General features: G+C 39.9%; 1 protein-coding gene and 1 pseudogene across 2 annotated transcripts; both read left to right on the forward strand.

Moving 5' to 3' along the window:
• Nucleotides 1-7518: 7518 nt before the first annotated feature.
• On the forward strand, nt 7519-71776 carry LOC309653396 (protein WWC3-like; the record flags this gene model as incomplete). The annotated part of the gene is made up of 16 exons (XM_082448019.1): nt 7519-7563; nt 7956-8350; nt 48551-48640; nt 49464-49694; nt 52947-53069; nt 53949-54023; nt 54731-54817; nt 55889-56081; nt 56957-57121; nt 57545-57696; nt 58826-58991; nt 66085-66249; nt 68325-68417; nt 70187-70414; nt 70561-70688; nt 71710-71776. 16 exons carry the CDS (start codon nt 7519-7521, stop codon nt 71774-71776), a joined length of 2403 nt encoding a protein of 800 aa, XP_082304145.1.
• Nucleotides 71777-72655: 879 nt separating this feature from the next.
• LOC309653397 (XK-related protein 3-like) lies at nt 72656-110236 on the forward strand (annotated as a pseudogene). Its single transcript has 5 exons — nt 72656-72716; nt 73269-73343; nt 75722-75802; nt 109571-109699; nt 109814-110236. The product of its transcript is annotated as an XK-related protein 3-like (transcript).
• Nucleotides 110237-124813: the final 14577 nt, after the last annotated feature.

Consider the following 124813-nt stretch of genomic DNA (forward strand, 5'->3'; position numbering starts at 1 on the left):
CATTTCTCTAATAATTAGTGATGTTGAGCATCTTTTCATGTGCTTCGTGGCCGTCTGTATGTCTTCTTTGGAGAAATGTCTATTTAGGTCTTCTGCCCATTTTTGGATTGGAGTGTTTGTTTCTTTGATATTGAGCTGAATGAGCTGTTTATATATTTTGGAGATTAATCCTTTTTCCGTTGATTCATTTGCAAATATTTTCTCCCATTCTGAGGGTTGTCTTTTCGTCTTGTTTATGGTTTCCTTTGCTGTGCAAAAGCTTTGATGTTTCATTAGGTCCCACTTGTTTATTTTTGTTTTTATTTCCATTACTCTAGGAGGTGGATCAAAAAAGATCTTGCTGTGATTTATGTCAAAGAGTGTTCTTCCTATGTTTTCCTCTAAGAGTTTTATAGTGTCCAGTCTTATATTTAGGTCTCTAATCCATTTTGAGTTTATTTTTGTGTATGGTGTTAGGGAGTATTCTAATTTCATTCTTTTACATGTAGCTGTCCAGTTTTCCCAGCACCACTTATTGAAGAGACTGTCTTTTCTCCATTGTATATCTTTGCCTCCCTTGTCATAGATTAGTTGACCATAGGTGCATGGGTTAATCTCTGGGCTTTCTATCTTGTTCCATTGATCTATGTTTCTGTTTTTGTGCCAGTACCATACTGTCTTGATTACTGTAGCTTTGTAGTATAGTCCGAAGTCTGGGAGTCTGATTCCTCCAGCTCCATTTTTTTGCCTCAAGACTGCTTTGGCTATTCGGGGTCTTTTGTGTCTCCATACAAATTTTAAGATGATTTGTTCTAGCTCCGTAAAAAATGCCATTGGTAATTTGATAGGGATTGCATTGAATCTGTAGATTGCTTTGAGTAGTATACTCATTTTCACAATGTTGATTCTTCCAATCCAAGAACATGGTATATCTCTCCATCTGTTGGTATCATCTTTAATTTCCTTCATCAGTGTCTTATAGTTTTCTGCATACAGGTCTTTTGTCTCCCTAGGTAGGTTTATTCCTAGGTATTTTATTCTTTTTGTTGCAATGGTAAATGGGAGTGTTTCCATAATTTCTCTTTCAGATTTTTCATCATTAGTGTATAGGAATGCAAGAGATTTCTGTGCATTAATTTTGTATCCTGCAACGTTACCATATTCATTAATTAGCTCTAGCAGTTTTCTGGTGGCAGTTTTAGGATTCTCTATGTATAGTATCATGTCATCCGCAAACAGTGACAGTTTTACTTCTTCCTTTCCAATTTGTATTCCTTTTATTTCTTTTTCTTCCCTGATTGCCATGGCTAAGACTTCCAGAACTATGTTGAATAATAGTGGTGAGAGTGGACATCCTTGTCTCGTTCCTGATCTTAGAGGAAATGCTTTCAGTTTTTCACCATTGAGAATGATGTTTGCTGTGGGTTTGTCATATATGGCCTTTATTATGTTGAGGTAGGTTCCCTCTTTGCCCACTTTCTGGAGAGTTTTTATCAGAAATGGGTGTTGAATTTTGTCAAAAGCTTTTTCTGCATCTATTGAGATGATCATATGGTTTTTATTCTTCAATTTGTTAATATGGTGTATCACATTGATTGATTTGCATATATTGAAGAATCCTTGCATCCCTGGGATAAATCCCACTTGATCGTGGTGTATGATCCTTTTAATGTGTTGTTGGATTCTGTTTGCTAGTATTTTGTTGAGGGTTTTTGCATCTATATTCATCAGTGATATTGGTCTGTAATTTTCTTTTTTTGTAGTGTCTTTGTCTGGTTTTGGTATCAGGGTGATGGTGGCCTCATAGAATGAGTTTGGGAGTGTTCCTTCATCTGCAATTTTTTGGAAGAGTTTGAGAAGGATGGGTGTTAGGTCTTCTCTAAATGTTTGATAGATTTCACCTGTGAAGCCATCTGGTCCTGGACTTTTGTTTGTTGGAAGATTTTTAATCACAGTTTCAATTTCATTACTTGTGATTGGTCTGTTCATATTTTCTGTTTCTTCCTGGTTCAGTCTTGGAAGGTTATACCTTTCTAAGAATTTGTCCATTTCTTCAAGGTTGTCCATTTTATTGGCATAAAGTTGCTTGTAGTAGTCTCTTAGGATGCTTTGTATTTCTGCGGTGTCTGTTGTAACTTCTCCTTTTTCATTTATGATTTTATTGATTTGAGTCCTCTCCCTCTTTTTCTTGATGAGTCTGGCTAATGGCTTATCAATTTTGTTTATCTTCTCAAAGAACCAACTTTTAGTTTTATTGATCTTTGCTATTGTTTTCTTTGTTTCTATTTCATTTATTTCTGCTCTGATATTTATGATTTGTTTCCTTCTGCTAACTTTGGGTTTTGTTTGTTCTTCTTTCTCTAGTTCCTTTAGGTGTAAGGTTAGATTGTTTACTTGAGATTTGTCTTGTTTCTTTAGGTAGGCTTGTATAGCTATAAACTTCCCTCTTAGAACTGCTTTTGCTGCATCCCATAGGTTTTGGGTCGTCGTGTTTTCATTGTCATTTGTCTCTAGGTATTCTTTTATATCCTCTTTGATTTCTTCAGTGATCTCTTGGTTATTTAGTAACGTATTGTTTAGCCTCCATGTGTTTGTCTTTTTTACGTTTTTTTCCCTGTAATTCATTTCTATCTCATAGCGTTGTGGTCAGAAAAGATGCTTGATACGATTTCAATTTTCTTAAATTTACTGAGGCTTGACTTGTGACCCAAGATGTGATCTATCCTGGAGAATGTTCCGTGCGCACTTGAGAAGAACGTGTAATCTGCTGTTTTTGGATGGAATGTCCTATATATATCAATTAAATCTATCTGGTCTATTGTGTCATTTAAAGCTTCTGTTTCCTTATTTATTTTCATTTTGGATGATCTGTCCATTGGTGTAAGTGAAGTGTTAAAGTCCCCCACTATTATTGTGTTACTGTCGATTTCCTCTTTTATAGCTGTTAGCAGTTGCCTTATGTATTGAGGTGCTCCTATGTTGGGTGCATATATATTTATAATTGTTATATCTTCTTCATGGATTGATCCCTGGATCATTATGTAGTGTCCTTCCTTGTCTCTTGTAACATTCTTTATTTTAAAGTCTATTTTATCTGATATGAGTATAGCTACTCCAGCTTTCTTTTGATTTCCATTTGCATGGAATATCTTTTTCCATCCCCTCACTTTCAGTCTGTATGTGTCCCTAGGTCTAAAGTGGGTCTCTTGTAGACAGCATATATATGGGTCTTGTTTTTGTATCCATTCAGCCAGTCTGTGTCTTTTGGTTGGGGCGTTTAATCCATTCACGTTTAAGGTAATTATCAATATGTATGTTCCTATGACCATTTTCTTAATTGTTTTGGGTTTGTTTTTGTAGGTCCTTTTCTTCTCTTGTGTTTCCCACTTAGAGAAGTTCCTTTAGCATTTGTTGTAGAGCTGGTTTGGTGGTGCTGAATTCTCTTAGCTTTTGCTTGTCTGTAAAGCTTTTGATTTCTCCATCAAATCTAAATGAGATCCTAGCCGGGTAGAGTAATCTTGGTTGTAGGTTCTTCCCTTTCATCACTTTAAGTATATCATGCCACTCCCTTCTGGCTTGCAGAGTTTCTGCTGAGAAATCAGCTGTTAACCTTATGGGAGTTCCCTTGTATGTTATTTGTCGTTTTTCCCTTGCTGCTTTCAATAATTTTTCTTTGTCTTTAATTTTTGCCACATTGATTACTATGTGTCTCGGCGTGTTTCTCCTTGGGTTTATTCTGTATGGGACTCTCTGCGCTTCCTGGACTTGGGTGGCTATTTCCTTTCCCATGTTAGGGAAGTTTTCGACTATAATCTCTTCAAATATTTTCTCTGGTCCTTTTTCTCTCTCTTCTCCTTCTGGGACCCCTATAATGCGAATGTTGTTGCGTTTAATGTTGTCCCAGGGGTCTCTTAGGCTGTCTCCATTTCTTTTCATTCTTTTTTCTTTAGTCTGTTCCGCAGCAGTGAATTCCACCATTCTGTCTTCCAGGTCACTTATCCATTCTTCTGCCTCAGTTATTCTGCTATTGATTCCTTCTAGTGTAGTTTTCATTTCAGTTATTGTATTGGTCATCTCTGTTTGTTTGTTCTTTAATTCTTCTAGGTCTTTGGTAATCATTTATTGCATCTTCTCAATCTTTGCCTCCATTCTTATTCCGAGGTCCTGGATCATCTTCACTATCATTATTCTGAATTCTTTTTCTGGAAGGTTGCCTATCTCCACTCATTTAGTTGTTTTTCTGGGGTTTTTTCTTGTTCCTTCATCTGGTACATAGCCCTCTGCCTTTTCATCTTCTCTATCTTTCTGTAACTGTGGTTTTTGGTCCACAGGCTGCAGGATTGTAGTTTTTCTTGCTTCTGTTGTCTGCCCTCTGGTGGTTGAGGCTATCTAAGAGGCTTGATGGGAGGCTCAGGTGGTGGGTAGAGCTGACTGTTGCTGTGTCGGTCAGAGCTCAGTAAAACCTTAATCCATTTGACTGTTGATGGGTGGGGCTGGGTTCCCTCCCTGTTGCTGTGGCGTCAGAGCTCAGTAAAACCTTAATCCACTTGACTGTTGATGGATGGGGCTGGGTTCCCTCCCTGTTGGTTGTTTTGCCTGAGGCAATCCAACACTGGAGCCTACCCGTGCTCTTTGGTGGGGTTAATGGCAGACTCTGGGAGGGCTCACGCCAAGGAGAACTTCCCAGAACCTCTGCTGCCAGTGTCCTTATCCCCACGGTGAAACAGAGCCACCACTCGCCTCTGCAGGAGACCCCCCAACACCAGCAGGTAGGTCTGGTTCAGTCTCCCCCAGGGTCACTGCTCCTTCCCCTGGGTCCCGATGCACACATTACTTTGTGTGTGCCCTCCAAGAGTGGAGTCTCTGTTTCCCCCAGTCCTGTCAAAGTCCTGCAATCAATTCCCACTAGGCTTCAAAGTCTGATTCTCTAGGAATTCCTCCTCCCGTAACCAGACCCCCAGGTTGGGAAGCCGGACGTGGGGCTCAGAACCGTCACTCCAGTGGGTGGACTTCTGTGGTATAAGTGTTCACCAGTCTGTGAGCCACCCACCCAGCAGTTATGGGATTTGATTTTACTCTGATTGTACCCCTCCTACCGTCTCACTGTGTCTTCTCCTCTGTCCTTGGACGTGGGGTATCCTCCTTGGTGAAGTCCAGGGGCTTCCTGTCAATGATTGTCCAGCAGCCAGTTGTGATTCTGGTGCTCTCGCAAGAGGGAGTGAGAGCACGTCCTTTTACTCTGCCATCTTGGTTAATCTCTGCTATCAGTGTTTTGAATGCTGTGTGGAGAATTCACTGCACCTGAGAAAGAATGTATGTTCTATTATGGTTGGCAGGTCAAAATTTTAATTTGATTACTTCAAACTGAAGAATAGAAATTTGCTCACCAGTGGTATATAGATGAAGGATGACACTCTTATTCTCTCTCTTTTTTTTTTCATTAATAATTCTTGTATAAGTTAAACAGTGAACAAATCAGATTTCTGGTATTTCCTCATGTATTGAAATTTTACCTGACTTAAGGACTAGTATCAAATGTTCTATATTAGTTTAAGAAATATGCTGATCTTAGTTTCTAGGCAAACTGGAAGAGTGTGATATTAATTTGAAATATTAAAAATTATATGTTGTTAAAATTGTAAACACATAAATATTCCAATTTAGGTTGAAAAGGTAGCTACTGTATTATTTTTCCTCTACCAAATTAGGATAATTCTCCACTTAGCATTTGGTAATGCACTGCTTTTCTTCACATTACATGTTATCTATTCTCACTGATTTTTCTTGAAAGGCATTTATAATAGGCTTTGACTTTGGAGTGGGTGCTTATTTTATGCCTTTCTCCCTTTCTAGTACAGTTATACAATAACACAAATGCAATATTGAGAGCACATTTCTTATTTTGGTCAGTGCCTTGGGGATAATACCACATTTCTGATTATGTATCTGTCATTTAATTGTCAAGTCACCTGTCACTGAGTTCTGTGTGTTTTCTTGTACGTAAAAAATATAAGCAACTTAATTATAGTCATTATTTATTTTTTAATTGAAATATGAATTTATTTATTTATTATTAATTTTTATTGGAGTATAGTTGCTTTACAATGTTGTGTCTGTTTCTGCTGTACAGCAAAGTGAATCAGTTATATGCATATATATATCCCCTGTTTTTTGGATTTCCTTCTCATTTAGGTCACCGCAGAGCATTGAGTAGAGTTCCCTGTGCTATACAGCAGGTTCTCATTAGTTATCTATTTTATACATACTATCCATAGTGTATATATGTCAATCCCAATCTCCCAATTCATCGCCACCCTGCCATAATCTTATTTACTGTACCTGAGACTCACTTCTAGTGGCTCTATGGCACATTTACTTGTAGCTTTTCATCACGGATACCAGAGGTGATTCCTTTTAGACTATGGCTTGAAATGGGGTACTAACTCCTAGTGCTCATATCAATAAATGTATTCTTTAAAGGAAGAAATCATCAATGTATAGCAACCTCTGTGACTGATGCCTTAGGTGTTTACAAAAGAATATAAAAATGAAAATCCTAATTAGAGGAAGAATCAGACTAGTTCAGTGGTTCTTAAACCTTTGGTATATAAAACAATTCATTCAACAAAGGATGTAGAGACCATGTATTCAACTTGTGTCTTCCTTCCAGCCACACATATCCAACAACAAATATCTCCCAAACTTGCCCTTAGAGGAAAACTCTTTTAACCCACTCTAGACTTACACTGTCAAATGGATTAAATGAGAAAGTAAGTGATACAGAGACCAGACTATATTCAGTTTATTAAGTGCATTTGGCTAGTGTCTAAGTAATGGAATTATTTTAGGAAGGATGTTTCTCTATTATTTCTTCAGGTGCTCTTAGAAAGCTAAAACCAAGTACAGTCATATATTTCCCTTGCGTTTGAAGCAGACCTTTGTAGAATACTGTTTTTTTTGTTTTAATTCTTGGATTTCTCAAAGCTTGCTTCAAGTAAACACACGAGTCCATATAATTGTTCTTAAGTAGTTGGTATTAGTGTTTGTTCAGATAAATAAATCACTTTCTCTTAACCATGTTTATAATATACAATTTTCAAGTGGTATTTCATTAGTCAGCCTACAGATTGCTTGCCAATTTCGGCCATTATACTTGATAGTATTTTGTTTTGAAAGTTAATTTTAATATTCATATACTTTATATTATGGAACTTTATTGGTTTTTAAAAATAAGATCATGATACAGCCTACTTCACTCTACTTTCAATGGATTTCTGTTTTGTAAATATTAACTTATATTTCCAAGGGTAAAGATAACTTTACTGTTAACAGGAATTAAAAATTAGATACCTTTTTATAAAAGTTAAATTTAGTTAAAGTCAAACTAAAACCTAGTTATTATTTATTTTCAAAAGTATTGTACCATATTCTAAATTGTTCTTTTACGCTTGTCAGAAACCATCTCAAATATAAACCATTTAACTGGTGAATAAAAAGACTAGTTCGTTAAATTCGTTAAGTGAAAACGAGAGCGCAAAGATGAAAGGCTTATTTAAATATTTGGGACCTCAGTACATTGTGAAAGTGAGATCCTTCTATTGGAAAATAAAGAAACTATATCTACTTCACAAAATGTATGAGGTGTCAAGTAAAGTCCCTGTGATCTCCAAAGACCTGTATCATGAAACCGTGTGCTCAACTCCATGTATAAACTGACGAATTGAGAAGAGTTCCCCCAATACCGTTTTATCCCATTACCACTTTCTATTTAGGGATAACAAAGGCAGTATTTTAATAAGATTAAAGGGAAATTATAGAAGCTTAATTTCAAACATTACTGTTATTTCACAATAGGTTGTTTTCATTTTTGATCTACTCGTTAGTCTATTTGCATATTCATTTCTCAACGTAATCACAGCATCCTGTGATTGTGCTTTTGCGATCTGTTTATTTCCACTTTACGTCAACCTTTAAAGATAACTATTATTTCGTGCTCTCTCTCGCGGAAACGCAGCCGTAGGACCAGAGGAATAGCCGACCGGAAGAAAACCCGGGATTTAGCCAGAACTGACAGGCACGGAGTGGGTGAGGGCTGGGCGAAGGCGACCTCGAGGCCCTGCCTCCCCCGGGCCCCCCGACCAGGCCCCGCCCCGCCTTCTCAGGGCTCCCGCCGGCCAGGCCCCGCCCTCTTTTCCCGGGCCCCGCCCCATCGCCATGTTGTTCCCTCGGTGCTGGACGGGGGCAGCTGTAGTCGGACCCAGGCAGTGCCGCGGACGTCTGCTGCCCGCCGGGTCCTCGACCCTCTCTCTTTCCTCACTGCACCCGGGCGGGCTGGCCCGGAGCTCCCGGGCTTCCTCCGTGTGGCCGCGAGGTGAGCGGGGCGCCGACTCCCCTCGGGGCCGGGCGGGGGCCTAGGCGGGCTGCGCGGGCGTTAGGGTCTGAGAGGAGCCCGCGGGCCACGTGTGCGGACCTAAATGTTTAGGAAAGTGAAACTCCAATCTCCATAGACACACACATGCACACCTACGGGGAAGAGAAGCATGCAGTCAGGTTAGACAGAGACACACCTGCATTTACAGACCTGTTGAGAGAGACACAAAAATACACAGAGCCACACCATCTTGGGAAAAAGACACGCATACAGACCTGTGGAAGTACACACATAGACACACACACACCCACATACCTGGGGAGACAAACATCCAAAGATACAACAGTCACACACATACTTAATGGAGACTGAGACAGACACACCTCAAGGAAAGACACACACACCTGGGGAAAGGTATGCAGACAAGCACAACAACAAGTACACCCAAAGACACACATAAAAAGACCAACACGTGTATCTGGGGAGAGATGCACTACAGACACTCAGACACATAAACTGAGACACACACACACACACACCTGGGAGGAGAGATACCCAAACATCAAGCGACACTAATACACAGGGAAAGACAGATACATTCACACAGGTGGGAGGAGACATGTAGACACCAAAGAGAGAGACACACGCACACATACATACCCGAAAAAGAGAGCTGCACAAACACCTGGACACACAGAGACTGGGGAGAGAGACCCAAAGACACCCAAGAAAAACACACTTATCCACACAGACACAAAGATTCATACACACTATATAGAATGACAGACACACATAATAAATGACTGGTGAGAGACATACACACACCCAGGAGAAACATATTCATGCACACACATACCTGGGGAGAGACACACACAGATACCCAAGACAAACTAGTCACATTCATACCTTGGGAGAGAGACATATACCCAGGAGGCACACACTCATGCACACACAGACCAGGAAAGAAAGACACTTAAGAGATACTTACTCTCACACATACACACATATGTGCACACTTACGTGCATCTGAGGAGAGATTCCCTAGATTCCAGGAGATACACATACCTCAGGGAAAGAGACACACATACCTGAGGGGAGAGACACACAGACATCCAGGAAATTTATATACACACACATACCCCTGGCCAAGACATAGACGTAAACAAGAGATAAACACACATACACACACCTCAGTATACACACAGCCATAGACACTGACAGACCTGGGGAGACAGAACATACACTTAGATATGGGAAACAGATACCTAAGAGATACACACACACACATATAACCAGATAAACACAAATACCCAGAAGTACACTTCAGTTTAGGAAAGACAGACACATATAGTCCTGGAGAGAGACATAGATACCCAGGAGATAACACACTTCATTGCACACAAACACACCCCTTCATCTGTGAAGAGAAACAACCAGAGACACACACACTTAGAGTAAACACAGACACAGACCTGTGTAAAACGATACTGAGACATCCAAGAGACACACAAATGCAGATAGCTGGGGAGAGAGACACCCAGAGACACATATTGGAGGGAAGACATACATACACACAAACCTGGAGAGAGAAACACACACACACCCAAGAGATACAGACATGTGCACACACACACTTAGGAAGAGAAACATACAGACTTGGACTCACAAACACATATGCACAAACACACACCTGGTAAGGGAGACATAACACCAGAGAGACATACATACCCATGCACACACCTGTGGAATAAGACACAAATTCCAAAGAGAGGCACACACTTGGGGAACAACACACACACACCTGGGGAGAGAGACACACAGAGACACATATGCTTCCAGGAAAGAGACACATATCCCTAGGTAGGGACACACAGACACTGAAAAGATACACACAACATTTGGGAGAGAGACACATGCTTAAACTCACAGGGATGGAAGTGCACGGTATCCACAGTAGGCACACACATAGACCCAACTACCTGAGAATACACATAAACACAGACACCAAGAGAAAGACACAAGCATCCAGAAAGGACGTGCACACACACACACACAAATACCTGGGTGGAGACAGGCACGTATACCAGCGCACAGGGAGATACACCTATGGGCAGAACACCATCAGCGGGAAAGGCGCTCTTTCCAACTTTTGAGGAAGCACTCATACATGCCCAAAGCCCTGGAAACACAAACATCCACACAGAAGCACAACAGATCACCTAGGACAAACACACAGCAGCCTTTCCCACCAACACCTAGCACAAACATACACACCCCAGCCTACCCTAACCAAATTCTACCTTTTAATTATTAATGTGTGAAAAAATGCACACATACTTAATACTTGATTTTGGTGTCCTTTGACATTCTATCTAGCTGAGCATTTACTAACATGCCCCTATGTACTGTGTGTCTCTCTTTCAAATTTGTGTGTGTTGTATATGAACACTCACTGGTGAGGATTTTGGAATGTAAATCCAATCCTGGGGGGGGTGTGAGATTTGGGGCATTATCTGCTAAAGACTTTGGCTGAGGTTTTCAGAATTGTGTTTTTTGTTTTTTTTTTTCCTTTCTTCCAACTTCGTGAGCACAAAGACAAGAATTAGTGGAAGTATTAGCTTAGTTTTGTTTTTTGAAATGACTATAATTGTTTTAAGGAAAATAACTTTTCTTCTTCCATTTTCAAATGGCACTTGACGATAATCTTCTAATAGGACTTAAGTGTTCTGATAAAATCAATGAACAGAATTTGATTTCTTTTAACATTTATTTCTCTGTTTCTAGCACCCATTGTAATGGATAATGTCTGTTGCCTGAAATCTCAAATTTGTTCAGTGAAGCAAAACTGTAGAAGTAGAGGAAACCTAGAACTGTTCAGTCAGGGACTTTAAAGAATCCTATTCATAGTTTCCCTGTTAGAAGCTTTTTTGAAGTCATCAGCACTACTTATCTAGGACTCTCTGTGTCTTGTTTAGGTCCCCAAATTGAAGACATTGGTGTGGGAATCTGGTGCTTTCAGTATTTTTTCGTAGACATCACTTGATTGTACTAAAATTTCCTGGTTCACTGACTTATTTATTTCGGAAGAGTTTTATGATTTGGGTATACTTTGGTTAATTATATGGGAAGTTGGCATAGACTAGTGTAAACTAGTCAGAGTATTGTGGTCTAGTTCTTGGAGACTAGGAAAATACCTTTGTGATCATTTAATGTCATTCTCTTTCCATTCTTTTTTTTTTCTTTCTTTCTATCTCAACCACCTATTCCATCTAGACTTCAGCACTCTGTTTGCCAGAAGACAAGTTCTTTTAGTTCTAGAAATTAATTTTTTTAAACTTCCTCTCATTTCTTACTGTTTATGGGGTAGCCATTCTGGCACTGGATGTTATGTACATGTAAATCCTGTACATACATTACTTCACTTAATTCTCATACCATTCCTATGATATTATCTTCATTTCACAGATGAGGTATTTGCTGGGGCAACCCAGCTATCCAGAGTTAGCAGGTTTAAGGGCTTAGTCCTATAAGAGTACACTCACTTCAGACACTGTTCAAAAGTTCCAGGTTACCCTCACTTCTGTGCAACTTTGTTACAAATCAGAGGTTTCTAAGTCCTCCCCCACCCAAGTTCACTGATTTGCTGGAATGACTCAGGAAGGTTCTATACTTATAATTTTATAAAGATACAACTCAAGAACAGTTACATGGGCATGCCACTCTCTCAGCACATCATTGTGCTAAACAACCCAGAAGCTCCCATGACCGCATTGTTTCAGAATTTTTATCAAAGTTTTATACATACACATGATGGAATTCGATCTCCAGCCCCTCTTTTCTGGGATGAGGTGGAAAAAGACTATAACGCTGAAAGTTCCAACCCTCTAATCATGTTGTTGTTTTTTTTCTGGTGTTACAAAACCAGCTTTGCCTGTTGCACAGCAGGCCAAATGCTGAGACGTTGAGGTTTGTAGCAGAGAAAAGGTTTATTCTCAAGGCAGCCAAACAAGGAGGTGGGAGAACAACTCTCAAATCTGCCTCCTCAAAGGCAAGAGGGTTGGGATATTTATGGAATAAACAGGGTGGTCTTAGGTGTGGGGAAAGGTGATTGGAGGTAGGGAAAAAGGTTCTGTATAGACCCGTTTGAGTTACATGTTTCTTCATGAGATGCATGTTCAGAAGATGGTGGTATTACCATGGTCTGGGGTGGAGATTTTGGCCCTCTGACGTCAAAAGGGGAAGCAAGCCTATTCTTTGCAGGCTCTGGTTGTCCACGTTGGTTCTTTCTAGTTTTAGCCAGCTTTGTTGTGTAACAAGAAGAGCGGTTTTCAACATGCTGTTCCCTTAGCTGCTGTTCTGTAAGATACGCTCAAGAATTTGTGTTAATCACCAGTTTCTGTTAAATCTGTGAGGCATGATTACCGGTAGGTATTTTAACCCACGGGGCATCCATTCCTCATCCTGAAGCTGTCTAGGTGCCTGCCAACAGTCATCTCATTAGCAGAAGTTCAGGAGTGGTCAAAAGCATTCCAGAGACACTCCTTTTACTCAGGAAATTGCAAGGGTTTTTAGGAGTTGTCTGCCATGAACTTGGGACAAAAATTTTTATTTTACCGTAGTATTCCTGAAATTTTATGTTATGTAATGCCAGACAACAAGGAGTACCTGAGAAAGTTCACTGGATGGCGATATTCTCAAGGTGGGACAGTGGTTAACTATGAGGGCACGTTTGTAGGAGTGTACACAGTTTAGGGCTGCATGTGCCTTAGGGCATTTTGATGAAGACCAAGGAGAAGCCCTTGATTGGCCACTGGTCTCTGTTGACTTTGCTGACATTCAGGAGGATAGAGGGGTTCAGAGGGTGGATGGTTGATTAGGCACAGAGTGGTAATGGGTAGTGATGGCAGAGTAAGTTGGGGCTTGGAATGCCTTTTGTAAGCAAAGTCAGCTTCAGTACCTTGGTGGGGACAAACTGGAGCATCACTGATGGAGAAGTGAGATGAAGTGAACTTTCTGGAAAGCTATCTGCAGCACTTTTAACATGTATCCTTATTTTGACCTGGTGACAACTTCCTTGCACATGGAAGCTCTAATTTTCTCTAATTCTATGCCAGACATATCTGTTCTCTTTAACTATATCTTGTTGGGAAATTCCCATTGCCTGTTTTGCACTTAATGTTAAAACAGCATAAATATACAAACAGTGTCCAATCTTCTTTATCCATTCATCTGTCGGTGGACACTTAGGTTGCTTCCATGTCCTGGCTATTGTAAATCGTGTGCGCCAGAAACCATCATGGAGACACTGCTTTAGAACAGCCCACACTGGAGACTGGTTCATAGTCTCTCACTAACACAGGTGAACACTGCCGATTGTGCTCTGGCCTTGGAAGTTACCACTTTTTCCTTTAACTGAGCGGCAGGTGAAGTAGCTGTCTGTATTACAGGATTGCAGGCATTGGATGAAAATGTAATTCCCTTGATGGCTGGAATCCCAAGCTCCTTGAGATGCTCACACCTGGGGCCTGGTCTGACCTAGGGAGCTGCAGGGGCAGAATCCCTGCACTGTTTAAGCTGTTCTTTGGGTTTTGGTTGGGTGTTGTACTCTATAGCACATACCTCTCATTTGTAAGACTTGTATCAGTTATAACGCAAGAGGGTTTGTGCCCGGATTGTCAGCTCCCCCAACTACGAGCCCCACCTGCCAGGGCCTGGGTGTGGCCTGCATCCTGAGTGCCTGGCCCGGGGAGGCACGCACTGAGGACTCCTGCAGAACTGCTTTCCTACCCGCTCCACGCTCTCGGCTTCTGGGAGGCGCCGCAGGGTTCTGCAGATGTGTGATTGCAGTTGCATTTAAAACATGTTCAAACTGTGGAAACTCTAATAGAAATTAGGTAGACTCAGATGTGCTTTATACTATTCTGTCAGTAGATTGGAAAGTACTGCTTATGTCAGGTTAACATGTTTTTTTACAGATCTTGAAGTACAGTAATCACGTGCAAGTTTCTTACTGTTTATAATGCTTATTTCATTACCTGCAACATCAGGTAATCATAAAAATCATAAAAGCATTAGAAAGAAATGCAGTGGCAGTTGAGATTGACATAATCTAGTACTGTCAACTCCCATAGCTTCGGTGTCCATCTGCAGCATTCATGTCTTATTCCCACCTTTTACTAGTTGACTTTGAGTAAGTTATTTCAAGCTCTCCAAATTAGTTTCCTTATCTGTAACATAGGGAAAATAGTAGTGCCTCTTTCAGACATAGTTTTGGGAGTAAATGCAATGTAGCATAGTAAATGGAAAATGGGCTCAATCATCGTTAGCTGCTGCTATATATTATTATCTTTATGATTAGTGCAGTCATATCCTTAACTTCCAGTGTTAATACTGTCATCACAACAGTTTTTTTTTTTTTTTAATGATTGAAGTTTTTAAGTTAAAGGCTGATATATGTAAGTCTCAGACGAAAATGGTCTTTGCAGGATATACCTGTGACTTTAAAAAAAACAAAAACAAAAATGTTTGAAACCATTGGTTTGGACTGAGAGAGAGCATAGTTCCACATAGTTGTTGAATTGAATTTGATCAACAGAACTAGGTTTCTTTGGCTTCCTAAAGTGTTACACCTATATAATCCTCTTTATTCTGCTTCTTTTACTGAAGTTTGAAAGAAGAAATGGCCATATAAAGAACCCATCCATAAAAAATGCCACTAAAGACTTACTTGTTTATTCATTACAGAGAAACTTCGTGCACTCCTATAATGAGTCTAGGCATTGTGATTAAAGCACTTTTGCCTTGGTCTTCCAGAAGTGCACTAGGAACATTTGTTTTGCATTTAATTTATTGAGTTTTCCTGTATGCGTTTATGCTCCTCTCTTGCAAAGCCCGTCGTTTTTAATTTATTTTATCCTTATCTTATTCTCAGAAATATAGCTTACTGTAAACCACCTCAGAATTTCACATAGATTTTGAATTAATGAAATGTTATATATTTAACCTTAATATAACTTTGTAGCTGTATTAGTGTGAAATTTTAAAAAGAAGAGTAGTAAAAAACTTTTTGATAAAAGTCTAATATTTGATTCTAGGGCTAAATCAAAATTGTGGAGGTGGGCTGGGAAAGGTCTTGAAAAATTTTAGGTGTGGTTTTCTTTTTAAATTAAGAATCTATCTTTAAATTAAGAACACTAACAATAGAAGTCAGAAATATTTCTTTCACGTTTTAATGTTTTGTGTTTTTGTTTTGCCATAAAACTATCAAAACAAATCAAAGGTGACCTTTCTGATTTTTTTCATTGCAGATGACGGTAATGAACTGAGCAGTTAAGGTAAGATTTATGATCTATGTAATGTGCTTTTTTCACTTACATTTCTTTTTTTTTTTTAATGAAATTTAGGCCAGTTGCTATAGTATTATTTGATTATTACAAAGACAGTAATGCTAAACTCTGTAATCAAGGAACTTTTTACATTCATTTTAGTGGTAAACATTATTTATTCCTTTGATATGTTGATAAGCTGTTCATCAGCCATCTCAAATCTTATGTGTTTATGTGATATCTGTAAATTGAATGAAGATAGCTTTTGTTACATGTCAGTGGAAAAGAAGATAGTTTGTGTAATAGTTTTTTTTGTTTTTTTAAAAATAAATTTATATATTTTTATTTTTGGCTGTGTTGGGTCTTTGTTGCTGCTCACGGACTTTCTCTAGTTGCGGCAAGCGGGGGCTACTCTTCATTGCAGTGCGTGGGCTTCTCATTGTGGTGGCTTCTCTTGTTGCAGAGCATGGGCTCTAGGCATGCGGGCTTCAGTAGTTGTGGCACATGGGCTCAGTAGTTGTGGCTCGTGGGCTCTAGAGTGGAGGCTTAGCAGTTGTGGCGCACAGGCTTAGTTGCTCCGCGGCATGTGGGATCTTCCCGGACCAGGGCTCGAACCCGTGTCTCCCGCATTGGCAGGCAGATTCTTAACCACTGCGCCACCAGGGAAGCCCTGTGTAATAATTTTTATCACCATATATGTTCAGTTAGAACTCTACAGATTATTCAGAGATATGTTCATCTTATTATTTTAGCAGATTATACCATATTCCCAGATATGAATATCTGAGAGCCCCCAGTTATAAACGGGAAATGTAAAAATGGTACTCTATTTTCTGTTGTGTGGGTCTAGCATACCCAGTATTTGATCACAATGAGGCATAAAATGTGGAAAAAAGAATCCCACATTTTTATGCAAAAGAAAAAGAAGGATCAAGCTCTCCTGATAAAATTATAAACTGCAAATCTTAAGGAATTTGTAATTATTTTAGTCTGTTTATGCAGCTGATAATTTGAATGTGGTTTGTTACATTGTATATGCGACTTGTACCTTTATTTGAAGATTTCACCAGTTCAATATTATATACTAAAACTTTTTTTTTGAGAAGGCAGCTAGACAGATATGTATTAAAATGCTGAGATAGACTTCTGGCAAGTAAAGAGCCTGGAAGTGTTATCCCCATCCACACAACCACAAAAAAACTTGAACAGCTGAAAATCAATAACTCTTCTTACATCGATCAGAGAATTAAGGTAACAGGGCTAGGCATGACCCTTAAGAATGGAGAGGGAAATACACAGAGTAATAGCCAACTGGGAACAGAATCCCAGGATCATAAGTCTGCTGCTGGTATACTAGTAGAAGCACTTGAACTGTGATTGAATAATTGTTGGAGACTGAGTGTGGATGATCTTGAGAGTTAGAAAACTCCAGGGGACCTAATTTGGAGGGTCCTAAAACAATTTTTACCTTTAGGAGACCCACTACATTTCTGTATGAAGAATGAAGAATCTGTTGGTGCCTCTGGCAGAATGAGGGAAAAGTGGTCATTATAAAATAAGCTCAGAATATTGTTCTTTTTAACAAGAGCCATCATAAAGGCCAGAGCCTAACTGACTTGGGTTTTACCAAAGCCAGATCTCCTGGTGGAAGGGCAATACCCAACTTTAGCCCCCTTTATCTTCCCTGTCACATCTAATGAAACAAAACAAAACTGAGAGACGTAACTTGTGAAGTTCACAACCAAGGAGCACAGGCTCACTAAAAGACAGACCTAATCAAAGGACTATAGAATCCTAGTCTTCCACACATCAATCTGGCTCCTGTAAAATAACAGCAAATGACATCTGAAAGAACTACAAGCCTCAGACACTAAGAAGGAGTCTCTAGGAATACCCAAAAATGCAGAGGAGGGAGAAGGACAACAGAGGAAGTTTTAGTCTCTGAAACCTACAACTATGGCACATGGTAAAAACAACCTAACTCAAAGCCAGATAGTATAAATGTTCAAATTAAAGACCAGTATATCTCAGATACTTTTATCCAGTACCTTATGTCCAGCTGTAAATAAAAAATACCAAGCCATGCTCAAAGGGAAGAAAAAAAAAGTCTGAAGAGACAAAGCAAGCATCAAAACCAGACCCAGATATGGCAGAGATTTTGGACTTATCAGATAGGAATATGAAATTAATATGCTAAAGAATAAGGGGGAAAATGGACTTGGAAGAACATACTAGTAAGTTAAGCAGAGAGATGGAACTCTTAAGTAGAAATCAAAAGGCAATGCTACAAGTCGAAAAACATTTTAAGACAAATGAAGAATGCCTTTTATGGGCTCATCAGTAGACTGGATATGGCCAAGGAAAGAGTCGTTGAGCTTGAAGATATGCCAGTGAGAACTTCCCAAACTAAAAAAGCAAAGAGAAAAAAGAATGAAAAACAAAATATCTAAGAAATGCAGTGTAATGTAACATATAGCAGCAGTACCAAAAGGAGAAGACAGAAAGAGAAGAAATATTTGAATCACTAGTGACTCAGAGTTTTACAGAATTAATGGTAGACACTAAACCACAGATTCATGAAGCCCAGAAAATACCAAGCAGGACAAATACCTAAAAACTACATCTAGACATAATCATATTTACTGCAGAAAATCAAGGGCAGCAAGAAAATCTTGAAAGAATCCAAAGGAAAAGAAATACTTTACCCTAAGAGGAGTAATGAAAATAATTACTTTGGACTACCCATCAGAAACCATGTGAGCAAAAAGAGTGGAGTGAAAGAAAGTGTTAAGAGAAAAACAAAACACAAACCTAGAATTCTGTGTTCAGCAAAATTATTGTTCATAAAAGAGGACAAATGTAGACTTTCTCAGACAAGTCAAAAATTAGAGAATTTGTTGCTAGATCTGCTTTGCAAGAATTGTTAGAACAAATTCAGAGAGAAGGAACATGATGTTACTTAGAAATTTGGGTCTAAAGAAAGAAGGAAGAATTAGAGTTACAGAAGGTAAAATAAAACTTTTAATTTTTCTTACCCTTACTTGTTCTAACAGATTAAAACGTCTTTAAAATAATACTGAAAATAATGTCTCTTCTAAAACATACATGTATTACCTTTGTAGTAGTAAAGTATGGTGTTATATGAAAGTGGATTTCGATTTGCTGTAAATATTTAATGCAAGGCTCTAGATCAGGTACTAAAAAAATTGTTTAAAGGATGTAATGATATTCTAAGAGAGGAAGAAAAAAATCATACAAAATTCTTAATAAAAGCAGAGAAAGCAGAAAAGGAGTGGAAGACAAAAAGAAAGAGAAGAACAATGTCAGTGAATAAGACACAGCTACATATTTGGTACATACTAATACAATTATATCAGTAATCATTTTAAATGTAAATGTTCTGAATACACCAATTAAAGGAAGACTTTCAGTGTGGATATAGAAACAAAACCTAATAATATATTATCTGTAGATATAGAGATGCAGATAAATTAAAGATGAAGAGCTGGAGAAATATATACCATGCTAACACTAGTCAGCAGATGGTGAGAATAGCTATCTTACTTTCAGAGAAAGTAGACTTTAAAACAAGAAAAATTACCTGGGAGAAAGAGGGGCCTTACATCAAGATAAAGGGGTCAATTCTCTAAGACTCTATAACAGTTCTTAATATGTATGCACCTTTAAAAAACATCAAGATACAAAAGATCAAAAACTGATAGAACTGAATAAGAGTAGATTAATCTTACATAAATAGATTAATCTATTATAATAGTTGGATACTTCAACTTCCTTTTATCAGTAATTGACAGATCTTAGCAGAATGAGGTTGAACTGAACAGCCCTATTTGTCAGCTCTATGTAATTGATCTAATAGAATATCTTATCCAATAGCAAAATACCCATTCTTCTCAAGCAGACATAGAACATTGATCAACATAGACCACATTCTGGGCAAAAATACACCTGAACAAAATTTTTAAAAAGAGAAATCATACAGAGATGTCCTCAGACCACAGTGAAATTAAACAAGAAATCAATAACAGAAAGATAGGTGGAAAAATTCCAGTGTTGGAGCTTAAACAACACATATCTAGAAGTCAAAGAACTCTCATGAGAAATAAAATATTGGAAACTAAGTGAAAATGAAATACAACTTATCAAAATTTGTGGATGCAGTGAAAGCAGTATATACATGAAAATGTACAGCATTGAGTGTTCATATTAGAAGAAACAAAGAAAGATGTGCAGTCAATAAAACAAGCTTCCACTTTTGAAAACTAGAGAAGAGAAAATTAACTTTATAGTAACAAGAAGCAAAGATTAATAAAATCTGAAGTGGAAAATAAATTGAAACAGTGAATCAGTAGGGAAAATCTGCAAGGACCAAAAACTGTTTCTTTTAAAAAGGTCAGTAAAATTTAAAACTCTAGCCTGGTGAACCAAGGAAAAAAGACACCAATTACTAATATCAGTGATAAACAAGACAGCCATCACTGCTGATTTCACATACATTTAAGGGATAGTAAAGGAGTATTGTAAACAACTCTAAAATCACAGATTTGATAATCTAGGTGAAATGGATCACAAAAGACAAAACCTACTAAATCTCACACAAGGAGAAATACATAATCTGAATCGGTTTGTATCTATTTAATAATTAATAACCTTTCAAAACAGAAATCACTAGACCTAGATGGGTTCTCTGGTGATGAATTCTACCAAACATTAAAGGTAGAAATTATATTAATTCTTATTCTCTTCCAGAAAATAGAAGAGCAAATGCTTCCTAACTCATTCTGTGAGGCCAGCATTACTCTAGTACCAAAATCAGAAAGGAAGACGCAAGAAAACTATAGACCAGTATTTCTTATACATGTAGATGTAGTAATCCTCAACAGAATATTAGCAGTTAATTAATCAATGCATAAAAAGACTTACAGAGCATGACACTGGAATTTTTTCCAGGTATGTAAGGCCTGGTTCAGTATTCCAAAAATCACCGTAATGCATTTATACCAAAGGGAAAAGAAGGAAATCTATAATATCAACAGATGTAGGAAAAACATTTCACAATGCTCTAACTCTGTTTAACTAGAGTTCCCAAGCTAATGTAATTAGCAAGAAATGGGAATAAAAGTTACTCATTTTGGGAAGGAAAACTCTTTTTTAATATAGGATGTAATTATACATTTTGAAAATAGAAAATCAACAAATATACTCATGTAACTAATAAGCAATTATAGGTAGGTTGCAGCATACAAGCTCATACAGAAGGAGGTTGCTTTCCTGTATACCAGCAGTGAATTGGAAGAATTTGAAATTAAAAACACAGCATCATTTACATTATCTTACAAAATGAAATAGGTATAAATTCTAACAATATGTACAAGGTGTCCTTTAGTAGGTGAATGGATAAACAATGATACATCAATTAGAAGAAAATATTAATCAACTATAAAAATAAATAGGCTATTAAGACATGAAAAACATGAAGGAGCCTTAAGCACATATTGCCAAATGAAAGAAGGTGATGTGAAAAGACCCCAAGATTTGTGGCTGCAAAATCATGGTGAATGATTTTGTTTATACACTACTCCTTAAATGAAAAAGTTTGAGACAGTAAAAAGATTAACAGTTCCAAGGTTTTAGGGAGACGAAGACAGGGAGGAATAGTTGGAGCATAGAAGATATTTAGGGCACACAGTCATTCCATGATGCTGTGATGGTAGATGCATCATATATGCGTTACCAAAACCCTTAGAATGATACAACACAAAGTGAAACCTAATGTAAACCATGGAATTTAATAATAATAATGTGTCAATATTCTTTTTATCATTTGTAACTAATTCACCATGGTAATATAAAATATTACTAGTAAGAGAACTATGTGGAAGTATGTTAACTTAAAAAAATACTGGGGTAGATGATAGACTAGACTTATGCACATCTTTTATACTTATATAAGGAGACACTGAGTTTTAGTGATTACATATTTTTAAAATTGTGTATAACAACATTGGAGGGTTGGGGAATGTTGAAGAAGAGTTCCTAGGAGAGGTGATTACCATGATGAGTTCTGAAGAAGTATTTAATTAGCTCAAGTTGTGAAGAGGTTTCAGAAAGGGTAGGGTGACATACAGTAATGCCAAAGGCAACAAAAATAATGGGAAGCTGCTGGAATGGAATTTCATTTGATACTGCTTTTCAGAACCTTTGAAGCAGAGGGAGTGTGGAGTAGTTGGAGGGAGGCAGCCAGAGTTAGGCTAGCTAAGGAAGCAAGGTTCAGCTGTCTTCACTTACCAGGAGGCTTAGTTCTGAATCTGTGGAGAATCATTGAAGAGTTTTAAGGAGGTGCAGTAGATGCTTTCCTCATGTTGAAATATTTTTGCTATTTTGGTTTTGTTCAACTTCCTTCTAAAAGCTGAAATTGTTTAACCAACAATCAAAAAAATTAAACAAAACAAATGATTTAGCACATTGTTACTATGTCAGAAAATTAAGGAATTGAAATTGTCTAATTTCCTCTCTGACATTTGTTTAGTCTGATCATTGAGTGGAACAATGTATTTAATTAAAATAGAGAAAGCCTCTGTCTCACTTGTGTCTGCAGGATTTTAATTTATGGAGGTAAGTGAGTGACAACAGTGAGGTCAATGTCCTGAGAGGAGGGAACACGTCATGGAGGACCACAGGAGAAAGAACCATGTAGGTCTGGAAACAGAAAGGAGTGAAGGGAAAATCTGGGTCAAATCCTTTATTGGGGTTTAAATGGGAAAGGTCTGCTGCACAGAGGAAGCAGTTTAGGACTGGTAGTTTCAATAATTCAGGCAGGCTTTGAGTTACATGAATGGTTCCTGGTTATCTAGTCCCTAAAATAATTGAAGGCACAGGAAATACAGGCTTAGTGTATGAGAGATAAAGGAGGTGGTTGGGGGTGGGATTTGTTGATATGCATATGGAAGGCTTGCTCTTAGCACAATTCCTTGCTCTAAGAATGGGTGTCAAGACATAAGATACAGGAAATTTTAAAACTATATGACTAATATGTCCTTCTAGAGGTGTGCACCTTTACTGCCTTACACTTTTGTTGGACAACTTTAATTGTGATAATTGCAGTAGTAATCAATGTAGCAGTTATTTTAAAGGATTAATAAGAGTTAGCAACTAAGGTTATGTTTAATTATTTTTAAAATTTTCTTATTATCTTAAATTTCTGTCTGTATGACAAGTTGCTACAAGTTTTTGCCAGAAATGGCATAGCATATAGTTGGAAATGAATAATTATTCTACATTATAGGAGGTGTTTAATTACATTATAGTGATTCCTATATGCACTATATAGTGGTTCCCATATTACACTGGAGGTAGTCATACATTTAATTCAGTGACTTAAAAAACTCATTCTAGTCAATATAACACTTATGCCCATGTCTGTTTGCCTTTTATCATTCAGGGATTCACAATGTCTACCTTCATGTTAATCACTGTTTTATTCTGTGGCCATGTTGTCCAGTACAACTGTTGTCTCTTTGAATGAACCAGATTAAAATTAATTAAAATTTCTTAAAAATTTAAGATTCATTACTCATTCCTACTTCCACACATCAAGTGTTCAGTAGCCACATGTGGTGAGTGCTGACTGAGTTCGGTACTACAGATGTACGACATTTTCATCATTCTAAATAGCTCAATTAGTGCTGCCCTGAGAGTTGTTTACATTCACGGAATTTAATATACTTAAAAGCTAGTTAATATTGTAATATTTACAGAATAATATAATTTGATTCTAAAAAACTGGAAAGGAAGAAGAGTGAGCTGCTGTAGAGGAAACAGGACTTGTCATAAATTTATAACTGGCTGAGCTAGATTTAATTTTCATAGGTATTGATCATGTTTTTCTCATTATTGAAAAAATTTGAGTGTGTTTAAAATTTCCTTGATAAAAAGTTTTGAGAAACCTTAAGAGGAAGGGCTGTCTCACCAGCGTTTAGAAGTATTTATCTGTATTCACGTACAGGCAGATGTGTCGCCCCACGCAGCCCAGTTCCTGTACTATAAGTATGTTTTAATTTTGCCTCAGGATATCCCTTAAAGGATATGTATAGACCACATTTTCTATTTTTTCTTTTTATTTATTTTTTTAACATCTTTATTGGAGTATAATTGCTATACAATGGTGTGTTAGTTTCTGCTTTATAACAAAGTGAATCAGTTATACATATACATATGTTCCCATATCTCTTCCCTCTTGCATCTCCCTCCCTCCCACCCTCCCTATCCCACCCCTCTAGATGGTCACAAACAACCGAGCTGATCTCCCTGTGCTATGCGGCTGCTTCCCACTAGCTATCTGTTTTACATTTGATAGTGTATATATGTCCATGACACTCTCTTACTTTGTCCCAGCTTACCCATCTGCCTCCCCGTATCCTCAATTCTGTTCTCTAGTAGGTCTGTGTCTTTATTCCCGTCTTGCTCCTAGGTTCTTCATGACCATTTAGGTTTTTTTTTTCTTAGATTCCATATATATGTGTTAGTTTACGGTATTTGTTTTTCTCTTTCTGACTTACTTCACTCTGTGTGATAGTCTCTAGGTCCGTCCACCTCACTACAAATAACTCAATTTCATTTCTTTTTATGGCTGAGTAATATTCCATTGTATATATGTGCCACATCTTCTTTATCCATTCATCTGTTGATGGACACTTAGGTTGCTTCCACGTCCTGGCTATTGTAAATAGACCTGCAATGAACATTTTGGTACATGACCCTTTTTGAATCATGGTTTTCTCAGGTTATATGCCCAGTAGTGGGATTGCTGGGTCGTATGGTATTTCCATCTGTAGTTTTTTAAGGAACCTCCATAATGTTCTCCATAGTGGTTGTATCAATTTACATTCCCACCAACAGTGCAAGAGAGTTCCCTTTTCTCCACACTCTCTCCAGCATTTATTGTTTCTAGATTTTTTGATGATGGCCATTCTGACCGGTGTGAGATGATACTGCATTGTAGTTTTGATTTGCATTTCTCTAAAGATTAATGACATTGATCATTCTTTCATGTGTTTGTTGGCAATCTGTATATCTTCTTTGCAGAAATGTTTGTTTAGGTTTTCGGCCCATTTTTCAATTGTGTTGTGTTTTTTTTGATACTGAGCTGCATGATCTGCTTGTAAATTTTGGAGATTAATCTTTGCCAGTTGCTTCATTTGCAAATATTTTCTCAGATTCAGAGGGTTGTCTTTCGGTCTTGTTTATGGTTTCCTTTGCTGTGCAAAGGCTGTTAAGTTTCATTAGGTCCCATTTATTCATTTTTGATTTTATTTCCATTTCTCTAGGAGTTGGGTCAAAAGGATCTTGCTGTGATTTATATCATAGGGTGTTCTGCCTATGTTTTCCTCTAAGAGTTTGATTGTGTCTGGCATTATATTTAGGTCTTTAACCCATTCTGAGCTTATTTTTGTGTATGGTGTTAGGGAGTGTTCTAATTTCATTCTTTTACATGTAGCTGTCCAGTTTTCCCAGCAACACTTATAGAAGAGGCTGTCTTTTCTCCATTGTATATTCTTGCCTCCTTTATCAAAGACAAGGTGACCATATGTGCGTGGGTTTATCTCTGGGCTTTCTATCTGGTTCCATTGATCTATATTTCTGTTTTTGTGGCAGTACCATACAGTCTTGATTACTGTAGCTTTGTAGTATAGTCTGAAGTACAGGAACCTGATTCCTCCAGCTCCATTTTTCTTTCTCCAGATTGCTTTGGCTATTCAGGGACTGTGTGTTTCCATACAAATTGTGACATTTTTTGTTTTAGTTTTGTGAAAAATGCCAATGGTAGTTTGATAGGGATTGCATTAAATCAGTAGATTCCTTTGGGTAGTAGAGTCATTTTCACAATGTTGATTCTTCCAATCCAAGAACATTGTATATCTCTCCATTTTTTGTATCATCTTTAATTTCTTGTATCACTGTCTTATACTTTTCTGCATACAGGTCTTTTGTCTCCTTAAGGTAGGTTTGTTCCTAGGTATTTTATTCTTTTTGTGGCAATGGTAAATGGGAGTGTTTTCTTAATTTCACTTTCAGGTTTTTCATCATTAGTGCATAGGAATGCAAGAGATTTCTGTGCATTAATTTTGTATCCTGCTACTTTACCAAATTCATTGATTAGCTCTAGGAATTTTCCGGTGGCATCTTTACGATTCTCTATGTATAGTATCATGTCATCTGCAAACAGTAACAGCTTTACTTCTTCTTTTTTGGTTTGGATTCCTTTTATTTATTTTTTTCTCTAATTGCTCTGGCTAAAACATCCAAAACTATGTTGAATAATAGTGGTGAGAGTGGGCAACCTTGTCTTGTTCCTGATCTTAGTGGAAATGGTTTCAGTTTTTCACCATTGAAGATGATGTTGGCTGTGGGTTAGTCATATATGGCCTTTATTATGTTGAGGAAAGTTCCCTCTCTGCCTACTTTCTGCAGGGCTTTTATCATAAATGGGTGTTGAATTTTGTCAAAAGCTTTCTCTGCATCTATTGAGATGATCATATGGTTTTTCTCCTTCAATTTGTTAATATGGTGTATCATATTGATTGATTTACCTATATTGAATAATCTTGCATTACTGGGATAAACCCCACTTGATCTTGGTGTATGATCCTTTTAATGTATTGTGGATTCTGTTTGCTAGTATTTTGTTGAAGATTTTTGCTTCTATGTTCATCAGGCAAATTCGTCTGTAGTTTTCTTTTTTTGTGACATCTTTGTCTGGTTTTGGTGTCAGGGTGATGGTGGACTCGTAGAATGAGTTTGAGAGTGTTCCTCTCTCAGCTATATTTTGGAAGATGTTGAGAAGGATAGCTGTCAGCTCTTCTCTGAATGCTTGATAGAATTCATTTGTGAATCCATCTGGCCCTGAGTTTTTTTGTTGGAAGATTTTGAAACACAGTCTCTATTTCAGTGCTTGTGATTGGTCTGTTTATATTTTCTATTTCTTCCTGATTCAGTCTCAGAAGGTTGTGCATTTCTAAGAATTTGTGCATTTCTAAGAATTTGTGCATTTCTTGCAGGTTGTCCATTTTATTGGCATATATTTGCTTGTAGTAATCACTCATAGTCCTTTGTATTTCTGCAGTGTCAGTTGTTACTTCTTTTTTATTTATAATTCTATTGATTTGAGTGTTCTCCCTTTTTTCTTGATGAGTCTGGCTAATGGTTTATCAATGTTGTTTATCTTCTCATAGAACCAGCTTTTCGTTTTTATTGATCTTTGCTATCGTTTCCTTTATTGTTTTTCATTTATATCTGATCTGTTCTTTATGATTTCTTTCCTTCAGCTAACTTTGGCGTTTTTTTTGTTCTTCTTTCTCTAATTGCTTTAAGTGTAAGGTTAGGTTGTTTATTTGAGGTTTTTCTTGTTTCTTAAGGTAGGATTGTATTTCTATAAACTTCCCTCTTAGAACTGCTTTTGCTGAATCCCATAGGTTTTGGGTCACCGGGTTTTCATTGTCATTTGTTTCTAGGTATTTTTAAATTTCGTCTTTGATTTCTTCAGTGGTCTCTTGGTTATTAAGTAGTATATGGTTTAGCCTCCATGTGTTTGTATTTTTTACAGATTTTTTCCTGTAACTGATATCTAGTCTTATAGCGTTTTTGTCAGAAAAGATACTTAATATGATTTCAATTTTCTTAAATTTACCAAGGCTTGATTTGTGACCCAAGATATGATCTATCCTGGAGAGTGTCCCATGAGCACTTGAGAAGAAAGTTTATTCTGCTGTTTTTGGATGAAACGTCCTATAAATACCAATTAAGTGAGTCTTGTTTAATGTATCATTTAAAGGTTGTGTTTCCTTATTTATTTTCATTTTTGATGATCTGTCCATTGGTGAAAGTGGGGTATTAAATTTCCCTACTATGATTGTGTTGCTGTCGATTTCCCCTTTTATGGCTGTCAGTATTTGCCTTATGTATGGAGCTGCTCCTATGTTGGGAACATAAATATTTACAATTGTTATATATTCTTGTTTGATTGATCTCTTGATCGTTATGTAGTGTTCTTTTTTGTGTCTTGTAATAGTCTTTGTTTTAAAGTCAATTTTGTCTAATATGAGAATTGCTACTCCAGCTTTATTTTATTTCCATTTGCATGGAATATCTTTTTCCATCCCCTCACTTTCAGACTGTATGTGTACCTAGGTCTGAAGTGGGTCTTTTGTAGACAGCATACATATGGGTCTTCTTTTTGTATCCATTCAGCCAGTCTGTGTCTTTTGGTTAGTGTATTTTATCCATGTACATTGAAGGTAATTATAGATATGTATGTTCCTATTACCATTTTCTTAATTGTTTTGGGTTTGTTATTGTAGGTCTTTTCCTTCCTTTGTGTTTCCTGCCTAGAGAAGTTCCTTTAGCATTTGTTGTAAAGCTGGTTTTGTTGTGCTGAATTCTATTAGATTTTGCTTGTCTGCAAAGGTTTTAAATTCTCCTTCAAATCTGAGTGAGATTCTTGCTGGGTAGAATAATCTTGGTTGTAGGTTTTTCCCTTTAATCACTTTAAATATGTCCTGCCACTCCCTTCTGGCTTGCAGAGTTCCTGCTGAAAGGTCAGCTGTTAACCTTTTGGGGATTCTCTGGTATGACACTTGTTGTTTTTCCCTTGCTGCTTTTAATGTTTTTTCATTGTATTTAGTTTTTGACAGTTTGATTAAGTTTTGTGTTGGTGTGTTTCTCCTTGGATTTATCTCGTATGGACTCTTTGTGCTTCCTGGACTTGATTAATTATTTCCTTTCCCATATTAGGAAGTTTTCAACTGTAATCTCTTCAAATATTTTCTCAGTTTTCTTTTTCTCTTCTTCTTCTGGAACACCTATAGTTCGAATGTTGGTGCGTTTAATATTGCCCCAGAGGTCTCTGAGACTGTCCTCAGTTCTTTTCATTCTTTTTTCTTTATTCTGCTCTGCAGTAGTTTTTTTCATTCTTTTTTCTTCCAGGTCACTTATCCGTTCTTCTGCCTCAGTTATTCTGCTATTGATTCCTTCCAGAGAACTTTTAATTTCATTTAATGTGTTGTCCATCTTTGTTTGTTTTCTTTTAGTTCTTCTAGGTCCTTGTGAAACGTTTCTTGTAATTTCTCCATTCTATTTCCAAGATTTTGGATCACCTTTACTATTCTGAATTCTTTCAGGTAGACTGCCTGTTTCCTCTTCATTTGTTAGGTCTGGTGGCTTTTTACCTTGCTCCTTCATCTGCTATGTGTTTCTCTGTCTTCTCATTTTGCTTAACTTACCGTGTCTCCTTTCGCAGGCTGCAGGCTCATAGTTCCAGTTTTTTTTTTTTTTTTTTTGTCTGTCCACCCTGGCTAAGGTTGGTTCTGTGGGTTGGGTAGGCTTCCTGGTGGAGGGGACTAGTGCCTGTGTTCTGGTGGATGAGGCTGGATCTTTTCTTTCTGCTGGGCAGGTCCACGTCTGGTGGTGTGTTTTGGGGTGTCTGTGGCCTTATTGTGATTTTAGGCAGCCTCTCTGCTAATGGGTGGTGTTGTGTTCCTGTCTTGTAGGTTGTTTGGTGTAGGGTGTCCAGCACTGTAGCTTGCTGATCGTTGAGTGGAGCCGGCTCTTGGCGTTGAGGTGGAGACTTCTGGGAGATTTTTGCCATTTGATATTACATGGAGCTCAGAGGTCTCTTCTGGACCAATGTCCTGAACTTGGCTGTCCCACATCAGAGGCACAGCCCTGATGCCTTGCTGGAGCACCAACATCCTGTCACCCACAAAGCTCAGAATAAAAAGGAGAAAGAAAGAAAGAAAGAGATAAAATAAAATAAAATCATGAAATAAAAAAGTCATTAAAATAAAAAACAAAAAACGATTATTATAAAAATTATTTTTAGTAATTCAAAAAAAGGAAGATGAGAGCAACCAAACCAAAAAACAAATCCACCAATGATAACAAGCGCTGAAAACTATACCAAAAAAACAAAAACAAAACACGGACAGAAAGGACCCTAGGACAAATGGTAAAGGCAAAGCTATACATACAAAATCATACACAGAAACATACGCATATGCATACACACTCACAAAAAGAGAAGAAGGGAAAAAAACTATATATATCATTACTTCCAATGTCCACCTTCTCAATTTGGGATGATTCGTTATCTATTCAGGTATTCTACAGATGCAGGGTACATCAAGCTGACTGTGGAGATTTAATCCGCTGGTCCTGAGCTTGCTGGGAGAAATTTCCCTTTCTCTTCTTTGTTCACACAGTTCCTGGGATTCAGCTTTGGATTTGGCCCTGCCTCTGCATGTAGGTTGCCTGAGGGCATCTGTTCTTTGCTCAGACAGGACGAGGTTAGAGTAACTGATTAGGGGGCTCTGGCTCGCTCAGGCCGGGAGGAGGTAGGAGTACATAGGGCAGGGTGAGCCTGCGCTGGCAGACGCCAGCTTGACATTGCAACAGCCTGAGGCACACTGTGTGTTCTCCTGGGGAAGTGGTCCCTGGATCACGGGACCCTGGGAGTGGCGGGCTGCACAGGCTCCCGGGAGGGGAGGTGTGGATCGTGAGCTGTGCTCGCACAGAGGCTTCTTGGTGGTGGCAGCAGCAGCCTTAGCATCTCATGCCCGTCTCTGGGGTCTGTGCTGATAGCCGCCACTCGCACCCGTCTCTCGAGCTCCTCTAAGCAGCGCTCTTAATCCCCTCTCCTTGCACACCAGGAAACAAAGAGGCAAGAAAAAGTCTGTTGCCTCAGGAAACAAAGAGGCAAGAAAAAGTCTCTTGCCTCTAAAGCAGCTCCAGACTTTTTCCCGGACTCCCTCCTGGCTAACTGTGGAGGACTAGCCCCCTTCAGGCTGTGTTCATGCCGCCAACCCCAGTCTTCTTCCTGGGATCTGACCTCTGAATCCCGAGTCTCAGCTGCCAGACCCCACCCATCCTGGCGGGTGAGCAGACAAGCCTCTCGGGCTGGTGAGTGCTGGTTGGCACCAAACCTCTGTGCAGGAATCTCTGCTTTGCCCTCTGCACCCCTGTTGCTGCGCTCTGCTCCATGGCTCTGAAGCTCTCCCCCTCCACCACCTGGAGTCTCCACCCGTGAAGGGGCTTCCTAGTGTATGGAAACCTTTCCTCCTTCACAGCTCCCTCCCACTAGTGCAGGTCCCATTCCTATTCTTTTGTCTCTGTTTTTTGTTTTTTCTTTTGCCCTACCCAGGTACGTGGGGGAGTTTCTTGCCTTTTTGGAGGTCTGAGGTCTTCTGCCAGCGTTCAGTAGATGTTCTGTAGGAGGTGTTCCCATGCAGATGTATTTCTGATGTGTTTGTGGGGATGAAGGTGATCTCCACGTGTTACTCTTCCGCCATCTTGAAGCTCCTCTAACAATTATTATATCTTCTTAATGAATTGATAGTTTTGTCATTACACGGTGACCTTCTTGGTCTCTCATTACTGATTTTGATTAAATTATTTTGTCTTGTAGGAATATAGCTAACCCAGCTTTCACTTCTTTACAGCTTTCTTGGAATATTTGTTTTCATTTCTTTACTTTTAGCCTCTTAGTGTTTTTAAAGCTTAAGTGAGTCTCTTGTATGCAGCCCAGAGTTGGATCTTGTTTTCTTTTTTAAAAAAAAAATCAATTCAGACTCTCTATTGTTTAACTGGATAATTTGAAACATTTACACTAAAAGTAGTTAGTGATTGATAAAGGTCATGCTTACCACAAATTTTCTTAATTTAAAAAATTGTTTTATAGTTTTTTGTTTGTTTGTTTTTCTCTTGCTGTCTTTCCTTGTGAATTAACTGTCTTTGTAGTGGTATGCATTATTATTTTCCTTATCGTTTGTTTATCTATTACAATTCTTGCTTTGTGATTAATAGAGACATTCAAATACATTTTAAAGTTACTATAATCTATTTTAATTCATAACAACTTAAAATTTATTGTTAAAATGTTCTACACATTTATAGCCTTACTCAAATTTCATACTCTTTTTGTCACAAATTACATGTTTTCATTAAAATATTTTAGGTCTAGTTTTTTCTCTGTTTGTTAATATCATATTATAACTTTACTGAGATTATAATTGACAAAAAATGTTGTAAGTTTAAGGTACAGAATAATTTGGTACATTTTATATTGAAAAATGTTTATCACAAATAGGTTAGTAACTCATGCCTTACACGATTATCATTTTGTCATTTTTATTTTTATGATAACAGTGAAGTTCTGGTCTCTTAAGGATATTCAAATATACTATACAATATTGTTAACTATAGTCATCATGTTCTATATTAGATCTCCAACACTTATTCCTATTGTAACTGATAGCTTATACCTTTTGATTAAACATCTCTTAATTTTTACAATTTCTTATTCCTGGCGACTACCATCTACTTTCTATTTCTATTAGCTTGGTGTTTTCAAAAACATATAAGTGAAATCACACAGCATATGTCATTCTGTCTGACTTATTTCACTTAACCTAATGTTCTCAAAAACCCATCCGTATTGTCCAAAATGAGAGAATTTTATTCCTTTTCATAAATGAATAATTTCCATCATATTATATTCTCTATAATGTGTAGCACATTTAATACATTATTTTCTTTATCCATTAATCTATCCATGGACAATTTAGGTTGTTTCCATATCTTGGCTATTGTGCATAAGAGTGCAATGAACATGGTAGTGAAGATATATTTTCCAGATATAGATTTTACTTGCTTTGAATATACACCCAAAATGGAATTGTTAATTGTATGGTAAGTTCTAGATTTATTTTTTTGAGAAACCTCTTTATGGATTTCCATATTGACTATACTACTTTTCTTTCCCTCCCACAGTGCACCAGAGTCCATTTTTCTCCACATCCTTGCCAACATTTGTTATCTGTTCATTTTTGCATTCCGTTTTGCTTGATAACAGACATTCTAACAGGTGTGAGGTGATATCTTATTGTGATTTTGATGTGTATTTCCCTGATGATTAGCAATATTGAGCACCATTACTTAGCAACATTAGTGCTGTTGGACTTTGAGTTTAGCAGCGTTACTGATGTTGAATACTTGACCATTTTACCTCTTCTTTAGGAAATTGTTAGTTTAATTCTTTACTCATTTTTAAATTGGTTTGTATTTTGCTATTGTGTATTGTGAGTAGCTTAAATATTATAGATATTGGGACTTTCCTAGTGGTCCAGTGGTTGAGAATCCACCTTCCAATGCAAGGGTCGTGGGTTGGTTCCCTGGTCAGGGAAGTAAGATTCCAACACGCCACCGGGCAACTAAGCCTTCACACAACAACTAAAGGCCCACTTACTGCAACTACAGATAGCACACACTCTGGGGCTCACGTGGCACAACAAGAGAGCCCATGTGCTCTGCAGCCTGCTCACCACAAATAGAGAGAATCCCTCGTACTGCAACAAAGAGTCCACGTGCCGCAATGCTGCGGGATGCTGCAACTAAGACATGACACACCCAAAAATAAATAAATAAATATTTTTAAAAATATATTATAGATATTGACTTCTTTTCACTTAAATGATTTGCAGAAGTTTTTCTCTCATTCCATTGGTCATCATTTCAATTTTTTGATTGTCTGTTATGCTGTGCAGGAGTTCTTTGTTTGATGTAGTCCCACATTAAGTTTTGAGCTTCTTTCTTTTACTTTTGGTGTCAGATTTAAAAATTCATTTTAAAACCAATTGCAGAGATTCGGAGAAGATGGCGGAAGAGAAGGACATGGAGATCACCTTCCTCCCCACAGATACATCTGAAATACATCTACACGTGGAACTGCTCCTATAGAACATTCACTGAATGCTGGCAGAAGACGTCAGGCCTCCCAAAAGGCAAGAAACTCCCCACGTACCTGGGTACGGCAAAAGAAAAAAGAAACAACAGAGACAAAAGAATAGGGACAGGACCTGCACCAATGGGAGGGAGCTGAGAAGGAGGAAAGTTTTCCATACACTAGGAAGCCCCTTCGCGGGTGGAGACTGCGAGTGGCAGAGGGGGGAAGCTTCGGAGCCACGGAGGAGAGCACAGCCACAGGGGTGCGGAGGGCAAAGCGGAGAGATGCCCGCACAGAGGATCGGTGCCGACCTGCACTCACCAGCCCCAGAGGCTTCTCTGCTCTCCCGCCAGGGTGGGTGGGGGCTGGGAGCTGAGGCTCAGGCTTCGGTCAGGTCAAAGGGAGAGGACTGGGGTTGGCGGCGTGAACACAGCCTGAAGGGGTTAGCGCACCACAGCTAGCCGGGAGGGAGTCCGGGAAAAAGTCTGGAACTGCCGAACAGGTAAGAGACTTTTTCTTGCCTCTTTGTTTCCTGGTGCGTGAGGAGAGGGGATTCAGAGCACCGCCTAAACGAGCTTCAGAGATGGGCACGAGCCGCGGCTATCAGCACGGCCCACAGAGACGGGCACGAAACGCTAAGGCTGCTGCTGCCGCCACCAAGAAGCCTGTGTGTGAGCACAGGTCACTATCCACACCGCCCCTCCTAGGAGACTGTGCAGCCCATCACTGCCAGGGTCCCGTGATCCAGGGACAACTTTCCCGGGAGAACTCACGGTGCACCTCAAGCTGCTGCAACGTCATGCCGGCCTCTGCCGCCCCAGGCTCGCCCCGCATCCTACCCCTCCCTCCCCCCGGCCTGAGTGAGCCAGAGCCCCTGAAGCAGCTTCTCCTTTAACCCCGTCCTATCTGAGGGAAGAATAGATGCCCTCAGGCGACCTACATGCAGAGGCGTGTCAAAATCCAAAGCTGAACCCCAGGAGCAGTACGAACAAAGAAGAGAAAGGGAAATTTCTCCTAGCAGCCTCAGAAGCAGCGGATTAAAGCTCCACAAACAACTTGATGTACCTGCATCTGTGGAATACCTGAATAAACAATGAATCATCCCAAATTGAGGAGGTGGGCTTTGGGAGCAAGATATATTATTATTTCCCCTTTTCCTCTTTTTATGAGTGTGTATCTGCATGCTTCTGTGTGAGATTTCGTCTGTATAGCTTTTGCTTTCACCATTTGTCCTAGGGTCTGTCCATCCATTTGTGTTTTTTTTTTTTACTTAAAAAATTTTTTTGTCTTTTTTTCTTAATAATTATTTTTTATTTCAATAACTTTATTTTATTTTATCCCCTTTCTTTTTTTCTGTTTATATTTTCTGCCTTTTATTCTGAGCCATGTGGATGAAAGGCTCTTGGTGCTCCAGCCAGGCATCAGGGCTGTGCCTCTGAAGTGGGAGAGCCAACTTCAGGACACTGGTCCAGAAGAGACCTCCCAGCTCCATGTAATAGCAAACGACGAAAATCTCCCAGAGATCTCCATCTCAACACCAAGACCCAGCTTCACTCAACGACCAGCAAGCTACAGTGCTGGATACCCTATGCCAAACAACTAGCAAGACAGGAACACAGCACCATCCATTAGCAGAAAGGCTGCCTAAAATCATAATAAGGCCACAAACACCCCAAAACACACCACCAGACATGAACCTGCCCACCAGAAAGACAAGATACAGCCTCATCCACCAGAACACAGGCACTAGTCACCTCCACCAGAAAGCCTACACAAACTACTGAACCAACCTTAGCCACTGGGGACAGATACCAAAAACAACAGGAACTATGAACCTGCAGCCTGTGAAACGGAGACCCCAAACACAGTAAGATAAGCAAAATGAGAAGACAGAAAAACACACAGCAGATGAAGGAGCAAGGTAAAAACACACCAGACCTAACAAACGAAGAGGAAATAAGCAGTCTACCTGAAAAAGAATTCAGAATAATGAGAATAAAGATGATCCAAAATCTTGGAAATAGAATAGACAAAATGCAAGAAGCATTTAACCAGGACCTAGAAGAACTAAAGAGGAAACAAGCAACGATGAAAAGCACAATAAATTAAATTAAAAATACTCTAGAAGGTATCAATAGCAGAATAACTGAGGCAGAAGAACGGATAAGTGATCTGGAAGATAAAAGAGTGGAAATAACTACTGCAGAGCAGAATAAAGGAAAAAGAATGAAAAGAACCGAGAACAGTTTCAGAGACCTCTGGGACAAAATTAAACGCACCAACATTCGAACTATAGGGGTCCCAGAAGAAGAAGAGAAAAAGAAAGGGACTGAGAAAATATTTGAAGAGATTATAGTTGAAAACTTCCCTAATATGGGAAAGGAAATAGTTAATCAAGTCCTGGAAGCACAGAGAGTCCCATACAGGATAAATCCAAGGAGAAACACGCCAAGACATGTTAATCAAACTATCAAAAATTCAATACAAAGAAAACATATTAAAAGCAGCAATGGAAAAACAACAAATAACACCCAAGGGAATCCACATAAGGTTAACAGCTGATCTTTCAGCAGAAACTCTGCAAGCCAGAAGGGAGTGGCAGAACATATTTAAAGTGATGAAGGAGAAGAACCTACAACCAAGATTACTCTACCCAGCAAGGATCTCATTCAGATTTGATGGAGAAATTAAAAATTTTACAGACAAGCAAAAGCTGAGAGAGTTTAGTACCACCAAACCAGCTTTACAACAAATGCTAAAGGAACTTCTGTAGGCGAGAACCACAAGAGAAGCAAAACACCTACAATAACAAACCCAAAACATTTATGAAAATGGGAATAGGAACATACATATCGATAATTACCTTAAATGTAAATGGATTAAATGCTCCCACCAAAAGACACAGACTGGCTGAATGGATACAAAAACAAGACCTGTATATATGCTGTCTACAAGAGACCCACTTCAGACCTAGGGACATATTCAGACTGAAACTGAGGGGATGGAAAAAGTTATTCCATGCAAATGGAAACCAAAAGAAAGCTGGAGTAGCAATTCTCATATCAGACAAAATAGACTTTAAAATAAAGACTGTTACAAGAGACAAAGAAGGACACTATATAATGATCAAGGGATTGATTCAAGAAGAAGATATAAAAGTTGTAAATATTTGTGCACCCAACATAGGAGCACCTCAATACATAAGGCAAATACTAACAGCCATAAAAGGGGAAATCAACAGTAACACAATCATAGTAGGGGCCTTTAACACCCCAATTTCACCAATGGACAGACCATCCAAAATGAAAATAAATAAGGAAACACAAGCTTTAAATGATACATTAAACAAGATGGACTTAATTGGTATTTATAGGACATTCCATCCAAAAACAACAGAATACACATTTTTCTCAAATGCTCATGGAACATTCTCCAGGATAGATCATATCTTGGGTCACAAATCAAGCCTTGGTAAATTTAAGAAAATTAAAATCGTATCAAGTATCTTTTCGAACCACAACACTGTGAGACTAGATACCAATTACAGGAAAAGATCTGTAAAAAATACAAACACATGGAGGCTACACAATACACTACTTAATAACGAAGTTATCACTGAAGAAATCAAAGGGGAAATCAAAAAACAACAATGGAGACACAATGAACCAAAACCTATGGGACACAGCAAAAGCAGTGCTAAGAGGGAAGTTTATAGCAATACAAGCCTACCTCAAGAAACAGGAAACATCTCGAATAAACAACCTAACCTTGCACCTGAAGCAATTAGAGAAGGAAGAACAAAAAAACCCCGCAGTTAGCAGAAGGAAAGAAATCAGAAAGATCAGATCAGAAATAAATGAAAAAGAAATGAAGGAAACAATAGCAAAAATCAATGAAACTAAAAGCTGGTTCTTTGAGAAGATAAACAAAATTGATAAACCATTAGCCAGACACATCAAGAGAAAAAGGAAGAATACTCAAATTAATAGAATTAGAAATGAAAAAGGAGAAGTAACCACTGACACTGCAGAAATACAAACGATCATGAGAGATTACTACAAGCAACTCTATGCCAATAAAATGGACAACCTAGAAGAAACGGACAGATTCTTAGAAATTCACAACCTGCCGAGACTGAACCAGGAAGAAATAGAAAATATGAACAGACCAATCACAAGCACTGAAATTGAAACTGCATTAAAAGCCTTCCAAAACACAACAGCTCATGACCAGATGGCTTCACAGGAGAATTCTATCAAACATTTAGAGAAGACCTAACACCTATCCTTCTCAAACTCTTCCAATATATTGCAGAGGGAGGAACATTCCCCAACTCATTCTAAGAGGCCAACATCACCCTGATACCAAAACCAGACAAAGATGTCATAAAGAAAGAAAACTACAGGCCAATATCACTGATGAACATAGATGCAAAAATCCTCAACAAAATATTAGCAAACAGAATCCAACAGCACATTAAGAGGATCATACACCATGATCAAGTGGGAATTATTCCAGGAATGCAAGGATTCTTCAATATATGCAAATCAATCAGCATGATACACCATATTAACAAATTGAAGGAGAAAAACCATATGATCATCTCAATAGATGCAGAGAAAGCTTTCAACAAAATTCAACACCCATTTATGATAAAAGCCCTGCAGAAAGTAGGCATAGAGGGAACTTTCCTCTACATAATAATGGCCATATATGACACACCACAGCCAACATCATTCTCAATGGTGAAAAACTGAAACCATTTCCACTAAGATCAGGAACAAGACAAGGTTGCCCACTCTCACCACTATTATTCAACACACTTTTGGAAGTGTTAGCCACAGCAATCAGAGAAAAAAAAATTAAAAGGAATCCCAATCGGAAAAGAAGAAGTAAAGCTGTCACTGTTTGCAGATGACATGATACTATACATAGAGGATCTTAAAGATGCTACCAGAAAACTATTAGAGCTAATCAGTGAATTTGGTAAAGTAGCAGGATACAAAATTAATGCACAGAAATCTCTTGCATTCCTATACACTAATGATGAAAAATCTGAACGTGAAATTAAGAAAACACTCCCATCTACCATTGCAAAAAAATAAAATAAAATATCTAGGAATACCTACCTAAGGAGACAAAAGACCTGTATGCAGAAAATTATAAGACACTGATGAAAGAAATTAAAGATGATACAAATAGATGGAGAGATATACCATGTTCTTGGATTGGAAGAATCAACATTGTGAAAATGACTCTACTACCCAAAGCAATCTACAGATTAAATGCAATCCCGAGAAAACTGCCACTGGCATTTTTCACAGAACTAGAACAAAAAATTTCACAATTTGTATGGAAACTCAAAAAACCCCGAATAGCCAAAGCAATCTGGAGAATGAAAAATGGAGCTGGAGGAATCAGACTCCCTGACTTCAGACTATACTACTAAGCTACACTAATGAAGACAGTATGGTACTGGCACAAAAACAGAAATATAGATCAATGGAACAGGATAGAAAGCCCAGAGATAAACCCACTCACATATGGTCACCTTATCTTTGATAAAGGTGGCAAGAATATAGAGTGGAGAAAAGACAGCCTCTTCAATAAGTGGTTCTGCGAAAACTGGACAGGTACATGTAAAAGTATGAAGTGAGAACACTCCCTAACACCATACACAAAACGAGACTCAAAATGGATTAAAGGCCTAAATGTTAGACCAGACACTATCAAACTCTTAGAGGTAAACATAGGCAGAACACTCTATGACATAAATCACAGCAAGATCCTTTTTGACCCAGCTCCTAGAAAAATGGAAATAAAAGTAAAATAAAGGGGACCTAATGAAACTTAAAAGCTTTTGCACAGCAAAGGAAACCATAAACAAGACCAAAAGACAATCCTCAGAATGGGAGAAAATATTTGCAAATGAAGCAACTGACAAAATATTTATCTCGAAGATTTACAAGCAGCTCATGCGGCTCAATAACAAAAAAATAAACAACCCAATCCACAAATGGGGAGAAGATCTAAATAGATATTTCTCCAAAGAAGATATACAGATTACCAACAAACACATGAAAGAATGCTCAACATCATTAATCATTAGAGAAATGCAAATCAAAACTACAATGAGATATCATCTCACACCAGTCAGAATCCCATCATCAAAAAATCTAGAAACAATAAATGCTGGAGAGGGTGTGGAGAAAAGGGAACCCTCTTGCACTGTTGTTGGGAATGAAAATTGATACAGCCACTATGGAGAGCAGTATGGAGGTTCCTTAAAAAACTAAACAGAGAACTACCATACGACCCAGTAATCCCAGTACTGGGCATACACCCTGAGAAAACCATAATTCAAAAACAGTCATGGAGGGCTTCCCTGGTGGCGCAGTGGTTGAGAATCTGTATGCCAATGCAGGGGACACGGGTTCGAGCCCTGGTGTGGGAAGATCCCATATGCCGCGGAGCAACTAGGCCCGTGAGCCACAATTACTGAGCCTGCGCATCTGGAGCCTGTGCTCCGAAACAAGAGAGGCTGCAATAGTGAGACGCCCATGCACCACGATGAAAAGTGGCCCCCAGTTGCCGCAACTGCAGAAGGCACTTGCACAGAAACGAAGACCCAACACAGCCATAAATAAATTAAAAAAAAAAAAAAAAGTCATGTACCAAAATGTTCATTGCAGCTCTATTTACAATAGCCAGGACATGGAAGCAACCTAAATGTCCGTCAACAGATGAATGGATAAAGAAGATGTGGCACATATATACAATGAAATATTACTCAGCCATAAAAAGAAACGAAATGGAGTTATTTGTAGTGAGGTGGATGGAGTTAGAGTCTGTCATACAGAGTGAAATAAGTGAGAAAGAGAAAAAGAAATACAGTATGCTAACACAGGTATATGGAATCTAAGGGGGAAAAAAAAAAGGTCATGAAGAACCTAGTGGCAAGACAGGAATAAAGACACAGACCTACTAGAGAATGGATTTGAGGATATGGGGAGGGGGAAGGGTAAGATGTGAGAAAGTGAGAGAGTGGCATGGACATATATACACTACCAAACGTAAAATAGCTAGTGGGAAGCAACCACAAAACACAGAGAGATCAGCTCTGCGCTTTGTGACCACCTAGAGGGGTGAGATAGGGAGGGTAGGAGGGAGGGAGATGCCAGAGGGAAGAGATATGGGAATATATGTATATGTATAACTGATTCATTTTGTTATAAAGTAGAAACTAACACACCATTGTAAAGCAATTATACTCCAATAAAGATGTTTAAAAAAAATTGCAAAGTATTTTCTCGATGTTTTTTCTGGGACTTTAATGGAATCAAATCCTAGATTTAATTCTCTGATTCATTTTGAAATAATTTTTGTGAGTGGTGTAAGATGGGGTCAGATTTCCTTTTCTATGTAGATACCCAGTTATCATAACATCGTTTATTGAAGACACTATTTTCCCCCTGAAGTAGTTTTGAGTAGCTTGTCAGTTATTAGTTGATTGACTATGCATGGGTTATTACTGGGCTCTGTGTTCAGTTCCATTTGTCTGTGTCATTTTGCATTGTTATTTGTTTTCACCAATGCCAAACTGTTTTCATAAGTATAGCTTTAGTATAGTTCAAAATCAGGACGTTTATGTATTCAGCTGTGTAATTTCCCAAATTTTTTTGGCTATTCATGATCTTTTGTAGTTCAGACACTTTTAGGATTTTTTTCTATGTTTCTTGAAAAATAACATTGCAGTTTTGGTAGACCTTGCTTAAATACATAGATAAATTTAGGTAGTAGAGATAAGAAATATTAAGTCTTCTGATATATTAACACAAGATGTTTATGTTTTCATTTTTTTTTGTAAATGTCAGATAGTTTTCACTTTCTCTGTTGAATTCTTAGATATTTCATTTCTGAATGGTAATGAAGTGGATTCCTTTTCTATAAGGGGGGTTATAGTTTGTATAATAATGCAAATGATTTTTGTATATTGACTTTGTATCCTGACATGTTAACAAAATACTTTAAGATCTAACACTCTTTTGCTGGAGTGAATAGGATTTCTATATACAAGATCATATCATCAGCAAACATAGAAGCGTTTACTTCTTAGAGTCCAGTTTGAGTGGTTTTTATGTCTTTTCCTGCCTAATTTCCCTGGCTACAATTTCTAGTACTATATCAAAACAAGTGGTTGCGGCAGCATTTTTCTTTTCTTTTTATTGACTTAACAATTGTTTTTCAACATTTCACTATTGAGTAAGATGTTAGCTGTGGTTTTGTCAAATAGTGTCTTTATATGTTGAGGAATATTTCTTCCATACTGAATTTGCTTGAGTTTTTATTATGAAAGAATTTGGATATTTGTCAATGTTTGTCTGCATCTATTCAGAGGGTCATGTAAATTTTCTCTTTCATCTTATTAATGTGACCTACAACACTGATTGATTTTTTTATGTTGAGTCATTCTTGCATTCCAGTGATAAATTCAAATTTACCACTCTGTATGACCCGTTTTTGTGCTATTGAATGCAGTTTGTTAGTATTTTGTTAAGAATTTTGAACCTATATTTGGTATAAATTTTGTCCTGTATGTTTTTTTCTTGTAGTATTCTATTGATTGTAGTGTCAGGGTAATGTGAGCCTTGAAAAATGAATTTGAGCATGTTTACGCTTCATCATTACTTTGGAAGAATTTAATGGGTTATATCTTCTTAGCATTTTGCTAAAATTCACTTGTGAAGCCATCTGGACCTTGACTTTTTTTGCTGCAAAGTTTTAAATACCAAATCAATCTCCTTGCTTATTGTTAGTCTGTTAAGATTTTCTGTTTCTTTAATTTTAGGCTTAGTAAGATGTTTGTTTTAGGAATCTACCCATTTCTTTCTGGTTGTCCAACATGTTGGTGGATAAATGTTTATAGTAGTCTCTAATAATCCTTTGTATTTCTGTGATGTCATTTGTTATGTCTCCCCTTTCATTTTTTAATTTTGTTAATACAAGCCTTGTCTCAGTTCCTTAGTCTTCCTAAAGGTTTTTCAATTCTGTGTATATTTGCAAAAACACAGCTATTAGATAGAGACTTGGAGTGGTCAATAGTCAAATTAATAGGGTAGCCAATTTCAGTTTTTCAATACATGAGGAAGGAGATGAGCACAATACTTAGGTACTGCAATAATAGGTCACCTCTTTTTCTTGGTTGTATAAACCTTAAAATAAGTGTATTATTAGTTGATAACAACTAAAGTTTGAATACATTCTAAAGCTCTAAATTTTTATGTTCACACACACACTTTTTATGTTTTTGCTGTCATGTTTTACATCTTTTTTCTTGTGTATTCCCTAAACCAAGTATTATTGTTACAGTAATGTTTACTACTTTAGTCTTTTAACATTCATACTAGCTTTACAAGAGATTAATACACTACTTTTCCTATATATTTGCATTTACCAGTGATTTATACTTTCATATATCTTCCTGTTAACAATAGTACCCTTTCATTTCAGCTTAAAGCAGTCCCTTTAACATTTCTTGTAAGACTGCTTTAGTGGTGATCACCTCCTGTAGAACTGCTTGTACGGAAAATTCTTTCTCTCCCTTTACTTCTGAATGGTAGCTTTACTGGTTAGAGTATTCTTGATTGGAACTCTTTTTTTTTCTTTCAGCACTTGTTGCTTTTCTCTGGCTGTCCAAAGTCTCTGTCTTTAACTTTTGATATTGTGATTATAATGGGTCTTGCTGTGGGTTCTTTTGAGTACATCTTCTTTGGAACTCAGAGCTGGAATTGTTTCCTTCCCAGGTTAAGGAATTTTCCAATCATTCTTTTTCAAATAAGTGTTCTGCCCATTTCTCTCTCTTTTCTCCTCTGTGTCCCTTAGAATGTGCACATTATCCCACCTGATGTTGTCCCACGCGTGCCTAAAGCTGCCTTCACTTTTTAAATGTTTTTCTCCTTTTGCTGCTCTGCTTGGGAGAATTCCACTGCCCTTGCTTTGAGTTCACTTATCCTTTCTTCCACTTAATCTAGTCTGCCATTGAATCCCTCTAGGGTATTTTTCAGTGTTTTTCGATTTTTTAGTTCTTTAACTTTGATTTGGTACTTTTATATTTTCTGTCTTTGTTGAACTTCTCACTGTGTTCATGCATCTCCTAGCTCAGTGGGCATCTTTATGATGATTACTTTGAATCCTTTATCACGTAAATTACTTATCTCTATTTCATTGAGTTTTTCTCCAAGTTTTTATATTATTGTTTCACTTACAACATATTTCTCTTTTCCTCATTTTGCTTGACTTTTTGTGTTTGTTTTTTACACGTGATGAAAAAGCCACCTCTGCCAGTCTTGGAGGAGTGTTCTCATTTAGGTGATGAATCTTACCCTTCAAATTTGCCAACTCTGCTTGTCTCTCAAACTTTGGTGATCATTTGTCCAAGAAGCTTATTTTATTAATATCTCCCAGTTGTTGAGTGTGTTCCAGGACCTGTCAGTGTCCCAAAGAGGTCAGGGAAGACCTCAGCACCACCTAGGTTCAGGCTGATTGGAAGCCTGACCCTGAAAGGCAGCAGCTTTTAAAGAATGCAAATATGTACAGTCCCGTACAACTGTTAAGCTAAGCTCTGCTGGCCGCCAGACCAGGCCATCTGCGGGTGCCCCTCTGGTGACGGTTGTAAAATTCAGGACTCCATAAGAATGGATCAGCACCTTCTTGGAGATTACGGTAAGCTGTAGTGAGTCAATGGGAGAGTGCAAAGATGTCATTCTTCAGCCTGTTTTCCCAGACAGCGAGTCCATAGGCCTCTGGATGTGTGCAAAACCCAAAGCCTGACCCTGACACCAAAGTTCCTGGACAAGCAAACAGGCTTCTTCCACAGAAGGAGGGGGTGTTTTCAGTGTGCTGTCTGTGCAGTGCCCTGGGTGTGGTAGCCAGCTGTGTCTCTGACTCTTGTGGGACCCAGGTACACAAGCCTCTCTGGGCAACAGGCCAGGCATTCATTGGCGGGTGGGGGGGAGGAGGGGGATTCCATGGGCAGCAGCCACAAAAGCAGGGCACCAGACACGTGGTAAGAGCTTCCCTCCAAGAGAGTCTAGCACTCTGGGGCATCAGAGGGGGAGCTCAAAATATAGCACCTGCTTTCCTAGGTCCCTGGAAGGCTTACAGTTAGCCCTTTGATGTGTGTTTAATTTAGAAGCCTGCCCCTCATTCCGTAGCCATGAAAATAAGCTAATCAGTCTCTTTCACAGAAAGACCTAGCTCCCTGTTCCGTTGCCTCCTGCTGTGCTCTGGGATGGTAGCTGTTTAAGAACTCTCCTCCATTGGTCACCGTCTTCTGGGACCCACTGACCACCACTGGCCGCCAGAGCCAAGCAATGTAGAGGTGTCCCCTGGCAGCAGACACAAAACCTGAGGCACCAGATAAGGTCCTTTATGGCAGATAGAAGCAAGCTGAAGCAAAGCAGAGGGAGAGTGCAAAGGTCCTGTCCTCCAGCCTCTGTTCCCTGAGAGCAACTCCATAGACCTCTAGAAGTGTGTCACACCAGAAGCCTTCCCCTCAAGCTAAAGCTCCTGGACAAGCAAACAGTCCTCTTTCTCAGAAAGACTAAGGCTGGGTTTAAGTCTCTTGTCTGTGCAGTGCCCTGCGAGTGGTAGGTTGCCAAGAACTGTCTTTCCAAATGTTACTGTCCTGAGGGACCCAGACACCCAAGACTCCTGACGTCCACAGCCAGGCAATCAAGGGGCAGCCACAAAAACCTCATTACCACACATAAAAATTGGGGTACAGGATATGTGTAGAAGACCCCCTCCTAGAGATACAGGTGACCTAAAACACAGAGTGAGCATAAAAATGGCACCCAGAAAAAGGGGTGGGGAGAAATAAACAGAAAAAAAAAAAGAAAAGAAAAGAAACAAGCAAACCAATAGGGTGCCCACTGGCATTAGCAAGGCAAAGGGACACCACGAAAGATGGCACCCACTGGAAAGGAAAAATGTGGTACAAACTGGATTTAGCAAGGCAGAGGGAAAGCAGGAGGATGGCACCCCCAAGCCTCCATCACCAGAGAGTATCACAGCCAGCCCTCTGCCCCTCAGACCAACACTTTAAAATTAGCAAATTCACCCATTTCATCCTTTTCAAAGGGATGCTTCTGCGCTGGGCCCTCGGGTGGATGAGCTCACGTGGGGGTCCCTTAAGGACTTCTAGTTCACCACAGCGCTGCAGGTCTTGTGGGTGTCAGCCCCACCAGCCGTCCGTCATGTGTTTTGGGTGCTCATCGCTCAGGTGCAGGCCTTAAAAATTGAGGTGCCCAACGTGGGGTTCAAACTCTTGGCTCTTCAGGGAGAAGCTCTTGGTTTTGACTTCCCTACTGATCGTGGGTCACCATGCTGGGTATGGAAAAATTGTGTCTCAGCCTTTCCTACCTACTTCAGTGTGTTCTCCTCTCATTTGCCTGATGTGAAGGGGTCACTGCACCAGTTCTTATGTTTTCTCCAGAGGAAACTGTTCCATATGTATCTGTAGATTCAACGTGTTTGTAGGAGGAAGTGAGTTCAGGATCTTTCCATGTTGCCATCCTGAAATGGGCAATCATACTGTGCTTTTTGTGTTAGATAATATGTCTCTTGCCTTATGCCGTAAAGATTTCATTCACTGTAACTTCAGAATTGCTTTTTAAAAGTTATTTGTATTTTATACAAGACATTCCTAAAATATTTTCCCTAAATATTAAAATGTTATAGGGAAATGGATACTTTAAAAGCCTATAGTTAGAAGAATTTACTGTAGCATTTTCGAGGTTTTTGGTTCTAGAACATTTTTACACTATTAAAATGTCTAAGTGGAGGTTCCTTAAAAAACTAAAAATAGAACTACAGTACGACCTAACAATCCCACTACTGGGCATATACCCTGAGAAAACCATAATTCAAAAAAATGAGTCATGTGCCACAATGTTCGTTGCAGCTCTGTTTACAATAACCAGGACATGGAAGCAAACTAAGTGTCCATCAACAGATGAATGGATAAAGCAGATGTGGCACATATGTACAGTGGACTATTACTCAGCCATAAAAGGAAAGGAAATTGAGTTATTTGTAGTGAGGTGGATGGACCTAGAGTCTGTCATACAGAGTGAAGTAAGTCAGAAAGAGAAAAACAAATACCATATGCTAACACATATATATGGAATTAAAAAAAAAATGGTTGTGAAGAACCTAGGGGCAGGACAGGAATAAAGATGCAGACGTAGAGAATAGACTTGAGGACACGGGAAGGGGGAAGGGTAAACTGGGACGAAGTGAGAGAGTGGCATGGACATATATACACTATCAAATGTAAAATAGATTGCTAGTGGGAAGCAGCTGCATAGCACAGGGAGATCAGCTTGGTGCTTTGTGACCACCTAGAGCGTTGGGATAGGGAGGGTGGGAGGGAGACGCAGGAGGGAGGAGATGTGTGTGTGTGTGTGTGTGTGGGTGTGTGTGTGTGTGTAGCTGATTCAGTTTGTTGTACAGCGGAGGCTGACACACCATTGTGGAGCAGTTAAGCTCCAATAGAGATGTTAAAAAAAAAAAAAAAGTCTAAGGATCCTGAAGCACTTTTGTTTTTGTGGATTTTATCTGATTATATTTAATGTATGAGTAATTAGAATGGAGAAGTTTAAAAATATTTACCATCTATTATGTGATAATAACGCCCATTATATGTTAACATGAAAAATTTATTTTATAAAAAATAATTTTTAATAATTGTGTAGGAGAGTGGTATGGTTTTACAGTTTTGGCAAGTGGTTTACTTAGTGGAAGACAGCTGCTTGACCAGGTGTTGTGATGTGTCAATTTGATTAGGTACATGAAGAAAATCTGACTGCATATGGATGTGTCATTGAGAAATGGAGCCTTACTAGACACCCTAAAAGGGTCTCTGGGATCCCCATTGATCCTTGGACCACACCTGGAAAACCACTCGTTTACTATTCAGATTTAAATTTGGTCATTTGCTCTTGCTAAGAAGGTATTTGATTAGTCAGAAAGTACTGTGATTCCTGCATGCTAGATTATAAAGGAATGATGTGTCTTTACTATAAAACAAGAGCTTTACATGGAAACATTTTGAAGTTCTGTTTCCATCTAAGAGAAACGAAGGTATGATACAGTTTGTGTTTATCATTCAGGCTTTGAATTAATTCTGAGTAGCTTGTCTTCCATTTTGTAAATTAGTGGTATACCAGTTTTGCTTATCAGTAATAGTCAAAACTTTGTAACTCTGGCTGCTGCCAAAGTTCACCTCCTTCTGGTGTCCTCTCCTTGAGCATTTTGCCTTCCCTAACAGGTGGAAAACTTTGTTTAATGGGTTCTTTCCACTGCCACGTGTCAAAATGCAATCATTTTGATTTGTAAATCAGTCTTTCGTTATAAAGGCAAGATTAATCAGTCCCCTCTGTTCAACAATTATTTACTATATGTGCAGGGCTCTAGTCTCGGCAGTAGGCTTACTACAGTAGGAGAAAAATATTCTAGAAAATTATGAAGTAGAAGAAGGCAGAAGGAAGAAGAAATATATACCTCCAACCCATGATCTAGGGACACAGTTGATATTTTGTTTTATTTGATTGTGATCTTTTATTCTCTAGATACTAGAATTGCATTTATTTTTTGCCTGGAAGAGGGCCTAGGATGAGGGAATCAGATTTATTCCAAGGAAATCCAGTAGATTTCTATGAGCTCTGCATTTGAACCCATCTTCTGGATTCCCATCCGTCTGTCTATTTACCTGCCTGTCCACCCACCCCACTCATCCTCCCATCCGTCCGTCTTATCTCTCTATCCATCCATCCACACATCTGTTCCATCACACATCCAACTTCTAGTGTGGATCACTCGCACTGTTCAGGATTCTAGAGGTACAGTGCGAAATAAAACAAACAAAGAAAAAAACAGTTATCTTGGAACTTGTGACGTAGGTGTGCTTTTAGAACTGATAGTCATTAATCTGTTTTGGTGGAATATAGAGTTGAATTTCTTGTTAGGAAAATATACTTGGCATCTTTGAAATCCACCAGTGGACTGTGTTTGTACCTACAGGATTCTACTTCAGGAAAAAAGAAACTGTCTCCTGATGCAGCTGGAAGAAGCCACCTGCCTAATGTCCTATCTCCAGTCCCGGTTACAAAGGTGGGTAACTTGATTATCATCTTATAACATAGTGGCCGTGAACTTCACGCTTTAATAGCGCCCCTGGTTTTCTCTCCCAGAACTTAGAACCTGCAGTGGTTGTAAGCGCAGGACAGGAAAGTGAAGACAGGATATTTTTAAGATGAGCTGCTTATATATGACCCAAGGAATATGAGGAGAACCAAGTGTGACTTCAGAGTAATGAATCTTAACTCAGATTTATCGAAGGATTTTGTAACTCACAGCATCAGGAGTGTATACGTCCATCTACATAGATGCACACATACACTTTTAATTATTATTTTTTAAGATATTCATTTTAATTAGGCCTGAATATCTTTAAAATCAGATTTGGATGCTCAGTAAGAGCTCCAGTTTTCAAGCACTTACCGTATCGTGAAGTGTAGTGTTAAGGGCTTTCTGTGTATTATTTCCTCAGTTCTCCTCCTCACAGTGCCTTGAGGCAGGAACCGCTATCATCCCAGCGCCGGGTGAGAAGGTGGGAGTCTGGGAAAGGGCAAAGCCCGTGACCAAATCAAATGCATTCAGCTAGTCTTGAGTTTGAGCTGGAACTTGAACTCGAGCAAGAGCCCTTGACGTTAACTACTGCTCTCTACTGACAATCAAAGAAACAAAGGAAATATTCACGAAGGGGCGGGGGTGGGGACGGGGGTGTCTTAAAACGCTCCGAGGTGTTGAAGAGGCGCCGGGTGAACGGGCCCGAGGCAGAGTCTTGCTCCTCGTGGAGCAGACCGGAGGCTCGGCTCGCGGTGGGGACGAGCAGGCTCCAGCCGCGGGCTCCAGGCTGCTCTTCTCGTTTCAGCCTGTCCGCCAGCTCCCTGACCGTCTCCTCGGGGAGCAGCCGCGGCTCCCTGGCCTCCAGCCGGGGCTCCCTGAGCTACGTCAGCTTCACCGACATCTATGGCCTCCCGCAGTACGAGAAGCCCGACGCCGAGGGCGGCCCGCTCCTGCGCTTCGACCTCGTCCCCTTCGACTCCCTGGGCTGGGACGCCCCCTTGGCGGAGGCCCCGGGCCCCGCGCGCCTCCACAAACAGTTTGACTCCAGCAGGCTTTAGCGAGAAAAATTTTTAGTAACATAAAATTCAGAATTGCCCATTGTGTTTTAAATCAACCTGAGGGGACAGAAGGTGGGGCAGGGGAGTGGGGAAATAAACTGTCATCTTTAACAGTTTTCACATGTTTACCACAATTTTATCTTCCCCACATTTTAAAAGTCAAATGTGTCATGATTTTGAAATCCGTTCCTATTTTCATTTCCCACTGGTATTTGCTAATATAAGTCCGTAAATATTTTGACCTTGTTCATCTGTTTATTGATGTTTTTTATTACATTCATACCCTGTTTAAAATTGTTGGCTTAAATTCTACAGTTTTTTCACTTTGTGCTTCTTTTTTTTTTTTTTTTTTTTTTAATTTTTATTTATTTATTTATTTATTTATTTATAGCTGTATTGAGTCTTCGTTTCTGTGCGAGGGCTTTCTCCAGTTGTGGCAAGCGGGGCCACTCTTCATCGCGGTGCGCAGGCCTCTCACTATCGCGGCCTCTTTTGTTGCGGAGCACAGGCTCCAGATGCGCAAGCTCAGTAATTGTGGCTCACGGGCCCAGCTGCTCCGTGGAATGTGGGATCTTCCGAGAACAGGGCTTGAACCCGTGTCCCCTGCATTGGCAGACAGATTCCCAACCACTGCGCCACCAGGGAAGCCCCTGTGTTTCTTTTTTTTTAAAATCTCTTTTCTCTTGCGGCTCGACAGAAACGTTCACTGTAAGTGACCTTGGACTTCTCCTTTGCCTGGCTGGTCAGGCTGTGCCACATCTTTGTGCAGTGAATCAATGTATTTAGGATGGTCAGGGTGTGGTCAAGAAGGGCATAGCTCATAGCTGTGCTTTAATGTAGCTCAACAGTTGCTCTTGTTATTGTTGTTGTCGTTTGAACGGTATTCATCCTGGCTATGAAAGTTGTGTAAGAACTTTTCTAAGAGCTTGACGTATTTTTTTCTTCCGTGTGTTTTTTCCCCAGACTTTAACACTTTCATTATTTTAGTATGCCAGCTGGCAGCTTCGCCCACGGTGTGATTTTCCTTATACTTTCCTCCCTTTTGTCAAGCAGCGTTGCTGTCCTTAGGTCTCAGTGTCTGTGTGTCTGTGTTCAATGATGGAAGGGTCAGAGGTTTCTGAAATGAATGTGTGGAAGCTTGTTTATTCCTTACTTCACTGGCGTTGCTCCCCACTTTCCATCTCGTTGCCTTGACGCCCAAGAGCAGACGGTTGCGGTGTGTACTGTGGGATGTGCCACGTGCTTTCTTTCTCACCCAGGGCAAGTGCTGACCGTACCTCCTTCTGTCAACTCCGGCATCCAGTTGCTCCGTGAATGTGCTAAGCCCAGGATCACTGAGGGTTGATTCCCCCATTTCCTTTCTCTCTTCATCCACTTTCATTGCAGTGAGAGAGAAATTTTGTCAGTCACACCATTGGGTTGCCTGGAAGTTATCTGAATCGTTGTGTGGTGTTCCTTAAAAGCGTGTAAGGCCGAGTGTCAGGGCTGGGAATGGAAGTAGTGAGCTGTTGTGTTTGCTGGGGTTCCGTGCAGCAAACTGAGGGGTTCTCTCTGCAATTCAGAGCTGGGGGCTCTGGGTCCTTCCATGGGGCAGGGGTGGCGAGCAGAGCTGGACTTGGGAGTCGTCATCTACGATCTGAGAGTCGGTGCCTCCGGCCACCCCAGGACGGAGCCAGCTTCTGCCCCTGACTGAGGCGGAGCCAGTGGCCCCCACGCTGGGCGCTGCAGACCTTTGAAAGGTCGGCTTGTGTCTGCCGTTAGCATCGTGAGACCAAAGGCCACAGCCCTGTTTTGTATCCCGATGAATATATTTGGGTTTAATTGTTGCTGTGAATAATAATTTGGCTGAAAAGAGAGATGGTTGGGGACTTCCCTGGTGGCGCAGTGGTTAAGAATCCGCCTGCCAATGCAGGGGACACGCATTCGAGCCCTGGTCCAGGAAGATCCCACGTGCCACGGAGCAGCTCAGCCTGTGAGCCACAACTACTGAGCCCAGAGCTGCAACTACTGAAGCCCGCGCGCTCTAGGGCCTGTGTGCCACAACTACTGAGCCCATGCGCTGCAACTGTTGAAGCCCGCATGCCTAGAGCCCATGCTCCGCAGCAAGAGAAGCCACCGCCCTGAGAAGCCCGCGCACCAGAATGAAGAGTAGCCCCCGCTCACCACAACTAGAGAAGGCCCAGCGCAGCCAAAAGAAAAAAAAAAGAAAAGAGGTGGTCATTGGTGTCAAGGGTGCACAGATGTCTAGATTTTCAATTTCTAGAGCTTAGATGGCCGGAGAACATAGAGAGACCAGAGGGGCCTGTATTATTAACAAGCGGCATCATGATGCTGGAGTGAGGCTCAATTTGGGGCGTCATGCTTTAAGCCTGTGTTCTAACCATGTGTGCCTCTCTCGAAAGTGTTGAGGTTCCTGTGTCCGTCGTCACATTAGGCAGCAGGAGACGGCATGCCTATTTCTTTTGCTTTTGTTAAAAGAAACTTGTTGCTGTGAGGGAAGGAGTAGAAAGAGTTGATGAAATGATAAAAGGGAAAATGTCAGTGGTTGTCTTGGGCTCTTGGTTAAAATAGATACGAGACAAAAATAAGCTGCCCAGTGATGGTCCTTTCTAATCCCAGGAGACAGTTCTGGAAGCCAGCCTGGCCCCAGGGCTGCTGAGGAGGACACTGCAGTTAGAGAGGCAGAGGGGTCACGGAGACGTTGGCAGAGCCCGAGTCTGGGTGCCTCTGTGTACTCTGACTTGAAAGTCACTCCATTTTGTTGGGGGTTATTTGATGCTTTTTAAAAACTCTGTCTTCTGAGTATGAAGCAGTGTAGCCTATGTTCCTTGTATAAAGTATGGAGAATACCAAGCAGCGTCAAGGAAACAACCCCCTCTCACTTCTCGGAGAGCGCGCTGCCATCCGCGTGCAGGCGAAGTCTCTCTCCCGGGCTTCCCGTGTGACGCTCTCTCAAAGGGCCACGCCAAGGGCCTTCCCGGCACCTTCTGACCTGTGCGCTCATTAAGGAGGTGAAAGGAGATTGATGATCATTTAAAGAGCTTTTAAAGAAGTAGCCAGAAGCCTGTTTCTTCCATTTTCCAATATAAGTAAAGACTGGAGCAGAGCGCATGTAAACACACATCTGCACACGTGCTGGCCTGTCTCTACCACTTTGTGCCTTTGTCTCTGCTCTGCGCTGGGCTCCTGCGCTGTCGCCTCCTGAGCCCGGCCGTGTCTCTCGCTTGCAGTGGTGACCCCCCCCGAGAAGACAGCGCCCAGAGGCTGGAGCGGAGAGCAGGCTGCATGTCTGCCTGCCTGTCCGATTACTCGCTGGCCAGCGACAGCGGCGTGTTTGAACCTGCCACCAAAAGGTTAGAAGCTGACCTTCTTGCCTCCCTGGGCTGACTTCCCAAAAGGCACCCCTGCCGAGACCTGTCTGGCTTGACACTGTGTGTGTGTCTGGGGTGCAGCTCTTCTGGCTTCTCTCCATGCGGGAGGGGCCCTTAGCGTCCCCATGGACCCCCTCTCCTCCCAGGTGGCGTCTGGGGACTGGCCTGGCTTCGGGCATCTAGGACGACTGCTTTCTCTCCGGCCCCGGGTGTTGGAAGGCATGAGCCCGGTAGAGCCAGAAAAGGAGAACCAGTGTGCGAGAGAGACCTGCTTTCCTAGAAAGGACGTTCGCTAGAAATGGATGTTCCCCTCCGTCCCCTTTCCTTAGCTGGAGGAATCACTTTGCAAGGACAAAACCCCTTGTGGGCTTTATTTTGTTTGAGACCTTTGATGTCATTTTTTCAGCTCAGATATCTGTATGCATTTCACTTGTCGCCAAACTTTTTTTTTTTTTTTTTTGGCTGCGCTGCTCAGCTTGCGGGATCTTAGTTCCCTGACCAGGGATCGCACCCGCGCCCCCTGCAGTGGAAGCGCGGAGTCTTAAACCACTGGAGCACCAGGGAAGTCCCCCCTGCAAAGCTTTTAAAAGTATATGTTTTTGAACGTTGTCGTGAATATCACGTGTGGTTTTGAGAGGTATCTTCTCAAAAAGGCCACTTCGTCAGCAGGTACCCTGGGAGGTGACGTCATGGATCCTGGGGACCTGCCGTGCCCTGTCAGTCACTTAAAGCATTTATTTATGTCGCAACTTAATAAAGCCCTTCTCAGTTAGAAGCGCCCCTAGTGTGAGAGAGCTTCTGCGGAGCCCGAGGTAAGCAGGTCCCCTCGGAATAACACGGTGCCTTTCCGGTTGTGCTCAGGAGTGAGGACGCTGACGATCCTGTGCCTGGAGATGCTTGCGGTAACGAGGGGCCCCAGATCCATGTTGGATTCTTGTGAGTACAGAAGGCTCCTTCCCTGTTGCTCGTAAAGACGACGGGTAGATTGGGGCCCGCCCGGCGACTCACACCTCCACACACAGGCCCGTAGGCGTGGGGGGACCCGCGTGATCCGGCTGCTTGTCCCTGGCCTGGGGACCCCCGGGCCCATCTCAGCGGTCTCAGGTGAAGGGACAGAGGTGGCGGGAAGGAGAGATGGGCACGAGCGGCTCCACTGCCGTCCTCCAACACCGAGTCACAGCTGGGGACTGTCACCCCATGGGCACGGTCAGGCCCTCGGTGAAGTTCCCGCCGGAGCTGGGGTAGCCAGGTGCTGTGCAACACTAAGCATTTTGGTTTCTAGCCGCAGTGTCTATGAAGGCAGCAACCAGCAGTGTTCCGGCGAACGAGGCAGGATGTTCACATCCCAGCAGCTTTCTTTTGCTCACTCTTGTCATCCTAGTGTTGCTCGGCACTCGTGACATTCGGGCTGGGTCATTCTTGGTTGGGGGCCGCCCTGTGCCCTCTGGGGTGTTGAGCAGCAGCCCTGGCCTCCACCCACTAGATCCAGTAGCCCTCCCACTCCACTCCGTGTGACAGTAAGAAATGTCTCTCGACTTTGCACAGGTCCCCTGGGGGTGGGGTGAGGACCACTGCGGTAGTTCAAGCAGGATTTCTCCACCGTGGGGCATTTGCAGCCTGTGAACGTGCATTTTATTTTCTAGGCACGACAGTGCCAGCAAGTGTCTCCTCGTGAACGTGCTCCAACTGAAGAACTTTGCCGGGCTGGTGGTGAAGGAAGACTGCAAAATGTAAGCTCCCGCGCCAGTGGGGGCCGTGTCCTCCCCCCGGGCCCTCCTCCACACGGCACCACTGGCTGACCTGCTGCACGTGGCAGTTTGGGGAGGGAAAAGACTGTGTTGGAACCTGAATTTAGAATAAAACGCCAGGGAATGTCTGTCTGAAATCTAAAGGACTGTAAGTTTTAAGAAGAGGCTGGTTTATTATTTGCGGCAGGTGGAGTTACTGGAGCCAGGCTGGTTATGTGCCGTGGCCATGCTGACAAAGTGCCGGGTGCCCGTCATCGGCAGCATTGGGGCTTAAAACGTCCATCCTGCTCACAAGGCTGGTGGCGACACAGCCACACTCGGCTCTTGAGATCTGATGAGGTGCCTGAAGAGGCCTCAGGCTGGGATCAGGCATCCTTGTCCGAGCAGGGAGAAGGAAATCTGTGTTGTCTCCGGTGGGGAGATGGGTGCCCGATGGGGGTGTGAGGTCCCACTTACCCTGGTGGGTGAACCCACCTGTGATGGGTGTTCAGGCCCGACGGTGCCCTCCCCTTCCGTGAGTCGTCTTTGTAAACTGGCCTCCCGAAGGCCTAGGAAGCAGCCTGGTGTTCAGCGGCTGAGGGTTCGCCCTGATGGTGTACTTCACTCCACTGATGCTGGAGCTTCTCCTGGGTGCTGGCTTCCGTGCTGGGGGTGGATAGGGCCGGGAGCCCAGCCCGGCGGGTGCCTCGGTGGGCAAGCAGTCTGAGAGGCAAGGCAGGCAGAGCTTGGAGAGGGAGCCAGGGGGCCGTGAAAAGATCAGTGCAGATGTTTTGCCACAGAGGTGCTGAAAGCAGAAAGTCTGTTTGACTCCCCCTGAAGTTATAATTCCTGATTTTTATGTTTTTTTTTTGCTGATTTCTTTTCTTTTCTTTTCTTTTCCTTTTTTTTTTTTTTTTCTCTCCAAAGGTAGGTCAGTTCTTCGGCCTCTCTTTTGGTTGAGAAAAGGACTTTTTCCAAAGGACTTTGCAGTTTTACCTCTTCACATCCAAAGGGTAACATACAGGGGTGTTCGTGTACGTGGTCCATGCTTTTTTCTCCCTGTCTCGATTCCAGACACATCCGCGTCGGTTTGCCTCCGCTTGACCCCGGCACACCAAACACATTCTGCTCTAAGGCTCTGGAATTGAAAGCCCCCTTGGTGTTTAATGAAGTTTTCAAAATCCCTGTGCAGTCAAACATGGTGATGTTGAAGTCCCTTCAGTTATACATGTGCTCAGTGAATCCGCAGCTGCAGGAAGAACTGCTGGTACGGTGCCCTCCTCACCCTCTCCTTCCTACCTTCCACCCCTCTTTCCCCGTCTCTTTTTGTCAATCTCTGACATCAGTCTTTCTATCCTCCTGTCTTCTGCCTCAATCCTGCTTTCCTTCCTGTCTCTCTTCCTCAGTTTCTGTCTGTTTTTCTGTTTGGTTACAGTTTGTTTCAGAGTAACATACAGATTAAAATCAGCAAGGGAGGAAACATATAGGCCAGAGTCTGGGTGAGATCCAATCCTGAAGTTTCCACTTTCTTCACTGTGAGTTACCTTTTGTTCTCTGTCCTTCTCCCCTTCCTAGCAGTTTCTAATAGAGCTGAATAAGCAACATGAGAGTCATCCTCCCTAGCATCCTCCAACACCACTTTAACACCACTTTCATTTTACCTTAGTCCTGTTAGTAAGAATGAAATAACTTTCCATTCTTTCTGCTTAAGATTAAAGGGTGGGCTTCCCTGGTGGTGCAGTGGTTGAGAGTCTGCCTGCCAATTCAGGGGACACGGGTTCGAGCCCTGGTCTGGGAGGATCCCACGTGCCGCGGAGCAACTGGGCCCGTGAGCCACAACTACTGAGCCTGCGCTCCAGAGCCCATGAGCCACAACTGCTGAGCCTGCGCGTCTGGAGCCTGTGCTCCGCAACGAGAGAGGCCGCGACAGTGAGAGGCCCGCGCACCGCGTTGAAGAGGGGCCCCCGTTCGCCGTAACTCTAGAGCGCCCTCGTGCAGAAACGAAGACCCAACACAGCCAAAAAAAAAAATTAATTAATTAAAAAAAAAAAAAGATTAAAGGGTGACCTTGACGCCCATTGGTTGTTAAGGTGCAGTCATTCAGGGTCTGTTCTGCCTTTTTTTTTTTTTAACACCGCGCGGGGCATTGCTCAGATTAACTTGGCTGATTACGATGGTTCGAGCGAGATGCAGCTGCCCTGGTACTCGGTGCAGGTGTTCACCGGCCCCGAGCCGCCCGGGCGGGAGGACGAGCGGCTAGGACACCGCGACTTCCGGGACCCTGCACCCACCACGTCTGGAAAGACAGTAGGTGGCCTGGCTTTGAGACGGGCTTTTCCTGGGGACATTGTTTCTAAGAAACGTGTGTAGTCTTAGTCTTAGAACACAGTGGTGATGAAGAAGCAGGGTTTCCAGGGAAGTAATAAAAACGGACTGTAGTGATGTATGTGGCCATTCATGGTAATATTCTTTAACACAACACGTTCATGATCATGAGTGATGCTTTGGTTGATTTAAAATTTGAGTCCTCAGAGCTACATGGAAAGGCCAAGTTACCGTCTTGCTGTCAACCGGGGGTGAGCTGCTTCCTGCTGGAGAGCAGCCGGGGACGGCCACCAGCCCGGCAGCAGGGATGCTCCCCACGGGCCGTGCACGCGCCCGCTTTCCGCTTTGCCGCCCGCACGCCGCTGGCCTCGGCTGCTTCTTGGCAGCGTCCCTTTCGTCCTGTAGGACGCGGTGACGGTGCTGCTGGCGAGAACTACGGCCCAGCTGCAGGCGGTGGAGAGAGAGCTGGCCGAGGAGCGGGCGAAGCTGGAGTACACGGAGGAGGAGATCCTGGAGATGGAGCGCAAGGAGGAGCAGGCCGAGGCCGTGTCCGAGAGGTGCGCGCGGCCAGCAGCCCCTTGAGGGAGAGGCAGCCGGGATGTTCGTCAGACACAACGCCATGTAGAGTGTGTGCAGCGACTCTTCGGTACCTTTGCCCAGAAGTCGGGATTCTCACGGGGGATTGTACGCCAGTCTGCACGAGGGCAGTACATTGACCCCAGCTCTACACGCAGGCTTTTCACCTTTCCTTCTGTTCCCCGAATTTCTCTCAAAGAGGGGGACTGTTGAGGGACTCCCTCTGCCCGGATTGAATACAATAGGGCCCTTTAAGTTTTGCCTTTTTCTTTATTAACTGCTTTATTGGGATATAATCTCCCTACCGTACGGTTCACCCATTAAGTGTACAATTGGCTGGTTTGTAGCACAGGCACAGAGCTGTGCCGCCAACATCACACTCAAGTTGAGGGCGGTTTCGTCGTGCCGAAAGGAAACCCCATACCCATTAACAGTCCGCCCGGTCATCCCAGCCCCTGGAGACTGCCCGTCTGCGTGCCATCTCCAGGGATTTGCCTGTGCTGGGCCTTTCTTGTAAATGGAATCATGCGATGCCCCTTTACCTCTTCCCCGGAGCAGCCCGTGAGTGAACGCTTGACTCGGGGTGGGGCAGACGTGTCTGCAGTAGAGGAGCAGCTCAGATGGGCAGGCACCGTGAGTGAACTGCTTCCCGGCGGGTCCTTTCTGGCAGCACTTTCATGTTGCTTTATTTCCACGGTTTTCCATAAAGAGCATCATGTTTCCAAAGCTTGCTATTTCTTCCTAATAGCTTTCTCTGGATTTATTTTCAAGAGGAATTTATTTTCGGAAGGGAAAGTGCACGGCAGAGGGGGAGGGTGTGTGTTCAGGGATGGGCAGGAGGCTGGGAGGGCTCAGGGAGAGGGGGTTCTGGGCTGCTGGCATCTTCAGCGGCTGCAATTGGGCGATACAGACAGACGGACCCTCTTAATGAAAGGCCTTGTAGCTCTGTCTTCCCCACGAAACAGAGCTGCCTTTCATTTTATGAGAAAGGCAACCGTCTTCGGTCATTGGAAGCAAATATGGGGCGTCTCTGCTGCTGTGCCCTGGGTGCAGCAGTAAAGTCAGTGCCCTGATGAACGTCTTGGGGGCTTTTGCCATGCCCGCCTTCAGGAGTTGTCAAGCCGACTTGGTGGACAGTGGCTGTAGCAGCTGCGCCCAGACCAGCCCCCCGCACCTACAGCCCTGCTGCGTTGCTGTCAGCTCCATCCACGGACACACGTTTGCTGGCCAGGCAGACCCTTACGGCCCCGAGGAACTTCAGCCCCCACCTCTGAAGGTAAGCAGAAAAGGACAAAGGATTTCGCGGAGCCCCTGATGTTTTGCCGCACAGCACCAGGCGCTGCCCTGGAAGGAGGGGCTTTGTGCCCTACGCTAGGGAATTGAAGTGAGTGGCCTCAGATATGTAAACAGCAGGTACCATGGAAACGTGTGTCTACTTTAAATTAAAAGGAAGGGACAACTAAAAGGGGTGGATTTTAACTCCTTCATGTGCCCTCTTCAGGGCCGCGTGTGGCTCAGGGTGTTTCGTGGGTCCCTAAGGTTTTGGACGCTTGTCGTTGTTCTCCGTTTGTGACATTAGGAGAAGCGAAGCATCCTTTTGGCCCTTCTGTTCACCCGATCCTGGTTGTGCCCATCACCGTATCTCCAGTGGGGAAATCTTTCAGGTTTGTGGTGACAAATGTCTAAGGAACCCAGTGGGGTTGGGAGACACTGTATCAGTGCTCGATTGCAACTTTGTTTCCCAACTGTTCAACTCATCAGAACGTCTACCAGCACAGCCCCTGATCTCAGTCCAAAACACAGGTCCTGAGAAAAGTGAGAGCCTCCCGCTGGCAGCCTCCCGCACTGCAGCCCATGCAGTGCCTCGGGCGGAGATGTTCTGGGCACGACTGCTGGTCATGGCCATTATTCCTCTTCCTAAGACTTTGGCGAGCGTTGGCCCACGTCAGGGGCAGTAGCTGTGGGAGGCTAGCTTGGTGTGTTCTCCTCCTTCAACTTTTAATTTTGAAGCACTTCAGATCTACAGAGAAGGTGCTAGAATAGTACAATGCATACTTGTATCCCCTTCACCTAGACTCCCCAGTTGTTAGTTCTTCACCACATTTGCATTCTCTCTTTCCATGTGCATGTGGTAGCTGCCAGGCATTGCAGATGCAACAACAAAGAAACAAATGGAAAGTCCTGCCCTGTGGGCAACAGACAGGGTAAAACAGTAAAATACAGCAGCGTTTGAGATAGTCAAAGGGGCTACTGAAGAATGAGATGGTAGGGAAGCAGGGTTTGCATTTTTAGAAAGAATTACCGTTTTAGAAGGGGTTACATTTAGAAGTGTAAATTGGTATCTACAAACATCAAGACTGTAAAATGGTGCAGCCGCTATAGAAAACAGTATGGAGGTTCCTCAAAAAATTAAAAATAGGGACTTCCCTGGTGGTGCAGTGGTTAAGAATCCACCTACCAATGCAGGGGACACGGGTTCAAGCCCTGGTCCTGGAAGATCCCACATGCCACGGAGCAACTAAGCCTGTGAGCCACATGGCCCGCGCACCCATGCTCTGCAACTAAAACAAGCCATGGCGATGAGAAGCCCGCGCATCGCAACAAGGAGTAGCCCCTGCTCGCCGCAACTAGAGAAAGCCTGTGTGCAGCGCCTGTGCACAGCAGTACAGACCCAACGTAGCCAAAAATAAATAAATAAATAAATCTATTGTTTTTTTAATTAAAAATAGAAATACCATATGATCCAGCAATTCCACTTCTGGATGTACATCAAAAAGAGCTGAAAGGAGGTCTCCAAGAGATACTTGCACATCCACATTCATAGGAGCATTATTCACAGTAGCCAAGAGGTGGAAGCAGCCCATGTGTCTGTCGACAGCTGAATGGATAAAGAAAAAGTGGTATATATGTACTATGGAATATTAGCCTTAAAAAGGAAGGAAGTCACATCACAGGCTACAACATGGATGAAGCTTGAAGACATTGTGCTAAGTGAAATAAGGCAGTCACAAAAAAATGAATCCTATACGATTCCACTTATATGAGATTCCTAAAGTAATTAAATTCATAGAGACAGAAAGTGGAATGGTGGTTACCAGGGGCTAGAGATGGGGAAATGGGGAGTTGTTGAATGGGGACAGAGTTCAGTTTGGGAAGGTGAAAAAATTCTAGAGATCTCTTTCACAACAATGTAAGTATATTTAATACTACTGAACTGCACAATGAAAAATCGTTACAATGGTAAATTTTACTTACTTATTTATTGTTGGCTGCATTGGGTCTTCGTTGCTGCAGGCGGGCTTTCTTTAGTTGCAGAGAGCAGGGGCTCCTCTTCGTTGTGATGTGCAGGCTTCTCATTGTGGTGGTTTCTCATTGTGGAGTCTGGGCTCTAGGCGCGCAGTCTTCAGTAGTTGTGGCACGCAGGCTCAGTAGTTGTGGCACACGGGCTTAGTTGCTCTGCGGCATGTGGGATCTTCCCGGACCAGGGCTCAAATCTGTGTCCCCTGCATTGGCGGGTGGATTCTTAACCACTGCACCACCAGGGAAGTGCACGATGGTTAATTTTATGTATTTTTTATAATAGAAATGAAAGGTCATAGAAGTCTCACTGAGAAGGCAGTTTTTGAGCAAAGTCCTTAAGGAAGGAGTCTGGGAGCCTTGTGTGGGGCTGGGGATGAGCATTCAGGTGCAGGGAGCTGCAAGTGCAGGTGGGGTCGGGGTAAGGAGGCATCAGAGCTGAGGACAGAGGGAGTCAAGGGGCCACATCATACAGGGCCTACTCAGGACTCTTGCTTTTTCTCTTGAGAGCATTGGAAAACTGGTGGATAGTTTTGAACCCAGGGGTGATGTGATCTGACTCACTTTTTAAATTTTTTCCTAGAATAATATATTGACATGAAATTCTCATAAAATGGACCCTTTCAAAGTGGACATTTCAGTGACTTTGAATACATTCCCAATGTTGTGCAACCACCACTTCTCTCTGGTACCAAGACGTTTCTTTCACCCCAAAGTAAAACCCCATAACCATTAGCATTCACTCTCCCTTATCTCTCCCCGACCCCTGGCAACCACCAATCTGCTTTGTTTCTATGGATTTGCCAATTCTGGATGTTTTGCTTAAATGGAATCATCCAGGGTTTAAAAGATCAGACTCCAGGGGATCGTAGCCAAGATGACAGAGTAGGGAAGAGCTCACCTCCACCCACAGGTGTACCAAAAGTACGACTGCAGTTGACCCTTGAACAACACAGGGGTTAAGGGTGCTGACCCACCTCACAGTCGAAAATCTGCATTTGGGAGTTGTTTTTTTTTTTTTTTTTTAACACCTAAAGGAACTAGAAAAAGAAGAACAAATAAGATCCAAAGTTAGTAGAAGGAAAGAAAGAAAGATCAGAGCAGAAATTAATGAAAGAGACTAAAAAGAACATTAGAAAATATCAGTGAAACTAAGAAGTGGTTCTTTGAAAAAATAAACAAAATTGGTAAACCTTTAGACTCATCAAGAAAAAAAGAGAGCCTAAATAAATAAAATCAGAAATGAAAAAAAGAGGGGACTTCCCTGGTGGTCCAGTGGTTAAGACTCACAGACTACATGGCACAGCAAAAAAAAGAAACGAAAAAAAGAAATTACAACTGACACCACAGAAATACAAAGGATCATAAGAAATTACTATGAACAGTCGTATGCCAGTAACCTGGATAACCTAGAAGAAATGGATGAATTCCTAGAAACATACAATTTCCCAAAACTGAATCAGAAAGAAATAGAAAATATGAACAGACCGATTATCAGTAATGAAACTGAATCAGTAATTTAAAAACTCCCAACAAACAAAAGTTCAGGATCAGATAGCTTCACAGGTGAATTCTACCAAACATTTAAAGAAAAGTTAACACTCATTCTTCTCACACTATTCCCAAAAATTGAAGAGGAAAGAGTGCTTCTGAACTCATTCTATGAGGCCACCATCACCCCAACCAAAACCAAAGACACCACAAAAAAATAAAGCGACAGGCCAATATCACTCACGAACATAGATGCAAAAATGCTCAACAAAATACTAGCAAGCCAAATCCAACAATATATTAAAAGGATCATTAACCATGCTCAAGTGGGATTTATCCCAGGGATGCAAGGATTGTTCAGTATCCACAAATCAATCCAAGAGATATACACCATGTTAGCAAATTGAAGAATAAAAATCAAGATCATGTCAGTAGATGCAGAAAAAGCTTTTGACAAAATTCCACATCCATTTATGATAAAAGGTCTCCAGAAAGTTGGTATAGAGGGAACATAACTTGACCATATATGGCCATATATGATAAGCCCACAGCTATCATCATATTCAGTGGTGAAAAGCTGAAAGCATTTCCTCTAAGATCAGGAGCAAGGCCCACTCTCGCCACTTTTATTCAACATAGTATTGGAAGCCCTAGCCACAGCAATCAGACAAGAGAAAGAAGTAAAAGGAATCCAAATTGGAAAGGAAGAAGTAAAACTGTCACTGTTTGCAGGTGACATGATACTATACATAGGAAATCCTAAAGACGTGACCAAAAATCTACTAGACCTCATCAGTGAATTCGGTAAAGTGGCAACATTTAAAGTTAAGGGGTATAAAATTAATATATGGAAATCGTTTGCAGTTCTATGCAACTAACAATGAACTATCAGAAAGAGAAATTAAGAAAATAATTCAGTTTACAGATGCATCAAAAAGAATAAAATACCCAGGAAGAAATCTAACCAAGGAGGTAAAAGACCTGTACTCAGAAAAGAGTTAAGTCATTGATGACAGAAATTGAAGACAACACAAACAAATGGAAAGATACACCATGCTCATGGATTGGAAGAATTCATGTTAAAATGACCATAGTACCCAAGCCAATCCACAGATTGAATGCAATCCCTATCAAAATACCAATGGCATTTTTCACAGAACTAGAAAAAATAATCCAAAAGCTGTATGGAAACACAAAAGACCCCAAATAGCCAAAACAACCTTGAGGAAGAAGAATAGAGCTGGAGGTATCATGCTCCCTGATTTCAAACTGTACTACAAAGCTACAGTAATCAAAGCAGCATGCTACTGGCACACAAAAAAAGACACATGGGTCAGTGGAACAGAGTAGAGAGCCCAGAAATAAACCCACACTTATATAATCAACTAATCTATGATGAAGGACGCAAGAAAATACAGAGGGGAAAGGACAGCCTCTTCATGAAATGGTGTTGGGAAAACTGGACAGCTACATACAAAAGAATAAAACTGGACTAGTTTCTCATTCCATTTTAAAATGTTTAAAGACTTAAATGTAAGATCTGAAACCATAAAACTCCTAGAAGAAAGCATAGGTAGGTATGCTCTTGGACATCAGTCTTAGCAATGTATCTTAGGATATCTCTCCTCAGGCAAGGGAAGCAAACAAACAAACAAAAAACAAATGAGACTTTATCAAATTAAAACGCTGTTGCACAGTGAAGGAAACTATCAACAAAACAGAAATGCAGCCTGCTGAATGGGAGAAGATAGTTGCAAATGTTATATCCGACGAGGGGTTAATACCAAAATATACAGAGAACTCGGACAACTCAACATCAAAACAACCAACCTGATTAAAAACTAGGCAGAGGACTTGAGTAGACATTTTTCCAAAGAAGACATTCAGATGGCCAACAGACATATGAAAAGATGCTCAGTGTCACTAATCATTAGGGAAATGCACATCAGAACCACAATGAGGTATCACCTCATACTTGTCAGAATGGCTATCATCAAAAAGACAGCAAATAACAAACATTGGAGAGGATGTAGAGAAAAGGGAACCCTTGTGCACTGTTGGTGGGAATGTAAATTGGTGTCACCACTGTGGAAAACAGTAAGCAGGTTCTTCAAAAAGTTAAAAGTTGAACTGTCACACCATCTTGCAGTTCCACTTCTGGGTATTTTTCTGAAGAAAGCAAAAACGCTAGAAAAGATATATGCACCCCTGTACTTATTACAGCATTATTTACAATAGCCAAGATATGGAAACAACCTAAGTGTACATTGTCAATAGATGAATGGGTAAAGAAGATGGGGTATATATGTGTGTATATATGTATACACACAGACACACATATATATACATACATATGTATATACATAATATACAGTGAAATACTGGCCATAAAGAAGAAGGAAATCTTGCCATTTACAATAGCACAGATAGACCTAGAGGGTATTATGCTAAATAAGTCGGAGAAAGAGAAATACTGCATGATTTCGCTTATATGTAGAATTAAAAACAAAACAAAACAAATGAACGACCATAACAAAACAGAAACAGATTCATAGATACAGAGAACAAAACTAGTGGTTGCCAGGGGGGTTGAGTGGGTGGGGATGAGGGAAATAAGTGATGGAGATTAAGAGGTACAAACTTCCAGTTATAAAATAAGTAAGTCACGGGGATGTAATGTACAGCATAGGGTATAAGGTCAATAATATTGTGTTGACTCTGTATGGTGACAGACGGTAACTAGACTTATCATGGTAATCATTTTGTAATGTATTAAAATATGGAATCAGTATGTTGAACACCTGAAGCTAATATAACATAGTAAGTCGTTATGCTTCAATAAAAATTAATGAATGAATGGCTCATACAGCATGTGGCCTCTTGTGACTGGCCTCTTTAACTCAGCCTGTTTTCAAGGTACATCAGATTGTAGTATCTACCAGCACTTCCCTCTTTCTCATCGCTTGCATGAGTATGCCACGTTTTGTTTATCTGCTCATCCGCCCGAGGATGTTTGGACTACTTCCACCTTTTGGCTGTTTGCATAAGGCTGCTATGAACATTTGTGTGCAAGTATTTGTTTGAACACCTGTTTTCAGGTCTTTTCGGTATACACCTAGGAGTGGAATTGCTGGGTCTGACTTCAGTTTTTACCAGGATGTCCCTGGTGCTGTGTTGAGAAGGGTTTGAAGGGAGGAGGGAGGCGTGGAATCCAGGAGACGGGTGAGAAGCCTCCTGCACTAATCAGGCACAAGACGATGGTGACCCAGATGAAGGGTTGGTGATAGGAGGTCAAAACATGCTTAATCTCGAACACAGAGCCAACAGGATTTAATCTTGGACCAGATATAGGGTGTATGAAAGAGAGCTGGGTCCAGAATGACACGAACACTTTTTTTGCTGGAACAAATGGGAAAGTAGAGATCCTTGGCAGAGGGAATATCAGAAATTCCATTTTGGACGTGTTAAGTGTGAAATGCCACTTAGACCTCCAGTGGAAATGGAAAGATTGTTTGGTGACTATGCTAATTTAATGTTTGTGTTCTAGAAAGAGTCGTGGTAAACAATAAATTACTCTCTAGGTTGATAAGGAAACCAACACAGAAGATCTCTTCCCAGAAGAGGTGGCGAGTCTGCCGAAGGAGAGGCCCGGCCGCAGGGCCCGCGGCTCGCCCTTCACACGGAGCAGCACCATTGTGCATTCCCAGACTTTCTCGCCCGCAGCACGAAGCCAGTACGTCTGCAGAGTAAGTCGGGATTCCTTTGCCACCTGCCTGGAAGGATTCTTCATCGGTCGCGGGCGGGGCTGGGCAGCAGAGGGTTGGAGCTCCCGGCTGGTCCTCACCTGCACGCAGGGTTGAGAACTCTGAGACAGGTGGAGGGGGAGAGACCCCACCTGCTGTGGTCCGTGGAGACAGGACAGCAGGTTGGAGGTTGGCCGGCCGTGGCCGTGTGACAGTGACGGCACGGACTAGCAGAGACGAGGCGCTGTTGAGGGTAAGTGCTCACGACGCAGCAGACTGGGGGCGCCGTTTGGCTCGAGGAGAGCTTTGACCCTCCCGCTCCTCTAACGGGGCTTGTTGGAGAAAGCATCTTCCCTTGAAGGGGCTGCCAAGGAGCCACTGCATTAGGGCAAAGCCAGAGTTTGATCATATGAGAGAGGCAGACCCTCAGGCCTACGTGGGAGACACTGAGGGGTCCCCAGGCCCACCCTCAGGCTCAGAAATTGGCTAGGACTCACGGAACTCAGAAAAGCCGTCGTAGCCACGATGATGGTGCGCCGCAGGGAAGGGGTGCAGACCGACGCGCAGAGGGAAGAGACAACGGGCAGCGCTCCGGAGAGACCGGGCGGAGCTTCCAGCCCTTCTCCCGCAGCGGATTTGTGCGGGAGTTCTCACCTCTCGGAGCAGTGGCAGCATGCCCGGAGCACAGCCGACCAGGGGCGCTCACCCGAGGCTTGGTGCCCAGGGGTTTTGTGGGGGTCGTCACGAGGCACAGCTGGTGGCCGGCGTGGCTGACCTTCGTCTCCAGCCCCTCCAGGGTCAAGCTGGTGGCCCAGGGCCCCCCTCACATTGTCAGCAGAGACTGTGTGGCTGGGCCAAGGTCCCCAGGTAAACAGAGACACTTAGTACGTTCTAGGGACTTACAGGTCACTGCCCAGGAGCTGAGCAGGGAGCCCACCTTTCTTGGGGAGGGAAGCCTTTACTCACAGGAGGGAGCAACAGGGGCTGGGGCCCGGGTGGCCACGTCTGCGAGGCCTGCAGCTCCTCTCCCCACGCAGCAAGGTGCCCCGGTCGCGCTGCCCCGGGCAGCCCAGGGTAAGGCGGGGCACTCCCGCCCCATCAGGCTGCAGCCCTGTGAGGCCTGATGCTTCATCACGCGGCTGGAGGCGCCTGATCGAAGGCCACCCTTCCTTATCCTGGACTCCTGCCGAGCCCCTGTGGAGCAGCCTCCAGCCTGCTTGCTGAGAACAGGGTGGTGACGGAGGGAGCCCTTCACCTCCCCAAAAACAGGCCTCCAGCCCCTGCACTGGGCTTTGCGCCCTGCTTGAAGGCACGCACTGGCCGGCGATGCTTCTAGAGGCCTCTTTGTGTTTATATTATATGTTTGTGATGAAGGGGAGGCATGTAAGTGCAGGGCTGCGACTTTTCCTGATATCTGGGGTTCATTGGCATGGAAAGTAAGGCCGTGAAGGCCAGGACTTTGCTTTCCCGCAGATATATGTTGATCCTGAAATGAAAACCTGCCGCCAAGTGAAATACGTAACGTCTCGGCTCCCGTGAAGTCGGCATTATTTATTTTTCTTTTTAAAGCCAGATCTTTTTCCTTGATGGGCAGGGTGGGTGTTAGTGGTGTGGGCTTGTCCTCCTGCCAGGAACGAGACTCTTTTCTGGAACACCAGTCTTCCCAGCTCTTGCCAAAGCTAGAAACACAGCAAATGAGAATGATTGATAAAAAGTGAAAAGCGCTGAGGAGAGTGTGGGTTTTCATGAGCGTCACACCGTATCAAGTGGCAGTTGGCATTGATAGGATTGAAATTGTGTTGCTCGATTAGCCTGGAAAACCTCAGCTGGTTCGGTTGATGGACCTGAAGGAGGGGTGGGGCTGGGGGTTGCTCTGCTCATTTGGTTTGTCTTTGTTTGCCTGAAACTCTTGTGTAGGGTTTTCTTGTAAGCGAAACCCAAAGTCTTGGTAAAAGCTCTAAACATCATAACTGTTTGAGTACCTGCACGAGAAACAAAATAATCCAGTTCAGAGTACACAGAGAATGAATGTTGAATTCTTGAGGAAGTGTTTCTGAACCTCAGTCTTTTTGGTGTAGCTTTATCGTAGTGACAGCGACAGTTCAACGCTGCCCTGGAAGTCCCCCTTTGTCCGAAACACTTTGGAAAGACGAACCCTTCGCTATAAGCAGGTATGTGCCACGTAGACTAATATGCTGTCTGTATGTACGCTGGGAGTTATTTCTACAAACCTGAAGACGTAATATTTTAGGTAAGATTAATTGAAAGGTGATATGTTTATTTCCTTTTTTACTTAGGTATAATTTTAAAAAGTGTATATAATGTCAATATGTTACCAATATTTGTTAATTTCCTAAGATAATGTCATAATCTAAGATAATACAGGATCTTTACATTTTACAATATAATAAATTAATAAACAGCCATTATGTATAAGAGAGTCTTCTCTCTTTTTTGACAAGGGAGTATATACAGTTTAGAAAATTTGAGTCTTTCAACGTGGAGCATTCTCCTACATAGGACTGTTCTACAGTTTTCCTTTCTATACACCGAATTTTTTCTCCACATCACGCCAGTTTACACAGTTTTGCTACTTTTAATTTGTAAGGTAGTGGTTCCCTGACTTTCCCGGGCAAGAATTCTTTGAAACAAAAAAAAATTCCCAGATCTCCTTGTGGTGGTTGTATTTAGAGTAGCCGCTGACAGAGAATGATAAGAAAACACATAACTCAGCAACAAAAGTATTTCTCAGCAGCCATGCTGTTGGCATTTTGGCCTAGGTCTGTCTTTGTTGGGGGCTGTCCTGTGCACTGTGGGCCGTTGAGCTGCATCCCTGGCCTTGACCCACTAGTTGCCACTATCACCCCCTCCCCCAGTTGTGACGACCAAAACTGTCCCCTGAGGGCCCAAGTCACCCCTGGTTGGGAACCAGTGAGCTCTGCTATGAATTCAGCAGAGCTTTTAAATGAGTTCGTGTTTATTAAGTCACTTACATTTGCATTTAACTTCTGCATATGTGCAGACTAGTGTTATGGGTGTGTAAAACACATACAGTTATTCAGTCCTCCCAACAACGCTGATAGGCTCGTGGATTTGTGCTTTTGTTGCACTAACTGCCTTCCCCAGCGTTGTTTGCTCTCAGCTCCGTGTACAAAATTCTATTCTCGTCTTAGAACCTTCTTGAAAACAGGAGACTTGCTTACTTCAGGCTTATGTGGGGAGGAACGTTTTGTTGTTGTTGTTGTTTGGCCTCGCTGCGCGGCTGCCGTTGTAGTTCTCCGACCAGGGATGGAACCCGCACCCCAGCATTGGAAGCGGGGAGGCCTAACCATTGGACTACCAGGGAATTCCCTGGGGAGGAGCGTTTTTGACAGCCTGTGTGTGTTTAACCAGACAGCCCTCAGCGTGGTTTATAACGTGCTTTTTGCCCGTTATACAGTAGATCATTAAGATTTTGCCACGTCGGTATACTTTTCATCTTTTTACAATAGCTGCATTTTCTGCTGGCCTTATAATGTATTTGATCACTTTTCTCTTGTTAGGTATTCAGGATTTTTTCTGTCATAAACCTTTTGCACATCATCAGCTGTGCCTTTCAGATGCAAGTCAAATGAAATTTCAGAACCAAAGAAAACACACATTTTGTGGCTCTTGCTTATATTGTCAAGTAGCACTTGAGAAAGATGACGCCCTCCTGCCCCGGTGAGAGGGTCTGTTTCTCTGTGCTTTAGCCAAAGCCTAGGTCGTCCTTACAGCGGACAGTTTCCTGTCACTGGCTCGTTACCGGAGTGGAGGTTTGAACCCGTGTCGCCCACGTGCGTGTTGTGTTGGCTTCCGGCCACGCTGCGGGTGTCTCCCTCCAGTGGGGTCGGTCACTCGGGGAAGAAGCTGCAGGCAGGGCGCGGGCGGGGTGGGCGCGCTCACGGCCGCGGTCTCGCAGCCCTGCAGGTCCTCCCTGGCGGCGCTGGCGGCGCGCACGTCCTTGGACCTGGAGCTGGACCTCCAGGCGTCGCGGACGCGGCAGCGGCAGCTGAACGAGGAGCTGTGCGCCCTGCGCGAGCTGCGCCAGCGCCTGGAGGACGCCCAGCTCCGCGGCCACGCCGAGCCCGCGGCCTGGCTACTGCGTGACGAGCGCTTCTGGAGCCTGCTGCGGGAGGCCGAGAGGCAGGTGAGGCCCCGGCCCGCCAGCGGGGGGAGGGGGCGGGCGGGCGGGCCTTTCTCCCCTCCCGGTGCCCGGAGCTGGCAGGGGCTTCCATCGCTCTTCCTTGAAACTGGAAGCAAACCCGTCTGGTTCACCCCGCCTTGCTGTTGCAGACGAGACAGACCAAACTTGACTTCCATCAAGAACAGGCAGCTGAGAAGATGCTGAAGAAGGCCTCCAAAGGGGTGTGCCAGCTGCGCGGGCAGAACCTCAAAGAGCCCATCCAAGTGCAGGCGTTCAGGTGGGGAGAAGCCCAGGCCTCACTCTCCCGCTTGCTTTCTACTGTCACACCTTTGTCATTATAAAGAGTAAAGTAAGTATTGAGACAGACCCACAAGGAAGTGGAGAACAAAGCTGGAATCCCCACTGCTGTCAGCATTGTGCGATTTTTCTCCTGATTTATTTTCTATGTAGCTTTAATTAAGTCCAATTATGATCATTTTTGTTGAATTTTGCATTCAGCTTATTAAGAATTAAAATACCACATGTTACTACCTAACCTGTTATTTTTTTCATGACTAATTTCATCTAATAAACATAATTCACTTACCGGCTCTTGTAACATCTTTTATGTTTATGATCACAAATAACAGCAATTTACATATGTACAGTATGTGTTATCTTTGCTTTTTAAAATTTAGATTGAAGCATACTCTATATACAGGAAAATGTTCTGTTCTTATGAATATAGTTTAGTGAGTTCTCATAAACTGAACATTACAGAAATCAAAACATTATCAGCGTTTCCAGATTACCCTGCAAATTTCCTTAAACGCTGTGTTGAATTCTAATGACATAAATCAGTTTTGCATGGTTTTGTTCTTTCATACAGCCGCAGTTAACACAGCTCTATCCATACTACTTTGTGCCTGACTTGTAGCTTTGTTTTTTTCTATACCTGTAATTTTTATGTCCTTATCATAAAATAACACAAGATATTATTTATAACCACTTCCTTCAGTTTTGATTTAGAATTCATATACTGATATATTTTAAAAATGTATTCATTTGTTGATAGAACAAGAATTAACACTTACTATGTAGCAGGCACTCTTCCAGCCACTGGAGATAAATCCCTGCCCTCCTAGGAGTATCATAACTTCTATTAAAATTTTGAAAATTTGTGTACAAACATATATGATGAGAATTCAAATTCTGATTGTTCTATGAACAAGGAAAGCCATCATTGATATGAGAGCTTCCTGCCAGCTTTCAGTGTCTGCATATCACCTTCTAACGTAATTTTTTCCATGCCCACCCAGGGAGAAGATAGCATTTTTCACGAGACCAAGGACTAACATACCTCCGCTGCCGGTTGATGATGTTTGATGAAGTATTTATCTGCCTATTTTATTTCCACGAAGTTCTAAAATTGTCTAGCTAAAATTTTCTTTCAAATATTTGTGCAAAGTTATTAATATACACATTTTGTTTTCAAAAGTCTATAAATATGTATTTTTTGATAGTGACAAGAACAGGGCTTGGCTTTTCCTTGTTAAATTAACATCTCAAGCAGGTTATTTTATAAAAGAGCAGCTATTGTGTTAAGATTCTACAGTTTCCATGCTGTGTTCTTTGACTTGAAGGGTGGAAGACAGAAACTCAGGCAGATTCACTGTATTGTCATTTATTTATAGTTCTTTCCTTCCTCCTTGAAGGAAAACACTGACTTTAAGATGTATTTTAAGACTGAAATTTAGTTCTTCAGTATTTGCCTTGCGGTAGAATGGATCTTTGGGGCCGGTTTTGTGTCTGACGTCGGAAACGCAAACACTGTGTGCTGAACTCGTCACTCGCCCCGTCTCTCCTGTGTGCATTGATCATGTATATTGCACACTTTCGCACCCTTTGTGTGCTGTTAAGATGCCGCCTTAGGGGCTCAGTCCTAAGTCAGTGCGGGGTGCGCGTTGCGGAGCTCGGTCTCCCGCGCGGGCTGGGCACCCAGAGCCCCTGGTTTCCGTGCACCTTTCCGTGCCCACCCCGGGTCTGAGGCCAGTCACGGAGCCCCCGGCAGCGGCAGCCGCACAGCCCACCCTCACCCAGCCACGGCAGCCCCGCCTGCCTTTCCAGCCCGCCCCATCTGATCCTGACCGACAAGGAGGGCGGTGGTGGAGCTTCTGCTCTGCTGCTCTGCCCTGCAGGAAAGTGAAAAGAGAAGAAGGAAGGTGCGTTGTCACTGGATCCGCTGATGCATAGAGCAGTCACGACATGGACACGATAACCTTTGAAGGCGCGTTATTGAGGAAGCCAGCTTCCGTGGGAACTACAAGTACCTGGCGAGTCACTCACAGGAGAGCATGTGCTTTCGATCAGAGGCCCTCGCCCCATACTGGAGTCTTCCCAACATTTCTTAAGAAATCTTAGAACTAGCTCATGAGGAAAAATATTTTTATTCAATAAAAGGATACAACTATTCTTTTGAATTGCCAAGTGATATAAATATTTTGCCTTATATATGTTTATTATATTTAAAATGCACTCTTCTTCATGAAGCTTTGGATGAGTAAACAAGATCAGTCACAAAATGTGAAAGAAAGAAAATACAACTCTTCCTGTAGCTTTCTTCTCCCTCTTTTCCGTTGAAAATATCTGTTAATCATGGTCTCCTCATTAGTCTGAAGCCTCTTCCCTACTATAACCTGCCTTTCTTTTAAATTGAGTTAAAAATTATTTTGTGAAAGACTTTCATTGACACTCCACATAATATGGACAATAGAGTTTGTAAGTAGTACTAAGACTGAAAACTTTATGCTATTCACAGTTATCATCTGTTGCTATGTGTTTGTGCTTCTAATTTTTTTCCCCCTCATCAATTTCTTAGTGTATATACTGGCAGTGGAAGTAGAGACTCACAAAACGTTCCTTATTAGAATTAGCAGCCAAGCAGACAGCATGGGTAAGCAAGTGAGGACAGTTAGGCCCTCTCTAACTGAGCTAACTGAGCTAAATGAGCTCTCTAACTGAGCTATTTGAAACTTTAAAATCAAACAAAGAACTGTTTACCACTGGACTCTAGAGCATGCAAGTGGCAAGTTATTTATGTCTGAGGTACAGTCTCCATTCATGTGGGGAGACTTGCAGAATGCATTTTCTCTGTGCTTTTTAGCAGCTGTGCAAGCATAGAAATGCCCCAAACAAGTGCTTTGAAATAACACTGCTTAACATACCCCTCTCCACCCTCTATCCCCAGCTCCAACAGACTTCCATTTGGAAGTGTTTCCCTGCTAGAGAGCTGGGGGATTTTTGTTGTTTTAAATCCCATCTTGGCCAAATGCAGAAGTGATGCCCACTTCTATGGCAGTGCAGTGGCCTCTTACATTTGCCACTTCTCTGTTTTACTTCTCCAGGCTGTGCCCTGCATGTGATTGCTTTTATAAGATCATAGTAAGGAAGTAAAATCAGGACAAATGAAGAAAAGTTCTGTGCTGCCTGTGGAGGACCCCTTTTTGAGTGTTGATTGTTCATGCTGGAAAAGACAAATGGTCTGTGTTAGAGGCTGTGGTGGAGCAGATGGTGGGCTTGATTTTGCAACTTCTGATCAATTAACACTGTCAAGAGCATATGCCACATGAACGAAAAGTTGAGTCCTGTTGCTTTATGTTTATCTTTGTATATCCTTAAGTTTTGTGTCCCCATGATGAAGTGATATAAAATACTATATTTTCCTCAATTAAAATTTAGAATTCAGTCATTTGTATGTTCTTTCATGTATTCATTACTTTATTAAACATATTTACTGAACACCTGCTACTTACCTGGCACTATTGTAGGCCCTAGAGTAAATTCCTGACGTCATGGGAGCATCATAAACTGTATGACCTAATATGTTTACATGTTTCCTTTGTCATTAAGAAAACTGCCCTATTTTATTGGCAGTCCTACTTGGGGTAGTCAGAGGTAGATTGCAAATGTTGATATCCCTTTTCAAGAAACTGTCAAAATGCTGCCACTAAGCTTCTTCTACAATAGAGCTACAAGTAAAAGAATTTTTTCTTCGTATGATCACTGAATTGTCAAACTTTGGTTGAAAACTGCTTAAATAAATATTCTTCTGTTGTGGGAATAAGTAATAATCAATATTCCTCTCTTTGCTTATGCCACCATTTCCTCCGATTTGTATTGTTTGAAAGTATTTCTTAAAATTAGAGTTCTTAAAACAGAGTGGAAATATGTTTTAAAATTCCTTTTAAGTTTTGGAGAACTATAAATGTATAAAAATAGTAAAATAAATTCCTATGGTCCTCTGACCAAATTTCAACATGGATCAGTCATGGCCAAATTTGTTTCTCTTACACTTTCATTCACTTCTCATATTTCAAAACAAATCCCACACACAATATCATTTTGTCTGTAAATATTTCAGCTCCCATCTTATAGTAATCTAGGGTTTTCCAAAAGTCTCCTCATTAAAATAAACTCATGGTTGAAAGAAGCTTGTTAGGAATAAAAAAGACATTGATTTCACCTCTTCACTGATTTCTGTGTTACGAAGAACCTGGGATGAAGACCAAAATACATATTTCTCATTTTAAATCAAAATATCATAGCATTCTATTGACCTTATTTTATCTTTTTATTATTTTTAAAATTTTATATATCTTGAATCTTTCATCCCCGTGAGATTTCCTTTGTCCCACTGTTGGGCTGCAGGCCAGAGGCCTGCAAGCCCTAGGCCTGCAAGCCCTGCACTTGCCCAGCTTTAAGACCAAAGAAAGAGCCTGGGGTCAGCAACATAGACATCAGTAGTTTAATGGCTGGGGGACTTAACATCTAAGCAAGGTCCTGGAGCAACACCCCATCATGTGCAGCTCACAGCAGGCAGGACTCCTGGGGTAGGGGGGGAAGCTTACCAGTTATAGGTGGAATTGACACCAGGTTGGCTCATTCGTTACCAGGGAAACTAGTAGAGGGGCACACCCCTCACTGCCCCTTTGTTAAACTATCCTGGTAAAGATGTTCTGATCTAAAGCTACAACAATCACTAGCTGGGGCAGGGGCAGGTATGTAGGACAAAGTCAATCATGCGAGTAGGGTGTAGGTGAAGCAGGCACCAGTCCAGCAGGGGATGTACAGAGAGCAAGAGGACAGCCATCTGGGGGGTCTGATCATGCAGATGGGATAATAATTAGGTGATTGTTTCAGTTGGTTTGCTTTTACATTTTATATTGGTTTTCTTCGCTGTGTGAGATAGTACACGAAGCGAGGAAGTTAATTATGGGTACAAAGGGAATCCTGCACTTGGTAACTCATATGCCTGTACCATTCAATACCCAGGTTGTCTCATCAAGGTGAACGACACAGTACTGATTGATTTAGGGACTGGCAAGATACCCAACTTTACCAAATTTGACACAGGTAAGTTTTTGTTTCCTTTCTTCCCTCCCAACCTTCTCTCTCTTTCTTCCTTTTTCCTGTTGCTCCTTCTATTTTATTTGTACCTACGTTGATTAGAGAGAACTGCAATGTGGAAGTCAGAGAGCTACGTGACTGTTGCTTCAGGCAGAGATGTTCTTCTTGAGTCCCATTCTCATCCCAGTCCACACATTTAGCTTTCTTTACCAGGACAAGAAGTTGCCAGATGGTCTCTTGAACTTGATGCTAAACAGTTGTGTGACTTCCCTTTGGGCTGCATCCATCAGCCCAGTCTCTACAGCTTAGCTATATAAACTACAGTTTGCCATGAGATGGAAACTTTGTGTTTCGAGTGTGATGACTTTAGGTGGGTTCCTTGAGGTAAAGGGCTAAAGGTGTCCAAATAACCTTAACCTAGTGTTGATGAAATGTTTTTCTGCAGAGTTGTTTCCCCTCTCCACTCCTCAGATTCCTCTGACAGAGGTTCACATCCAATGTTGGCTGGTATCTGATGTGCTAATGAAGTACAATATTTTCCCCAACTGGTTTTAACAGAAATACCACAAAATATAGAAAGACTGAATAAATAGGACAAGGACAAATAACCAATGGCAGCTAATTTTCTGCCTACCTGCAAATGATTGTTAACATCTTGTTCTATTGCTTTTATATTCTTTCTTTCTTTTCCTGTGCCTGTGTTCCCTTCCTCACCTGGATCCAAGGACCAACCAAGGTTCTCACACACAGTTTTCTGTAGTGTCGCTTTGGGACTCTTTTAACCTGAGTTTTCCTCCCTGTTTTGAATTTTGAAGAGTGCAGGCTGCTTGTCTAATTCAGTACTCCACGGTCTGGGATTGTTCAATTTTTATTTCACCACAAGGACTTTGCACCTGTGCTACCTGCACTCCTGATTATTTATACTCACCTGGAAATTGTAGACCAGAATACTTCATTGGTGTCAAAATTCTTTTCCTTGAGTGAAAACATTGAGAGTGGATATTAGTGTTGGGGGTCACGCTTATGACACCTAAACCTGTTGCTTGATTTCAACATGACAACAAAAGAGATAACCAGACATGATGTGCCTCCCAGTGGCAGTGCGTGATACCTCTCGTGAGGAATTCTTGTCAAAAAGGAAGATAGAATCAAACATGGATGAAAAGAGAGAGGAGAACATAAATTGGAAGAGACTAAGAAACCTAGCAATCTGATGCAGTTACTTACCTTTTAGAGAGGAGTACCAGAATATTTCAGGTTCAAATGATTTGTGGTTGGGCATTTCTTTCAGAATGACCCAGTGCAGGACTGCTTAGGTAAAGATGAATCAAGGTTGCCCGTGGGTTGGAAAATGTTGAAGCTGCGGTTGCGTACATGGGGACTCATTATGCTATTTTCTCAACTTTTGCAAACCTTTGAAAATAATTTTTGAAGTTGAATTGTATGTCCTACTTCCAATTAAACTAAAACTTATTTATTAAATTAAATTTCCAATTAAAATTTAACTTTACAGATTTTTTCCCCCAACTTAACTTTGTTTTACATATATCTATATCTTTTTCTCTTAGGATGAAACTCCTGGTATTAATTAAGTTACTTAGTTTTATAAACAATACACATAAAATAACATCAAAATTGCAAAGCCAGTATTCCTCGGGACAAGAAATCCACTGAGTGGAGACAAAGGTGTTTTTGTAGTTCTTTCTGACCCTGGAATTATGTTCCTGGTATTACTAATGTGGTATTGGTAGATTACTAGCAGTTGCAGTGTTAGATTGTCATCCTCAATACCACACCCTGATATCTGATACCACTTGCAAGTTTGTGGGGGGTCCCCAAACCACACCCGGATTTAATAACACTTTAGAACAACTTGCAATACCCACTAAAGGCTGTTACACTCACGGTTACAATTTATTATAGGGAAAGGATACTGATTAAAGTCAGCCAAGGGAAGAGGTGCAGTAGAGCAGGGTCTAGGAAAGCTACACACACAAACCTTCCAATGGTCTTCTCCCAGTGAAGTCATGGATATTGCTAAGTATTCCTGGCTGTGATGTGTGACAATAGACATGAAGTTTGGTCAACCAGACAGACCCACCCAAGCCTTAATGTCCAGAGTTTCTATTGGGGGTCAGCCATGTGGCTGACCACCCCTGTGTCTGATCCTAGCCTCTAGTCCTTTCAGTGGTAGAGCTAATACCCAATGGCCCCAAGTCCCTATCATATATAACATTGTTAGACTGTCAAGTGTAGCTGGAAGCCCCCAGATAAACAGAAACACTGTTATCAGGCTGGATGTTCTAAGAGCGAAGAGGTCACCTCTTGGGGATGAGGAAGGCAAAGACTAGATGTCTCTTTACTACTCACCATTTTCTCTGTGCTTGGTTAACAGCATGTTGTTGGGTAGGTTTGTTTGCTTCTGTTTGCAGTATGAAGTTGTGTTGCTCTTTTTTTTTTTTTCCTGTTCATCCACATCCTTTGAATATGTAAGACCAATTTGATTGGATCAGAAGTGAAGAAAACAGTATGGAAAAGTATAATCAAAAATGTTTCAGGACTTCCCTGGTGGCACAGTGGTTAAGGATCTGCCTGCCAATGCAGGGGACACAGTTTCGATCCCTGGACTGGGAAGATCCCACATGCTGTGGAGTAACTAAGCACATGTGCCACAGCTACTGAAGCCTGTGCGCTATAGGACCCATGTGTCATTAACTACTGAGCTGGTGTGCTGTAACTACTGAAGCCTGAGGGCCTAGAGCCCATGCTCCGCAACAAGAGAAGCCACTGCAATGAGAAGCCCGTGCACCCCAATGAAGAGTAGCCCCCACTCACCACAACTAGAGAAAGCCTGCGTGCAGCAACGAAGATCCAATTTAATTTATTATTAATTTAATAAATTAAATTTATTTAATTTTAATAATAAAATTAAATTTTAAATATTAAAATAGGTTTCATCTAAGGAAGTGGGTTCTTGATCCTGATCTGCCATTCTTTCATCCAAACTGTATTTCCAGTAATTTCTTTCATGATAGTAGAAACAAGTTCAAAACTCATGCTTGACCCACTAGAAGGTTGGCAAGGTGGAGACAGTCTTGGTGCTTAATTAACTATAGTGTCCAGGAATGTTGGGTGTGATGTTCTGCATATGTCCTTTTATATTTGTCAGTATTTGCAGTATCTACTTTAAGCTTGTTAGAACACAGAAATTAAAAATACAGTATCTCCCTGGTAGTTCACCTCTTATAGCATCATTTTGTTTAGTATTCATGCAGCATATCAGTTTCTTTCCAGATTTTTGATATCTGTAGATCATAGGTAAACCTGATAAACCTGACCTGTATTTTATTTTTTGATGCTGGCTTCTTGTGTGGCTCATTTAAGGTTTGAGATATATATTTATACGTGTATATATACATATATATATATCACTTTTTACGGTTCTTTCCACTTGTCCAGCCTATTCTGTGTACAGCTATTTCCCCCACCCCCTTTCCCTTTCATAGCTTTCCTGGACTGATTATTTTGTAATGCTCCAACTTTTAATTTATGTTTCCTCAATGATTTTAAATGTTAACCATTTCTGATACTGCTATTTTAAAGGTAACTGTAGAAATTATAGTGTGCATATTGAAACCACCAAAGCTCAAAATTTTTTATCCTCTTCTGGGAAAACAGGTCTTGAGAATACCACAGCCCTCTCCTCTTTAACTTCTTGGAGCTTGAATGGTTCCTGGCCATGTTCTGGAAAATTAGGTTTTCCTTCCTCTCTCCTCTCTTTTCTTGGACTTGGATTTAACCTGTGTTAGGTCTTTTCACATTAGTCAGGTTCATCCATACTTCTGTTTTTCACCTTTTTGTCTTTCCATGGTGAGTTTAGAGCAACTTTTTCTCATCACCCTCAATTTTTCTAATTTGCTCTTCAACTGAATGTAAATACATTCTTTAAACCCATTCTATTTGGTTTTTAATTTCAGTTACTGCATTTTTCATTCCTAAAAGTTCTTCTTGATTGTTTTTCAAATCTGCTTGGTCACTTTGCCAAGATTGTCTTTTATCCTTGTAGATGCTTTCACAGCAGTTCCAAATTCTGAAGTCTATTTGAGCCTGACTTCTGCGGTTGCTGGCTCCTTATCATGCTGTCTTAGTTCCGTCTGTGCTGGACAGTGTGTGCAAAATATAATTAGTAAGATTATTAAGAGGGCTAGGACAATTCTGGCTTCCTTCTTAGATAATGTGCACTTTGATCTCTCTGGTCTCTGGGGTGTCTGTCAGCTTGAGATCCCCTTGATCGAGGCTTGAGATTCCTTGTGCTGACCAGGCAGTGTGAAATTCATTTGCTTTTAAGTTCTTAGGAAGATGGGATTGTTTTCAGCTCGGCTGTTTGTGAGGGTATGGCCCTTTGGGGCCCAGCTAATTGTGGGCAGTGTCTCCTATTAGACTGAACTTTACCCTGAGACTTAACTTTGGGCTTTGATTTCTATTCCTGTTTCCTTAGGAGGTCATCAAAAAGAAAGCTGATAGTCTTTATGAAAGAAGGAAAAATTAATTACCTTGCTCTGATTTCTTTTTGCTCCTGGTTTTGAGTCTGGAATTTCCTTTCTGTCTTCTCACCCCTTAGGTCCTTTTAGGAGGATTTGTAAGTAATTTTTTTTTTTTCTTTTTTGCCACACCACTTGGCGGGATCTTAATTCCTCCACGAGGGATTGAACCTGGGCCTATAGGCCCAGAAAGTGTGAAAGTGTCAGTTCCTAAGCACTAGACCACCAGGGACTTCCCTCATAAGAAACATTTTCATACAGTGCTTATAGTTGTTTTCAAAAGCAGGAAGGTTGATCCAAAAAAGCCTTGCCCACCATAACCAGAAATTGGAAGCTGGAGGATTTTTTTTTTTTTTTAACTTTGGGTTTTATTTATTTATTTATTTATGGCTGTGTTGGGTCTTCGTTTCTGTGTGAGGGCTTTCTCTAGTTGCGGCAAGTGGGGGCCACTCTTCATCGCAGTGTGCGGACCTCTCACTACCGTGGCCTCTCTTGTTGCAGAGCACAGGTTCCAGACGAGCAGGGTCAGTAATTGCGGCTCACAGCCCTAGTTGCTCCGCGGCATGTGGGATCTTCCCAGACCAGGGCTGGAACCCGTGTCCCCTGCATTGACAGGCAGATTCTCAACCACTGCGCCACCAGGGAAGCCCGCTGGAGGATATTTTAACTGATGAGTCCCTGTGTACTCATTCTCTGTAGAATGTGGTGTCCCTTTCATTCTCATTGTGTTTGCTGTAGGAGAAAGGACTTCCTCTCAGGTCAGAGGATGTACAGCAGTTCAAAGGGTGATGGGTGCTCTAGTTTATTTAGCAAAACTAAAGAACTTTGCAGGCCAAACTTTATACATGCAGATTGCTAACAGGACCACTTTAGGTCTTGTTGAGGTAGACGCCCATGGTGGTATCGTGATCAGGATTAAGAATGGTCTCTACATACAGTCTGTTTTCCTGGGGGCATAGAGAGAAGAGCACACTGTGAAGTAAGAGTGTTGCCAGTCAGATCAGTAAACAAAGATGTTGTGGCCATCAAGCCATCAGCCACTGCAGCTGTCCCTGAAGGTGAACCCAGAGGGAACTCAGGATAAAAAACAGGAAGCCCACCATCAAGCCCTCAGCCACTAGAGCCGCCCCCAATGGTGCACCCAGAGGGGACTCAGGATGGGAAAGAACATGATTCTGACCCTAGATAGCTAAGGTGCATATCAAAGGAATGCTTTCAGTGAGCCTAGGCTCTTGTATCTTCCCATACGTAGAAAAGTGCTAAATTCATTCACTTGAGATGTCTGGTTTTCTATAATTAACTGTAATCTTTTGACATTCTGACTACCTGCCCTTTGTTACAAAACTCCTATACATCCAAAGTTTTCTGGGAAAGGTCAGAGAAAGAAAATATTATCTTCAGCTGGTTTGGAGACACAAAACATGTAACGTGGTCTTTTTATCAAGGATCCTTCAGACAAAGCCTGAAAAGCATTTTCTTCAATCATAGATCTCAAGACTGAGTCCCCAGTGAATGTGTGATCACACAATGGAAAACTAATGGAGGTTTCTGAACCAGTTGATCCATCTCTAGGAGACGCATCTTGAATTTCTGAAGAAATATGTGCCATTTCAAATAAAATTTTCTTCAGCTACTTTTCTCACCTTGGTTTTCAACCCTGCAGGTTCACATGCTGCTTTGGCAGATCTACACAGATAAACTGTCTAGACCATCACAGTGGTTCTCAACCTGAGTAGCTGTGACACCACAAGATGACTGGTCTTCTAGCAATTAAAGTGTAACATTCAGCCAGTGTTTACTTCTCTATGAAATTTATCCAGTTGAAATAAAATATGGGCTGCTTACTTAAACAGTAACTTTAAAAAAATGAGATCTGCAAAATCTCATTCCCAAAGAATCTTTTAAATAAATAAACACATCACATAAATAAATCCATTTTGTTTCTGAAATAAAAGTGATTGCTCTCCCTTCTACACACACACTCTTGGCACCAGTAGTGTTACCAAACCATACTTCGGTCTGCTCACCTGTGTGCAGTGAAGCCAATCTACTTACACCCAGTTGTGGTGAAGGAAAGTGTAGCCTATATTGCAAGTGCCAAGCAAGGAGTCCAGGCAGCTAGTGCTCAAAAGGCCTGAACTCCCTGCAGGCTTTCAGGGAAAGGCTTTTAAAGATGGGGTTGTGGGGGAGCGGCGGGTTGTGGGTTGCATGATCAGCTCGTAGACATTCTTCTGATTGGTTGGTGGTGAGGTCATCGTGAGTCAGCGTCATCAACCTTCTGGTTCCAAGCAGTCTGCGGTCTATGTGCTTGTGGGCAGCATGAAGTTAACTCCTCCCACCTGGTGGAGGTTTCAGTACCTGCAAAACAGCTCAGACGACATGGGTCAGAATATTATCTACAACCCTGGAGGAGGAACTAAATGTCCTTCACTTTGTTTAATGGCTAAGCTATTATTATTTCTGTCTTGCTTCACTGTTTTCCTTTGTTTCCATATTTTTCTCACTTCTCTGATTAAATTTGCTTTTTGGAACTTGTGGAAGTCTAGGAGGTGAAGGTTTTCTACAGACAAGAGGCAGGCAGAGGACACTGAGGGGTGGGGGGAGGATTGTCTGTTCCAGGAAGACCCCATAGGGTTCTGCTTGGTTACAGTAGCATATGGCCTGGTAAATGGACAATGCAAAAAATGAGTAAAGCAAAACAAATGATAAATAACTGTCAGTTTGGAACTGAAATCTGCGCAGAACTTGTATACAAAAAAAGCATAGCCATGAAGACAGAAAACGGGTTAATTGCTGCCAGGGCCTGGAAGAGGGGTGATTGGGAGTACTACTGCAAGGGTATGGGATTTCTTTGTAGGGTGATGAAAATGTTTGAGAACTAGAGAGGTGATGTTTGCACAACATTCGGAAGATACTATATGTCACTGACTTGTATACTTTAAAATGGTTATTTTAATATTGTGTTTTTTAATTCAGTTTTTAAAGTTGGCATGGATCTGTTATCACTGATTTCACAATATAAAGTTATTTATCTGTATATTCTATATAAGTAGTCTATGCATTAAACAATATTCAAAACATTTTCATATTAGTGTAATAAACATGATTGTATTTAGCATGTCTGTAAATGTCTGATACTCATGAAGTATAAGATTTTAAGAGAAAGTAGTAGGTCTACCATTAAGTAGATCCTAAACAGTGGGAGATAACAAGTAAAAATACAGTGTTATAAGTAAAGTAAATTTGTATATGTGTCTAAGAGGAAAATTACTTTTGCTGCAAGAGCCAAAGGATTTTTATTAAAAGATTATGTGGAATAATCTTTTGTCCAACGACATAGGGGTATCATTATAAAACAGTATTTCTGTGAAACAATCTTAGTATTGAATAAAAAGTTTCTTCTTTGTTTGAAAAATAACAACACTCCATTATCAGTAAGAATTTCTCTTTGTTCATGGCTGAAAGAATTATTATAATAACATTGTGACTATTTGACTACTCTGGCTTTCTTAAGTGTTTAATATGTGCACAAAAAGTTAGTAATGACTTTTATATTTATTATATTTTAGGAGGCAGTTTTTCAAGCTTAGAAAGAGTGCCATTATTAGGAGCATGTCTTTGTGTAATATGGTTTTTAATTCAGAATTTTGTGTATTTACAGTAAGTAATAAAATTTCACATCATTCAACATTTTTGTGAAGATAAAACAGATACTCCCATGAGATACAGGTTCATGAATTTTGACAGTTACTTCATTCAAAAATTTTTTGCAGAATTGTAAAGATTTTCTTATTCACTTTTCAGGGAATTTCCTTAATTTTCAGGCCATTTTCTTAATCTTCCACATACAGCTTTTGTTGGGGACTAGTGATTACTTAGGGCTGCAAACAATGGCAGGTACATGTGTAGAAAATAGGGAGTTAATGGGAGGAACAGAAAGCAGAAATTACTTTAAATGTAAAAATGTCTCATCAAAATTGTGGCTGAGAATTTTGGGGAGCTAGAATGGGTGGATCATGTAGGAAAGAAGAAGGCTTTACGGACTTCAGGGGAAGATGGCCTAATTCAGTTGTCTCCTGGCTCCAAATTACAAACTTAACCTTGAGTCATAATGATAGGAGAAAATGAACAGTTTTACCTCGCAAACATGACTGTAATATGTTGTATCTACTTAACTACATAAAGAGTAAAATTTCTTCCTGTCTTTGCAATCTCTAGCAGATAGCATGTGACACATATCACATTCCGTATAGTCAAGTGCTCATTCCATAATAAAACTGTTTTCTTTCCCTTCTCTCTTTATGAGAAGGTTTTCTAGATTGGATGGAGATTTTGTTTTTAATCGTATTTCTCCAATATGTGTAAATTTTAACCTTCAGAGAGAATGTGGATGGGAAGGGGAAACCACAGGGGAGATGGTAAGTTAGCAAGCTGAAAATAGGAGACCAGAATGGTGGTGCTTAAGGGAGATAAGTAAAGACCCTCATTTCAATAAAAGTCCTAGGAAGTTTCAGGTTGAGAGTAAAATCACATTTACCATGTTCCAAAAATATGGAGCAGAAAATAAACAAAGTGTGTCTTCCTGTAAACATGCAAGAGCAGCTCCTTTACTTTTCTTGGGTCAGCTACTTCTACCTCTCCCATTCTCTCTCTGCCTAAACCCAGATATTTCACAGTAGTTGAGTCTGGCATAAATCTGGTGACTTAAGGGATTGCTTTTTGGAAGCTTGAGACCTCAATTCTGATTTCAAGAGAAGTAAGAAGGCTAGTGAGCAGTGGAGTTGGAGAAAGGTGAAGTGTTAATGTGTTACAAATTTCAGAGTTAATCATCAAGCTAAGTCTCAAAGCAGCAAATGGACCATATTCTGAATTATTCAAATGTACTAAGGCATGGGCTATATCAGTGTAAACAAGTACTATTACCATGTACATCTGAAGTCCATTGCTCTGTGACTCGACTTCTCTTTAGTATTCCACCGTAAATTTTCGACTATTGATAACCCACTTCTAACCTCCAAGGCTCTTCTGTAGGTAGATGTTTTCATGAGTGTTTTCCAAAAATAAACTTTAGAGGCTAGCTTTTGTGTTCTGAGGATAATGGAGTGGATGGAGTAGACAGAAAGGTATAATCTACATTAACATTACTTTGATTTATGGATGGCTGAGGAGAGAGTGTTTCATTTCTTTTTTTTTTTTCATAAATTTATTTATTTATTTATGGCAGCATTGGGTCTTCCTTGCTGCAAGTGGGCTTTTTTTTTTTTCGTAGTTGTTACGAACAGGGGCCACTCTTCTTTGTGGTGTGTGGGCTGCTCATTGTGCTGGCTTCTCTTGTTGCGGAGCACGGGATCTAGGCACCTGGGCTTCAGTAGTTGTGGCACACAGGCTTAGTAGTTGTGGCACATGGGCTTAGTTGCTCCGTGGCATGTGGGATCTTCCTGGACCAGGGCTCAAACCCAGGTCTCCTGCATTGGCAGGCAGATTCTTAACAACTGCGCCACTAGGGAAGTCCTTTCATTTCTTATCATACTGATTTCTCTCTTCTCTGAAGCTCAGAAAGACTTTTGTATAATGATTTACTTGTGGCTTACATTGTGCTTTTCATCTACTTTAATAGTGTCAATCTCTCCCTTTCTCCACCCACTCTTCTCTGTTCTCTTCTCTCTTCCCATACTGTTTTTTTTTTTTTTCCTTTTCTGGTTTTCTTATTCACTTAATCACTAGGTATTTAATAGACATTTTTAAAAGTTATTTTAAATAAGATTCTTCTTTTGCTAACATGTATCCTTAGCTTGCATTATTTGGAAAGCACGCTTTTATGATATCTTTGGGTGAGCAATTACATCATCTGCAAATGACTACTATGTTTCCATATTTATACTACTTTGTAGGTAGATGTGGATGTTTCATTTGTCTTCTCTCTTCTCTACTTGTAGCTACAGTGTACTTGCAGTCTCACCCCTTTAGGAGATACATTATTTTCTCTCTTTTGTGATAGTATAATTGATTAGTTCAGATGTTACCTTTCTGATCTATTCGTTGCAAAGATACGTTCCATTTGTATTTCTTGTAGATCAGGCTGGCTACCAAGCAATTATCTCCATCCTTTTGTTTATCTGGGCATATCTATCTAATCAGTCCAAGAGGCAAATACTGTTGCTCACAATTATTGTTTCTCCTCAGAATTTCTCACCCACTAGTTTTAGCAGACTTTGATGATCCTGCTCTGGATCTATATTTCATCAAAACTGCTGAAAACTAATATGTTAATTCTGATACTCATCTGTTAGTTGGAATTTTTATATTTTAGAAAAAGAACTTTCTTTCATTTACTATTTGATCACCCTGTTTCTTTTTATAAATTGTTGAGAGACTTCTTATTACTATGGTTTTTATTGATGGAGGGGACTAGGCAATGCTTAGCTTCCTTCTTTTTGCAATCTGTATTTTCTAAATGTTTCAAAGTAAAAGTTTACAACTCTGTTGTAATGAAAACATCAATCAATAAATTTTAAAGGAACAGGTTCACCTTTCTGTTTTTTCTTTGTCAGCAGACATCTCAAAACTAAGATGTTCACACCTATTTTTTATTTTTCTCCCCACATTCTGCTTCCAAGAACATTCTTTCAAACTTCACCAATGAGATAACCAGTGTCAGTTAAGGCAATTCCTTCTCCCTCATCCCACTGCCAGATACTATTAATCAGTCAGTCCCATCCATTCTGGTTGACAAAAAGATGACGAGATGGTGATGATGGTGATGGTGATGTCACTATGTGCCAAAAACTTCTACATGCCGTTGGTGTATTGTTTATTTACACCACTTTCTCAGGTTTTTTCAGGTAGGTTCTCATATCATAGTAATTTTATAGGTGTGGAGACCATAGCTTCGTGAGGTTAAGTGACCCAAAGAAGTGACGATGCCATTCTAATCCAGAAGATTGCACTTCTTACCAGGGCTGATTTGGGAGCATCAGTTGATCTCTTTTATTAGTAATTGACATCCTTTATTCTCAGGTTTTTTTGTGCTGAAATCTACTTCGATATTAATGTAACCACCCAGCTCTTTAATGACTAGGACTAGGAGGACATGCCTTGCCTTCTATATCTTTATTATTAATCCATGTTTCTTTTTTTACTTAATCTTTACTAATTATCCATGTTTTTATATGTATTGTATGTTTCTTGCAGGCGGTGTATATTTTGATTTTTTTTAAAAACTCCAATCCAACAAGCTCTGTCTTTTTATTAGGGCATTTAGACCATTTACAGTTAATGTGCTCATTCATATAATTTTCTGTTTTCTCCTTTTGTTATTTTTCCCATTTTCCTCATGATCTCTCTTCTTTTAAAATGAAGCAAGTATGTTTTATTCCAGTTGTTCTCCTTTGCTGTTTTATTAGCTGTAACTCTGTGTTTAATTATGCTAGCTCTTGGTTCGAGGTTTGCAGTATATATCGTTAATTTATCACAATCTCCCTTCAGGAGATATTATATCTTTCCATATACTATATAAAAAACTTAAAATTGTATATTTACTTTTCCCCTCAGTCTTTGTACTACTTTCATGCACTTTACTTTTTCTATGCTATGTATACGCAATACATTGCTATTATATTTGCTTCAATAGTCAATTCTGTGAGATTTAGACAAAAAGAAAAATATCTCACAAATTTATCCTTGCAGTTACCATTTTTAGGCTATTTTTTTGTGAAGATTCACCATATATTTGTACCACATGTAATATCCATTTTATAAACTAATTGGTAGGTAGACTGAAAATACCAGGTATTTGTTAAAATTTTTAATATTTTAGCCTGTATATTTCTTATGATGACAGTTATTCAGTAAGTTTTTTAAAATGAAAATAAATAGCCAGAGTCATTGTTTTATAAAATTGAATTTTCATGTCCTTATTAAACTATATAATCACATATGACAGCTGTAGCACACTTTATTTGATTGAAGCTTACACAAAATAGATACCTTGAAGTCTAAAAATTTACAATTTTTTATACTTTTTTATAGAAAATTGTAATGTTAGGTTTCCTAGATAACTGCTACCTACTGAACTAGAATCTAATTATCTCGATGATTAGTCTTATTATAAGAACTTCTGAAATTCTAAATTCTGAGGGAGAATGTGTCAGTGAAATGTATAATACTGTTGTCTCTTGCATTAGCATATATGAACAGAGAAAAATAGAATAAAAATATCTGTTGTGTTTTTCCTTATTTACCAAATCTTGCTTAGTATTCAAAATCAACACTTGAAAAATAATCTTGATCCATTGTACCAGATAACTGTCAATATACCTGGTAAGCAAATACATTTAGTTTATTTGCTACTATTTTCTGTTACTTACAAAATTAATCAGTATCAATAAAACTTAAAACTTAGGCTCAAGTCATTTGAGATACTTTATCTATTACAATAGTGTTCAGATAAAGTTGGAGTTGCTTTAAATATTCTTTTATTGATATTTTTCTCAAATTTAGTTGCATTTTCATAAAGGTAGCTTTCTAGAAAGGAAAGAAGTAAGGTTGTTTAACAGGGTTCCTCCCACCACTCCAGATTAAACCAATGATACAGTAGATGCATACATGCTGACCAATCACTTACACTTATCTTGTCTCTACTGTATTTTGGAAGAGTTTGAGAAGGATAGGTGTTAGCTATTCTCTAAATGTTTGATAGAATTTGCCTGTGAAGCCATCTTGTCCTGGGCTTTTGTTTGTTGGAAGATTTTTTTTTTAAACATCTTTATTGAAGTATAATTGCTTTACAATGGTATATAAGTTTCTGCTTTATAACAAAGTGAATCAGTTATACATATACATATGTTCTCATATCTCTTCCCTCTTGCATCTCCCTGCCTCCCACCATCCCCATCCCACCCCTCTAGGTGGGCACAAAGTACAGAGCTGATCTCCCTGTGCTATGCGGCTGCTTCCCACTAGCTATCTATTTTACATTTGGTAGTTTATATATGTCCATGACACTCTCTCACCCTGTCACATCTCACCCCTCCCCTTCCCCATATCCTCAGGTCCATTCTCTAGTAGGTCTGTGTCTTTATTCCCGTCTTGCCACTAGGTTCCTCATGGCCTTTTTTTTTTTCCCTTAGATTCCATATATATGTGTTAGCATACTGTATTTGTTTTTCTTTTTCTGACTTACTTCACTCTGTATGACAGACTCTAATTCCATCCACCTCATTACAAATACCTCCATTTCATTTCTTTTTATGGCTGAGTAATATTCCATTGTATATATGTGCCACATCTTCTTTATCCATTCATCTGATGATTGCCACTTAGGTTGATTCCATGTCCTGGCTATTGTTAATAGAGCTGCAATGAACATTTTGGTACATGATTCTTTTTGAACTATGGTTTTCTCAGGGTATATGCCCAGCAGTGGGATTGAGGGTCATATGGTAGTTCTATTTTTAGTTTTTTAAGGAACCTCCATACTGTTCTCCATAGTGGCTGTATCAATTTACAATCCCACCAACAGTGCACGAGTGTTCCCTTTCCTCCACACCCTCTCCAGCATTTATTGTTTCTAGATTTATTGATGATGGCCATTCTGACCGGTGTGAGATGATATCTCATTGTAGTTTTGATTTGCATTTCTCTAATGATTAATGATGTTGAGCATTCTTTCATATGTCAGTTGGCAATCTGTATATCTTCTTTGGAGAAATGTCTATTTAGGTCTTCTGCCCATTTTTGGATTGGATGGTTCGTTTTTTTTATTATTGAGCTGCATGAGCTGCTTGTAAATCTTGGAGATTAATCCTTTGTCAGTTGCTTCATTTGCAAATATTTTCTCCCATTCTGATGGTTGTCTTTTGGTCTTGTTTATGGTTTCCTTTGCTGTGCAAAAGCTTTTAAGTTTCATTAGGTCCCATTTGTTTATTTTTGTTTTTATTTCCATTTCTCTAGGAGCTGGGTCAAACAGAATCTTGCTGTGCTTCATGTCATAGAGTGTTCTGCCTATGTTTTCCTCTAAGAGTTTGATAGTGTCTGGCCTTACACTTAGGTGTTTAATCCATTTTGAGTTTATTTTTGTGCATGGTGTCAGGGAGTGTTCTAATTTCATACTTTTACATGTATCTGTCCAATTTTCCCAGCACCACTTATTGAAGAGGCTGTCTTTTCTCCACTGTATATGCTTACCTCCTTTATCAAAGATAAGGTGACCATATGTGTGTGGGTTTATCTCTGGGCTTTCTATCCTGTTCCATTGATCTATATTTCTGTTTTTGTGCCAGTACCAAACTGTCTTGATTACTGTAGCTTTGTAATATAGTCTGAAGTCAGGGAGCCTGAATCCCCCAGCTCCATTTTTCGTTCTCAAGATTGCTTTGGCTATTCGGGGTCTTTTGTGTTTCCAATCAATTTGTGAAATTTTTGGTTCTAGTTCTGTGAAAAATGCCTGTGGTAGTTTGATAAGGATTGCATTGAATCTGTAGATTGCTTTGGGTAGTATATTCATTTTCACAATGTTGATTCTTCCAATCCAAGAACATGGTATATCTCTCCATCTATTTGTATCATCTTTAATTTCTTTCATCAGTGTCTTATAGTTTTCTGCATCCAGGTCTTTTGTCTCCTTAGGTAGGTTTATTCCTAGATATTTTATTCTTTTTGTTGCAATGGTAAACGGGAGTGTTTTCTTTATTTCACTTTCAGATTTTTTGTCATTAGTGTATAGAAATGCAAGAGATTTCTGTGCATTAATTTTGTATCCTGCTACTTTACCCAATTCATTGATTAGCTGTAGTAGTTTTCTGGTAGCATCTTTAGGATTCTCTATGTATAGTATCATGTCATCTGCAAACAGTGACAGCTTTACTTCTTCTTTTCCAATTTGGATTCCTTTTATTTCTTTTTCTTCTCTGATTGCTGTGGCTAACACTTCCAAAACTATGTTGAATAATAGTGGTGAGAGTGGGCAACCTTGTCTTGTTCCTGATCTTACTGGAAATGGTGTCAGTTTTTCACCATTGAGGACAATGTTGCTGTGGGTTTGTCATATATGGCCTTTATTATGTTGAGGAAAGTTCCCTCTATGCCTACTTTCTGCAGGGCTTTTATCATAAATGGGTGTTGAATTTTGTCGAAAGCTTTCTCTGCATCTATTGAGATGATCATATGGTTTTTCTCCTTCAATTTTTTAATATGGTGTATCACGTTGATTGATTTGTGTATATTGAAGAATCCTTGCATTCCTGGGATAAACTCCACTTGATCATGGTGTATGATCCTTTTAATGTGCTGTTGGATTCTGTTTGCTAGTATTTTGTTGAGGATTTTTGCATCTATGTTCATCAGTGATATTGACCTGTAGTTTTCTTTCTTTGTTGTCACAAAAAAATTGTGATTGGTCTGTTCATATTTTCTATTTTTTCCTGGTTCAGTCTCGGCAGGTTGTGCATTTCTAAGAATCTGTCCATTTCTTCCAGGTTATCCATTTTAGTGGCATAGAGTTGCTTATAGTAATCTCTCATGATCTTTTGTATTTCTGCAGTGTCCGTGGTTATTTCTCCTTTTTCACTTAGAACTGCTTTTGTTGCTTCCCATAGGTTTTGGGTCATCGTGTTTTCATTATCATTTGTTTCTAGGTATTTTTTTATTTCCTCTTTGATTTCTTCAGTGATCTCTTGGTTATAAAGTAGTGTACTCTTTAGCCTCCATGTGTTTGTACTTTTTACAGATTTTTTCCTATAATTGATATGTAGTCTCATAGTGTAGTTGTTGGAAAAGATACTTGGTGTGATTTCAATTTTCTTAAATTTACCAAGGCTTGATTTGTTAAATTTACCAAGGCTTGATTGTGACCCATGATATGATCTATCCTGGAGAATGTTCCATGAGCACTTGAGAAGAAAGTGTATTCTGTTGTTTTCGAATGGAATGTCCTATAAATAGCAATTAGGTCCATCTTGTTTAATGTATCATTTAAAGCTTCTGTTTCCTTACTTATTTTCATTTTGGATGATCTGTCCATTGGTGAAAGTGGGGTGTTAAAGTCCCCTACTATGAATGTGTTACTGTCGATTTCCCCTTTTATGGGTGTTAGTAGGTTCTCCTATGTTGGGTGCAGAAATATTTACAATTGTTATATCTTCTTCTTGGATTGATCCCTTGATCATCATGTAGTGTCCTTCTTTGTCTCTTGTAATAGTCTTTGTTTTAAAGTCTATTTTGTCAGATATGAGGATTGCTACTCCAGCTTTCTTTTGATTTCCATTGGCATGGAGTATGTTTTTCCATCCCCTTACTTTCAGTCTGTATGTGTCCCTAGGTCTGAAGTGAGTCTCTTGTAGACAACATATATACGGGTCTTGTTTTTGTATCCATTCAGCCAGTCTATGTCTTTTGGTTGGAGCATTTAATCCATTTACATTTAAGGTAGTTATTGATATGTATGTTCCTATTACCATTTTGTTAATTGTTTTGGGTTTGTTATTGTAGGTCTTTTACTTCTCCTGTATTTACTGCCTAGAGAAGTTCCTTTAGCATTTGTTGTAAAGCTGGTTTGGTGGTACTGAATTCTCTTAGCTTTTGCTTATCTGTAAACGTTTTAAATTCTCCATCAAATATGAATGAGATCCTTGATGGTAGAGTAATCTTCATTGTAGGTTTTTCTCTTTCATCACTTTAAATATGTCCTGCCACTCCCTTCTGGCTTGAAGAGTTTCTGCTGAAAGAGCAGCTGTTAACCTTATGGGGATTTCCCTTGTATATCATTTGTTGTTTTTCCCTTGCTGCTTTAAATATTTTTTCTTTGTATTTCATTTTTGATAGTTTGATTAATATGTGTCTTGGTGTGTTTCTCCTTGGATTTATCTTGTATTGGAGTCTCTGTGCTTCCTGGACTTGATTAACTATTTCCTTTCCCATATTAGGGAAGTTTTCAACTATAATCTCTTCAAATATTTTCTCAGTCCCTTTCTTTTTCTCTTCTTCCTCTGGGACCCCTATAATTCGAATGTTGGTGCATTTAATGTTGTCCCAGAGGTCTCTGAGACTCTCTTCAGTTCTTTTCAGTCTTTTTTCTTTATTCTGCTCTGCAGTAGTTATTTCCACTATTTTATCTTCCAGGTCACTTATCCATTCTTCTGCCTCCGTTATTCTGCTATTGATCCCTTCTAGAGAATTTTTAATTTCATTTATTGTGTTATTCATCACTATTTGTTTTCACTTTAGTTCTTCTAGGTCCTTGTTAAACATTTCTTGTATTTTCTCCATTCTATATCCAAGATTTTGGATCATCTTTAGTATCATTATTCTGAATTCTTTTCCAGGTAGACTGCCTATTTCCTCTTCATTTGTTAGGTCTGGTGGGTTTTTACCTTGCTCCTTCATCTGCTGTGTGATTTTCTGTCTTCTCATTTTGCTTATCTTACTGTATTTGGGGTCTCCTTTTTGCAGGCTGCAGGTTCATAGTTCCGGTTGTTTTTGGTGTCTGTCCCCAGTGACTAAGGTTGGTTCAATGGGTTCTGTAGGCTTCCTGTTAGAGGGGACTAGTGCCTGTGTTCCGGTGGGTGAGACTGGATCTTGTCTTTCTGGTGGGCAGATTCATATCTGGTGGTGTGTTTTGGGGCGTCTGTGGCCTTATTATTACTTTATGCAGCCTCTCTGCTAATGGGTGGGGTTGTGTTCCTGTTTTTCTAGTTGTTTGGCATAGGGTGTCCAGCACTATAGCTTGCTGGTCATTGAGTGGAACTGGGTCTTGGTGTTGAGATGGAGATCTCTGGGAGATTTTCACCATTTGATATTACATGGAGCTGGGAGGTCTCTGGTGGACCAATGTCCTGAACTTGGCTCTCGCACCTCAGAGGCACAGCCCTGACACCTGGCTGCGGCACCAGAAGCCTGTCCTCCACATGGCTCAGAATAAAAGGGAGAGAAAAAAAGAACGAAAGAAAGAAGAAGATAAAGTAAAATAAATTAAAATTTAAATTAAATTAATTAAATTGAAAGTTATTAAAATAAAGAATAACAAATAATAATTTAAAAAAAAATTTAAAGTAATAAAAAAAGAAAGAAAGAAGAGAGCAACAAAACCAAAAAACAAATCCACCAATGACAAGAAGCGCTAAAAACTATACTAAAAAAAAAAAAAAAAAGGACAGACAGAACCCTAAGACAAATGGTAAAAGGAAATCCATACAGACAAAATCACACACAGAAGCATACACATACACACTCACAAAAAGAGAAAAAGGAAAAAATATATATATCATTGCTCCCAAAGTCCACTTCCTCAATTTGGGATGAATCATTGTCTATTCAGGTTTCCCACAGATGCAGGGTACATCAGGTTGATTGTGGAGATTTTATCCGCTGCTCCTGAGGCTGCTGGGAGAGATTTCCTTTTCTCTTCTTTGCACAGCTCCTGTGGTTGAGCTTTGGATTTGGTCTCACCTCTGCGTGTAGGTCGCATGAGGGCGTCTGTTATTCACCCAGACAGGACAGGGTTAAAGGAGTAGCTGATTCGGGGGCTCGGGCTCATTCAGGCCAGGGGGGAGGGAGGGGTACCGAATGCGGAGCGAGCCTGCGGTGGCACAGGCCGGCATGACGTTGCACCAGCCTGAGGCACGCTGTGCATTCTCCTGGGGAAGTTGTCCCTGGATCACGGGACCCTGGCAGTGGCGGGCTGCACAGGCTCCCGGGAGGGGAAGTGTGGATAGTGACCTGTGCTTGCATACAGGATCCTCGGTGGCTGCAACAGCAACCTTAGCATCTCATGCCCGTCTCTCGGGTCCGTGTTGATAGCCGCGGCTCACGCCCATCTCTGGAGTTCCTTTAAGCAGTGCTCTGTATCCCCTCTCCTCACGCACCTGGAAACAGAGGCAAGAAAAAATCTCTTGCCTCTTCGGCAGGTCCAGACATTTTCCCGGACTCCCTCCCAGCTAGCTGTGGTGCACTAGTCCCCTTCAGGCTGTATTCACGCTGCCAACCCCAGTCCTCTCCCTGGGATCTGACCTCCGAGGCCCGAACTTCAGCTCCCAGCCCCCACCCGTCCCGGCGGGTGAGCAGACAAGTGTCTCAGGCTGGTGAGTGCTGGTCGGCACTGATCCTCTGTGCGGGAATCTCTCTGCTTTGCCCTCCACACCCCTGTGGCAGTGCTCTCCTCTGTGGCTCCGAAGCTCCCCCAGCTCCGCCACACGCAATCTCTTGCCCACAGAGGGGCTTCTTAGTGTGTGGAAACCTTTCTTCCTTCACAGCTCCCTCCCACTGGTGCATGTCCTGTCCCTATTGTTTTGTCTCTGTTTTTTCTTTTTTCTTTTGCCCTACCCAGGTACGTGGGGAGTTTCTTGCCTTTTGGGAGGTCTGAGGTCATTGCCAGCATTCAGTGGGTGTTCTGTAGGAGCTGTTCCACATGTAGATGTATTTCTGATGTATTTGTGGGGAGGAAGGTGATCTTGATGTCTTACTCTTCCGCCATCTTCTCAAAGTCTTCTCTGAGTTCACTCAGTTTTGACAACTTTTTTCTTAACTCTAAGTGCAAGTGGAATTGTCTTTCTTTAGTAATTTCCTTGCAATGTAGTTTGTTCTAATTAGCCATGGCAGTATGACAGCTGCCATGTGAACCACTTTACTCTCATTACATTAAAAACTTTTAATTACATTACCCTGTCAAATATGAACTACTAGATTAGAAAGATCAATAGGTTAGAAATTACCCCTTCCCAAAATAGTATTATAACCTGAAAGACATTTAGGAATCACTCTTTTACTCTGTTCTTTGTATTAAAAATATGTCCTGAATACTGCAGATTTCATTAATTACCAAGATAAACATATCAGAAATTTGAAAAAAAAAGCACATGCAGTTCATTAAGAATATAATGTTGATCTAAAGTAGTTATATTTTAAAGATTTTTGAGGAACCTCCAAGTTCTGTTCCACAGAAATAGCATCATTTTGTAAGCCCAGGAACAGTGTACAAGGCCTCCAATTTCTCCACATCCTCAACAACACTTATTTACTGTTTTGTTTTATAGGACCTGTCCTATTGGTTGTTAGGTATTATTTCACTGCAGTTTTCACTTGCACTTATCAGGTGCACTTTCACTTGCACTCTGATTATCAGGTGCTGAGCATCTTTCCTTAAGCTTGCTGGACGTTGTATATCATCTTTGAATGGATATCTATACAAGTTTTTTGCCCATCATTTAATTGGGTAATTTGATTTTTTGTTGTTTACTTCTAAGTGTCTTTTGATTGGGGAGTTTAATCCATTTCTATTTCAAGTAATTACTGAAAGAGAAGGACTACAATTGCCATTTTGTTGTTTCCTAATTGTTTTGTAGCTTTTCTATCCCCCTTTTCCTCTGCCTTCCTTTGTGTTCCATTTATTTTTTATAGTGAGATGATTTGATTAGCTTATTACCTTTTGTGTGTATTCTGTAAATATTTTCTTTGTGTTAATCACAATTACAAAAAAAATTCTTAAAGTTATACTGATAACAATTTTAAATGGATAACATTTATTTTAAACTGATAACAATTTCAATCACAGACAAAAACTCTAATCCTTTTCATTTCTACCACTAACCTCATTGTGTTATTGATGTCATATATTACATGTTTATATAACTATCAACATATTTATCATTTTAAAAATATTTTTATCATTTTATCATTCTATGCAGCAAAATTACAATTCAGGTTACAATATTTGTCCATGTGTTCACTTTTACTGAAGAACCTTATATTGATATTTATATTGAATTGCTGTATACTATCCTTTTATTTCACCTTGAAGGACTCTCTTTGTTATATTTTCTAGAGGAGCTCTAATGTAAGGACACTAACAGATTTTCTTTATCTGGTGAAAGCCTTAATTTCACCTCATTTTTTAATGGCAGTTTTGTCCTAAATAATATTCTCTGTTTACAAAATTCAACACCCATTTATGATAAAAACCCTCCAGAAAGTAGGCAAAGAGGGAACTTACCTCAACATAATAAAGGACATATATGAAAAACCCACAGCCAACTTCATCCTCAATGGTGAAAAACTGAAACAATTTCCACTAAGATCAAGAACAAGACAAGTTTGCCCACTCTCACCACTATTACTTAACATAGTTTTGGAATTTTTAGCCACAGCAATCAGAGAAGAAAAAGAAATAAAAGGAATCCAAATTGGAAAAGAAGAAGTAAAGCTGTCATTGTTTGCAGATGACATGATACTATACATAGAGAATCCCAAAGATGCTACCAGAAAACTACTACAGCTAATCAATGAATTGGGTAAAGTAGACAAAATTAATGCACAGAAATCTCTTGTATTCCTATATACTAATGATGAAAAATGTGACAGTGAAATTAAGAAAACACTCCCATTTACCATTGCAACAAAAAGAATAAAATATCTAGGAATAAACCTACATAAGGAGACAAAAGACCTGTATGCAGAAAATTATGACAGTGATGAAAGAAATTAAAAATGATACAAATAGATGGAGAGATATACTATGTTCTTGGATTGGAAGGATCAACATTGTGAAAATGAATATACTACCCAAAGCAATCTACAGATTCAATGTAACCCCTATCAAAATACCACTGGCATTTTTCACAGAATGAGAATAAAAAGTTTCACAATTTGTATGGAAACACAAAAGACCCCAAATAGCCAAAGCAATCTTGACAAAGAAAAATTGAGCTGGAGGAATCAGGCTCCCTGTCTTCAGACTATACTACAAAGCTACAGTAATCAAGACAGTATGATCCTGGCTCAAAAACAGAAATATAGATCAATGGAACAGGATAGAAAGCCCAGAGATAAACTCACGCACATATGGTCACCTTATCTTTGATAAAGGAGGCAAGAATATGTACTGGAGAAAGACAGCCTCTTCAATAAATGGTGCTGGGAAAACTGGAGAGCTACATGTAAAAGAATGAAATGAGAACACTCCATAACACCATACACAAAAATAAACTCAAAATGGATTAAAGACCTAAATGTAAGGCCAGGCACTATCAAAGTCTTAGAGGAAAACATAGGCAGAACACTCTATGACATAAATCACAGTAAGATCCTTTTTGATCCACCTCCTAGAGAAATGGAAATAAAAACAAAAATAAACAAATTGGACCTAATGAAACTTAAAAGCTTTTGCACAGCAAAGGAAACCATAAACAAGACGAAAAGGCAACCCTCAGAATGGGAGAAAATATTTGCAAATGAAACAACTGACAAAGGATTAATCTCCAAATTTAAAAACAGCTCATGCAGCTCAATATCAAAAAAACAAACAACCCAATCCAAAAATGGGCAGAAGACCTAAACAGACATTTCTCCAAAGAAGATATACAGATTGCCAACAAACACATGAAAGAATGCTCAACATAATTAATCATTAGAGAAATGCCAATCAAAACTACAATGCAATATCATCTCACACTGGTCAGAATGTCCATCATCAAAAAATCTACAAACAATAAATGCTGGAGAGGGTGTGGAGAAAAGGAACCCTCTTGCACTGTTGGTGGGAATGTAAATTGATACAGCCACTATGGAGAACAGTATGGAAGTTCCTTAAAAAGCTAAAAATAGAACTACCATATGACCCAGCAATACCACTACTGGGCATATACCCTGAGAAAACCATAATTCAAAAAGAGCCATGTACCAAAATGTTCATTGCAGCTCTATTTACAATAGCCAGGACATGGAAGCAACCTAGGTGTCCATCAACAGTTGAATGGATAAAGAAGATGTGGCACCTATATACAATGGAATATTACTCAGCCATAAAAAGAAATGAAATTGAGTTATTTGTAGTGAGGTGGATGGACCTAGAGTCTGTTATACAGAGTGAAGTAAGTCAGAAAGAGAAAAACAAATACCATATGCTAACACATATTTATGGAATCTCAAAAAAAAAAAAAGTCATGAAGAACCTAGAGAATGGACTTGAAGATACGGTTAGAGCAAAGGGTAAGCTGGGAAAAATGAGAGATTGCCATGGACATATATTCACTACCAAATGTAAAAGAGATAGCTAGTGGGAAGCAGCTGCATAGCACAGGGAGATTAACTCGGTGCTTTGTGACCACCTAGAGGGGTGGGATAAGGAGGGTGCGAGGGAGGGAGATGCAAGAGGGAAGAGATATGGGGATATATGCATATGTATAACTGATTCACTTTGTTATATAGCAGAAACTAACACACCATTGTAAAGCAATTATGCTCCAATAAAGATGTTTTTTTAAAAAAAACACAAAAAAACGGAGTGAACTTATAATTAATTTTAGGTGCGAGCCAAAATTTATTTGAAAATCATGAAGAATTATTTAGGTGTATGAACTAGAGAAAACTGAAGTAAAAAATACTTTCGTCCTTGTAGACACACAAAACAAAATGCATTGGTAGATAATCCTGACAATAATATCTTACATAAAAAGGTGGATTTGGCATCTAATTTGATACTTTTATATTAGGGTATATATTTCAGGGAAAAGTAACATAAATGACTTTGGTGAATATAAACAATATTTCTCAAGCATGGAATGTAGTACTTAAAGTGTTTTTTGTAGAAATTGGGGAAAAACATCCATAAGAAGAAATGAGTTATCCTGTCTTATGGGGCTTATGTAGATGTATTGGGAGAAAAACATACAGTTTAACCAAATGAATATATCTATAGCTATATTTCCCTATATCAATCAATCAATCATTCTATCTGTATTATATTTTTCAGGGGAACTTGATCACTTTCCACAGGGATAATACTAATGGAGTGGAATTAATACTAATGGTTTCAAGTGTGTGAAATATATGATATAAAAACAATTTTAAAAATAGATAATGCTAAATTATCTAAATAAATGAATGCATAAGAATAACAATGCCTAAGAAGAGAGAAAAACAATATTAAATAGTTATACAAGTAAAAAATGTGAAAAGCCTATTGATGAAATAATTGTAAAGGCATTAGGGGAAAAATGTAATTTGTTAGCGGTAGTGGGAAAGGCAAATACTTTTGTGCAACTGGTCTGGTAAGTAAAAGTTATGAAGTGGTTTTCACGTAGTTGAAAAAAAATAAGAAAAAGTTGTATTTGCAAATGTTGAGTCAGTGAGTTTTCCGTGGCAGTTATTACTATTCATTGAGATAAATCTATCTTATGAGTTTTAAATGTTGCAGAAGGGATATATGCACCAATTAATAAAATTATACTGCTACTACATTGTAACAAAGTGAAGAATTTTCGCTGCAGTGGAAATAATTTTTGTTAAATCCCGAGAAACCTTCAAATCCCTCATATTAAGTTGTTCAGTCCAAATTAAGGAGCAGATTTCTCTAAAGATAAAGGTGTCTCTTCCCACAACTAAGTAGCATCACATTTTCTTATCTCATTTGAAAGCTTTCAGACTAAGATAAGCTTATAACTTGTGCCAAGGCAAAGGAGAAAATAAAATAAAATGTACTTGTTCTATCCTTTGGCAATCAACACACTTGATAGAACTTCCATGATGTTATTGATCTGTTAAAAATAGATTAGCAAATGGACATTAAAACTAAGAACAGCAAAATGGCAATGGCTCAAGTTTTACAGCAGCATTGATAAATATTTCATACAAAATGAAAAAATAAGGTTAAAAACAGCAGGAAAAATTATAGAGAAAATAATAAATATGAAATCAGGAAGACTAGTAAAGTTAGGAAAATAGTCTTGGTGAGAGATGTTAGTCAAAGGAAATGAAATTGGGAAGATTCTACTAAAAACAGTCTGCATCATCACCATTATTTCTTGCCTGGATTATTGGAGCTGTCTTTTCACTCTGCTATATCTGCATTTATTTCCCTTATGGTTTATTCCCCAAACAGTAGCCACAGGGATTCTGTTAAAATCTAAGTTAAATCCTGCAATTTTGTCAGAATCATTCAGTTTGTCTCTGCATAATGCAGTCAGTCTTTAAAAGTGGTCTATAAAAATAACCTAAAAATCCTTCACTGTTACAGGTAGAATTGCAGCCCCTCAAAATAGACATATTGAGCCTCTAACCACCAGTACTTTAGAAAGTCACCTTATTTACAGATGATATTATGTTAAAATGAGATCATTAGAGGGTGAGCTCTCATCCAATATGACTAGTGTTCTTATAAAAGGGAAATTTGGACACACACACAAACACGCATAGAAGGAAGTGAAGTTAACAGAACACTATGAGAAGAGAGTGGCACACACTGTAGTAATGCAGCTGCAAACGAAAAAAGGCCAAGGATTGCAAGCTACCTCCAGAAGCTAGAAGAGTCAAGGAAGGATTCCTTCCTCGAGTGTTCAGAGGGAGCATAGCCCTGCCACTCTCCTATTTCAGTCTTCTAGTATCCAGACCTGTGAAAGATTAAATTTCTGTTGTTTGAAGCCCCAATTTATGATAATTCGTTGTGGTACTCTTGTGAAATTCAGTCACCATACTTCCTGACTTCATGTTCTACTATTCATACTGTTTCATTTCCTACTACTAAGGGAATAGGGGTACTACTATTTCATGTGTTCTGATCCTGCCAAACCGCCTGCATTAATATTTATTTTAACATGCTAGGTATCCCCTTCTTCAGCACCTGTATGTAACTTTCCTCTAGTTTTCCTCAAGAATGACTTATGATTTAGATGTCTACAAAAATAATACGTGCTTAGAAAGGCTTTTTTTGAACCTCTATATCTAAAATGCCATCCCTCTGCCACCCAAACCTCTTACCTGACTTTGTTGACCTTTTAAAGACACATTCACTTCCCTTTGCTCTCCAGTACATTGCCTTTGATGATCACTAATCTGTCCTCCATTTTTATAATTTTTTTCATTTTGAGAATGTTTTTAAATGGAATCAAACTGTATGTGACCTTTTGAGATTAACGTTTTAAACTCAGTATCATTCCCTGGAGATTCATCCAATTAAGACAGGCTATAGCCTGACTTAATAGCTCCTTTTACTTGCTTTGTAGTACCGATTCTATGACTATACCACAGTCTGTTTGCCAGTTCACAACTGAAGTTCATATAAGATAGTTTCAGTTTTTAGTTATTAGGAATAAAGCTACTGTAAACCTTCATGTACAGGTTTTCCGAAAACAAGTTTTTACAAATGTCCAAGAGTAAAATTGCAGGGATTTGTTGTAACTGCACGTTTAGTTTTATAAGAAACTGCCAAACTCTTCTGCAGAGTGAATGTATTATTTTACATGATGACTAGCAATGCATAAGTGATCCAAATTTTGCTGCCTCCTCACCAGCATTTGCTATTGTCACTACTTTTTATATTAGGTGTTTTAATATGTATGCAGTGATATGGCTAATAATGTTGAATGTCTTTTCATGTGTTTATTTCCCATGTGACTATCCTCTTTGGTCAAATGTCTCTTTTAATTTGCTAATTGGATTGGTTGTCTTTTTATTTTTGAGTTTTAAGGATTCTTTATAAGTGTTAGATTCAGTACATAGAGTCTGTGAACTAATCTGACAAAAACCTAATTAACAGGAGAAAAAAAGTATATTTTTGTATGCTCACAGGAGCTTCACAGAAAAGAAGTGCAAACCCCAATCAGGTTGTTAGACTAAGGGACTTATATCCCATTTTAACAAAGGGTGAGGAGACTAGACAAAGGAAGAGAGTTTGGACTTTGGAGGAGGGGGTTAAGTTGTGGGAAGGTGACTAGGAAATGTATGATAAATAGTGGGTTTTTTTTTTTTGTAGTTTCTTAATGCTACTCATCTTAATTGATAAGAATTTTTGTTTTCTTCAGAACTCTTGTAAATGGCATGGTTGTTAATTTGGAGCCTCAAATTAATGTAAGGGATAAGCAGGCTGAAGAACTATTCAAAAAGATTATAACAATCAAATTCAAATGCCCAATAACACTGTCTCCATATGCACATGAAGCAAAACTGATAAATATACAAAGTGATTTTGAGAAACCAACAATTTTCATGAGATTAACACATCAGTCATTTGGACTGATAAACAACAAAATTTTTAGAAATAATTGGGAATATTTTGCAATTAACAATGAACAAACCTAACTTTATGTTATAAATTATATATAATATTATAGATATGTAAAAATATACATATTTTATATGTATATATAACATATACATTGCACATATATACATACTTATGTATAATGAAAACACATATACATATTTACACATATATATTTGTAAGTGATATGATCTTGTTTACAGAAAATCCTGAGGAATCCATTAAAAAGATTTAGAACTAATAAATAAGTTCAGCAGAGTTGCAGACAAGACCAGTGTACAAAAATCAATTAAATTTCTATAGACTGACAAAGGACATTCCAAAAATAAAGTTAAGGAAACAATTTTACAAAGGCATCAAAACAACAAAATACATTTATTTGTAAAATACATTTTACAAATGTGCAAAACTTATAAAATAAGAACTGTAAACCATTATTGAAAGAAATGTAAGAAAACATAAGTAAATGCAAGGGTATCCAATATTTATAGACTGGAACACAAAATTAAGATGACAATACTCTCAAATTCATACAGAGATTCAGCAATCCCTTTCAAATTCCGGCTGACTTCTTTACAAAAATTGTCGAACTTCTTCTAAAATTTGCATGGAAATTAAAGGGACCTAGAGTAGGCAAAGCAACTTTTTAAAATAAGGAAAATTTAGAGAACTCACACTCCCAGTTTCCGAACTCACTACAAATCTACAACAATCAAGGTAGTGTAGCACTGGCATAAGAATGTATCAAAAGAATAGAACTGAGAGTCCAAAAATAAGCCCATCTACTTGACTACTTGAGGTCAATTGATTTTCAACAAAGGACCCAAGATAATTCAGTGGGAAAGAATAGTTTTTCAAGAAAAGATATTGAGACAACTGGATATTCACAAGAAAAAGAATGAAATAGAATCTCTATCTCATTCCATAAACAAAAATTAACTCAAAATTAATCAAAGACCTAAATCTAAGAGCTAAAACTATAAAACTCTTGAAAGAAATACAAACATAAACCTTCATGACCTTGGATTAGGCAGTGGTTTCTTAGATATCTCACAGAAACACAACCAGTAAAAGAAAATAGTTAAACTGGACTTCATCAAAGTTAAACTTTTGTGCTTCAAAGGAAACCATCAAGAAAGTGAAAGGAACAACCCACTCTATGGGAGAAAAATATTTGTATTTGGAATATTTAAGGAACTCTTACAATTTAAAGAGAAGAAAATTACCAAAAATATATGAGCAAGGGAGATAAATAGGCATTTCTCCAAAGAAGATAGCACATGAAAACTTGCTCAGCATAATTTGACACTGGAGAGATGGATACTGAAGCCAACAATTCAAACTGTCTAGAATGGATATAAAAATAATTTAAAAATAATAACAACAAATGTTGGTGCATATGTGGAAAAATTGGAACTCTCATACATTGCTAGTGGGAATTTAAAATGGAGTAGCTTCTTTAGAAAGGTGAAACATAGAACTACCATATAAACCACAATTCTACTCTTAGAGAAGTGAAAACATATTTCCATGCATTTGCAACCCAAATGTTTATCAACTGAAATAAAAAAATGTGTTTATCCAAACACAATAGACTATTTTTTTGAACATAAAAAGGAAAGATGTATTGATATGTGATACAAGAGGGATGAACCTTGAAAATATTATGCTATTTGAAAGAAGTGAGTTAGTGAAGATCACATATTCTGTGATTCTATTTAAATAAAATGTTCAGAATAGGCAAATGCATAACAGCAGAAATTACATTAGTGGTTACATAAGGTTAGAAGGACTGGACAGAAAAGTGAGATGACAGCAAATGGGAAAACGGTTTCTGTATGGAGGGATCAAAAAGTTCTACAAGTGAATGTGGTTATGGCCACATAACTCTGAATATACTAGAAACCAAAGACTTGTACACTTTCATAGGATGAGTATATGGTATGTAAATTTTATTATGACAAATCTGTAACCAAAAATATTGTGGACAAATAGGGAAGTAAAAATATTGATTATATTCAATATTTGTGCTGGGATGAAAACTTCATTTTCTAATTTATATAATTGTTTTTTAGTAGGTAACTGCTTGACTTTCATGACAAAGATAATTTTATTTTTGGTAAGAAATACAGTATTTTAAATATAAATTTGACTGTTGATAACACTTCTGGCAAAAACCTTAACATGGCTACCTGAGTCATACAAGATCAAATCAAGGATTCTTTAAATTCACTTGAAGTTTTATAATTTTCTTCTGCTTATTTTTTTACTCATATAGATCTCCACTCTTTCTCTAACAGTTAATTTCACTAACTTGCTCTAGTTTTTTATCTACATCATCCTTTTCTAATCTATTTTATAAGCAAAGATTTGAGGGCTGTGTAATACATAGACAACAGATTTTGGTGATTGAGCATTAGTTTTGAAAGGCATTTATAAAAGGAAATAAAAAATTAATAAGAATTCCCATGTTTTTAGTTTAGCTGAGAGTTTGCAATTTCACGTCGGAAAAAAAAAGCTAATGTGTAGCAGAATTTCCCAATAGGATTAAATGTTTATCTAAGGTTGATAACTATTAACTTACAAAAATATCATTGGCATTGAATTTTTTTCTGAAGATAGGTCAACATTGCAGGTAAAATAGTTGTGAAATTAAGAATTTAAGAGGTAGAAGAATTGTAGTTGATTAATACCAAGCACTGTGAAGGGTCTATTACTTACAGCACACCAAGAGGGATAATGTTCGCCTTTGTGCAAATAGCCCTTGGGGACGTTATATATATGGACCTAGGTAGATGCAGTTTATGATGTGAATTTGCATCACTGCTGAGAATTCCCAAGTTTAGAAAATCCTGGAATTTTTAAGGGTGATAAATTTTCCCATCCTCTGCCCCAGGAGATATAGTCTTTATTTCCATGGTGTTTGTTGTACAGACCTTGAGGATAGTCTAGAGCAAATACTGCCAGCCATTTATGTCCAGAAAATGCAAATATATATATATATATATATATATATATATATATATATATATATATATATATATATATATATATATATATACACACACACACAAGATAGGGGGTTTCCTTGGGTTGAGAAAGGGGGGGGGGAGAGATTAATTGCTTAATGAGTACAGAATAATTTTTTTAAGGTGATGAAAATGTTTTATGTTTAGATAGTGGTGATGATTGTTTAAAAAAAAAAAAAGCCACTGGTATGTATACATTTTGTTCTAATAGCTTTAGCAGTAAAAGAGAAGAACGACTGAAAAAGAGAATGACTAAAGAGATAGAAGTTAATTAGCTAAAATAAAATTAGACTGTTTCATTTAGCATTTAAGAGGGAAATGTTCAATAAACATTTTTAAAAGAAAATAGTCATTTGTTTTTCAAACTTTATTAATACAAAATTGAATAAAACATAATTCAAAGATACAAAGAGAGAAATTATAGTACATTACCACAAAGATGTCATTTGACATTATGAGAAGTTATCTGGAATTATATTTATATTTACAGGTATAAAGGAAAAACAGTTACAATATTAAACTTTCTTACTAACTTTTTGTTTTTAATGGGTGCTGTTGTCTTTTTTTTTTTTAATTTATTTATTTATTTTTGGCTGTGTTGGGTCTTCGTTTTTGTGCGAGGGCTTTCTCCAGTTGCGGCGAGCGGGGGCCACTCTTCATAGCGGTGCGCGGGCCTCTCACTGTCGCGGCCTCTCGTTGCGGAGCACAGGCTCCAGACGCACAGGCTCAGTAATTGTGGCTCATGGGCCCAGTTGATCCGCGGCATGTGGGACCTTCCCAGACCAGGGCTCGAACCCGTGTACCTGTATTAGCAGGCGGATTATCAACCACTGCGCCAGCAGGGAAGCCTCTAACTTTTTTTTTTGAACAAGGAAAGATAGTTTTAGTTTATCTGAACAACAAAATAGGAAGGAATAGCCACAGATTTGAAACTTTTAATAATCATGGTAAACTATATCTATTAAATATAAAACCTATTTTTAGGCCAAAAAAAACTGAGTTTCTCAAAGAAATAGGTGATAAGAGGACATAGAAACTGGAGTGAAAACCAATTAGATACACGTTTTCACATATCCTAGATCACTTAGTTATATTAAGCCTTCAGTGATTAAACACGAAGAGATAAATAAACCTAACATTATGAAGCCTCTACAAAGGATGATGTAAATATTTATGTTTTGAAATAGAATATTCTCTTATGGGTTCTATAATGAGAAAATATTTTCAAGAAAATTTAACCTGTGTAAAATAAATGTATGTGAAGTAAATTTATATTTGGGAAATTCAAAGGTGGAGTTTGACCTCTGAATTTCTTTTTTATATTATTCTAGTAATTCATCTTTAAAGTTATAATAGCTTTATAGCAATAGAAGCAGAGAAACTGTACAAATAGGATCTGTAGACAGTGTGTCTGCATCTGTGTATTCATTCTTTCTCTTACAATTGAATAATTTTTGACAAGTTTCTTAATTCCTGTTTTGTTATATCTAAAAAGGGCAAAATTTAAATACCTATTTCTAGACTTCTGAAAATTACGTGAATTTAATACACTTCAAATACTTAAAATATTGGCAAAGTTCATGGGACCACTTAATTTATATTTTTTATATTTGTTCTTGTTTATATTATTTTCAAAGGTTAAATGACTTACGAAGGTATACTCTAGTTTGGTAGAATTTCTCCAGATGAGCATATGAACTTTTAGAGACAGATTTTTTTTAAAACTTCCTTTTAATTTTTTTGTTAGACAGTTGACTCATTTTTAATCAATTTTTTATGTATCTTTCTTAAAATCAAACATTCAGCTAGATATTATAAGAATTTATATGAATTGTATTTAATATTCTTCAATGACCTTGTATAGTTCCTATTGATCTGTTGTTTTTGGTATTATTAAAGTTGTGTATTGGCAATATCTATCTTTGTTTCTTAGTACTCTTTTCAAATGTATGTATATAATTCATTTTGTAATTTACTAATATCTTTTTTGTTATTAAATCTTTTCTTCTGCTATGGAGTTTTAATTTTTAAATTTTGTTTCTGTTTGTTTGAATTTTTAGGTCATTTATTTTCATTTATTCATTTATATTCATTTATTTTCATTTTCAATTTTGCTTGCTCATAAATGCAGTTAAGTTTGTTAATGTTTTTAGGGTTTCATTTTGAGAATTTCTCAAAGTATGAATAGAGTGTTGTTCATTTTCTAAATGGTGTGCAATTTGAATTTTGATTTGCTCTTTTAATTTATATGAGAAATGACTATTTGGTCTATTTTTCTTTTCTGGTTTAATTGCAACATTTGGAGAGTGTTTTTAGAGAAATCAGTGTTTTTGTACGTTGCACACTTACATTTGAAAAGAATCTTCACTGTTCCTTTCAACCAAATTTAATGTAAAATTATTTAAACAGACTATTTGGTTCGTTTATTTTCTTGATTATCTTTTATGTGCTTAGTTGTCTGATTTCTGAGAGAATAGTGTTGAAATAAAGTTAATTTTGCTAGTGGAATATTTTATTTCTCATAATAATCGTGAAAAACATGTATATCTAAATTCCTAAATTATTGATTCTTCTCCTTCTCTAACACCTCTTACACTTTCAGTCAGCAAAACTGTATATTTCTAGGATTTCTTTTAACTCCACAAATTATTTTTTCTTTCCTGCTATCACTGAGATCTAAAGCATGATCCATATTAAATTAGCCTCCTACTTGGTACCCTTGCTTTTTTTTTTTTTTAAACTAAGGTTTCTATGAAGAACAGAGTTATTTCAGAAGCTCCTTTTTCAGAGACTCCTAATGGCTTTCACTTTGAATAAAATTTAAACTGCTTCCTATTCTATCACACACCTTGCAGGATCAGATCAGCTCTATCTCTCTAATCTCATCTGTGCTATTCTTTCCTGTCAGAGAATGAATGTATGTATTTGTAAATGTTTGTCCGTATTTTGTTTATTTTCTCTTTTTCCAGGAAGAATATACAGTTCATATGAATATATTTTCTGTATCTCTGATTATAGAAGCTTGATAGACACTTATTTCTTGAATAAGTGAATACATTTTTAACCTCCAATAAACAGGGTAGATTGATAGGGATGTATCTTTAAAATGACAGCTTTATGATAGAACATTGTTATTATTTATGAAAATATTATCTAATATTTCAATGTTTATTTTTAATAACATTGCTGATGACATTTTTCCCAATATCAGTTACTTATGGGGCTATTCACTGCAATATATTGGCCATCCAGATCAAGTACAACACTAATATTAAGTTACAGCCAATAGAATTCATCTGCCTTATGATACGTTGTTGATTGGAGATTACCTCACGTGTAGTGATTCTGGTACTTTTTACCACATCTCTGAAGCTGAAGAGCGTGCCCTTTTTATTATATATATTTTCCATAACATTGTTGACAGAATGGCTGGAGTTTGGGAGAAGTGAAACTTATGTTCCCAGCAAAATTTTTAAAAATTCCTATCCAGTGGATATAGTACTGATGCTTATCCTGATCACTCTACTGTATGCTGCCATCAACTTCTCCTGCTAGTCAGCAGTGAAACTGCAGTTGTCAAGTGAAGAAATGATAAGAGACGGAAGTGGAGCCATAGAACCCTACACTACAGCATTCGTTTCTTAGAAAATATGATAATGATACTGGTATTTAGGCATTTGGGTGGGAAATCTTTATTGAATTGCTGTTACTCATTAATTGCCACACAGTTCATCATAACCTGATATTATCCATTGGTTTTATGCTACTCTTCTATCAGTATTTGCACCCAGCGTGGTCAGACAAAGCATTACCAGAACATACTGCAAATAAACCTGAAGCAATGTGATTTTACATACAATCTAGAGGAAACTCAATTAAAAGAATAATATAGGCAGCTGAGAATTTGCTACCAACCCGGGAGTAGGACTGGGTATTTTTCACTTAAGAGTGTATAGGCTATTCATTAAGAAATTGACTTCCAAAGAAAAATGAACATGCTGATTGTGACTTTATTAAGATACTCCTAATGGTAAGAGACATTCAATTTCCTTTCACATAAAGCAGAAGATTGTAAGCAGTTGCTAATAAATTGATTATTCTCTTGTGAATCTTTAGTACTTTGACTTCTTATCATCACTTCCAAATAAATAACTTCTAATGTTTTTCCCTCAACTCTACAGAATTAACAAAACAAAACAAAACAAAAACAACAAGCCATCTAGGTCCCAAACTGGAGCAGGACAAATAAATCTATTTCCCACCTAGAACATCTTCAGAACCTGTGTCTTGAATTAGACCAACACTGTTTGCAGTCTTGAACATGAGTTATTTGTTTACATTCACCCTTCAAAAAGAACATTACCACAGGTTTCACTCTGTGTTTTGCCTAAGGCAAGAACAACTTGGAGGAGAACTCTTGTGAGCATGGTAATATTTATATCAATTTAATGTAGCTAAAGGTCCTCCTCATTGAACTTTGACTAATAAAAGTAACACCAAATTAATGTATCTTAAAGCACAAAACCTTTGTTGTTAAAAAGAAAATGTCATGACAGAAAAAGTTAAAAGAAACATAGGCCTTTCCTAATGTACATAGTATAGTTTTAAAACCTATATATACTTTTATTTTGACTACTTTGTTTTTTTTATTCTTGGGAAAGCAATAGCCATTTGTGATCAAGAACTATAAGGAGTAATACAATTTGAAAATCCAATAATTTTATGTTTTTTTCCTTCTAATAACTTTACCCAAAATTTGAGACAATAACTTTTTTGTTTACTTAAGGTTTTTTTCCGTTTTATTGAAATATACTATATAAGTTAAGGTGTATAATGTGATGATTTGATACATCTGTATACTGCAAAATAACTACCATGAAAGGTTAATTAACACATTCCTCACCTCACACCATTACAATTTTGTGTGTGTGGTGAGAATACTCATGATTCACTCTCTTTGCAGCTTTCAAATACAGGCATATTTTACTTTATCGTACTTAAAAGATATTGTGTGTTTTTACAAATTGAAGTTTATGGCAATCCATAAACAGGAAGCAGGTTTATTGGTACTACTTTTGCAACAGCATTTACTCACTTCACGTCTCTGTCACATTTTGGTAATTATCACATTATGTCATATTTTTCATTATTATTATATTTGTTATAGTGATCTGTGATCAGTGACCTTTGATGTTACTATTGTAACTACACCCTTGAGGGAAGGAATTGAATTTAGGCCAATTCAAGTGAAAAGGAAGAGTTGCATGTCTTTCACTTTAAATCAAAAGTTAGAAATGATTAAGCTTAGTGGGGAAGACATGTTGAAAGCCAAGAAAGGATGAAAGTTAGGCCTCTTGTGCCAAATAATTAGCCAAGTTGTAAATGTAAAGGAAAAGTTCTTGAAGGAAATTAAAAGTGCTGCTCCAGCGAACACAAATTATAAGAAAGCAGAGGCGAACATAAATTATAAGAAAGCAAAGCAGCCTTCTTGGTGACGTGGAGAAAGTTTGAGTGGTCTGGATAGAAGATCAAACCAGCCACAACATTCCCTTAAGCCAAAGTCCAATCCAGAGCAAGGCCTTAACTCTCCTCTATGAACGCTGAAAGAAATGAGGAAGCTGTAGAAGAAAAGTCTGAATCTAGCAGAGGTTGGTTCATGAGGTTTAAGGAAAGAAACTGTCTCCATAACATCAAAAGTACCAGCTGAAGCAGCAAGTACTGATATGGAAGCTGCAGGAAGTTATCCAGAAGATCTAGCTAATATCATTAATGATCGTGGATACACTAAACAACAGATTTTCAGTGTAGATGAAACAGCCTTCTACTGGAAGAAGATGCCATTTAGAACTTTCATAGCTAGAGAGGAGGCATCAAGGACTGGCTTCAAAGCCTCAAAGGACAGGCTGACTCTTGTTAGGGGCTAATGCAGCTGGCGACTTTAAGATGAAGCCAGTGCTCACTTACCATTCTAAAAATCCTAGGGCCCTGAAGAATTATGCTATATCTATTCTGCCTGTGCTCAGTAAATGTGACAGCAAAGCCTTAATGACAGCACATCCATTTATAACATATATATATTTAATTTTTTTAGCCTGCTGTTGAGACCTGCTGCTCAGGTAAAAAGGTTCCTTCCAAAATATTACTGCTCATTGACAATGTGCTTGGTTACCTGAGAGCTCTGATGAAGGTGTACAATGAGGGCTTATTGTGCCTTACACTAGCCCTTGTGACACTCCCATTCTGCCAGTTAAAAATCTAATGGCAAGAGTTGGAGATTTGTACAAGATTTGAGATCTATCAGTGCTATTATCTTCCTTGCCATTCTGTAGTGTCAAATACCCATACCTTACTGTCCTATATCCCTAAAATAGTGACGTCTTTACTGTGAAAGATTTCTGCAGTGCCTTCTTCAGTATCCCTGTACATCCTGATGCCCAATATCTTTTTGCCTTTGCTTGGAATGAACAATAATATACATGGACTATGATGCCACAGGGCTACACTGAAAGCCCCACTTACTTTTCCCAGATATTAAAAGTGGACTTACAGGGGAGACCTTCAAGATGGCGGAGCAGTAAGACGTGGAGATCACCTTCTTCCCCACAAATACATCTACCTGTGGAACAACTCCTACAGAACACCTACTGAACGTTGGCAGAAGACCTCAGACCTCCCAAAAGGCAAGAAACTCCCCACGTACCTGGGCAGGGCAAAAGAAAAAAGAAACAACAGAGACAAAAGAATAGGGAAGGGACCTGCACCAGTGGGAGGGAGCTGTGAAGGAGGAAAGGTTTCCACACTAGGAAGCCCCTTCACTGGTGGAGACAGGGGCAGGCAGTGGGGTGAAGCTTCGGAGCCACGGAGGATAGCACAGTAATAAGGGTGCAGAGGGCAAAGCGGAGAGATTCCCACACAGAGGATGGGTGCCGACCAGCACTCACCAGCCCGAGAGGCTTGTCTGCTCACCTGCCCAGGGTGGGTGGGGCCTGGAGCTGAGGCTCGGGCTTAGGTCAGATTGCAGGGAGAGGGCTGGGGTTGGCTGCGTGAACACAGCCTGAAGGGGGCTAGTGCACCACAGCTAGCCGGGAAGGAGTCTGGGAAAATGTCTGGAACTGCATAAGAGGCAAGAGACCATTGTTTTGGGGTGCGCGAGGAGAGGGGATTCAGAGCACCGCCCAAACGAGCTCCAGAGATGGGCGTGAGCTGCGGCTGTCAGTGAGGACACCAGAGACGGGCATGAGACGCTAAGGCTGCTGCTGCAGCCACCAAGGAGCCTGTGAACAAGCACAGGTCACTATCCACACCTCCGCTCCTGGGAGCCTGTGCAGCCCGCCACTGCCAGGGTCCCGTGATTCAGGGACAACTTCCCTGGGAGAACACACGGCACACCTCAGGCTGGTGCAAAGTCACGCCGGCTTCTGCGGCTGCAGGCTCGTCCCACATCCCATAGCCCTCCTTCTCCCCAGCCGGAGTGAGCCAGAGCCCCTGAATCATCTGCTCCTTTAACCCTGTCCTCTCTGAGCGAAGAACAGATGCCCTCAGGTGACCTACACGCAGAGGCCTGTCCAAATCCAAAGCTGAACCACAGGCGCTGTGTGAACAAAGACGAGAAGGGAAATCTCTCCCAGCAGCCTCAGGAGCAGAGGATTAAATCTCCACAATCAACTTGATGTACCCTGCATCTGTGGAATACCTGCATAGACAACGAATCATCCCAAATTTGAGGTGGTGGACTTTGGGAGAAACTGTAACCTTGGGGATTGCTTTCTGCAACTAATTTCTTTCTGGTTTTATGTTTATCTTAGTTTAGTACTTAGAGTTTATTATCATTGGTAGATTTATTTATTTGGTTGCTCTCTTCCTTCTTTTTTTAATATATATATATATTTTTTTCTTTTCCTTTTTCTCTTTTTCTGAGTGTGTATGTGTATGCTTCTTGGAGTGATTTTCTCTGTATAGCTTTGCTTTTACCATTTGTCCTAGGGTTCTCTCTGTCCAATTTTTAGTATAGGTTTTACCACTTGCTATAATCAGTGGATATGTTATTTGGTTTGGTTGTGCTTTTCTTTCTTTCTTTTTATTTTTCTCTGTTTAATTATTTTTTAAATTTTCAATAATTTTTTAAATTTTAATAACTTTATTTTCCCCCCTCCCTCGTCCCTCCTCCCTCCTCCCTCGCCCTCTCCCTCCCTCTCTCTCTCTCTCCTTCTTTTCTCCTGAGCTGTGTGGCTGACAGGGTCTTGGTGATCCAGCCGCGTGTCAGGCCTGTGCCTCAGAGGTGGGAGAGCCGAGTTCACGACATTGGTCCACCACAGACCTCCTGGCTCCATGTAATATCAAACGGTGAAAGCTCTCCCAGAGCTCTCCATCTCAATGCTAAGACCCAGCTCCACTCAGTGACCAGCAAGCTACAGTGCTGGACACCCCAGGCCAAACAACTAGCAAGACAGGAACACAACGCCACCCATTAGCAGAGAGATTGTCTAAAATCATACTAAGTTCACAGACAACCCAAAACACACTAGCAGATATGGCACAGCCCACCATAAAGACAAGATCCAGCCTCATCCACCAGAACACAAGCACCAGTCCCCTCCACCAGGAAGCCTACACAACCCACTGAACCAAACTTACCCACTGGGGGCAGACACGAAAAACAACAGGAACTACGAACATGCAGCCTGCAAAAAGGAGACCCCAAACACAGTAAGTTAAGCAAAATGAGAAGACAGAGAAACACACAGCAGATGAAGGAGCAAAGTAAAAACCCACCAGACCAAAAACATGAAGAGGAAATAGGCAGTCTACCTGAAAAAAAATTCAGAGTAATGATAGTAAACATGATCCGAATTCTTGGAAATAGAATGGTGAAAATACAAGAAACGTTTAACAAGGACCTAGAAGAACTAAAGAGCAAACAAACAATGATGAACAACACAATAAATGCAATTTAAAATTCTCTAGAAGGAGTCAATAGCACAATAACTGAGGCAGAAGAATGGATAAGTGACCTGGATGATAAAATAGTGGAAGTAACTACTGCAGAGCAGAAGAAAGAAAAAAGAATGAAAAGAATTGAGGACAGTCTCGAGACCTCTGGGCAAAAATTAAACGCACCAACATTCGACTTATAGGGGTCTCAGAAGAAGAAGAGTAAAAGAAAGAAAAAGAAAGAAAAGAAAGGGTCTGAGAAACTATTTGAAGAGATTATAGTTGAAAACTTCCTTAACATGGGAAAGGAAATAGTCAACCAAGTCCAGGAAGTGCAGAGAGTCCCATACAGGATAAACCCAAGGAGAAACATGCCATGACACATATTAATCAAACTATCAGAAATTGAATACAAAGAAAAATTATTAAAAGCAGCAAGGGTAAAACAACAAAATACATACAAGGGAATCCCCATAAAGTTAACAGCTGATCTTTCAGCAGAAACTCTGCAAGCCAGAAGGGAGAGGCAAGACATATTTAAAGTGATGAAAGGGAAAAACCTACAACCAAGATTACTCTACCCAGCAAGGATCTCACTCAGATTCGACAGAGAAATTAAAACTTTTACAGACAAGCAAAAGCTAAGAGAATTCAGCACCACCAAACCAGCTTTACAACAAATGCTAAAGGAACTTCTCTAGGCAGAAAACACAAGAAAAGGAAAAGACCTACAATAACAAACACAAGACAAGTAAGAAAATGGGAATAGGAACGAACATACATATTGATAACTACCTTAAATGTAAATGGATTAAATGCTCCAACCAAAGAACACAGACTGCCTGAATGGATACAAAAACAGGACCCGTATATATGCTGTCTACAAGAGACCCACTTCAGACCTAGTGACACATACAGACTGAAAGCAAGGGGATGGAAAAAGATATTCCATGTAAATGGATATCAAAGGAAAGCTGGAGTAGCAATTCTCATAGCAGACAAAATAGACTTTAAAATAAAGACTATTACAAGAGACAAAGAAGGACACTACATAATGATCAAGGGATCAATCCAAGAAGAAGATATAACAATTGTAAATATTTATGCACCCAACATAGGAGCATCTCAATACATAAGGCACATACTACCAGCCATAAAAGGGGAAATCGACAGTAAAACAATCATAGTAGGGTACTTTAATAACCCACTTTCACCAATGGACAGATCATCCAAAATGAAAATAAATAAGGAAACACAAGCTTTAAATGATACATTAAACAAGATGGATTTCACTGATATTTATAGGACATTCCATCCAAAAACAACAGAATACACTTTCTTCTCTAGTGCTCATGGAACATTCTCCTGGATAGATCATATCTTGGGTCACAAATCAAGCCTTGGTAAATTTAAGAAAATTGAAATCATATCAAGAACCTTTTCTGACCACAACGCTATGAGAGTAGATTTCAATTACAGGAAAAAACATATAAAAAATACAAACACCTGGAAGCTAAACAATACACTACTTAATAAACAAGAGATCACTGAAGAAATGAAAGAAATCAAAAAATACCTAGAATCAAATAACAATGAAGACATGATGACCCAAAACCTATGGGATGCAGCAAAAGCAGTTCTAAGAGGGAAGTTTATAGCAATTCAATCCTACGTCAAGAAATAAGAAACACCCCAAATAAACAACCTAACCCTACACCTAAAGCAATCACAGAAGGAAAAACAAAAAAACCCCGAAAGTTAGCAGGAGAAAAGAAATCTTAAAGATCGGATCAGAAATAAATGAAAAAGAAATGAATGACACGATAGCAAGGATCAATAAAACTAAAGGCTGGTTCTTTGAGAAGAGAAACAAAATTGATAAACCATTAGCCAGACTCATCAAGAAAAAAAGGGAGAAGACTCAAATCAATCGAATTAGAAATGAAAAAGAAGTAAAAACTGACACTGCAGAAATACAAAGGATCATGAGAGATTACTACAAGCAACTCTATGCCAATAAAATGGACAACCTGGAAGAAATGGACAAATTCTTAGAAAAGCACAACCTTCCTAGACTGAACCAGGAAGAAATAGAAAATATAAACAGACCACTCACAAGCACTGAAATTGACAGTGTGATTAAAAATCTTACAACAAACAAAAGCCCAGGACCAGATGGCTTCACAGGCGAATTCTACCAAACATTTAGACAAGAACTAACACCTATCCTTCTCAAACTCTTCCAAAATACAGCAGAGGGAGGAACACTCCCAAACTCATTCTACGAGGCCATCATCCTGATACCAAAACCAGTCAAAGATGTCACAAAGAAAGAAAACTACAGACCAATATCACTGATGAACATAGATGCAAAAATCCTCAACAAAATACTAGCAAACAGCATCCAACAGCACATTAAAAAGATCATACACCATGAACAAGTGCGATTTATCCCAATATACGCAAATCAATGTGATAAACCATATTGACAAATTGAAGGAGAAAAGCCATATGATCATCTCAATAGATGCAGAAAAAGCTTTTCACAAAATTCAACACACATTTATGATAAAAACCCTCCAGAATTAGGCATAGAGGGAACTTACCTCAACATAATAAAGGCCATATATGACAAACCCACAGCCAGCATCGTTCTCAATGGTGAAAAAATGAAACCATTTCCTCTAAGATCAGGAACAAGAGAAGATTGTCCACTCTCACGACTATTATTCATCATACTTTCAGAAGTTTTAGCCACAGCAATCAGAGAAGAAAAAGAAATAAATGAAATCCAAATCAGAAAAGAAGAAGTTAAGCTGCCACTGTTTGCAGATGACATGATACTATACATAGAGAATCCTACAGATGCTACAAGAAACTACTGGAGCTAATCAATGAATTTGGTAAAGTAGCAGGAAACAAAATTAATGCACAGAAATCTCTTGCAGTCCGATACACTAATGATGAAAAATCTGAAACAGAATTTAAGGAAACACTCCCACGTACCACTGCAACAGAAAGAATAAAATACCTTGGAATAAACCTACCTAAGGAGACGAAAGACCTGTATGCAGAAAACTGTTAAGACACTGATGAAAGAAATTAAAGATGATACAAACACATGGAGAGATATACCATATTCTTGGATTGGAAGAATCAACATTGCGAAAATGACTCTACTACAGAAAGCAAGCTACAGATTCAATGCAATCCCTATCGAACTACCAAGGGCATTTTTCACAGAACAAGCACAAAAAATTGCACAGTCTGTATGGAGCCACCAAAGACGCCGAATAGCCAAAGCAATCTTGAAAACGAAAAACGGATCTGGAGGAATCATCAGGCTCCCTGACTTCAGACTACACTACAAAGTTACAGTAATCAAGACAGTATGGTACTGGCACAGAAACAGAAATACAGATCAATGGAACAAGATAGCCCAGAGACAAACCCACGCACATATGATCACCTTATTTTTGATAAAGGAGGCGAGAACATACAATGGAGAAAAGACAGCCTTTTCAATAAGTGGTGGTGGGAAAACTGGACAGCTACATGTAAAAGAATGAAATTAGAACACTGCCTAACACCATACGCAAAAATAAACTCAAAATGGATTAAAGACCTAAATGTAAGGCCAGACACTATAAACTCTTAGAGGAAAATATAGGAAGAACACTCTATGACATAAATCACAGCAAGATGCTTTTTGACCCACCTTCTAGAGACATGGAAATAAAAACAAAAATAAATGAATGGGACCTAATGAAACGTAAAAGCTTTTGCACAGCAAAGGAAACCATAAACAGGATGAAAAGACAACCCTCAGAATGGGAGAAAATATTTGCCAATGAAGCAGCTGACAAATGATTAATCTCCCAAATTTACAAGCAGCTCAATATCAAAAAAACAAACAACCCAATCCAAAAAATGGGTAGAAGACCTAAATAAACATTTCTCTAAAGAAGATATACGGATTGCCAATAAACACATGAAAGGATGCTCAACGTCACTAATCATTAGAGAAATGCAAATCAAAACTACAATGAGGGGCTTCCCTGGTAGCGCAGTGGTTGAGAGTCTGCCTGCCAATGCAGGGGACGCGGGTTCGAGCCCTGGTCCGGGAAGATCCCACATGCCGCGAAGCAGCTGGGCCCGTGAGCCACAATTACAGAGCCTGCGCGTCTGGAGCCTGTGCTCCACAACAAGAGAGGCTGCGATAGTGAGAGGCCCGCACACCGCGACAAAGAGTGGTCCCCACTTGCCGCAACTGGAGAAAGCCCTTGCACAGAAACGAAGACCCAACACAGCCAAAAATAAATAAAGAAATAAAATTTAAAAAAAAACAAAAAACAAAATACTACAATGAGGTGTCACCTCACACCAGTCAGAATGGCCATCATCAAAAAATCTACAAACAATAAATGCTGGAGAGGGTGTGGAGAAAAGGGAAACCTCTTGCACTGTTGGTAGGAATGTAAATTGATACTGCCACTGTGGAGAACAGTATGGAGATTCCTTAAAAAACTAAAAATAGAACTACCATACGAGCCAGCAATCCCACTACTGGGCATATACCCTGAGAAAGCCATAATTCAAAAAAAAACAGTCATGTACCACAATGTTCACTGCAGCTGTATTTACAATAGTCAGGACATGGAAGCAACCTAAGTGTCCATCAACAGGTGAATGGATAAAGAAGATGTGGCACATATATACAATGGAATATTACTCAGCCATAAAAATAAATGGAACTTGAGTTATTTGTAGTGAGTTGGATGGAGTTAGAGTCTGTCATACAGAGTGAAGTAAGTCAGAAAGAGAAAAACAAATACCATATGCTAACACATATATATGGAATCTAAAAAAAAAAAAAAAAAACTGGTTCTGAAGAACCTAGGGGCAGGACCGGAATAAAGACACAGACGTAGAGAATGCACTTGAGGACACAGGGAGGCGGAAGGGTAAGCTGGGAGAAAGTGAGAGAGTGGTATGGACATATATGCACTACCAAATGTAAAAGACATAGCTAGTGGGAAGCAGCCACATAGCACAGGGTGATCAGCTCGGTGCTTTGTGACCACCTAGAGGGGTGGGATAGGGAGGGTGGGAGGGAGATGCAAGAGGGAGGAGATATGGGGATATATGTATAGGTACAGCTGATTCACTTTGTTATACAGCAGAAACTAACACACCATTGTAAAGCAATTATACTCCAATAAAGATGTTAAAAATAATAATAAAAATAATAAAAAAAAAGTGGACTTACGTGATCCAGCGTTTCCTCATAAGTCAATTTTCATACAATATGTAGACGATTTGCTGTTGTGTTCAAACTCTTGATACATAATCAGCAAGACACCCTGTACTTGCTTCAGAAGTTAGCCTCAAAGGGATATAAAGCACCCAAAGAGTAATTACAATTTTGTGAGGCTAATGTAAAATACTTAGGATGTTCGGTATCTAAAGAAGGGGTTTCAATTGCTCTAGAGGCAATTTGGCTTTCCCTGCTCCTAAAACAAGAAAGCGACTAAGGGGATTTCTAGGCCTTGCAGGCTACCACAGGAGCTGGATTCCAAATTTTTCTTTAGTGTCTGGACCATAAATAATTTGCCTAAACAATACCAACCTGAACATCTTGGTTGGGGAATAGACCATTGCGAAGCCTCTAGTTTCTCTAAAGGGCTTCCTGGCAAAGGCCCCAGCCTCGGGGCACCCAAATTATGATTCTCCCTTTTTTCTCTTTGTGCATAAAAACAAGGGTGCCACACTAGGAGTATTAACTTTACGGCAGTCACTAATGACCAATAGGATTTTACTGCCAGCAGCTAGATCCAGTAGCTAAGGGCCTCCCCCTTGCCTCCGAGCTGTCACAGCAACAGCTGTGCTTTGTCAGACCACAGAGGAGACAGTCACGAGTCACCCTCTCACCGTCTTTGTTCCCCACTCCATGAAACCTCTACTAAACTCTCTTCACACACAACCTTATTCAGCGAGCCACTTAACGTCTCATGAGATTGTATTCCTCTCACCAAACTAACTCTCCACAGGTGTAATAAACTTAGTCCAGTGACCTTGCTCCCACAAGAATCAAATGGCAATAATGAAAAGTATGATTGCATTGTTTTAACTGACAATTGTTAGTCTTCTAGGATTGACTGTCAAGAAAGCCCAATGGATAATCCTGACTTTATATTATTCACTGATGTTTCATATTTAAGAGGACCTCATGGAATGTACCAGGCTAGTAACGCTGTCGTTTCTCCACTGTGTATCCTTGAAAATGGGCCCTATCTAATGTCTTTTCTGCCCAACAGGCTGAACTAACAGCACGAACAAGAGCCTGTCTGTCATTTGGCAAAAGGAAAATCTGCTAACATTTACACAGACAGCCACTATACTTTTAGGGTGGCACATGATTTTGGTATGCTTTTGGAAAAAAAGAGGGGGGATTTTTAACATCCTCAGGACAGCCTACCAAAACCGGGGAACAAGTAGCAGAATTATTAGATGCAATTCTGTTGCCATGTGCACTTGCTGTTACTAAGGCATGGGGCCGTTCAAAGGCTGACACTGCAGAAGCGAAAGGAAACTCTCTAGTCGATCATGCTGCCAAGACAGCAGCTCTGAAAAACAGCAACAGCCAACTAACCACTGTCTTTCCCTTTCAGCCTCCCAGTAACCTTACTGATATACTGCTGAAGTTTCAGGGAATGGTGTTTTCTGAAAATGGTTAGAGTTTTCAGAAAAAAGAAAAAGACACCTAAACACAGAATGGAGGAAGAGTCAACTAACAAACAGCTGTGGACAGGTCCAAAGGGAAAGCCTATCTTTCTGTTTGGAGCTCAATATCCTATTTCACAATATATTTATGAGTTAACTCACTGGAACCCAGATAAGGTGGTATAACGAGGTAAACAATATTTTTTGAAGCCTATTTTACAATAGCCCAGAAGGTTTACTCAAGATGTGCAACTTGTCCAAAGTATAACTCAGGGAAGCATTTACAGAGTTCTCAAAGACATTTCCCATTACCTGCAGGTCTTCTTGAAATTTGGCATGTTGATTTTATACAAATGCCTCACTCACAATGTTGTCAATACATTCTTGTTATAATTTGAATGTTTTCACATTGGGTTAAGGCATTCCCATGCAGAAAGACCACAGTGCAGTAAGTAGAGAAATCAATTTTAGAAAGAGTGATACCTCTTTGAAGAATCCCCTCAGAAATACATAGTGATAAAGGAACTCATTTTACTGGACAAATTATTAAGAAAATTTGCAAGAATTTTCCAACTATGCAGCACTTCTATTGTGTTTATAATCCCTAGTCTTCTGGTTAGTAGAAGGAACAAACGGAACAATTAAAAAACAACTGGCTAGGGGCTTCCCTGGTGGCGCAGTGGTTGAGAGTCTGCCTGCCAATGCAGGGGACAAGGGTTCGAGCCCTGGTATGGGAAGATCCCACATGCCGCAGAGCAGCTGGGCCCGTGAGCCACAGTTACTGAGCCTGTGCATCTGGAGCCTGTGGTCCGCAACAAGTGAAGCCGCGGTGGTGAGAGGCCCGCACACCGCGATGAAGAGTGGCCCCCGCTTGCCACAACTAGACAAAGCCCTCACACAGAAACGAGGATTCAACACAACCATAAATAAATAAATTAAATAAATTAAAAAAAAACAACTGGCTAAAATTATGGAGGCTTATTCTTCACCTGGCCTAAGGCCCTTCCATTGGTTCTCCTCAACCTCAGGTCCACCCCTCTTGGCAAATATCACTTCTCTCTCTTTGCGATGATCACAGGGAGAACAATGAGATTGAATGATGGATTACATTAATTTATATTATTAAAAGGGGACATATTACATCATGGCAGAGGCTTAACTGCATTTTTCAATGGACATTCTAAGCTTGTTTCTGAAGCATATCATAGTAATCTATCCTCAAGCGAAGATCAGATGCCCCATGACTTACAACCAGGAGATTATGTACATTGGAAAAGGCAGTATTTAAAAGACTACCTCCACCCTAGATGCAAGGTCCCTTATCAGGTTCTTTTAACTAACTCATGTGCAGCAAAACTGAAGGGAATTGACTCTAGGATTCATGTTTCCCACCTAAAAAGGGCTCCTGCACCAGACTGGTCTATAGAGAGGACTGATGACCTCAAACTCACCTTAAAGTGATGCTCCAATAGGAAAGAAACACCAACACCAGGATGAGAAGGTGACATCAGAAATAGACAGCTATGCCAAAAGGCTGGACCTGACCCATACAGTTATTTACAACATTTTATTCTTGGTTTCTTGGACTTCTGTACACAAACCAAATGTTTTCCTATAATGGGCACAATTCTGTGCAAATTTTAGAAATCACTCCAATTGTTGGGATTATGGTCAATTACCTGCATCCGGTACTTCTGGGTTATCTTGGCGGGTTTCTCCACTCCAGGGGTCTGATTGGACAGCCCTTAGGAAATTTATTTTAGAAGAAAGAAATTATAGTTCTGTCAGGCCACTACTGATATTACTAGAGGGGACTCCCTCACTTGGCCAATCAAACATACTTATTGTGACCCTAGCCATAAATATGAGTTTTCCATTGAGGTCAGTCACGCTCAGTCAGAACAATGAACTCAATTTCAATCAAAAGGCGTAAGTTTTTATTTATTAGGAGGGACCCTCCCTCAGTTATGGGATGGATTTTTATGGCTGACACAACGCTATGGTCGTCTAAGTTTAAAGACCTCCCTGCATTGGGAACAGTTAAATCACACTAAAAATCATCAGCCTGATGACACTAGGAAATCAAGCTGTGTGCCTTATGAAAAATGCCAATATATCATTTCCCTTAAAGACAGTGATATGTATGGAACAGACTGAGTCAGGCAACGAGAATACAGTGGATCGCACCTAATGGAACTCAATGGTTTTGTGGGTCCAATATACGGCCCTGGCTTCCAGCCGGATGGCTAGGAAGGTGTACTTTAGGATTCCCCTGGGCTCAAGGTCACTTATGTACAAATTTAGGTATGAGTCCAGCAAGTTTACCATCATTATGAGCCCAATGGACCAAGAGATCTGTATCTCACTGGTATGATTCCTTAGCAGTTATTTTTGTGCCTTCAGTAGGTCTGGAAGATACAGTTTCCCACATCGAAGGCTTAACAGAATTCAGTCAAAAGGCCTTAAATGATAGCAACCATGCTATTAGCCTACTGAATTCTGAAGTCTCTATGATGAGAAAAGTGGTGCTATAAATTCGTTAACTTGAGGTGCCTGGTTTCCTTTCATTAACCATAATCTTTCAACGTTCCAACTACATGGTTTTTGTTGCAAAACCCCTATATATCCTGGCTCCTCCCTTATTTCTTTGGGGCAGTCTCTCAGAGCTACCTGAGAGGGTGTCTCCCAGGCTATAGTCCTCAGAAAGTCTGCCAAATAGAAAAGAATTCTCAGCTTTTAGATTGTGCTTTTTTTTTTTTTTCAGTCAACA

The sequence above is a fragment of the Balaenoptera physalus genome (genome assembly GCF_965194825.1).
Source record: "Balaenoptera physalus genome assembly, chromosome: Y".
In the NCBI taxonomy this organism is placed as follows: Eukaryota; Metazoa; Chordata; class Mammalia; order Artiodactyla; family Balaenopteridae; genus Balaenoptera; species Balaenoptera physalus.